The sequence below is a fragment of the Oncorhynchus mykiss genome, chromosome 18, assembly GCF_013265735.2.
Source record: "Oncorhynchus mykiss isolate Arlee chromosome 18, USDA_OmykA_1.1, whole genome shotgun sequence".
Taxonomy (NCBI): domain Eukaryota; kingdom Metazoa; phylum Chordata; class Actinopteri; order Salmoniformes; family Salmonidae; genus Oncorhynchus; species Oncorhynchus mykiss.
Window position 1 is genome coordinate 61,482,877 of NC_048582.1, and position 144,179 is coordinate 61,627,055.

At 42.2% G+C, this 144,179-nt stretch overlaps 4 protein-coding genes and 1 long non-coding RNA gene across 8 annotated transcripts in view; 3 read left to right on the top strand and 2 right to left on the bottom strand.

Moving 5' to 3' along the window:
- LOC110496657 (src-like-adapter) overlaps positions 1-10,437 on the bottom strand; it is a 14,286-nt gene extending 3,849 nt beyond the window's left edge. Inside the window, exons 1-6 of the mRNA XM_021572676.2 lie at positions 10,149-10,437; positions 6,516-6,613; positions 6,149-6,245; positions 3,010-3,096; positions 2,719-2,822; positions 2,272-2,406 (exon numbers count right to left, since the gene is read on the bottom strand). Coding sequence (XP_021428351.2) covers positions 2,272-2,406; positions 2,719-2,822; positions 3,010-3,096; positions 6,149-6,245; positions 6,516-6,588 — 496 coding nt within the window. The 5' untranslated portion in view covers positions 6,589-6,613; positions 10,149-10,437. The remainder of the gene's footprint in view (positions 1-2,271; positions 2,407-2,718; positions 2,823-3,009; positions 3,097-6,148; positions 6,246-6,515; positions 6,614-10,148) is intronic.
- Positions 1-11,856, top strand: part of LOC118941199 — a 17,219-nt gene extending 5,363 nt beyond the window's left edge. The window contains exon 2 of the long non-coding RNA XR_005037531.1: positions 10,153-11,856. This is a non-coding gene — a long non-coding RNA (uncharacterized LOC118941199). The remainder of the gene's footprint in view (positions 1-10,152) is intronic.
- A 41,145-nt stretch (positions 11,857-53,001) lies between these two features.
- Positions 53,002-62,822, top strand: LOC110496658 (CCN family member 4). 2 transcript variants are annotated; one of them, XM_021572678.2, is made up of 6 exons: positions 53,002-53,202; positions 54,683-54,745; positions 58,425-58,713; positions 59,106-59,360; positions 61,150-61,343; positions 61,564-62,822. In XM_021572678.2, exons 3-6 carry the CDS (start codon positions 58,455-58,457, stop codon positions 61,867-61,869), a joined length of 1,014 nt encoding a protein of 337 aa, XP_021428353.2. In that variant the 5' UTR covers positions 53,002-53,202; positions 54,683-54,745; positions 58,425-58,454; the 3' UTR covers positions 61,870-62,822. The 2 variants fall into 2 exon arrangements, with proteins under 2 accessions (XP_021428353.2, XP_021428352.2); XM_021572677.2 differs by lacking the exon at positions 54,683-54,745.
- Positions 62,783-104,971, bottom strand: LOC110496659 (protein NDRG1). 2 transcript variants are annotated; one of them, XM_036953443.1, is made up of 16 exons: positions 104,780-104,971; positions 87,808-87,883; positions 86,756-86,791; positions 82,286-82,391; positions 81,796-81,916; positions 80,782-80,844; positions 80,033-80,093; positions 79,505-79,591; positions 79,221-79,265; positions 78,946-79,049; positions 77,184-77,246; positions 76,945-76,996; positions 76,554-76,601; positions 65,820-65,855; positions 65,478-65,529; positions 62,783-64,348 (listed from the first exon to the last, which is right to left on the bottom strand). In XM_036953443.1, the coding sequence occupies exons 2-16, from the start codon at positions 87,862-87,864 to the stop codon at positions 64,104-64,106; spliced, it is 1,176 nt and encodes a 391-aa protein (XP_036809338.1). In that variant the 5' UTR covers positions 87,865-87,883; positions 104,780-104,971; the 3' UTR covers positions 62,783-64,103. The 2 variants fall into 2 exon arrangements, with proteins under 2 accessions (XP_036809338.1, XP_036809339.1); XM_036953444.1 differs by lacking the exons at positions 86,756-86,791; positions 87,808-87,883; positions 104,780-104,971 and adding an exon at positions 83,170-83,326.
- Positions 104,972-141,115: 36,144 nt separating this feature from the next.
- The window catches only part of LOC110496663 (protein tyrosine phosphatase type IVA 3), a 64,226-nt gene continuing 61,162 nt past the window's right edge, over positions 141,116-144,179 (top strand). Inside the window, exon 1 of one of the 2 annotated variants that reach the window (XM_036953447.1) lies at positions 141,116-141,240. The gene's annotated coding sequence lies outside the window, so the exon portion shown is untranslated. The remainder of the gene's footprint in view (positions 141,241-144,179) is intronic. The other variant, XM_036953446.1, reaches the window with a different exon arrangement.

Sequence of the window (144,179 nt, forward strand, 5' to 3'; positions counted from 1 at the left end):
TTTTGCAAGGAGGAATGGGAAAAAAAATTCAGTCTCTCGATGTGCAAAACTGATAGAGACATACCCCAAGCGACTTACAGCTATAATCACAGCAAAAGGTGGCTCTACAAAGTATTAACTTAAGGGGGCTGAATAATTTTGCACGCCCAATTTTTCAGTTTTGGATTTGTTAAAAGTTTGAAATATCCAATAAATGTCGTTCCACTTCATGATTGTGTCCCACTTGTTGTTGATTCTTCACAAAAAAATACAGTTTTATATCTTTATGTTTGAAGCCTGAAATGTGGCAAAAGGTTGCAAAGTTCAAGGGGGCCGAATACTTTCGCAAGGCACTGTAGACAGTCCTCTGTGTTAGACACAGACATATAGACATCCCCCGTGTTAGACACAGACATATAGACAGTCCCCCATGTTAGACATATAGACAGTCCTCTGTGTTAGCCACAGACATATAGACATCCCCGTGTTAGACACAGACACATAGACATCCCCCGTGTTAGACACAGACATATAGACATCCCCCGTGTTAGACACAGACATATAGACATCCTCCGTGTTAGACACAGACATATAGACAGTCTCCCATGTTATACATATAGACCTCCCCGTGTTAGACACAGACATATAGACATCCCCATGTTAGACACAGACATATAGACCTCCCCCGTGTTAGACAGACATATAGACATCCCCATGTTAGACACAGACATATAGACATCCTCCGTGTTAGACACAGACATATAGACAGTCCCCCATGTTAGACATATAGACAGTCCTCTGTGTTAGACACAGACATATAGACATCCCCCATGTTAGACACAGACATATAGACATCCCCCGTGTTAGACACAGACATATAGACTGTCTCCCATGTTAGACATATAGACATCCCCCGTGTTAGACACAGACATATAGACATCCCCCGTGTTAGACACAGACATATAGACATCCCCCGTGTTAGACACAGACATATAGACATCCCCCATGTTAGACACAGACATATAGACATCCTCCGTGTTAGACAGACATATAGACAGTCCCCCATGTTAGACATATAGACAGTCCTCTGTGTTAGCCACAGACATATAGACATCCCCCGTGTTAGACACAGACATATAGACATCCCCCGTGTTAGACACAGACATATAGACATCCCCCATGTTAGACACAGACAGATAGACATCCCCCGTGTTAGACACAGACATATAGACATCCCCCGTGTTAGACACAGACATATAGACTGTCTCCCATGTTAGACATATAGACATCCCCCGTGTTAGACACAGACATATAGACATCCCCCGTGTTAGACACAGACATATAGACATCCCCCGTGTTAGACATAGACATCCCCCGTGTTAGACACAGACATATAGACATCCCCCATGTTAGACACAGACATATAGACATCCTCCGTGTTAGACAGACATATAGACAGTCCCCCATGTTAGACATATAGACAGTCCTCTGTGTTAGCCACAGACATATAGACATCCCCCATGTTAGACACAGACATATAGACTGTCTCCCATGTTAGACATATAGACATCCCCCGTGTTAGACACAGACATATAGACTGTCTCCCATGTTAGACATATAGACATCCCCCGTGTTAGACACAGACATATAGACATCCCCCGTGTTAGACACAGACATATAGACATCCCCCGTGTTAGACATAGACATCCCCCGTGTTAGACACAGACATATAGACATCCCCCATGTTAGACACAGACATATAGACATCCTCCGTGTTAGACAGACATATAGACAGTCCCCCATGTTAGACATATAGACAGTCCTCTGTGTTAGCCACAGACATATAGACATCCCCCATGTTAGACACAGACATATAGACTGTCTCCCATGTTAGACATATAGACATCCCCCGTGTTAGACACAGACATATAGACATCCCCTGTGTTAGACACAGACAGATACACATTTCCATACGCTATGTACTGAAAAATAAGCATATGTGCTCACAAACGCTTGTGCGATGAACATAACCACACGCGAACGCACACACACGCACACAATCACACACATCTGCCTTTGAAAACATTCATGTTACAGTCAATATGAAAGACCTAGCCTCAGTAAAAATATGTCCACGTGGTCATCAGCAACAAACCCATCCCTTCCTTTCTTGTTCTTAATGTGTACTCTTGGCCAAAGCACAACGGAACGTGGCAAGCATCTGATAAGAAGAAATATATTTAAAAATGCTTGAGGTTATTTTCAGTGTGTCTGTGTCTGTTTTAGACTCACCACAGTAGTGGTTGACCATCTCTTCCAGGCACTGGAAGGTCAGGCGAGGAGAGATATAGTACCAGCCGTTGTTCTCCAAGCGATAGATTTTATAGTGCTTGATGGATCTGTGCTTTACAGACATGGAGTAGACACCTGCACGTACAATATACAGATGTAATATCTTATTTTGAGCTAGTTTGCTACAGCAGGAAATAATACTGCAGCAACAGGAAATGGGAATTATTACGTAGGGGTTGGTTGTCTAAAATGTCAAAGTGGAAATGACAAACTTCAGAAGCCTTTTTAAATCTCAAACATACTACAATGTTTGAACATTCTCCTGCAACAGGGTGATACAATGAAGATCCTACATCTGTAGGCCTAAATAGATCCTCATAGATACCCATCTACTATCATCCTACTGACCTCCTAACTTGGTAGGGCTTTAAAAAGTCACAGACTCACCTCTCTGCTGTGTGCTCTCTCTGATCATGAAGGATCCCACTCTGTTTACAGGGAGGCGAAGTAGTTCCTCCGCCTTCTGCCTCGCCACTCCCTCAAACAACCATCTTAGAACATACATTTATATACTATTATATTATAGTATATAATATTATTATATTATATTAAGATGTGATAGTCTTTCTGGTTAGACCTAATTTATTCTTTAATTCTATTGACACTTACAAAACATTTTAGTCTCTATATGAATATTTGTAGACTGAATGTTAAGCAGTGGGAGACAACCATGCTTACCCATGGTAGACTTTGGCAACATAGTTATTAGGGATGTAGTTCTCCCTTCCTGATTGGCCAGACCGGACTCTCCACCAGTTACCTTCCCTAAAGAATGCACACAAATTAAAAGGGGAACTGTGACTGAAAAAAATCTGAAATTGTAGTTCCCCATATTGTATTAAAGCTGCAAGACAGTAATGCTATGCATCTAATTTCCCCCAATGTGTTCATTCTCTATTGTGCCTGTTATTGCTTGCACAGTTTTGTATTGTAATGTTGCATAGCTTTGTATTGTATTTTGGTTTGCAATGTGGCTTGCGGGAGTTTTTGTGTGTCGTCCTGTGTCATCTCGATATCTACAGTATGTCTATAACACAGGAGGCTGCTAAGGGGAGAATGGCTCATAATAATGTCCGGAACGGAGCAAATGGAATGGCATCAAACACCTCAAAACCATGTATGTGATACCAGTCCACCTATTCTACTCCAGTTATTACCACTAGACTGTTCTACCCAATTAAGGTGCCACCAAGCTCCTGTGGTCTGTAACTGTGCATCTATCAATTTCTGCTCTAGGAAGTGGTTAGTACATACAGTACATCTTTAAAAGTGCTTTCCTCACCATCTTAAATAAGCATGCCCCTTTCAAAAAATGTAGAACTAAGAAAAGATATAGACCTTGATCCACTCCAGACTTGACTGCCCTTGACCAGCACAAAAACACCCTGTGGAGTACTGCACTAGCATCGAATAGTCCCCGCGATATGCAACTTTTCATGGAAGTCAGGAACCAATACACACAGTCAGTTAGGAAAGCAAAGGCTAGCTTTTTCAAACAGAAATTTGCATCCTACAACACTAATTCCACAGGTTTTTGGGACACTGTAAAGTCCATGGAGAGTAAGAGCACCTCCTGCCCACTGCACTGAGGCTAGGCCAGATTTTGCAGCTCTTTCAGAACATCAGCTGACTGGATTTGGGAGAAGGAGAAATGGGGACGGCTTGGGGGAGTTGCTGTGGGGGGTGCAGTGCTGTTGACCGGGGTAGGGGTAGCCAGGTTGAAAGCATGGCCAGCCGTAGAAAAATGCTTATTGAAATTCTCAATTATAGTGGATTTATCGGTGGTGACAGTGTTTCCTATCCTCAGTGCAGTGGGCAGCTGGAAGGAGGACTTCTTATTCTCCATGGACTTCACAGTGTCCCAGAACTTTTTTGAGTTTGTCTTCCAGGAAGCAGATTTCTGCTTGAAAAGGCTAGCCTTGGCTTTTCTATCTCTCTGTGTATATTGGTTTCTGACTTCCCTGAACAGCTGCATATCACGGGGGCTGTTCGATGCTAATGCAGAACGCCATAGGATGTTTTTGTGTTGGTTAAGGGCAGTCAGGTCTGGAGAGAACCAAGGGCTATATCTGTTCCTGGTTCTAAATTTCTTGAATGGGGCATGCTTACTTAAGATGGTGAGGAAGGCATTTAAAAAAAATAACCAGGCATCCTCTACTGACGGGATGAGGTCAATATCCTTCCAGGATACCCGGGCCAGATCAATTAGAAAGGCCTGCTCGCTGAAGTGTTTTTCAGGGAGCGTTTGACAGTGATGAGTGAGACCCATTACGGATGCAGGCAATGAGGCAGTGATCGCTGAGATCTTGGTTGAAAACAGCAGAGGTGTATTTAGAGGGCAAGTTGGTTAGGATGATATCTATGAGGATGCCCGTGTTTACGGCTTTGGGGTGGTACCTGGTAGGTTCATTGATAATTTGTGTGAGATTGAGGGCATCAAGTAGGATGGCTGGGGTGTTAAGCATGTTCCAGTTTAGGTCGCCTCGCAGGACGAGCTCTGAAGATAGATGGGGGGCAATCAGTTCACATATGGTGTCCAGAGTACAGCTGGGGGCAGAGCGTGGTCTATAGCAGGCGGTAACAGTGAGAGACTTGTTTTTAGAGAGGTGGATTTTTATACTGGGTACTTCTGGTCCTTCTTTAGACACTGTTAACTAACCTCCAAACGAGCTTCAATGCCATACAACACTCCTTCCGTGGCCTCCAACTGCTCTTAAATGCTAGTAAACCAAAGTGCATGCTCTTCAACTGATCGCTGCCCACACCCGCCCGACCGACTAGCATCACTATTCTGGACGGTTCTGAATATGTGGACAACTATAAATACCTAGTTGTCTGGCTAGACTGTAAACTCTCCTTCCAGACTCACATTAAGCATCTCCAATCCAAAGTTGAAAATAGAATCGGCTTCCTATTTCGCAACAAAGCCTCCTTCACTCATGCTGCCAAACATACCCTCGTAAAACTGACTACCCTACCGATCCTTGACTTCGTCGATGTCATTTACAAAATAGCCCCAAACACAATACTCAGCAAATTGGATGCAGTCTATCACAGTGCCATCCATTTTGTCACCAAAGCCCCATATACTACCCACCACTGCGACCTGTATGCTCTCGTTGGCTGGTCCTCTCTACATATTAGTCGCCAAACCCATTGGCTCCAGGTCAACTATAAGTCTTTGCTAGGTACAGCTCACTGGTCACCGTAGCAACACCCACCCATAGCAAGCGCTCCAGCAGGTATATTTCACTGGTCATCACCAAAGCCAACACACCCTTTGGCTGCCTTTCCTTCCAGTTCTCTGCTGCCATTGACTGGAACGAATTTCAAAAATCACTGAAGTTGGAGACTTATTTCTCCTTCACTAACTTAAAGCGTCAGCTGTCAGAGCAGTTTACCGATCGCTGCAGCTGTACACAGCCCATCTGTAAATAGCCCATCCAACCACCTACCTCTTCCCCATATTTGTTTTTGTTTTTCTGCTGTTTTGCACACCGGTACTTCTACTTGCACATCCTCATCTGCACATATATCACTCCAGTGTAAATTGCTAAATTGTAATTACTTCAACTATTGGCCTATTTATTGCCTTACCTCCTTAATTCATTTGCACACACTGTATACAGATTTTTCTATTGTGTTATTGACTGTACATTTGTTTATCCCACGTGTAACTTTGTGTTGTTGTTTTTGCTGCTTTGCTTTGCTTTATCTTGGCCAGGTCGCTGTTGTAAATGAGAACTTGTGCATGTGCAGACCACGTGTTTATACAGTAATTGCTCTCACAGACAGACAAAGCATTGACTGTACTTACTGAGACAAGACCCTCAGCTTCTCTCCCATCCTGAAGATCGGCTCACTGATGTCTGGAAAAGGATAGTCATGGAGAACAACAAGTGTGTCGTCTTCTCCTGCTCAGCAACCACCAATGTTACACAGTTAGATAGACATCAACATTAGCACAGGTGACATTTAGTGATGCATTTCCTGACATGAGGGAAATGATTGTCTTTTACTTCTAATTGACTTCCAAGTGAACGATATCAAACGTATACACTTTGGTAAAGGTATGTCGACTGAAATCCAAGTACTGTAGTGTAATCATCATATCTGTTGAAGCCTCATCACATTACATTTACAAACTACAGTATGATATAGCAAATAATGACTTTAAGTCTTACCCTTTAGTGCGCTGTCATGGCAGTTTGTATTTCTTTCGTTGCTATTTTCCCCACCCCTCATCACATTCCCCATAGTGGCACTCCAATGGGGTCAAGCTCTGAGGACACACAGACAGATGACCTACAGTAGCTATTCATCAAGTCATATCGACTCGCATACTTCCTACTATTGCTGGCCAGCGAAGCGATTGTGCCTGTGTGTGTGTGTGTGTGTGTACGTTTTGTAACTTCCTACTAACGGCCACAGTCCTATCTCGACCAGGACACACACAGTAAATGGAGAAGTTGAGGACAGGCTCTCTATCAAGCACAACTTTCCACCCTACCCTTTCTTTCCTCTTTCTAACTTGTGTCACAAAATGTGTTGACTAATTTGAAGGTCAACCTGAGTGGCTATACTGTGTAGCTAACATGTTTTTAACTTCACCCATAACCCAATGTGTTGGTGAAATCTGATTAAATACTTAGCTTCACGTTATGGAGTGGCTTCCGTAGTAAACTGGAGTAGCAGGGATAGACATTAAGGGCTGCCCTATTGCTTGAGCAGTCACACGTTGAGCCTGCTCTGAGGTTGCCCCATTGGGAAGGTTTTTATTTTTACTGATAACATCCAAAATGCTAAGGATTCTAGTAGTCAGGTCCCCCCCCCCCCCCCTCTCCTTCTGAACACCCCAAAATAAATATACGCCCTATTAAATAATAGGCCCTATTAGTAAAACTATAGTAACCAATAGTCCCTGTGTTGAGAAGAGAACATAGGAAACAGAGACACCGTGGAAACAATCGGAAGATAATATACTACATTACCAAAAGTATGTGTACACCTGCTAGTTGAACATGTAAATCGAAAATCACGGGCATTAAGATACTATAACAGCCTCCACTCTTCTGGGAAGGCTTTTCACAAGATGTTGGAACATTGCTGCGGGGACTTGCTTCCATTCAGCCACAAGAGCATTACTGAGGTTGGGTACTGATGTTGGGCGATTAGGCCTGGCTCGCAGTCTGCGTTCCAATTCATCCTAAAGGTGTTCGATGGGGTTGAGGTCAGGGTTTTGTGCAGGCTAGTCAAGTTCTTCCACACCGATCTCGACAAACCATTTCTGTATGGACCTCGCTTTGGGCACGGGGGCATTGTTATGCTGAAACAGGAATGCTGAAACTGTTTCCACAAAGTTGGAAGCACAGAATTGTCTAGAATGTCATTGTATGGTGTAGCGTTAAGATTTCCCTTCACTGGAATTAAGGGGCCTAGCCCGAACCCTGAAAAACAGCTCCAGACCATTATTCCTCCTCCACCAAATGTACAGTTGTCACTATGGATTTGGGCAGGTAGCGTTCTCCTGGTATCTGCCAAACCCAGATTTGTCCGTCAGACTGCCAGATTGTGAAATGAGATTCATCACTCCAGAGAACGTGTTTCCACTGCTCCAGAGTCCAATGGTGGCGAGCTTTACACTACTCCAGCCGACCTTTGGCATTGTGCATTGTGATCTTAGGCTTGTGTGCGGCTGCTCAGTTTTGGAAACCCATTTCAGGAAGCTCCCGACCAGCATTTATTGTGCTGACGTTGCTTCCAGAGGCAGTTTGGAACTTGTGGTGAGTGTTGCAACCGAGGAAAGACTATTTTTGTTTTACACACTACGCATTCGTCTGCCCCGAAAGGTGGCATTCTATGACGGTGCCACAATGAAAGTCACTGAGCTCTTTAGTAGTGTTTGGAGATTGAATGGCTGTGTGCTCAATTTTATACACCTGTCAGCAACAGGTGTGGCTGAAATAGCCGAAGGGGTGTCCACATACTTTTGTATATATAATGTATCTTGGTTAACTTGGATGATATGATAGCAAGTTATTCTCATGCTGTGCATCAATGCTATTTATATTCAGAGTTAAAAAGTATATTTGACCATATGTGTCCAGCAGTTATTGTCAGAAATAATTTATGTCTAAATTACCACCCAATTGTCATACTTGAGTAATAGAAAATGACTACTACTTGAGTAAAAGTCTAAAAGTATTTGGTTTTAAAAATACACTACCGTTCAAAAGTTTGGGGTCACTTAGAAATGTCCTTATTTTTTAAAGAAAAGCACATTTTTTTTTGTCCATTAAAATAACATAAAATTGATCAGAAATACAGTGTAGACATTGTTAAGAAGAGTTTCAGAAGAAAGTTCTTTGTTTCTCTTTGTTTTTGATATTTTAACCTGCGTGTCGTGATCGCGTTTGGTGTGGGGGGACAAAATGAATGTATGCACGATGGTGCACACACACAGCCGGTTTGGGTTCTGTGTTAAGAAGGACAGTTTTATTGCTTCTTTAATCAGGACGAAAGTTTTCAGCTGTGCTAACATAATTGCAAAAGGGTTTTCTAATGATCAAATAGCCTTTTAAAATGCCAAACTCGGATTATCTAACATGACATGCCATTGGAACACTCGAGTGATGGTTGCTGATAATGGGCCTCTGAATACCATAAAAAATCTGCCATTTCCAGGTACAATAGTTGCAAGTTCATATCTCCGAGCTGACAAGGTACAAATCTGTCGTTCTGCCCCTGAACAGGCAGTTAACCCACTGTTCCTAGGCCGTCATTGAAAATAAGAATTTGTTTACAACATTAACAATGTCTACACTGTATTTCTGATCAATTTGATGTTATTTTAATGGACAAGTCGTCAGGCTTTCTTTCAAAAACAAGGACATGTCTAAGTCACCCCAAACTTGTGAATGGTAGTGTAAGAATCAAAAGTAATTCCTTATATTCCTTATTAAGCAAACCAGATGGGACCATTTTCTTGTTTTTTTTAAATGTACGGATAGCCAAGGGCAAGCTCCATCCATGTTAAGTGAGTCCGCCAGATCAGAGGCAGTAGGGATGACCAGGGATGTTCTCTTGATATGTGTGTTAATTTGAATGTTTCCTGTCCTGCTAAGCATTCAAAATGTAACGAGTACTTTTGGGTATCAGCGAAAATGTATGTACAGTGGGGCAAAAAATATTTAGTCAGCCACCAATTGTGCAAGTTCTCCCACTTAAGAAGATTTATATTGATAACAAGTTCAAACAGGTGCCATTAATACAGGTAACGAGTGGAGGACAGAGGATCCTCTTAAAGAAGAAGTTACAGGTCTGTGTGAGCCAGAAATCTTGCTTGTTTGTAGGTGACCAAATACTTATTTTCCACCATAATTTGCAAATAAATTCATAAAAAATCCTACAATGTGATTTTCAGGATTTTTTTTCTCATTTTGTCTGTCATAGTTGAAGTATTCCTATGATGAAAATTACAGGCCTCTCTCATATATTTTTAAGTGGGAGAACTTGCACAATTGGTGGCTGACTAAATACTTTCTTGCCCCACTGTATGTACAATTGTCTTCAGCAATGTAGTGGAGTAAAAGTAGTCAAAAATATAAATACTCAAGTAAAGTACAGATACCCCAAAAGACTACTTAAGTAGTACTTTCAGGTATTTTTACTTACGTACTTTACATGACTGTAAATTACCTTTTAAAATGTGTGTTGTTACTACTACAGCATATATTTTAAGCACAGATATGTAGGCTTAGTACACTTTTACCATACATATACTGCAATAAATGCGTGACATAGCCTGAATAACTCACCTAGCTTCTTCTGAGTCCTGTGGAGTCGTCAGGCCTGGAGGACCAGTAGCAGGGGGCTCCTGAGTCCTGTGGAGTCGTCAGGCTTGGAGGACCAGTAGCAGGGGGATCCTGAGTCCTGTGGAGTCGTCAGGCTTGGAGGACCAGTAGCAGGGGGATCCTGAGTCCTGTGGAGTCGTCAGGCTTGGAGGACCAGTAGCAGGGGGATCCTGAGTCCTGTGGAGTCGTCAGGCTTGGAGGACCAGTAGCAGGGGGATCCTGAGTCCTGTGGAGTCGTCAGGCTTGGAGGACCAGTAGCAGGGGGATCCTGAGTCCTGTGGAGTCATCAGGCTTGGAGGACCAGTAGCAGGGGGATCCTGAGTCCTGTGGAGTCGTCAGGCTTGGAGGACCAGTAGCAGGGGGATCCTGAGTCCTGTGGAGTCGTCAGGCTTGGAGGACCAGTAGCAGGGGGATCCTGAGTCCTGTGGAGTCGTCAGGCTTGGAGGACCAGTAGCAGGGGGATCCTGAGTCCTGTGGAGTCGTCAGGCTTGGAGGACCAGTAGCAGGGGATCCTTGTTGAACATGGTCTTTGGCTCTGTGTGTTGGAGATAAGCCAGAGGGAGCATGTCAGCTACACTGATATACTGTTACTATTCATGGACAGAGTTTCACAGTTCACACCCTCAGCTGATGCACTGTCACAGTGAGGCAAGAGCACTTCCTCTGGCCACCCACACACACACCCACACACACACACACACACACATACACGCACACGACACTGGTTGGGCTCACACACATTGACCGTGTTCCAAAGCATAAAATATGTGATGCATTGTGGGTAAATTGTGAAACAGAGCAAAAGACCTATGAGAATGTTTGAGTTCACAGACAAGAACTAAGAGAACGTACTAACTAAAAGTAGATGCTGGTTTTACATGTTGCATTTAAATATTTTTTCAGTATATGTTGTGTTGAACCCTTTCATCCTTTGTAATCAGTATTATCACTCTCTCTTTCTCATATTCTACATAAGGCTTCTGTGCTGGCTAGTGTGCCCCACGGAAGCAACCAGTCACCACCTTCTACGCGTGGTCGAGCTGCAGACTCATATAAGAATCTATTGAGCCAAGTAATTTTTCTCAATAGCACTGTGGTTAATGGTTAGCTGCACCAAGCTTTATTCAAAATAGCAATGTGGTTAAATGGCTAGCTGCTACAAGCTATTTTTCCAAATAGCACTGTGGTTAAATGGCTAGCTGCTACAAGCTATTTTTCCAAATAGCACTGTGGTTAAATGGCTAGCTGCTGCAAGCTATTTTTCAAAATAGCACTATAGTTCTCCAGTCCACAATAAAGAGTTTTCTACCTCTTTCTACCTCTGATGGTTTTAATAACAATCTGTGGATCTGCCCTTCCCTCCTAGACTGTCATTTTACCAGTCCAACAGGCCTGTTGTAGATTAAACTGTAGGATGGAGAGAGTTTATTAGACAGTGTGTCACAGATTAACGGTACCCACAAATAAGAGGTCTGCTCTTTGGATGTGTAACACGTAACATGTGTTTGTGTGTGAAGTAGTCACGTGCACATTTCTCTGTGTAGATCAAAAAAAGTTTGAAAATGATCAATGAGTGGATATTCTCACTGCTCTGGAGAAAGTGTTTTTTTTTTTTTTTTTTTACCCCAGTAACCGTTTATGATTAAATATGGTGCCTTGTTTTTGCCAAAAATAGTATCAATGTGAAACTCATGTGAAGTTTTAGCTTTTAACAGAGGTATATCGATGCGATCTACATGAAGTAGGCCTAAATAATATGTATCTATAGTTCACAGACACAACACTTGGATCTGTCCATTTGAAACATCAGGTCTTGCTCTGTTGACACCTTCCTGACTTTTTATTGGAGGACAGATGGTCAGTACATTTCTATTGAGCCTTTTGTCTATAGTTATGTCAAAGATGGCGCATAGTCTCTGAAAGTACACTGAGCTTCATTTGACTTTATAACTCGTCATTATCTAAGATCGTGGATTTCAGGAAGTTTTGGAAGTTATTTTGGAACTTGATATACTTGTATTGCCTCGAGGGAGAGGAGAGATTCACTATTGCATAGAGCAGAAGTTGGAAGGTATTGGTTTGATGCTGGTCGAGTGTGGGACTGCAGCACTCTCTATCTGGTTTCCCCGGCATGTGTGAGGACTGAGGTTAGAGACACTAATGATATATGAACAGACCACAGACTTTAAGGTCTTACAACACAGCTCATCTCTTCACCTTCAGTAGGTATTTTGGTTCCTTTTCAACAATTGTTTCAAAACCCAGCGCAGTAGAGCGCTTATAGAAAGAATATTCACCATATTATTGACAATGTAAAACCCTCCTGTAAGGGAGTGTGTCACTGGCAGCAGGGAAGTCAGGCGCAGGAGAGCAAAACTGGGCAATCAACGGAGCAGTTTTATTCATAAAACCCCCGGAAACCAGAACAATAAACAAATGGGTACAAAACCCGTCGCGCACCAGAGAGAACATGCACTTACAATAAACAATTCCACACAAAGACATGGGGGGTACAGAGGGTTAAATACACAACATGTAATGAGGGAAATTGAGACCAGGTGTATGAGAAGACAAGACAAAACAAATGGAAAATGAAAAGTGGATCGATGATGGCTAGAAGACCGGTGACGCCGAGCGCCGAGTGCCGCCCTAACAAGGAGAGGAACCGACTTCGGCGGAAGTCGTGACACCTCCATGTGATTTTCCATGGTCTACCATGGAAACCAAATTGAACATAAAAAAAAAGTGTAACCTTTTTTTAAACTAGGCAAGTCAGTTAAGAACAAATTATTACTTACAATGACGGCCTACCCCGGCCAAAACTGGACGACGCTGGGCCAATTGTAAATTCAAATTTTTAACATCTTTAATTTGTCCTTTGGATAATTAAAAAAAAACACACACAATGACACAGGCTCATATCCAAGCAGTGCAAGAGGTGGGGGCAGGTGCCGGGTGTAACTGTTGAGGTAGGAAGGAAATGCTCATTGTGGTCTGGAACTAAAATAAACTGGGCAATAACCTAACATTTTTGTCAGGATGTAAAAATTGTGCTTTGTTTGTATGCTCCTTATCTGAGAGATTCTGATCTTGTTTAATTGGTTTGAATACAGTATATTCAATAGTAGGAGTGTAACGGTTCACCAAACCCACGGTTTGGGACGTATTGTTGTTTTGGGGTCACAGTTCAGTTTTGGTATAGCGAAAACCATTCAGGAAGTTGAAGGAAAATACAAATCCCTATTGCATTTTGTTCATGTCTTACCATCTTTGGCAAATTAATGAATGGTCTACTAAATTCAATACATTTAGTTGATTTCCTACTATGTTCTATACATTTAGTTGATTTCGTACTATGTTCAATAAGTACAATTTTGCTTCTTCTGGGAAGCCAAAATGTTCCCACACTGGAGATTTAAATGATGATGGAGGATCTGGTTTATCTGCCCCACCACTCGCCATCATACAGAGAGAACTACTTCCTGAATGCGCCTCACAAAAGAGGCGCATCCAGAGTCCAGAGTCAATGTGCGGGGGCAACGGTTAGTTGAGGTAATATCTACATGTAGGTAGAGTTATTAAAGTTACTGTGCATAGATGATAACAACAGAGAGTAGCAGCGGTGTAATAGAGGGGGGGGGGGGGGGGGCAATGCAAATAGTATGGGTAGCCATTTGTTTAGATGTTCAGGAGTCATATGGCTTGGGGGTAGAAGTTGTAGAAGCCTCTTGGACCTTGACATGGCGCTCCGGTACCACTTGGCGTGCGGTAGCAGAGAGAACAGTCTATTACTAGGGTGGCTGGAGTCTTTGACCATTTTTAGGGCCTTCCTCTGACACCGCCTGGTATAGAGGTCCTGGATGGCGGGAAGCTTGGCCCCAGTGATGTACTAAGCCATTGAAACTACCCTTTGGAGCAGTTGCCATACCAGGCAGTGATGCAACCAATGCTCTCGATGGTACAGCTGTAGAACCTTTTGAGGATCTGAGGACCCATGTCGAATCTTTTCAGTCTCCTGAGAGGAAATATGTTTTGTCGTGCCCTCTTCACAACTGTCTTTAGTATTGTCATGTTTACGGTTAGTTGGATTTCTTGTCCTCGCAGTGTAAACATTAGCCTCTTCAACCTTCAGATGACCTTCTAATATGTGGATGACGTGGGAAGAAGGTCCACAACAATCTTTTCTCTTCGGGATGTTTACTGTAGACAAGTGATAACACTATAGTTACTGCTTAGCTCCAGTTCAGATAACACATAGGTGTCCATACCAGGGCCATACAACAGACTGACGAACCAACAAAAAAACACTGACAATTGGAACACCCAGCTCGCAGTCTGGTAGAGATCAAAGTAGGCAGGACGTGCTGCTTCGGTGGCACAACTACCCTGAACAACAATATAAATGCAACATGTAAAGTGTTGGTCCCATGTTTCATGGGCTGGAATAACAGATCCCAGAAATTATCCAGACACACAAAAAGCTTTTTTCTCTCAAATTTTGAGCACAAATCTGTTTACATCCCTGTTAGTGAGCATTTCTTCTTTTCCAAGATAATCCATCCACCTGACAGGTGTGGTTTATGGAAATTGATTAAACAGCATAATCTTTTACACACGTGCACCTGGTGCTGCGGACAATAAAAGGCCACTTCAAAATGTGCAGTTTAGTCATACAACACAATGCCACAGATGTTTCAAGTTTTGAGGGAGCATGGAATTGGCATGCTGATTGCAGGAATGTCCAACAGAGCTGTTGCCAGATAATTACATGTTAATTTCTCTACTATAAGCTGCCTCCTATGTTGTTTTAGAGAATTTGGCAGTACATCCAACCAGCCTCACAACCGCGGGCGGGCGGGCAGGAGGGGGGGGGGGGGGATGCTGAGTAGTATTTCTGTCTGTAATAAAAATGCATTCTGATTGGCTGTGCCTGGATCCCCAGTGGGTGGGCCTATACCCTCCAAGGCCCACCCATGGCTGCATCCATGCCCAGTCATGTGAAATACATAGATTAAGGCCTAATGAATGTATTTCAATTGAGTGATTTCCTCATATGAACTGTAACTCAGTAAATTCTTTGAAATTGTTGCATGTTGCGATTATATTTTTGTTCACCTTTGACTTTTTTCACATTTAGTTATATTACAGCCTTATTCTAAAATATCTATATTTTTATATCCCTCATCAATCTACACACAATACCCCATAATGAGAAAGTGAAAACCGTTATTTAGACATTTTTGCACATTTATACAAAATTTAAAACAGAAATACCTTATTAACGTAAGTATTCAAACCCTTTGCTATGAGACTCGAAATTGAGCTCAGGTGCATCCTGTTTCCATTGATCATCCTTAAGATGTTTCTACAACTTGATAGAATTGACAGTTGAAGTTTGCCAAAAGGCACCTAAAGATTCTCAGACCATGAGAAGCAAGATTCTCTGGTCTGATGAAACCAAGATTGAACTCTTTCGCCTGAATGCCAAGTGTCACGTCTGGAGGAAACCTGGCACCATCCCTACAGTGAAGCATGGTGGTGGCAGCATCATGCTGTGTTTTTCAGCGGCAGGGACTGGGAGACTAGTCAGGATCGAGGGAAAGATGAACAGAGCTAAGTACATAGAGATCCTTGATAAAAACCTGCTCCAGAGTGCTCAGAACCTTAGACTGGGGCGAAGGTTCACCTTCCAACAGGACAACGACCCTAAGCACACAGCCAACACAACACAGGAGTGGCTTTGGGACAAGTCTCTGAATGTCCTTGAGTGGCCCAGCCAGAGCCAATTGAACATCTCTGGAGAGATCGGAAAGTAGCTGTGCAGCGACACTCCCCATCCAACCTGGCAGAGCTTGAGAGGATCTGCAAAGAAGAATGGGAGAAACTCCCCAAATACAGCTGTGCCAAGCTTGTAGCATCATACCCAAGAAGACTCGAGGCTGTAATCGCTGCCGAAGGTGATTCAGCAAAGTACTGAGTAAAGGGTCTGAATACTTATGTAAATGTGATATTTCAGTTATCTATATATACACATTTTCAAAAGTTTCTAAAATCTTGTTTTTGCTTGATCATTATGGGGTATTGTTTGTAGATTGATGAGGGGAAAAAAACAATTAATTCAATTTTAGAATAAGGCTGTAATATAACAAACTGTGGAAAAAGTCAATGGGTCTGAATACTTTCCGAATGCACTGTATATTCGCACCCCTTGACTTTTTCCGCATTTTGTTGTTTTACAACCTGAATACATGTTTTTCTGAATATAGCTTTTTTTGTCACCTGCCTACACACAATAATATCAAAGGGGAATTATATTTGATCGAAAAATGTATAAAAATGTTAATAGGAACTGTCTTGAGTCAATAAGTATTTAACCCCTTTGTTATGGCAAGCCTAAATCAGTTCAGGAGTAGAAATTGCTTAACAATCCACATAATATGTTGCATGTGTAATAATAGTGTTTAACATTACTTTTGAATGACTACCTCATCTCGGTACCCCACACATACAAGGAATCCGCTCAGTGATTTCACCATGAGGCCAATGGTGACTAGTTTAATGGCTGTGAAAGGAGAAAACTGAGGATGGATCAACAACATTGTAGAAACTCCAAAATACTAACCTAATTGATAAAGTGAAAAGAAGGAAGCCTGTACAGAATGAAAATATTTCAAAACTTGCATCCTGTTTGCAACAAGGCACTTAAGCAATACTGGAAGAAATGTGGCAACGCAATAAACTTTTGGTCTTGAATACAAAGTGTTATGTTTGGGGCCAATCCAATAAAACACATTAATGATTACCACTTCCAATATTTTCAAACATCATGGTGACTGCATCATGTTATGGGTATACTTGTAATCATTAAGTAGTGGGGAGTTTTTCAGGATAAAAAAGAAACGGAATGGAGCTAAGCACAGGCAAAATCCTAGAGGAAAACCTGCTTTCCATGAGACACTGGAGTTGCTTGCTAAGAAGACAGTGAATGTTCCTGAGTGACTGAGTTACAATTTTGACTTAAATCAGCTTTAAAATCTATGGCAAGACCTGAAAATGGTTGTCTAGCAATGACTAATAACACATTTTAACAGAGCTTGAACAATTTTGAAAAGAATATTGGGCAAATGTTGCACAATCCAGGTATGGATAGCTGTTAGAGACTTACCCATAAAGACTCCATTATTGACCATTATTGACTCAGGGGTGTGAAAACTTATGGAAATGAGATATCTCTGTGTTTCATTTTCAATAAATGTTCTAAAATAACATAATTGAATCTATTTTTAATTCAGGCTGTAAAACAACAAAATGTGGAATAAGTCAAGTGGTATGAATACTTTCTGAAGGCACTATATATATAGTTTGATGTATAAATTGTTCCGGACGGTGCAATACGAATATGTGTATCGTTACACTCAATGACATATATAAACCCTGGATAGCTGACGCTATGTCTTAGCCAATAAGAACCGTTGAAGCCACCAGACCACCATTATCATACTACTTCGTGGCTTTGAGTAATGGAAGTGGATCAGGGAAAAACCATGTCCCACATGAAAATAGCCAACTTGTCAATAATACCAGGATGTGCGGCATATGGATGCAGCCAGCACCAATTCAAGGGATGTGGGAAGACATTTCATATGCAAGTATCTAAATTATTAGTGTAGAAAATGTTTTTTTGGGGTGCAGGCTGTAACCATAGCAACGCATGTATGCAAATGTGGGTGTATGCTAGCTAGCTTAAAAAACTATAACCCATTTGTTGATGTATCACCACTTTATCCACGCTTAATAACATCTGTACAATTAAACTGCTGTTCTCATGGATTTCCGAATAATTCTTTCACAACTGTTGAACAAATATTGTGCATTGACAATGAATGCCGTTAATGGTAGCAGCCAGCCTAGTACATGAGCTATACACCAGTGAACACAGTGTTTTTTATAGTCTGAATGTGTCACATGGGATGACGCTGGAGAGACGAAGCAGGTACGGGGAATAAAACATTTAATAAAGAACGGACATGGACCGAGACAGGAACAGCTACAGGAAACAGGTAACACAAAGGAAAGGCAAGCAATGCAGCAGTGGGAACAGAGCAGGGAACTGACAAATGTAGGGGAGGTAATATCAGGTGATGAGTGAATCCAGGTGAGTCCAATATCGCTGATGCGCGTGACGAGGGAAGGCAGGTGTGCGTAATGGAGGATAGGAGTGCGTAGTAGAGAAGTGTGCTACTGTCACACTCTGACCACAGTTTGCGTTGTTTGTTTCATGTTTGATATGAGTGGGCATTGTATGTTGTATGTCTAGTTTGTCTGTATCGATGTGTTTGGCCTGATATGGTTCTCAATCAGAGGCAGGTGTTAGTCGTTGTCTCTGATTGGGAACCATATTTAGGTAGCCTGTTTTGTATTGTGGGGTGTGGGTGATTGTTCCTGTTTCCAGTGTTCCTGTGTTTGTGTTCACGTTTACGGGTTTCGTCTTCGTTCATTTTGTCGGTTTATTGTTTTTTTGTTTGTTGTTCGTTGTTCAAGTATTCGATTAAAATGGATAATCATCACGCTGCATTTTGGTCCTCCTCTCTTTCGCCAGACAAAGAACGTTTAAACAGCTACAGGTTTTCATTTAAACAGCTACAGGTTTTGGAAGATACATTTATATTTTTTCATTGCATACAGAGTAATACATACATACTTTTAAAAAACAATACATAAACTCAGCAAAAAAAGAAATGTCTCTTTTTCAGGACCCTGTTTTTCAAAGATAATTCATAAAAATCCAAATAACTTCACAGATCTTCATTGTAAAGGGTTTAAACACTGTTTCCCATGCTTGTTCAATGAACCATAAACAATTAATGAACATGCACCTGTGGAACAGTCGTTAAGACACTAACAGCTTACAGACAGTAGGCAATTAAGGTCACAGTTATGAACACTTAGGACAATAAAGAAGCCTTTCTACTGACTCTGAAAAACACCAAAAGAAAGATGCCCAGGGTCCCTGCTCATCTGCGTGAACGTGCCTTAGGCATGCTGCAAGGAGGCATGAGGACTGCATATGTGGCCAGGGCAATAAATTGCAATGTCCGTACTGAGACGTCGAAGACAGCGCTACAGGGGGACAGGACGGACAGCTGATCGTCCTCGCAGTGGCAGACCACGTGTAACAACACCTGCACAGGATCCATACATCCGAACATCACACCTGAGGGACAGGTACAGGATGGCAACAACAACTGCCCGAGTTACACCAGGAACGCACAATCCCTCCATCAGTGCTCAGACTGTCCGCAATGGGCTGAGAGAGGCTGGACTGAGGGCTTGTAGGCCTGTTGTAAGGCAGGTCCTCACCACACATCACCGGCAACAACGTCGCCTATGGGCACAAACCCACCGTCGCTGGACCAGACAGGACTGGCAAAGAGTGCTCTTCACTGATGTGTCACTGTTTTGTCTCACCAGGGGAGATGGTCGGATTTGCGTTTCTCGTCGAAGGAATGAGCGTTACACCGAGGCCTGTACTCTGGAGCTTGATCGATTTGGAGGTGGAGGGTCCGTCATGGTCTGGGGTGGTGTGTCACATCATCATCGGACTGAGCTTGTTGTCATTGCAGGCAATCTCAACGGCATGCGTTACAGGGAAGACATCCTCCTCCCTCATGTGGTACCCTTCCTGCAGGCTCATCCTGACATGACCCTCCAGCATGACAATGCCACCAGCCATACTGCTTGTTCTGTGCGTGATTTCCTGCAAGACAGGGATGGCAGTGTTCTGCCATGGACAGCGAAGAGCCTGGATCGCAATCCCATTGAGCACGTCTGGGACCTGTTGAATCTGAGAAATGTTTGGGAACTTGCAGGTGCCTTGGTGGAAGAGTGAGGTAACATCTCACAGCAAGAACTGGCAAATCTGGGGCAGTCCATAATGCAGCTGGTGGACACACCAGATACTGACTGTTACTTTTGATTTTGACCCCCACTTTGTTCAGGGACACATTATTCCATTTATGTTAGACACATGTCTGTGGAACTGGGACGGGGACTTCCGAACAGCGCCCCCTATCAGTCATCTAGTGAATACACATATCATTTGTTACACCCCTACTCAATTGTCAACATATTGAAACTTTATCGATGTTGTATACGTAGATATTGGTAAACAGAATGTTTGCTTTCTGGATCCGTTTCTCTGGCAGGAAGACTGATGCGTAACACATTCTTGCATCTCAGGGGTGTCTGTGTGGCCAAGGTCTAGAAGAGTACACAGTGCAGTAGTATTGATAAATTTGGGATAATAAATTAAGTCTATTAAAGAACATATCGTACAACAGGAGAAAAAGTAAGAAGATTCTTTCACAAAACGAATTGACTAGAGCAAACAGTCATGAAGCAGTAGGCCTAGCAGATGTTAAAGCAATTGTATATGTGACCCGCTCTCAGTAAATTTCTTTCTGTAAATGGGTCATTTGACAGGCTTGAGAAATGGATGTCATACTTTGAATTTATTCATTGATGTTACAAGACACGTGGTAAATGTCTGGTGAACTTTGAAGAAGGTAGATGATCTTTAGGCATACAGATACCATCAGCCTTCTGGTCAGTGTTGGCTAGAAAGCTAAGTTCCCATGACCTTGTTATTGGACTTAGTGTGAACATGCCCAACCCTTTTTCTAAAATAACCTTTTTAAAATAGTCACTTCATCTCTTTTCAAAATCTTAATCAAGACACGCATATATATTCCCAGCTGTTCTCTCTACCACTTTGGAAACAAGCATTTTAATGAATACTTTCAAGTGATATCCTTTGGGTCCATATTGTGCATTTTGTTGTATATGTCTGTTGCCAAAAACAAATTCAATTCATAAGAGAAGAAAAAAGAAAGAGATCAGTCCTTGAAGTTTGACATTCTCAGCTTTGTTCTTCTTTTCCCCAAAAACAATGGAGTTCCATGTGCTTGCAGACCGGTAGTTAGTGCTGCTTTGGCTCCATCCTGGCACTAAAGAGTTGTGTTCAAAGGTGACCGACAGTCTCAATTCAATCTTACATTATGTAGGAACATTTTAAATTGTGTTTTTTACATTGGATAAAAGTTTCAGAGCTAGAACATTGTATATCATACACTGCAGTTGAGGAACAATGGCAAAGTAATTCTGTTTTGAAAGTTGATAAACTTGTAACCCCACTTTTGAGAAAATGGCCCTTGAATATTTTGGTACACCTACTGGAGAGCTTTTCTTTGTCTACACCAATTAATATTTAATATAAGAGGATAAAAGAGCCACCGTCTTCATATTCAGACCAACAACTACCACAGGATTAAACACAAACAAGAAACGTGTCGGTTGGAATACTTAGAAGAACCATTTCAAATTCTACAGAAACATCTTCAAAAAGTCCACCACAATTCTATATTGTTGGTTACTATAATCTATGTGGTTGTTCGTATTTAGGTCACTCTGAGGCACCAAGGCTATATGCCATGATGCCATAACGTCTGCTTTTACAAACAGGCGTCCTCAAACATCTCATCAAATGTCTCATCCACCGCAGTCGCAGCCTACATTCCTATACAATATTGGTGCTCCCGCTGGCAGGCAAAGACTCACCGTCTACGTCCCAAATGCTACCCTATCCCCTATTTAGGCCACTACTTTTGATCAGGGCCTATAGGATAGTAGTGCAATATGTAGGGAATAGGGTGCCATTTGGGATGCAGGTCCATCTGTAGAAGTCATCAAGTCATTATCTCTCCCCCTTGCTGATCCATCCTCACATTCCTCAAAGCTTTTCAAATATGTCAGCTGAATAAACCCTGAATAATCTATTTGCTTAGTGATTTGTTATACTCTTAATAATATAAACATTTCAACCAAATTTTGACTGAATTCAACAGCGTCATTTTGGTAAGAGAGGTAAAACAGCACTGAGAAAGGACTTTGTCTCGGGCCAAACAACACTAGTGCCAATACATCCTCCAAACACCGGCTTCTCGGGCATTATCACTTTCATACAACGGCTTACCAACATGTTAAAGTAATGATTGACATATTTTCATTATTTTTTTTTTTTTGATTACATTTATTCATGCTATTTCATCTTTCCACAAGATATAGTCCCAACACAAATCTAGGGTTGCTACCCAAGCCGGCTGGTTGTTCATTCTATTGGTTCGGTTGCCAGAGACTCGACCCAGTCATTCAGTCTTTTTGTTCTGTATCTATGGATGTGACCCAGTCGTTTGTTCTAAACGTTTGCGCCAGACTGGCTGGAAATGTTCTCAACGTTCTTGCTTGCTAGCTAGGCATCTACGGCTAACTTACAGTCACGTCAAACAGTGCAGCGAGAATAACAACAAAGTAGCTGCATTTGCTTTTGTTTAAGCTGTTTTCTGGTGACATTTATTTGGATTCATCCATAAGAAGGAGCTAATGAGGCACGATTTCACCTGACATAGAAAATGTGCTCACTTGTCAGGACACTGCTGTTCAGAGGAGCTAGTCAACAACACAGCTTACACAATCACTTCAAACTGAAGCTGGAAAGACTGCAAACTAGCTGCACTTTGTTTCATTTGACCTTTTATCAATTGACATTTCTTTGTATATATCCATAAAAAATATACCAGCTGATTCATGATTTCCACTGGCTGAGACTCCCGACGCATTCATTACTATGGGACAGCTGGAGATCGAATTTGAATATTGAAACAATGTTGTAAATGTCGGCGAGACAGACAGAAAAGTTTGTACAAATCTCCGCTGTTGAAAACTAGTTAGTCTAAAAGAAGTGTGAGAGAATGACTAGATGCTTTTTATAGTGGAGAAAGTTTCTAAGTTGCCTGGCTGGGCTGATGAGACATTGGATTGCGTAATCAGATGGAACAGAGTAAATAGGCATATTAACATCATAGATTTATCCGGTGGTAACTTGTGGAATAGACATGGCAGGAATGCGGTTTTGACCAATCAGCATTCAAGATTAGACCCACCCGTTGTATACATTTATATAATTGAGTGAAATGACCTTCTGTAGCGGGACCCTGTATTAGCAAACCCCTAAATCATGCGGTTTCAATACTATAATAAGATGTCCAGGATAGGACTTTTAGTCCCTGGTCTCGTATGCCTGGTAGAGTGTAGGGTGAAGTAGACGCTGATCTTGGGTCGGTTTTTCCCCCACTAATGGTTAAGTTTGGGATTAGGGGAGGGGAAGCGGATCCTAGATCTGTACCTAGGGGAAACTTCACCCCAGAGCCATGGTACAGCAGGATGTTGGTGTTGTTCAGGGAATCAAAGACTTTATGACAATATTATACCTGGCCCGAGCTGTATCCTGACCTGTCTGTACAGCTGCTTCACTCTCTGATCCAGGAAGTATGCTGTATGTTCTATGGTCCTGATCCAGGATTTCTATCTTGCATGGTTTTTATCCAATTCTACATTTTCCAAAATCGACTCCATGATAAATATAATATAATCTGCTTCACTTTGATCCTAGCTCAAGTCTATATTCTGGGTGGTTCTGATGCTATGGTACTGATGCAACCATGGGCCTAATGTATATTATCTATGGCCACGATCCTTGTCTTTGTGCTTCGTGAGAAATCTAGGTCACACATTCTCCATGGTTTTCATCTCGTCTTGTGGCTTTTCAAGAGTGAAGGGCGGCTACAGGGGGTACTGAGTCAAATTAGACCTGGGTGCAAATAGTATCCTAAATCTTTGTTATACTTCATCTGTGCTTGTTGGAGCTTGCCTGACACACTGGAACCAATGGGATTAGTCATAAAAGTGCTATTTGAACCCAGGTCTAATTGAAATACAAGATCTCTGCAATCGCGTGACTGGGCTCTGACTCAATAATAGTCACGTCCTGCAGCCCTCCTCTGGACCCAGTGGAAACTCTTACTCAGGGGAATTATGTCATCGTTCAAATTGACCCAGAGACAATGAACCCAGAACACATTATAGAAAGCCGTCTCTCTGTGGCTGCAGGACGGTGGTAGGCTACTCACACGTGGCAGACGTCTATGCTGCTTTAACTAACCATAATGAGTCAGTGTGCAATATGCATTGTGTCAGTCCATTTGGTCCACTCATTCACACATTGGTTCAATTTCCTCTTGACGCAGAGCAATGAGACCTAACCCTTATGTCACATGATGACCACTGCCTGACGTTGTTATAAACCAGAGCTTAACAGAGGTATCCAAGGGGACATTCACATTCATTGCATCGCATTCATTTATATTTGTGAATGCAGTTACAACTACTTGGCAAGGACGCACGTGTATTCTATACAGCCATTTCGCAAACAAGCTGACAGCTTGCAGATACAGTAGCTATGAGCCTGAGAGGTGCAGACAGCCAGTCAGTCAGTCCAGCTGGTGAAAGTTGTCTTAATGGCTGTCTGTCTGTGAGTATAACCAGTTATTACAGTGTATAACAAGGCACCTGTGTAAGCAGATGGACACACACACACTCACACACACACACACACACACACACATTCTCCTAATAGCACAGTGGATGATAATGCCAGCCTTAATATCCAGGAGAGTACTGTAACGAACGGTTACGATGCCAGCCCCAGACCATAATAAGTGGCGTGGCCAGCCTGAACCAGCCCAGTCTCCTAAACGGCACAGATGCAATCTCTTATCACTGTGGCAACACACATTACCTGGTCATTATAGGGCTGTTTCTCTATTTTTACGCTGTTTGTTTTTCCTGGGCCCCTGTGAAAGTAGCTCCGCCTCCATGGTTTAGTGTATGTAAAACCCACAGCCTGCCGGCAGCTGTATCTGATACAGACTCAGTGTAACGGTGTACAGTACAGCCCTGTAATCATTATGTTTTTACACTGTAAATTATGTGTAATAGAACTGTAAATTAGATCAAGTTGAAAGATTATATATGCACTTTTTATGGATATTAATTCAAGTTGTCATTGTGCATTCAGTTTACACCACGTATTGTCTTCATACAAATGTGATTAGTTATGTACTGACAGATTGGGCAAATAGGGATTTAGAAAAAAATGCCATAGGTTTGAAATCTAATTTGTGCTTCTCTTAGAAGTACATCGGGATAACCAGTGTAGCTCTTAAGGCCTGCAGAGGAAAGGAACATTCCAAACTAAGTTTCCACTGACTAGATTCAAGAATTATTCAACTGCAAACATTCCAGGAAGATCTTTGCTTTATTACTTTTCTGAGAAATGGTCCATGGCAGCAATGACATGTCTTCACCATTCAGTCTTGAATTTACAATGCATTTATTCTGGTAACCATAAACATGTCTATACTTGCCAGGTCTGGCAATAGATGGATACTGATGTGAACTTCTCAAGGTTCAAGAAGTGAACTGCCCTATTAGCTAAAATACTACACTCTGGTTCACTATAAGTACCTGCATCATACTGGCTGTATTTCTGTATTTTGAGAGTTATATATCTTAAAAACTTGATTGCTGACATGCAAAATATTCTCAGACTTATACAGTCTCTCGATGTGCAAAACTGATAGAGACATACCCCAAGCGACTTACAGCTGTAATCGCAGCAAAAGGTGGCGCTACAAAGTATTAACTTAAGGGGGCTGAATAATTTTGCATGCCCAATTTTTCAATTTTTGATTTGTTAAAAAAGTTCAAGGGGGCCGAATATTTTCGCAAGGCACTGTACATATACTACACTCATGGAAATACTTATACTTTGAACATGAACAACCTGTCACGACTCCCGCTGAAGTCGGTCCCTCTCCTTGTTCGGCGGTCGACGTCACCGACCTTCTAGCCATCGCTGATCCATTTTAACTTTTTCCATTGGTTTTGTCTGGTCTTCCTTCACACCTGGTTCCAATCCCATCAATTACATGTTGTGTATTTCACCCTCTGTTTCCCCTCATGTCCTTGTCGGTGATTGTTTTATTGTATGTTATGAACATGTTATGTTCTGGTGTGCCACGGGTTTTGTACCCACTTTTATTATTTTGTATATGATGGTTTTTGGAGTTTTGTGAGCACTTATTACACAACTCCATTTATACCAAGTTCGTTCTCCTGCACCTGACTTGCCTGCCACCAGCACGCACCCATTACACAACTCCATTTATACCAAGTTCGTTCTCCTGCACCTGACTTCCCTGCCACCAGCACGCACCCATTACACAACTCCATTTATACCAAGTTCGTTCTCCTGCACCTGACTTCCCTGCCACCAGCACGCACCCATTACACAACTCCATTTATACCAAGTTCGTTCTCCTGCTCCTGACTTCCCTGCCACCAGCACGCACCCATTACACAACTCCATTTATACCAAGTTCGTTCTCCTGCTCCTGACTTCCCTGCCACCAGCACGCACCCATTACACAACTCCATTTATACCAAGTTCGTTCTCCTGCTCCTGACTTCCCTGCCACCAGCACGCACCCATTACACAACTCCATTTATACCAAGTTTGTTCTCCTGCACCTGACTTCCAAGCCACCAGCACGCACCCCTTACACAACTCCATTTATACCAAGTTCGTTCTCCTGCACCTGACTTCCTGCCACCAGCACGCACCCATTACACAACTCCATTTATATCAAGTTCGTTCTCCTGCACCTGACTTCCTGCCACCAGCACGCACCCATTACACAACTCCATTTATACCAAGTTCGTTCTCCTGCACCTGACTTCCCTGCCACCAGCACGCACCCATTACACAACTCTATTTATACCAAGTTCGTTCTCCTGCACCTGACTTCCTGCCACCAGCACACACCCCTTACACAACTCCATTTATACCAAGTTCGTTCTCCTGCACCTGACTTCCTTCCACCAGCACGCACCCATTACACAACTCCATTTATACCAAGTTCGTTCTCCTGCACCTGACTTCCCTGCCACCAGCACGCACCCATTACACGACTGCTCACACGTTTGTGAGTGTATGCCTTTGTTGTCCCTCTGTATGCCTTTGTTGTCCCTCTCTGCGATCGCCTGTCCATCTGCTGGATAGATTGTCAACAGAAAGTCTCTGGTTTGTCCACCAGAGATCAAAGTCTTTCGAACTTGTAGCTTTTTATAATGAATACGTCATTCGGTCATTTGACCAGTTGCGTTTACCAGACAAAAGTACTTAAACAGCAGCAGCCTGAATAATTGTTCTTTAGTTTGTAGATTTCTGAGCCATTTCAACGTGGGAATGATCTCCACATTCTCTGGTCTTGTCCTCTGACAGATTTGCCAACCATTTCAACATGTAGTGTCAGCTTCCATTTTTTCTGGTCTTGTCCTTTGGTAGAGTTGTAATTTGAACCACTTCACACACCAGCATCACCCGGCATGTTTTGGTCTAATGTAAATTCTGTCGGAAGTGGGTTTTATACTTTTAGTAGAAAAGGGGGCTTTCCATGGCGCCGATGTAACTAGTTAAAACTTTATATGACTAGTTAAAACTTTATATGAAAACCCATACTCTCATTTAGAAGGCAAACATCACATACTCAATCATTTATTTTATCCAACATTCAGATGCAAACCTCATAATTGAGAAGTGTATACAAACAAAGCAACAGTAATGTTTGTCTCCTGTCCTTCCCGAGGTCACCAAATGAAACAAACTCGACATGACTGTTCATTAAGTGTCCACGGACCACTCCAACTGCTTGGAATACAGAAATACTGTTCAATTATTCAACCTTATAACGTTACCGTACTGCAAAGTCTTTCTCTGTGGTAACAAAGGGATTCTCAACTTTCATTTTGGCAGAGTGGGGAAAGGTGTTTTGGCATTTACAACTGTCATAAAACAGCCGACTTCCCGCTCTCCCACCCTCCGAGAGAGAGTGTACTGTAGAGCGGACCCACTATAAACTGATCCTTCAGATCTTCACAGGAGAGTCATGACACAGGAGAAAGCAGGGCATTGTGGGGAGATTAATGTGAAGGTTCCCTCCTCCTCTGGCGTTTATCCCTTCTTCTGACATTTGACCATCTGTAGTGCAGGCCCCATGCATATCAAAACAGAGTTTAACATTCGAGACGTAGGGGAATGGATGAACATGTTTATATTTATTAGGCTAAAGGTACTGGAAAATGTTTGGCAGTCTCAGCTTAGGTGTGGAAATTATTATTATCCTCACCTTTCTCTATTCCAAGCACAAGAAAAAAACTTGTTTTGATCGGCTATTCCACTGATTTCAATCTCAATTGAATACGTGGAGCGTCTCTCTCACATTCCTAAAACTCCAGAATGATGTCCTAAACTTTAAATTTCACCCCTGTCATCTAGGTCCATTGAGTTCAGAGTCAGAGGCTCACTGACCACTCCCCCTTTCAACTTTAGAACTATCAGCCTACATCCCTGTGTCCCAATTCTCTGTTCTTTCTTCCCAAGTAAGTCCACGCTTATTCCCTTCACTTCATGATTTAACAGGAAATGACTGGTATAGGAAATATGCTGGAAACTCCTCTTACTATTCTTCATCCAGCCCCTTCCTACACCAATCCAGTGTTTTTAAACGCTTGGGGAGAAGTGTACCAGCGCACACTCTTGGTACGGGGAAAAGAAATGCCAGAGAATTGGAACGAAGAGGATTTGGCTGTGACCAGGACAATTTGTACTCAGCACACTAAGCTATAAATCAGCCTGTCAGCAGCCAGATGCATTCTGTTTCTGGAATCTGGATAGGTCTGACCCCAGTTCAGATTGATGCTCCTCTAGCTCTGACTAAGTATCTTGTCATTAGCCACAGTTTTGGACCACTCGCTCATCTCGTCTGAGCTCCCCTGTATTTTACAGTCTGCGAGGGAATGACCTCAACTCTTAAATTCTGTTCATGAGGTCACTTTGAGAAAATCCCAGTCAGCCATGCTCCACTTCAACCACTGGCATTCCTTAAAAACAGAGCCAGGAGATAGGAAAAGATGGGACATCTTAAATGCCTTCATCCCATTTGTAAGGTATGGATGTGTGCACAAAAATCCAAAACAACAGCGCATCAAATGTACCACATTCACTTGTGGCTGTTACTTAACCCCGAACAGTCTAAGCCAATGGGGGAGGGGAACGGGGTTCTACTAAGCTAACATATGTAATTGTTTTAAGGTGGTCATACCATGGATCATTTAGCTATTTGATTTGGAATATTCGTACCCCTGTAGATACATATAAAATATGTATACAGTCCCAGTCAAAAGTTGACACACCTACTCATGCAAGGGTTTTTCTTATTTTTATTTTTTTTACTATTTTCTTCATTGTAGAACAATAGTGAAGACATCAAAACTATGAAATAACACATATGGACTCATGTAGTAACCAAAATATATGTTATATTTGAGATTTCTCTAAGTAGCCACCCTTACCTTGAGGATAACTTTGCACACTCTTGACATTCTCTCAACCAGCTTCATGAGGAACGCTTTTCTAAAATTTTTTGAAGGAATTCCCACATTTGCTGAACACTTGTTGCCTGCTTTTCCTCCAACTCATCCCAAACCATCTCAATTGGGTTGAGGTCGGGTGATTGTGGAGGCGAGTCGACTAGGGGTTTTTAATAGATGCATCATTAACATTAACCACACAACTTACCATAGACCATTACTATTTACACACACACACACACACACACACACACACACACACACACACACACACACACCCCAAAGGCGTTGCCGTGAATTTGACAGTAACTTTAAAAGGGGTAACAGTATTTTACTGTAATTACAAGGGAGTGGTTCAAGCATGTTGGCTGTTAGGTAAGTTGTTTACGCATTACAGCATATTAATGAATATTTTGTGTTTTATGTCACTTACACTTTTAGAGGCCTTAACAAAGGCTTCTAAACCGGCAGCAAATACAGGGCAAAACAGAACAAAAGAACATGAACAAATGCTCAACCATCAAGACCTGCTGCCACTCCAATCTATCCTCAAAACATTTTAAATTGATAGGAAACTATAACCACATATGAGTTCAATTGCCACAGCATTCTCTCTCACGGGTGCAACAAATATAGCCTCTTACAAGGCACGCCTCAAAATATGTTAATGACCCAGAAATCACAATACCATGCGCCCACTATAGTGGTCAAAGGGTTTTTGGCGCTCCAAAAATATGGTACGGTACTGTATTCTGTGGGGTGGAATTATAGTAACATTTGAAATGTAGCAATTATTTCTCCGCCCATACTGCAGTATTCTGCAGTGAAACGTTTCATAGTATTTAAGTGTTGATAAAACCTCAAATATCAATATAAATTACAGTTTTAGGTTACAGTGCACACAAATATACAGTACAGTGCAGTTTATTACACCTGCTGTATCCTGTACACTTGACAAACTTTGAAACACACACACACACAAATACACACATGTTTTTAGGCTGGGTCCATATAGAGGATAGAGGGTCAGCTGGGGTAACTCTCCTGGGGAATGAATGCATACCATTAGAGGGCTAGGCATGACTTGATGTACACAGTAGCCTGTGTGTTATGGTTGTGATCAAACACTTTCAACTGGATTCATTTGTCAGTTTTTTTTTTACCTTCCTGTTTGAGAAGCATTATATGGGTGTAGTATTTGTACGGCCATATTAAAGAAGACTACACAACGTTCAAGGATTAGTGACTCTGTATTCCCTTGGTTGTTATCTGGCATTATGTTGAGCTGACACTACGTTAGGCTATTAAACAACCAAGGTGATTGGTGAAGCTGAAACAAATACACCTCACAGAGATCCCCACACACACAGAGGGCCTGAAAGGCGATGGTCTTTTGTTGGGCCGTAGGAAGACAGCTCTGCTTTTATAGATCTGGCAGCATCCTAAATCACTGCGTTTGTGTCCATGATAGAGGTCTTCACGGATCCACGTGTACCCGAATACCCGAGACCCGATCCGGGACCCGAGTTGGTCCGGATCCAGAATTCTAAATAATGTCACGGGTTTGGGTCGGATCTGAATGATTGTTACGGGTCTCGGGTATGTGTAATTTTAACTGACTTGTCCGGAAGGGCCGTACAGATCCGAATGTGACTGCTGCAGTAGAGAGAGAGAGAGAGAGGACGGAAACTCTCCAACAGAGACTAACATTTCAACAGCGATCAAGACGACACACTGAGCGTAAATATATATATTGATTGCAATTGTTCCCGAATGAGTGAGCAAAATGTGCAAAAGATTAGCATTTCAATTGTTATAATTATCAACTGTCTGTCTTCTCAGTCGACCCCCACTTCCCTTTTGTACAACAAGCCGCCATGCCGGTTTAGCCCACTAGGGCACAGTCCCCTATCATTTCTTGTAACCATTTTTACTTTGTTTGTTTGTTTATGCATTTCTGTGAATTACTTAGTTAGTAATAAATAAATGATTTAAGACAATTGATGTATGGATGACTCATGGTGAAGACTGGGTTCGTGTAGATGTAAAAATGTACGACGTTTGGAATGAGACTAACGTGAGGTAAAGTAAATAATTCATTAATTCGAAGACTAATTGATCAGATATAAAATATCTGAAAAGTTATATTAGGAAATTATAACTTTGTAATCTGAATATTTTCCTTGGTGCCCCTACTTCCTAGTTAATTACAGTTACATGATTAATCAGTTTGATCGCGTAATAACTAATTACAGAGAATCTTTGATAAAAACTAAGTCTTCAATTAAAAGATAGTGGGTTGGGTTGAATTGAAACAATAGCTGTTGTTGACTTTGCCAGTGCTATAGGCCATAATACCCCATAATGACAGACAAAAATTTGTTTTGAGAATTTTTTGCAAATTTATAAAAAAAACAAATAACTGAAAAATCACATTTACATAAGTATTCAGACCATTTACTCAGTACTTTGTTGAAGCACCTTTGGCAGCGATTGAGTCTTCTTGGGATGGTGGATGGTGTATCAATACACCCAGTCACTACAAAGACACAGGCTTACTTCCTAACTCAGTTGCTGGAGAGGAAGGAAACCACTCAGGGATTTCATCATGAGGCCAATGGCGATTTCAGTTTAATGGCTGTGATAGGAGGATACTGAAGACAGTGTTGTGACAAGGTAGGGGTGGTATACTTAAGATAGCCCGATTTGGTAAAATACCAAGTCCATATTATGGCAGAAACAGCTCAAATAAGCAAAGAGAAATGACAGTGTCAGCGTCAGTGTCAGTGGTGTATAGGTAAGGACGGAGTCAAGCGCAGGAAACAGAACTAAAAAAATAAATAAAAAATAACGTACTTTACTCTGGAAAAAATAAACAGTACAATAAATCCACATAGGGATACCAAACCCTAACACACAAGACTCACACAAAACAGGAACAATCACGCACAAAACATAATGAGAACCAGAGGGTTAAATAGGGAAATAATAATAACGTAATGGGAACCAAGACATAACAAATGGAAAAAGAAATGTGGATCGGTGGCAGCTAGAAAGCTGGTGACAACGACCGCCGAACGCCGCCCGAACAAGGAGAGGCACCAACTTCGGCGGAAGTCGTGACAGACAGTCCATCATTAGTTTAAATCATGAAGGTCAGTCAATCTGGAAAATGTAAAGAACTTTGAAAGTTTCTTCAAGTGCAGTCACAAAAACCATCAAGTGCTATGATTAAACTGGCTCTCATGTGGACCGCCACAGGAAAAAAAAGACCCAGAGTTACCTCTTCTGCAGAGGATAAGCCCAAATAAATGCTTCACAGAGTTCAAGTAACAGACACATCTCAACATCAACTGTTCAGAGTAGACTCCATGAATCAGGCCTTCATCGTCAAATTGCTGCAAAGAAACCAGTACTAAAGGACACCACTAAGAAGAATAGACTTACTTGGGCCAAGAAACATGAGCAATGCCATTAGACCGGTGGAAGTCTGTCCTTTGTCTGATGATTCGAAATTTGATACTTTTGGTTCCAATCGCCGTGTCTTTGTGAGACACAGAGTTGGTGAACAGAAGATCTCCGCATGTGTGGTTCCCAACCGTGAGGCATGGAGGAGGAGGTTAAGACACACTTAACCAGCATGGCTACCACAGCATTCTGCAGCAATATGCCATCCCATCTGGTTTGCGCTTAGTGGGACTATCATTCGTTTTTCAAAAGGACAAAGACCTAACACACCTCCAGGCGGTGTAAGGGCTATTTGACCAAGAAGGAGAGTGATGGAGTGCTGCATCAGATGACCTGGCCTCCACAATCACCCGACCTCAACCCAATTGAGATGGTTTGGGATGAGTTGGACTGTAGAGGGAAGGAAAAGCAGCCAACAAGTGTTCAGCGTATGTGGGAACTCCTTCAAGACTGTTGGAAAAGCATTCCAGGTGAAGCTGGTTAAGAGAATGCCAAGAGGGTGCAATGTTGTCAAGGCAAAGGGTGGCTACTTTGAAGAAAGTAAAATGTATTAGGATTTGTTTAACACTTTTTTGGCAACTACATGATTCCATATGTGTTATTTCATGGTTTTGATGTCTTCACTATTATTCTACAATGTAGAAAATAGTAAGAATAAAAAATAAAAAAACTGGAATGAGTATGTGTGTCCAAGCTTTTGACTGGTACTGTAACTCTACTTAAATATAAGACCTAAAAATGGTTGTCTAGAAATGATCAACAACCAACTTGACAGAGCTTCAATAATGTTTTAAAGAATAATGGGCAAATATTGTACAATCCAGGTGTGCAAAGGCCTTAGACTTACCAAGAAATGTGATTCTAACATGTATTGACTCAAGAGATTGAATTCTTATCTAATCAAAATATATTAGTGTTTTACTTTCCTTAAAATTCTTTCACTTTGACATTACAGTGTATTTTGTGTAGATGATAGACACTTTTTTAAATAAAATACATTTCAATCCCACTTTGTAACACAACAAAATGTGGCAAAAATCAAGAGGTGTGAATACTTTCTGATGGCACTGAATGCATACCGGGTCCGGGTGGGAAAGGTTGGAACAAGTCCAACTATTTGGACTTGTGAAGACCTCTAGTCCGTGTCGGCTCTCTCCTGCCAAAACCACAGAGACAAACTGTCACGGCATTCAAGAGAAGAAGGTGAGGACCAAGGTGCAGCATGGTACGTGTTCATAATTAATTTATTAGCAACTGAACACTAATTACAAAAATGACAAAAAGAATAACCGAAACAGTTCTGTCTGGTACAGATACAAAACAGAAAACAACTACCCACAAAACCCATGTGGGCAAGAGATACCTAAGTATGGTTCTCAATCAGAGACAACGACAGACAGCTGTCCCTGATTGAGAACCATACCCGGCCAAAAACAAAGAAGTACAAAAACATAGAAAAAATAACATAGAATGCCCACCCTAGTTACACCCTGGCCTAACCAAAATAGAGCATAAAAAGCCTCTCTATGGCCAGGGTGTGACACGAACAAAGAAAAGTAGGCTTCACAAAGACTGGTGTCTGGTTTGACAGCAGAGTCTATTAATTCTTGGAGGAGAAGGAGAGCGGAGAAGATCCCTGGCCTGTGGTGGAAGCTGTTTTAGCTATCACACACACACACACACACACACACACACACACACACACACACACACACACACACACACACACACTCCTCTTCATCTCATCCAACCCTTTCCTAAGAAGAATAAACCCTGTCTGGTTATCAGAGGCTTAAATCATCAAATTTATTTAAATCACCCTTCGTACATCATCTGATATCTCAAAGTGCTGTACAGAAACCCAGCCTAAAACCCCAAACAGCAAGCAATGCAGGTGTAGAAGCACGGTGGCTAGGAAAAACTCCCTAGAAAGGCCAAAACCTAGGAAGAAACCTAGAGAGGAACCAGGCTATGTGGGGTGGCCAGTCCTCTTCTGGCTGTGCCGGGTGAAGATTATAACAGAACATGGCCAAGATGTTCAAATGTTCATAAATGACCAGCATGGTCCAATAATAATAAGGCAGAACAGTTGAAACTGGAGCAGCAGCATGGCCAGGTGGACTGGGGACAGCAAGGAGTCATCATGTCAGGTAGTCCTGAGGCATGGTCCTAGGGCTCAGGTCCTCCGAGAGAGAGAAAGAAAGAGAGAATTAGAGAGAGCACACTTAAATTCACACAAGACACCGAATAGGACAGGAGAAGTACTCCAGGTATAACAAACTGACCCCAGCCCCCCAACACATAAACTACTGCAGCATAAATACTGGAGGCTGAGACAGGAGGGGTCAGGAGACACTGTGGCCCCATCCGAGGACACCCCCGGACAGGGCCAAACAGGAAGGATATAACCCCACCCACTTTGCCAAAGCACAGCCCGCACACCACTAGAGGGATACCTTCAACCACCAACTTACCATCCTGAGACAAGGCTGAGTTTAGCCCACAAAGATCTCCGCCACGGCACAACCCAAGGGGGGGCGCCAACCCAGACAGGAAGATCAGCTTAGAAGCAGGTTTCTCTCCCACACTGCAAACACTCTGGCTCAGCGCCAGGCTTCTCTCCCACACAGCAAACACTCTGGCTCAGCACTTGAGTCTGTGATACATGTTTGAGCCTGGCATTCAACCCAACAGAGAAAGGACAAGGCTGGTTGGAGTTTGTATTGCAGGTGTCGCGTGTGCTCCCTCTCCGGCCTCAAGGTCACCAGGCTGCTTGTTATGGCACACACCTGTCACTATTGTTATGTGCATATGCGTGTCATCAGACTCACCTGGACTCCATCACCTACTTGATTACCTGTCCTATGTAAACTCAGCAAAAAAAAGTAACGTCCTCTCCCTTTCAACTGAGTTTATTTTCAGCAAACTTAACATGTGTAAATATTTGTATGAACATAACAAGATTCAACAACTGAGACAAAATCTGAACAAGTTCCACAGACATGTGACATATGCATTAAGTACTGCAGTGCATCTCCTCCTCATGGAGTGCACCAGATTTGTCAGTTCTTGCTGTGAGATGTTACCCCACTCTTCCACCAAGGCATCTGCAAGTTCCCGGAGATTTCTGGGGGGGAATGACCCTAGACCTCACCCTCCGATCCAACAGGTCTCAGACGTGCTCAATGGGATTGCGATCCGGGCTCTTCGCTGTCCATGGCAGAACACTGACATTCCTGTCTTGCAGGAAATCACGCACAGAACAAGCAGTATGGCTGGTGGTATTGTCATGCTGGTGGGTCATGTCAGGATGAGAATGCAGGAAGGGTACCATGTGAGGGAGGAGGATATCTTCCCTGTAAAGCACATTGTTGAGATTGCCTGCAATGACAACAGGCTCAGTCCGATGATGCTGTGACACACTGCCCCAGAACACGACGGACCCTCCACCTCCAAATCGATCCCACTCCAGAGTACAGGCCTCGGTGTAACGCTCATTCCTTCGACGATAAACGCGAATCCAACCCCTGGTGAGACAAAACCATGACTCGTCAGTGAAGAGCACTTTTTGCCAGTCCAGCGACGGTGGGTTTGTGCCCATAGGCGATGTTGTTGCCGGTGATGTCTGGAAAGGACCTGCCATACAACAGGCCTACAAGCCCTCAGTCCAGCCTCTCTCAGCCCATTGCGGACAGTCTGAGCACTGATGGAGGGATTGTGCGTTCCTGGTGTAACTCAGGCAGTTGTTGTTGCCATCCTGTACCTGTCCCGCAGGTGTGATGTTCGGATGTACCGATCCTGTGCAGGTGTTGTTACACGTGGTCTGCCACTGCGAGGACAATCAGCTGTCCGTCCTGTCTCCCTGTAGCACTGTCTTCGGCATCTCACAGTACGGACATTGCAATTTATTGCCCTGGCCACATATGCAGTCCTCATGCCTCCTTGCAGCATGCCTAAGGCACGTTCATGCAGATGAGCAGGGACCCTGGGCATCTTTCTTTTGGTGTTTTTTAGAGTCAGTAGAAAGGCCTCTTTAGTGTCCTAAGTTTTCAAAACTGTGACCTTAATTGCCTACCGTCTGTAAGCTGTTAGTGTCTTAATGACCGTTCCACGGGTGCATTTTCATTAATTGTTTATGGGTCATTGAACAAGAATTGGAAACAGTATTTAAACCCTTTACAATGAAGATCTGTGAAGTTATTTGGATTTTACGAATTTTGAAAGACAAGGTCCTGGAAAAGGGGCGTTTCTTTTTTTGCTGAGTTTATGTCATTCCCTTTGGTCCCTCTTCCGGCGCTCTAGGTCGCCATTTTCCTGCATCTCAGCCGGACTGACAGGTTGCCCGTGCCTCAGCAGAGGTGACCGGACCACTCCTGATCCCTGGGATCATCATTTCGGTCAGCGTCCTGCGAGTGCCGGGGAGGGGGTACTGTCACGTGTGCTCCCTCTCCGGCCTCTAGGTCACCAGGCTGCTCGTTATGTCGCACAACTGTCACCATCATTACGCGCACCTACGCTTCATCAGACTCACCTGGACTCCATCACCTCCTTGATTACCTACCCTATATATGTCACTCCCTTTTGTTCCTTCCCCAGGCGTCATTGTTTCTGTTTCTTGTCTGTGTGCTGTTAGTGTTTCTTTTGTATTATGTTGCGTTTATTTATTAATACACTCACTCCCTGAATGTGCTTCCCGACTTCCCACACATTGTTACAGCAGGGAGGAACTGGACAGGATTCAAACTGAAGTTTGTGCTAAATTTTTTATCCAGAAGTCAGTCAGTCAGATCCAAAAATGAGCTCTGAAATTCAAACAAAGTGCTATCAACTTGTTATTTATCCACTTGTCAGTGCCAGGGTAATTTGACATGTATCCAATGAGGAGCTTAAATCTGACACTGAGCTTTGGTTAATAAATGAGCTCAGCATTGCAGAGGACAGAGAGAAATGATGGCAGCCATACTTTTTATGTCAACAGTGAAGCGGTTCCAAATCTCAGCTTGTCTCGTGCCAATTCTAGATCCTCTCGAATCAAGTGTCAAAAGCATCCCATGATCTGGCCAGGATCATTTGACTATGTCCCTAATTGCACCCTTTTCCCTATGTAGTGCACTACTTTTGACCAGGGTGAATAGGGCTCTAGTCAAAAGTAATGCGCTATACATGTAATAGGGTGATTTATTTTTTTGCCGATTGGGTTGTATTTTTCTAAGCGTCTGTAAGGTCCTTCAGTCGAGTAGTGAATTTAAAGCACAGTTTCAACAACAAAGACCAGGGACGTTTTCCAATGCCTCGTAAAGTAGAGAACCGATTGGTCAATGGGTAAAACAAATAAAAAAGCAGACCCTAACTTAGTTGCAGGAGAGGAAGGAAACCGCTCATGGATTTCCCCATGATGCCAATGGTGATTTTAGTAGAAAACTGAGAATGGATCAGCAACATTGTAGTTACTCCATAATACTAACCGACAGAGTGAAAAGATTGAAGCCTGTACATTATCAAAATATTCAGACGCTAAAGTAATACTGTGAAAAATGTGGCAAAACTATTTTGTCCTGATTACAAGGTGTTATGTTTGGGGCAAATCCAACACAACACATCACTGAGTACCACTCTTCATATTTTCAAGCATAGTGGTGGCTACATCATGTTATGAGTACAGTATGCTTGTCACCGGCAACAGGATACAAATAAATGGAATGGAGCTAAGCACAGGCAAAATCCTTGAGGAAACCACCAGACACAGGGTGGCGAATTCACCTATCAGCAGGACATTAAACTTAAACACAAATCTACACTGGAGCTGCTCACCAAGATGACATTGAATGTCCCTGAGTGGCCTAGCTACTAAATCTGCTTGAAGGTCTATGGCAAGTCTTGAAAATGGCTGTCTACCAATGATCAACAAACATCTTGACAGAGATTGAAGAATTGTTTAAAGATTATTGTGCAAATATTGCATAATCCAGGTGTTTAAAGCTCTTAGAGACACCCCAAAAGATTCACAGCTGTAATCACTGCCAAAGGTTATTCTAACATGTATTAACTAAGGGGGGTGGCAGGGAATTATTACCCTATCAAGATATATTAGAGTTGTATTTTTCATTTAAAGGGCAGTGCAGTCAAAAATGTGAATATCCTGTATCTTTTTCACACTTTGAGATTCAAATAACACTCTGGAATATTGAAAATAATCTTAATTTCCTTTTAGTGTAAGAGTTTTCAAAAAAATAACAACTAGAATTTCATTATTTTCTGGTGGGATGGAGTTTTTGGCCAACAGCATGACATCACAGTCTGATTGGATTATTCTGACCGATAACCAGTCATCTTCTATTTGTATAAATGTCCTCCTACTTTGAAGGGGTAGGCAAGGTAAGGTAGAATCTAGATGATCCTATCCTCCAATCAGAGCTGTGTATGTAAATATATTTAGATTTGTATCAACACGCCCACACAAGTGTTTCGATGGCAAAAGGAGGCTCGTGGAAATAAAATATTGTAACGATCTTCTTCATCTGAGGAACAGGAAAGATCGGACCAAAACTCAGCGTGGTAAGTGTCCATGTTAATTTAATATAACTGAACACGAAATACAAAATTACAAAGTGAAACAATGAAAATCGAAACAGTCCTGAAAGGTGACACAACACAAAACAGGAAACAACTACCCACAAACACCAGATGGGAAAAGGCTACCTAAGTATGGTTCTCAATCAGAGACAACGATAGACAGCTGCCTCTGATTGGGAGCCATACCAGGCCAAATGCATAGAAAAGAAACATAGAAAAACAACATAGAATGCCCACCCCAACTCACGCCCCGACCAAACCAAAATAGAGACATAAAAAAGGAACTAAGGTCAGGGCATGACAAATATAAACAATATACTGTATTTGGAGTTATTTTCATTAAATAAACACACAGTGATGTATTAGACATACAGTGATGATATAAACATTTTATTAAAACGACTGCATGTGTTTTACATACAAAGCTCTCCCCCACCCTCCATTTGGCAAACCTGACCATAATTATATCCCCCTAATTCCTGTTTACAAGCAAAAACTAAAGCAGGAAGAACTAGTGACTCGCTCAATACGTAAGTGGTCAAATGACATGGATGCTACACTACAGGACTGTTTTGCTAGCACAGACTGGAATATGTTCCGGGATTCATCCAATGGGCACTGAGGAATACACCATCTCAGTCATCAGCTTCATCAATAAGTGCATTGATGACGTCGTCCCCACAGTGACTGTACGTACATATCCCATCCAGAAGCCATGGATTACAGGTAACATCCGCATTGAGCTACAGGTTAGAGCTCTCAAGGAGCAGGAGACTAATCCGGACGTTTATAAGAAGTCCCACTATGCCCTCAGACGAACCATGAAACAAGCAAAGCGTCAATGCAGGATTAAGATTGAATCCCACTACAACGGCACTGACGCTCGTCGGATGTGGCAGGGCTTGAAAACTATTTTGGACTACAAAGGGAAACCCAGACGCAAGCTGCCCAGTAATGCGAGCCTACCAGATGAGCTAAATGCCCTTTTACAGTGCCTTGCGAAAGTATTCGGCCCCCTTGAACTTTGCGAACTTTTGCCACATTTCAGGCTTCAAACATAAAGATATAAAACTGTATTTTTTTGTGAAGAATCAACAACAAGTGGGACACAATCATGAAGTGGAACGACATTTATTGGATATTTCAAACTTTTTTAACAAATCAAAAACTGAAAAATTGGGCATGCAAAATTATTCAGCCCCTTTACTTTCAGTGCAGCAAACTCTCTCCAGAAGTTCAATAAGGATCTCTGAATGATCCAATGTTGACCTAAATGACTAATGATGATAAATACAATCCACCTGTGTGTAATCAAGTCTCCGTATAAATGCACCTGCACTGTGATAGTCTCAGAGGTCCGTTAAAAGCGTAGAGAGCATCATGAAGAACAAGGAACACACCAGGCAGGTCCGAGATACTGTTGTGAAGAAGTTTAAAGCCGGATTTGGATACAAAAATATTTCCCAAGCTTTAAACTTCCCAAGGAGCACTGTGCAAGCGATAATATTGAAATGGAAGGAGTATCAGACCACTGCAAATCTACCAAGACCTGGCCGTCCCTCTAAACTTTCAGCTCATTCAAGGAGAAGACTGATCAGAGATGCAGCCAAGAGGCCCATGATCACTCTGGATGAACTGCAGAGATCTACAGCTGAGGTGGGAGACTCTGTCCATAGGACAACAATCAGTCGTATATTGCACAAATCTGGCCTTTATGGAAGAGTGGCAAGAAGAAAGCCATTTCTTAAAGATATCCATAAAAAGTGTCGGTTAAAGTTTGCCACAAGCCACCTGGGAGACACACCAAACATGTGGAAGAAGGTGCTCTGATCAGATGAAACCAAAATCGAACTTTTTGGCAACAATGCAAAACGTTATGTTTGGCGTAAAAGCAACACAGCTGAACACACCATCCCCACTGTCAAACATGGTGGTGGCAGCATCATGGTTTGGGCCTGGTTTTCTTCAGCAGGGACAGGGAAGATGGTTAAAATTGATGGGAAGATGGATGGAGCCATTCTGGAAGAAAACCTGATGGAGTCTGCAAAAGACCTGAGACTGGGACGGAGATTTGTCTTCCAACAAGACAATGATCCAAAACATAAAGCAAAATCTACAATGGAATGGTTCAAAAATAAACATATCCAGGTGTTAGAATGGCCAAGTCAAAGTCCAGACCTGAATCCAATCGAGAATCTGTGGAAAGAACTGAAAACTGCTGTTCACAAATGCTCTCCATCCAACCTCACTGAGCTCAAGCTGTTTTGCAAGGAGGAATGGGAAAAATGTCAGTCTCTCGATGTGCAAAACTGATAGAGACATACCCCAAGCGACTTACAGCTGTAATCGCAGAAAAAGGTGTCGCTACAAAGTATTAACTTAAGGGGGCTGAATAATTTTGCACGCCCAATTTTTCAGTTTTTGATTTGTTAAAAAAGTTTGAAATATCCAATAAATGTCGTTCCACTTCATGATTGTGTTGTTGATTCTTCACAAAAAAATACAGTTTTATATCTTTATGTTTGAAGCCTGAAATGTGGCAAAAGGTCGCAAAGTTCAAGGGGGCCGAATACTTTCGCAAGGCACTGTATGCTTGCTTCGAGGCAAGCAACACTGAAGCATGCACGAGAGCACCAGGTGTCCTGGATGACTGTCTGATAACGCTCTCGGTAGCAGATGTGAACAAAACCTTAACAGGTCAACATTCACAAAGCCGCTGGGACAGATGAATTACCAGGACGTGTACTCAAAGCATGCTTGGACCAACTGTCAAGTGTCTTTACTAACATTTTCAAACTCTCCCTGACTGAGTCTGTAATACCTACATGTTTCAAGCAGACCACCACAAGCGAAGCGAAGCGAAGGTAACCTGCCCAAATGATTACCGCCCCGTAGCATTCACCGCGGTAGCCATGAAGTACTTTGAAAGGCTGGTCATGGCTCACATCAACAGCATCCTCCCGGACACCCTAGACCCACTCCAATTCGCGTACCGCCCCAACAGATCCACGTATGACTCAATCTCAATCGCACTCCACACTGCCCTTTCTCACCTGGACAAAATAAACACATAGGTGAGAATGCTGTACATTGACTACAGCTCAACGTTCAACACCATAGTGCCCACGAAGCTCATCACTAAGCTAAGGACCTGGACTTCCTGACGTGCCTCCCCCAAGTGGTAAGAGTAGGCAACAACACCTCTGCCACGCTGATCGATAACACTGGGGCCCCTCAGGGGTGTGCTTAGTCCCCTCCTGTATTTCCTGTTCACCCATGACTGCGTGGTCAAACACGACTCCAACACCATCATTAAGTTTGCTGTTAGGCCTGATCACCGACAATGATAAGACAGCCTATAGGGAGGAGGTCAGAGAACTGGCAGTGTGGTGCCAGGACAACAACCTCTCCCTCAATGTGGGCAAGACTAAGGAGCTGATCGTGGACTACTGGAAAAGGCGGGCCGAACAGGCCCCCACTCACATCGACGGGGCTATAGTTGAGTGGTTCAAGAGTTTCAAGTTCCTTCGAGAGCATCCTGACCGGTTGCATCACCGCCTGGTATGGCAACTGCTCGGCATCTGATCGTAAGGCACTACAGAGTGTAATGTGAACGGCCCAGTACATCACTGGGGCCAAGCTTCCTGCCATTCAGGACCTATATAATAGGCGGTGTCAGAGGAAAGCCCATAAAATTGTCAGAGACTCCAGGCACCCAATTTATAGACTGTTATCTCTGCTACCACACAGCAAGCGGTACCGGAACGCCAAGTCTAGGACCAAAAGGCTCCTCAACAGCTTCTACCCCCAAGCCATAAGACTGCTGAACAATTCATAAAATCGCCACCAGACAATTTACATTGACCCCCACCTACATGTACAGATGACCTCAACTAGCCTGTACCCCTACACACTGACTCGGTAACAGTGCCCTGTATATAGTCTCGTTATTGTTATTGTGTTACTTTTTATTATTACTTTTTATGTTAGTCTACTTGTTAAATATTTTCTTCTTCTTGAACTGCACTGTTGGTTAAGGGCTTGTAAGTCAGCATTCCATGGTAAAGTCTACACTGTTGGTTAAGGGCTTGTAAGTCAGCATTTCACGGTAAAGTCTACACTGTTGGTTAAGGGCTTGTAAGTCAGCATTTCACGGTAAAGTCTACACTGTTGGTTAAGGGCTTGTAAGTCAGCATTTCACGGTAAAGTCTACACTGTTGGTTAAGGGCTTGTAAGTCAGCATTTCACTGTAAGGTCTATACTGTTGGTTAAGGGCTTGTAAGTCAGCATTTCACGGTAAGGTCTACACTGTTGGTTAAGGGCTTGTAAGTAAGCATTCCACGGTAAAGTCTACACTGCTGGTTAAGGGCTTGTAAGTAAGCATTTCACGGTAAAGTCTACACTGTTGGTTAAGGGCTTGTAAGTAAGCATTCCACGGTAAAGCCCTATGGAGGACGCTGGGTCTCAGACACAGAATTACACATGAATCATCTTGGATTATCAGAGGGAGTAGTGATCTCTTGCATGGAAATAATCTACTGAGGAAAAATGATATATTGAATGTAAATAATACACTACTGATTTAGAGAGAAAAGTATACCTCTTGAAAGTGTTGGAAATGAAAAAGTGAGGAATAATCGGCTAACTTTGAAGCATTACAACTGTCCTTATTACCCTATCAAGACAGAGTGCTGTGGCTACTGGAACTTTCGCTGTATGCGTGTGTGCGCGTGTGTGTGTGTGTGTGTGTGTGTGTGTGTGTGTGTGTGTGTGTGTGTGTGTGTGTGTGTGTGTGTGTGTGTGTGTGTGTGTGTGTGTGTGTGTGTGTGTGTGTGTGTGTGTGTGTGTGCCTATTTGTGTGTGTGTGTTTCCACAGGTTCTGAGTCAGTTGCTTTGGTCCCAGTCTCAGGGCACAGAGCCGATACTCTGAGACTTCTAAATAAAAGAACTGTTGTTTTTGGCAAGGCTGTGGCTCGCAAATATTTGTGCATTGTCTCATGACTTTTCATTCAACCACACATTGAGACATGAATGGAAATGTCAACTTATTTATACATAAATGGTCATTAAAAGGATTGTGCAATCTATAAATACCAAAGACTAATGGTCAATGAATAACAGTGTTCCTGTTCCCATTGCTTAGTATTGTGGCCACACATGCCTCATACAAATCCTTTGTACATATAAACCTGACTTCTGATTTTTGTTTGGACCCCCATAGGCTGAACATAGAACATAGAACCTAGAACACAGAACATAGAACATGACATAAATCACAACACTAATGACAAGGAACAGAAACACTAAGAACACTACGATTAAAGAACACGACAAAAAATGATAAAAAAGGAACAATTCTACGAATAATATATTAGAGTGTGTGTCTCTTCACAGTCCACGTTGTTCCTTGAGGTGTTTTATCCATTTTTCAAAACTGATTTTATTGCTTGCCTGAGTTACCTGAGGTGTAGCCATGGCCATGTACAGTACTGTGCATTTCCCAGCCTCTGTTCTGGATTTGGGGACCGTGAAGAGACCCCAGATTGCGTGTCTTGAGGGGTATGTTTGGGTTTTTGAGCTGTGGGTTAACTGACTGAACAAACAATTCGGTACTTTCAACACATCAGTACTTCTTACAAAGACCAGTAGTGATGCAGTAAATCTCTCCTCCACTCTGAACGGAGAGACTGACACGCATGTTATTGACATTAACATGTATTGCAATCCAAAACATTAATTTCTTCCATTGCATCAAGACTTTAGTAATTTCATGTTATTTTATCTTAGAGCCTAGAAACATGTTTGTTTTTCCCTGCTTTTACGAACCGGCTCGTAGCCCTTAACAAAGAGGGAGACAACACGGAGAGAAAGAAATAACAAACATATATTTATTAAAGAAAGTGAACTGTGTACCAGTAACAACGGTGTGTGTAGTCAGTAGTGTAAGTGAGGGATGCGTTCATAGATGGTGATAATGAGGGGTGTTGAGTGGTGCTAAAGAAACAAACACAAAGTAGCCCCAAAATGCCACAACCAAAAACAACAGTGTGTCTGCATGGAGAGAGTCTCCTCAATGAATGGGGGAAAGGTGTATTTATCCCCGGGACACACCCGGCCCAGGTGTGTCCCATTTCACTGACGACCCTGCCAGCTCCACACACCGACATCCTATTAAGGAAAACAAGAGCAGAGAGAAAGAATTTGGCAGACAGGGTGGGAGGGTCGTCACACTGCCCTGATCACGTCAGCCACGGATGCAATAAGGTCTGGCTGCAGAGTCTGTTACGCAGTTATACTTTTGACTCATCTGTCCACACAACATTCTTCCAAGAGGCTTAGTGACTAATCAGGTGCTTCCAGGTTTTTTTTTACAAACTTGAGTCAACTTTTTGGACAAAATGGGTCCCATTATGTCTGGTGAAAACCAAACACTGCATTCCACAGTAAGAACTTCATACTTCAAGCATGGTGGTGGTAGTGTGGTGGTTCAGGGATGCTTTGCTGCCTCAGGACCTGGACGACTTGCCTTAATAGAAGGCCCTCCGTCAGTAAGCTGAAGCTGAAGCGCAGCTGGGTCATGCAGCAAGACAATGATCCAAAACACACAATCAAGTCTACATGAAAATGATTAAAAAGCAACACATTTGAAGTTTTGGAGTGGCCTATTCAAAGTCCAGACCTAATCTCAATTGAGATGGTGTGCCAGGACTTGAAACAAGCGTCGACAGAGAGGGCTGCCTCACTTCTTACTCTTAGGAAACTTTTTTAAATGTATTATTTCTTACATTGTTAGCCCAGAAAATGTTTTGTGTTATTACATACAGCCGGGAAGAAGTTTTGGATATCAGAGTGGCGGTAACTCACCAGCACTGCCAGCATCACGACCAGGAATACAACTTTCCTGAAGCAGATCCTTTGTTCGCACCCCCAGAAGCCGACCCAAAACCAATTCCAGAAGCCGACCCAAAACAGCGCTGGCGAAGAAGAGGTACTCAAAGTGGCAGTAATAAAGCCTCTCTTGAAAAAGCCAAACCTTGACCCAGAAAATATAAAAAACTGTCGGCCTATATTGAATCTTCCATTCCTCTCAAAAATTTTTGAAAAGGCTGTTGCGCAGCAACTCACTGCCTTCCTGAAGACAAACAATGTATACGAAATGCTTCAGTCTGGTTTTAGACCACATCATAGCACTGAGACTGCACTTGTGAAGGTGGTAAATAACCTTTTAATGGCATCAGACCGAGGCTCTGCATCTGTCCTCGTGCTCCTAGACCTCAGTGCTGCTTTTGATACCATTGATCACCACATTCTTTTGGAGAGATTGGAAACCCAAAATTGGTCTACACGGACAAGTTCTTGCCTGGTTTAGATCTTATCTGTCGGAAAGATATCAGTTTGTCTCTGTGAACGGTTTGTCAAGGTAGAGTTCTAGGAACATTGGAACTTCCCTGGAATCATTGGCTGTAAAGATGCATGTCATATTCCTATCAGGTGTCCTGATGCTGCTGTCCAAGCCAACTACAAGGTAGAGTTCTAGGAACATTGGAACTTCCCTGGAATCATTGGCTGTAAAAATGAATGTCATATTCCTATCAGGTGTCCTGATGCTGCTGTCCAAGCCAACTACAAGGTAGAGTTCTAGGAACATTGGAACTTCCCTGGAATCATTGGCTGTAAAAATGAATGTCATATTCCTATCAGGTGTCCTGATGCTGCTGTCCAAGCCAACTACAAGGTAGAGTTCTAGGAATATTGGACAACACAATTTTTGTATTTATTTACGGATAGCCAGGGGTACTCTCCAACACTCAGACATAAATTACAAACAAAACACCCCCTAAAAAATAAATACACATATTTGTTTTAAACAAAAAAAAAGAACTAAGAAAATGATCATCACAAAAGAAAAAGATGAGAAAAGCATTAGTGATTCTGGCAGATGTACGGATAACCAGAGATTTTGATGCGTGACTTGAACCATTTTCCTGTCCTGCTAACCATTCAAAATGTACTTTTGGGTGTCAGGGAAAATGTATGAAGTAAAAAGTACATTATTTTCTTTAGGAATAGAGTGAAGTAAAAGTAAAAATATAAATAATAACGTAAAAGTACAGATACCCCCAAAAATGACTTAAGTAGTACTTTAAAGTATTTTTACTTAAGGACTTTACACCACTACATGTTGTGTTACACAAGAAGAACTAACATTTCAAAAAGTGGGCCAACAATAAATACAGTGTCTTACCTGAAGTTGTTGTAGCCTTCTTTTGATTACTTTTTCAATTGAGTTGAATTCATTATAGATGCTTGTCCAGGCATTATTTCATGCGGTTTATTCTCCAAAATTGGGTGGTGTGACAAAAGTTTTCGAAAATTAGTTTCTGCATCACTCAACCCATCAGATCAAACCCTTATTTAATGGTCCATGGTTGAGATAGAACAGTCCCTATTTTATCAAATGTCTCAGAGTTGGAGTGCTTATTTAGGGTTAGTTTAGCCTTTTAGATCACATTTAATAAGAATGCATGGACATGGAGGAACTGATTCTAGGTCAACACTCCATGAGCCTCTTTGTGAATAACTTTAAACATTAGGAACTGTATATGACAAGAAAATTACCTTATGTCAGCCAACTCTCATTGGCTTGAAGTGGAAGCATATGTCAGCCAACTCTCATTGGCTTGAAGTGGAAGCATAGGTCAGCCAACTCTCATTGGGCTGAAGCGGAAGCATAGGTCAGCCAACTCTCATTGGACTGAAGTGGAAGCATAGGTCAGCCAACTCTCATTGGGCTGAAGTGGAAGCATATGTCAGCCAACTCTCATTGGGCTGAAGCGGAAGCATAGGTCAGCCAACTCTCATTGGACTGAAGTGGAAGCATAGGTCAGCCATCTCTCATTGGGCTGAAGTGGAAGCATATGTCAGCCAACTCTCATTGGGCTGAAGCGGAAGCATAGGTCAGCCAACTCTCATTAGGCTGAAGTGGAAGCATAGGTCAGCCATCTCTCATTGGACTGAAGTGGAAGCATATGTCAGCCATCTCTCATTGGGCTGAAGCTGAGGCATATGTCAGCCAACTCTCATTGGACTGAAGTGGAAGCATAGGTCAGCCAACTCTCATTGGCTTGAAGTGGAAGCATTTGTGTTTAGTGAGTCCGCCAGATCAAAGGCAGTAGGCATGACCAGGGATGTTCTCTTGATAAGTGTGTGAATTTCAGGGGTAATGTCAGTATCTGTCTGTGTGCTCTGAGGGGTAATGTCAGTGTTTGTCTGTGTGCTCTGAGGGGTAATGTCAGTGTTTGTCTGTGTGCTCTGAGGGGTAATGTCAGTGTCTGTCTGTGTGCTCTGAGGGGTAATGTCAGTGTCTGTCTGTGTGCTCTGAGGGGTAATGTCAGTATCTGTCTGTGTGATCTGAGGGGTAATGTCAGTGTCTGTCTGTGTGCTCTGAGGGGTAATGTCAGTGTCTGTCTGTGTGCTCTGAGGGGTAATGTCAGTGTCTGCCTGTGTGCTCTGAGGGGTAATGTCAGTATCTGTCTGTGTGCTCTGAGGGGTAATGTCAGTGTCTGTCTGTGTGCTCCGAGGGGTAATGTCAGTGTCTGTCTGTGTGCTCCGAGGGGTAATGTCAGTATCTGTCTGTGTGCTCTGAGGGGTAATGTCAGTGTCTGTCTGTGTGCTCCGAGGGGTAATGTCAGTGTCTGTCTGTGTGCTCCGAGGGGTAATGTCAGTGTCTGTCTGTGTGCTCTGAGGGGTAATGTCAGTGTTTGTCTGTGTGCTCTGAGGGGTAATGTCAGTAACGTCTGTGTGCTCTGAGGGGTAATGTCAGTGTCTGTCTGTGTGCTCTGAGGGGTAATGTCAGTATCTGTCTGTGTGCTCTGAGGGGTAATGTCAGTGTCTGTCTGTGTGCTCTGAGGGGTAATGTCAGTGTCTGTCTGTGTGCTCCGAGGGGTAATGTCAGTGTCTGTCTGTGTGCTCTGAGGGGTAATGTCAGTGTCTGTCTGTGTGCTCCGAGGGGTAATGTCAGTGTCTGTCTGTGTGCTCTGAGGGGTAATGTCAGTGTCTGTCTGTGTGCTCTGAGGGGTAATGTCAGTGTCTGTCTGTGTGCTCTGAGGGGTAATGTCAGTGTCTGTCTGTGTGCTCCGAGGGGTAATGTCAGTGTCTGTCTGTGTGCTCTGAGGGGTAATGTCAGTGTCTGTCTGTGTGCTCTGAGGGGTAATGTCAGTGTCTGCCTGTGTGCTCTGAGGGGTAATGTCAGTATCTGTCTGTGTGCTCTGAGGGGTAATGTCAGTGTCTGTCTGTGTGCTCCGAGGGGTAATGTCAGTGTCTGTCTGTGTGCTCCGAGGGGTAATGTCAGTGTCTGTCTGTGTGCTCTGAGGGGTAATGTCAGTGTTTGTCTGTGTGCTCTGAGGGGTAATGTCAGTAACGTCTGTGTGCTCTGAGGGGTAATGTCAGTGTCTGTCTGTGTGCTCTGAGGGGTAATGTCAGTATCTGTCTGTGTGCTCTGAGGGGTAATGTCAGTGTCTGTCTGTGTGCTCTGAGGGGTAATGTCAGTGTCTGTCTGTGTGCTCCGAGGGGTAATGTCAGTGTCTGTCTGTGTGCTCTGAGGGGTAATGTCAGTGTCTGTCTGTGTGCTCCGAGGGGTAATGTCAGTGTCTGTCTGTGTGCTCTGAGGGGTAATGTCAGTGTCTGTCTGTGTGCTCTGAGGGGTAATGTCAGTGTCTGTCTGTGTGCTCTGAGGGGTAATGTCAGTGTCTGTCTGTGTGCTCCGAGGGGTAATGTCAGTGTCTGTCTGTGTGCTCTGAGGGGTAATGTCAGTGTCTGTCTGTGTGCTCTGAGGGGTAATGTCAGTGTCTGTCTGTGTGCTCTGAGGGGTAATGTCAGTGTCTGTCTGTGTGCTCTGAGGGGTAATGTCAGTATCTGTCTGTGTGCTCTGAGGGGTAATGTCAGTGTTTGTCTGTGTGCTCTGAGGGGTAATGTCAGTGTTTGTCTGTGTGCTCTGAGGGGTAATGTCAGTAACGTCTGTGTGCTCTGAGGGGTAATGTCAGTGTCTGTCTGTGTGCTCTGAGGGGTAATGTCAGTATCTGTCTGTGTGCTCTGAGGGGTAATGTCAGTGTCTGTCTGTGTGCTCTGAGGGGTAATGTCAGTGTCTGTCTGTGTGCTCCGAGGGGTAATGTCAGTGTCTGTCTGTGTGCTCTGAGGGGTAATGTCAGTGTCTGTCTGTGTGCTCCGAGGGGTAATGTCAGTGTCTGTCTGTGTGCTCTGAGGGGTAATGTCAGTGTCTGTCTGTGTGCTCCGAGGGGTAATGTCAGTGTCTGTCTGTGTGCTCTGAGGGGTAATGTCAGTGTCTGTCTGTGTGCTCCGAGGGGTAATGTCAGTGTCTGTCTGTGTGCTCTGAGGGGTAATGTCAGTGTCTGTCTGTGTGCTCTGAGGGGTAATGTCAGTGTCTGTCTGTGTGCTCTGAGGGGTAATGTCAGTGTCTGTCTGTGTGCTCTGAGGGGTAATGTCAGTATCTGTCTGTGTGCTCTGAGGGGTAATATACTATGAGGGGTAATGTACTATGAGGGGTAATGTACTATGAGGGGTAAGGTTGATGTGGTAAGTGTGGAAAACACACCTCTCAGATCACCTCAGAGCATCGCTCTCGTCAGATTACCTGGCTTTACACATGTCCGTAATACACCGATGCATTGCTTTGGTTTAGTACTAAGAGGTTTTTCCATAGTATCTAGACCAGCAGACAGCTACACTTGGTCAGGAGTGGGAACTCCCTGTGTTGGAGAGTGTGAACTGTCTGTGCTAAAGTGACTGTGGATCTGAGACATAACCACCTTTCACATAAATCAGTTTCCTTAACACATTTTCCACACCAAAGGCAATGTAGAAAACTTCAATAGGCCCATGTCATTTAACAGCAAAGGCCGTTAATTCCAGACATTTAAAAATACATCACTGTCTTCCTGAACTGAACATCTGTGAACCAGACGAGTATTCAACCAGACCCGCTTCATTTAATTCCTCTTAACTTTGAGGGGAAATTCAACTCACCTTGGTGGCCATATGAAAACATCCAAAACGACTTCTGCCTTCTTTAGAGAATGTAGGACTGTCCCTCCCTAGTCCCTAGTCACACAGCTATGCGTAATAATTCCTGTTTGTTTACAAATGCTATTGAATAATCTACAGCTCAGTGGCATAGCTGGGATGCACATCGCTCAGTTCATGGCCAGTTCGTCGGGGGCTTGTCCAACTTAAAGTGTCATAAAAAAAACATACTCCCCTCTCCAACATTAGACATATTTTCACATGACCCTCTACCTTTTACTGTAAAGAACACTGTACACCCTCCCCCGCATACAATCAACTCACAATATTGTTCCATGAACAGGTTTCTGTGCCAATGCACCAGAACCAATAAGCAAAGCATACCGATTTCGGGCACTTCAACATTATGGTATGTGTCAACATTATTTTAGGAAGACTTGGAAGAATGATGATCCGCAACAGATAGCGCATCTCAGTATCAGAACTTAACATACAGACAGACTGGCCAGCTACTGTGCCTTTCTAGACATTAAAAACTGTCCAGAGTAGACCCACAACTGGTCCAAATGGAATTAATGGAATTAAATATTCAACTCCCAGGGCTTTTGCGTCGTTATTCAAATGAGATTTTCACTGCAGTTTACAACCTAGAGTATAATTTTGTACTCACTTGAAAACAATAACGCACTTTTTCATTTCATTGTGGTGTTGTAGGCTAGTCTAGGTAGGATAATAATATTGTCCCTAAACAAGCTCAATAGGGGAGCTTTTTGTACTGTGTGTCTCATGTCTTCACTGTTCTTTCATGAGCAATGACATACCTGGCCTCTCTGCATTTACTGAAAATTACTGCAGCTTTAAATTAATGTATGTGTGGTATGATTACTAGTTAGCATATTGTAGATCTGGACGAACGATCCCACCTACCACTATTGTCACTATGAATGGTGGATAGAGGGCAGTTAGACTGGTAGACTACATTGACTTGTGGTATAGTTTGCAAAAGGAAAAGCATAGTGCATAAGGGAAGTATCAAGACACCTTGACAGAGGGGAGGCGCAAGTGTCTTGGATGGAATACATGATATAGTAAAACTTGCAAAAGGGCGAACGTAAAAAACATAACCCTCCCCAAAGCAAAACAAAAGTTTAACAATCGTTTTGGAAAACCACCACCCTTCCCCTAATAAATGTCGAACTGTCCCTTATAGACAAGCCACCTCAACTTCATGAAAGGCTTTCGTGTCTGAGGAGCAGAGGGTGAGAGTGGAGGAGAGGGAAAAGACAGAGCGCTATGCTAGAAAAATGCGGGGCTCGTCCTAAAAACCTGACGTCAGCAGCACGAGCTTTAATAACATCTCCAGTCCCAGTCCGAGACAGTTGTCCTCGCGGAGGAGATGACAACTAGAAGAAGCAGAATGCCTGAGACTTGTGCAGTGCAAAATATTTTGCTTTTAGAAAAGGAGTAATTCTGGGTTCAATGAATTTAAAATTCCTAACCAGTGATGAGCTGGCTCCTGGTGTGGATTCTTATAGCAGCTGGGATTCAAAAGGTGAGAAAGTGTCATCAGAATTATTTTTTATTAACACGTGGTTTAAACTTTATTTAGCAAATATATTTCTTTCTGAAATACCAGACCTGACTCTTATGATTTATTTAGATTTATTAGGCCTAAATCATTTAATGGGTAAATTTCCAGTGGGGGAAAAAGTACCCAATTGTCATATTTGAGTAAAAGTAAAGATATCTCAATAGAAAATAGTAAAATACAACTTGAGTAAAAGTCTAAAATAATTTGGTTTTAAATATACTAAAGTATCAAAAGTAAATGTAATTGCTCAAATATGTATAAAAAGTCAAATATAAATCATGTGAAATTCCTTATATTAAGCAAACCAGACGGCACAATTGTCATGTTTTTTAAAATTGACTTATAGCCAGGGGCACACTCCAACAATTAGACATCATTTACAAACGAAAATTGTGTTTAGTGAGTCCACCAGATCAGAGGCAGTAGGGATGACCAGGGATGTTCTCTTGATAAGTGTGTGAATTGGACCATTTTCATGTCCTGCTAACCACTCAAACTGTAACTACTTTTTTGCGTCAGGGAAAATGTATGGAGTTCTTTAGGAATGTAGTGGAGTAAAAATACAAGTAATCAGAAATATAAATAATAAAGTACAGATATGCAAAAAAAAAACTACTTAGGTAGCACTTTAAAGTATTTTTCACTTAAGTACTTTCCACCACTGCTAATTTCCACTTAAGATATAAACATAGTCGCTAACGAGGAAAAAGCTATATTGAATATAGAATGGCCTACCAATATGTGATTCCTTAGTCACCTTTAGGCTTCAGAATCAGAGAAGATAATTCTGCAGAATTCACTCCTCTGGCATTGGATCCCGGAATTCCTTTTACACATCTCATTCTTAGTCATACTTTACTGCCACCTTGTGGTTGTGTGGAGTCAGGTTTTGCATTTTACTCCAGATTCCACAAGTTACTGGAAAATACTATTATTTGCATGGCCTCAACAAACAGCAACGTTTCTGTTTGTTTTCTAGTTTAATTGTCCTCATGAAAGATTTTAAAGAACCTCAATAGATTTCAAAAGTTAAAACTGCTCACATCGTCTCTGATTTGCTGGGCTCAAACCTATGTTGTATCACTCACACTCTATCAAGATCATTGACAATTGATTGATCACTTTTTCAGTCTCAGCACTTTACAGCGTTTGATGATATATGTCTGTTTAAGGTCACAAGGTCAAACAAAGGTCACACAAAGGGTCAAAAGGTTATAACCCTGAACACGTTATGGTATTCACGTTCATCTCAACTCCAATTTCAGCTGTCTAGATATGATGGGGGTTAGGAATGATGCAACTATGCATAAATGTACCTAAACCGACATGCACAAAGCTTGTCATCTCATTAGAAAACCCAATTCAACTTCCTGTTATGCCATATGTATATGGATATTATGACATTATTGACTACACCTCTCTACTTTCTCTTCCTTTTTAGGTTAAAGAAGGGAAGCTACATGGAGACAACAAACTGTTAATGTCATGATCAGTTGTTGTTGTGGTCCGTGTGGGTTTCATTACCTTGAGAAATACCCCAAAAAATCATTGTGAGGCGTAAAGTGACATTTTGTGGTTATGTCCCAAATGGCACCCTATTCCCTATATAGTAAACTACTTTTAACCAGGGTCCATACCGCTCTGCTCAAAAGTAGTACACTATATAGGGAACAGAGTACCATTTGGGACATATCTGTGTTCTCTGATGTTGTTGTGTAATTGACAGCCTGATGACAGCTGACTGGGCTTCAGCAGCAGAACCCCCTGGTTACTGGCTCTGTGCTACAACCGTGATTAAGCCTCGTTGATCTGTATTAAGCCTCCTATGCACGTCATGAATTTACTATATATTAACAGAATTCTATTCGAAAAACGTAAAGGAAGCTTAAGAGAAAAAATATGAGAAACTTAGAAGATGATTAAGGGGTCTTTTTTACAATCAATTAATTGGAGATGAATTGTGTGTATAATTTACTTGGATTAGAAGCTCTTTGGTTTTTCTGATATTTAACATGTTGAGGCTGAAATGTAATTAGAGAGGTTTAATTAAGCAATAAGGCACCGGGGGTATGGCCACTATACAGAGGTTAAAAGTTGTTCTTAAAAAAATAAAAAGGAGAGCCGCACACTCTAGGAGCTCAGATGCAAAAATATTTATGTCCAACTGTCTTCATCAGGGTTTTATGACAAACACTGCAGGTTGACTGATTTAGATAGTGTCAAAAGACACACACAGGTGTCTGTAATCATGGCCGGGTGTGGCCTGATATCATTGGTTAATTCGCATATATTTAAACAGCATACAAAAAACATAAATGGATGGCGTACGATCATAGATACAATTTGAATACATAAGCCTAGAAACATTTACAATGAACAGCAAAATCACAATAATCACAAGAATGGCTTCAGATCAAAGTCTACATTGAGACCGAAGGAAGCAAGGGTCTTTAAATGAAAGATCCAGGGAGCCTCTCGTTTTAGGGAGGGTGACATGTTCGATGACAATATAACGTAGAGACGAAATCGAGTGCTTTTCTTCCAAAAATTGGGCTGCAACTGGATAAGTCGAGTTTTTGCAGCTAACGGTGCTATGATGCTCGGGGAGATACGTACTTTTAATTCGCGCTTTGATTTACCCACATATTTTTTACCACAAGGACAAGTTATAAGATAAATAACTGCCTTAGTGGAGCACGTAATAATACCTTTGATTGGGATCTGTTTCCCTGTTTGTGGGTGTTTGAAGGATCAACTTTTAGAAGTGCCATTGCATTGACCACAGCCATTACACTTGTAGTTTCCATCTAGTAGGGGCGCAAATACACTTTGTGCAGGGAAATCTTGGGGTGGTAAATCAGAGTTTACCGATTGATCTCTGAGTTTCCTGCCCCGCGAGAATACGACCAAGGGATGGTGCGAAAACACACTCCCGATACCATCATCGGATCTTAGAATGTGCCAATGTTTGTGAACGATTCTCTTAATTTGTTCAGAGCACTTTGACTAGCGGGTAGTTTGAACGCAAGAATGCTAAGGGTTGTTCTTAAGCACGACCCAACACGGACTTCCTGGACACAGCCCGTAGCCTTGGTATTTTGGCCATATACCACAAACCCCCAAAGTGCCGTATTGCTATTCTAAACTGGTTACCAACGTAATTAGAGAAGTAAAAATAAATATTTTGTCATACCTGTGGTATACGGTCTGATATCCCACGGCTGTCAACCAATCAGCATTCAGGGCTAAAACCACCCAGTTTATACTAGAGAATTCTACCCTAACCTGTATGGGAATCTCCAAGACAAGTTTGTTAAGCAGGGTTGGTCGGCCCATACTGGAGGCAGTGGTTGCTGTTAAGACAGTAACAACAGGAGTTAATATTGTTTTCAATGGGCTGGTTTCCCGGACACAGATTAAGGTTCTGGACTAAAAAGGGATTTCACTTTTGGGAAACCCGCCCAATATGTTCTGATTCTGAAAAAAGCTCCCAAAAATGTGTCTGCTTGTTGAATGTTCAGACATCAGAAATAAGAGTAGTCATATCATTTTGGCCCACAGATGGCATGCAAGGCACAGCCAAAATAGTGTATGACATTTTAAATTAGACCATTAGGCGATCTGGCTACTTGATCTGTAATAATGTGTTGTAGAACACTCTGTGTCCTGACTCATACAAGGAAGTCATGCTCTCTTCACACTCAGACAGTCTGGATCCTAGACTAAGAATCATGTTGATAGCCAGTCTGAGCCAGCGGACGGGCCAGTTTCCTCTGAAGGGACTCATACACTCTGGATCCTAGACTAAGAATCATGTTTGTAGCCAGTATGAACCAGTGGACGGGCCAGTTTCCTCTGAAGGGACTCATGCGGTCTGGATCCAAGACTAAAAAATCCTCTTTATAGCCAGTCTGAACCAGTAGACGGGCCAGTTTCCTATGAAGGGACTCATACGGTCTGGATCCAAGACCAACCGCCATTTGTTTGGTTGTAAAACTCTCCCTGGTGGCTTGTTCATACGGCATCTGTTTATGAGTGCTTTAAAAATGTTCTATTTCGGATCTTTGCGTGAATATATAGTTTGTACAGGCAATATTATGAAATGTTGGACACCTTTTATTGAACTTGTTTTGTCACTTCAGCTATGAACATATGTAATGGATGTGAAACGGCTAGCTTAGTTAGCGTGGGCGCTAAATAGCGTTTCAATCAGTGACATCACTTGCTCTGAGACCTTGAAGTAGTAGTTCCCCTTGCTCTGCAAGGGCCGCGGCTTTTGTGGAGCGATGGGTAACGATGCTTCGAGGGTGAGTTGTTGATGTGTGCAGAAGGTCCCTGGTTCGCGCCCGGGTATGGGCGAGGGGACGGTCTAAAATTATACTGTTACACATACTTTATATTTTCAAAGAAACAATATGAGAAATAGGCAGAATAATATACAGCCAGAATATTATGTAGACAGGGATCAAGTAAAGACTAACCAGTGTTATATTGATGAAATCATTTTTTTAAATGTAGCCTTGGCCATTGGACAGGACTACTAACTCAAGACCTGTGGAACAGCAGGTAGCCTAGCGGTTAAAAGTGTTGGGCCAGAAACTGAGAGGTTGAATCGCCAAGTTAACCAGGTGTGCTTTTGGGCAAGCAACTTAACTCGAATTGCTCCTGTATGTCGCTCTGGGTAAGCATGTCGCCTAAAGGACTAAAATGTCATCGTCTCTCCGTTACCCTGTAATTCAACATTGCTATAAAGAAGGCCTGCAAACCAGACCTTTAAGCCCATACAGGAGGTGCAACATTTATCCAGCCTAATAGGGGATTTGGGTCTATTACGTCGTTGGCCGAACTAGAGGGAGTTAGTTAGGATAGGTTAGAAATGAAAAGATTAAGTAGATGAAATGAATTATGACTTTGTTCCTTGGGGTGAATGAATACTGTTTATGCAAGACTATTATTCTCCAGTACTGTTGCTACTTCAACCGAGTGCTGAGAAGTGTTTTCAATTGTCCCAGATATGGTAGCCTACTCAGGAAAAATACATCTTCGATGTCTGTTCTCTACTTACATGGTTTATTGTGTTACAAGGTCATAGTGTTACACGGTCATGACCATGCCAAACTAAAATATGTATTATGCATATCAAGAGCGCATAACCCTAACTCCTCCTTGTCCCTCTCATCTAGGCCTACTCCCAGACCCAGAATCCCACTGCCATGCTGCCCCTAACAGAACCCACAGACCTGGAGCCATACAACCGGACCCAGTACTGCCACTGGCCCTGTGAGTGCCCCCCGGTCCTCCCCGCCTGCCCCGCAGGAGTGAGCCTGCTCATGGACGGCTGTGACTGCTGCAAGGCCTGCGCCAGGCAGGTGGGGGAGGAGTGCAACGAGGCAGACACCTGTGACTACCATAAGGGACTGTACTGTGACTACAGCGTGGACAAGCCGAGGTACGAAAAAGGAGTGTGTGCCTGTAAGTGTCATTCTAACCTACTAAAGACCGTTGTCTTACGTCAAATCGCATCACTTCTACACCACACTCAACGTGTAGGTGGAATCAACTTGCTATCTGACGCAATACAATGACTAAAGACACCAATCATAAGTCACAGTAACACTGCTATGATCATGTCCCAACATACTAATTGCACATCTAGTAACATAATCCTTGAAGAAAATGAGAAATGCAATGACAAATTAACCATTAAAAAGTGAACATCTTTCATAATCATATTACCCGATGTCATGACATGTTTGTTTTTGTTCAGATATCACTAAAAACAAACGCTGCTACATTATCTTGTCATCATTACCACTGTGTGTCTCTCTGTGATGTAAGACTTCTGTCCTGATCTTATTTGCCAGATATGGTTGGCACAGGCTGCGAGCATGATGGTGTGATCTACCGGAATGGGCAGAGCTTTAAGCCCAGCTGTAAATACCAGTGTCTGTGTGTGAACGGGGCCATCGGGTGCGTGACCCTGTGTACGGACTCCCAGCCCCCCCGGGTGTGGTGCCAGAACCCGAGGAGGGTCAAGATCCCCGGACGCTGCTGTGAACAGTGGATCTGTGACGAGCCCAAGAAGGGGAGGAAGACTGCTCCAAGACATGCAGTGGAGGGTAGGACACAGATCCATCAATCAATCAATCAATTAAGGTTAAGGTCATGTTTTATTATGCCATTTGTAAGTATCAGAATACAGAATACATACATGTCTTTTGTAAGAGCTCTCAACAATCATTCATTTAATCAGTCAATCAATGGTGGCTGGTGTCACTTTAAATGTGAGGACATGCTCATACTAATAGCTTGAATGGAATGAATGGAACAGTATGATACCATTCCAGTCATTACTATAAGCTGTCCTCCCGTCACCAGCCTCCACTGCAGTATGCTACAGTTGATATGTATGTATTGAGAATCTTAAAACACTAATAACACAGGTGCATATTGAGTATTCCTTTGTGAATTGTGAAGCAAAATAGTTTGAGGACAGTGCTTCAGTGTAGCTCACAGGTAGTGCTGCTGTTGCAGCAGTATGTTGTGTGGGTTCTTGGAACAGTATCTGTGGTGGACTAGGGTGTAGCTTGTTACTCCAGGGAGGAACAGAGGTGCAGCTGTGTAAGAGAAGACCAAACGCTTTTCCTGTACACTCTCACTCTCTCTGTGTCTCAGTGTTATTTTTGGGTAGCTCAAGTGCTGAGTGATCCTGGCCAGTAGTGTGCAAAGCCAAAAGAAAACGTGGATTTACTAGAGAATGTTTGTTTTGGTTAAAAATACAAAATTGCAACGAGACCTGTCACCCTTGCACAACTTAACTATCAATCTTGAAGGTAAAAGCACTTCTCATGGCAACAAGCTATTAGGTCCAGTTTTGATGAATAATTATATCACTGCCCATATTCAATTGTTATTATTCTCTGTCTCTCGCTCTTTATCTATTTATCTTTCCCTCTCTCACTCTCACTCACTCTCCTTCTCTCTCTCTCTCTTTCTCTCTCTCTCTTTCTCTCTCTCTCTCTCTCTCTCTCTCTCTCTCTATGTATCTATGTATCTCTCTCTCTCTATGTATCTTTCTCTCGGTATCTCTCTCTCTTTCCCTTTCTCTCTCTCTATGTTTCTCTCTCTCTCTTTCTCCATGTATCTCTCTCTCGCTACCATGTATATCTCTCTCTATCTATGTATCTCTATCTATGCATCTCTCTCTATGTATCTCTCTCTCTCCATGTATCTCTCTCTAATGCTCTCTCTCTATCTAGCTACATATCTCTCTCTATTGCTCTCTCTCTCTAGCTACATATCTCTCTATTGCTCTCTCTCTCTATCTAGCTACACATCTCTCTCTATTGCTCTCTCTCTCTCTATCTAGCTACATATCTCTCTCTATTGCTCTCTCTATCTAGCTACATATCTCTCTCTATTGCTCTCTATCTAGCTACATATCTCTCTATATTGCTCTCTCTCTATCTATCTAGCTACATATCTATCTCTATTGCTCTCTCTCTCTCTATCTAGCTACATATCTTTCTCTAAATTTTATTTGCTTTATTGGCATGACATAAGCTTACTTCGGTGATTTACAATATTAACATAATAAAAATAATACTAACCAATATTGTCAACAATAATCAAGGGTAAAAATGACCATACATTGAACAATGACAATGGCATAGGGGACATGTGCAGGTTGGTTGGTCTGTCAGACACTGTCCCTCCTCTCTCTCAATTCAATTTCAATTTAAAGGCTTTATTGGCATTGGAAACATATGGTAACATTGCCAAAACAAGTGAAGTAGATAATAAACAAAAGTGAAATAAACAATTTACAGTAAAAATGTACAGTAAACATTACACTCACAAAAGTGTCTGTCTGTCTGTCTGTCTGTCTGTCTGTCTGTGTTGATATAGCTCTTCCTGCTGAGACTCAGGGCCGGAGCAGGAACTGTGTGATCCAGACCACCTCCTGGAGTATCTGTTCTAAGACGTGTGGTCGAGGTCTGTCACTGCGCGTCTCCAACGCCAACGAGAGGTGTGAGATGGTGAAAGAGTCCCGCCTCTGCAACATACGGCCCTGTGGGGTGGACATCACCAAGCACATCAAGGTACATGTACTGACGTGCACAGACACACTTCCACGCTCAAATATGCACGCACACGTGGACACAGACACACATGTGCATACATGCATAGAGGTCAAATGTTTGTTCATGCTATCTATATTGAAGAGTTTGCCTAAAAAAATACAACATTCCCAATATTATAGGAACATTACAGAGCATTGATTCAATCATTCAACTTGTCCTCTTTCTCTTTCGCTCTCAGCCAGGGAAGAAGTGTCTGAACATCTACAGAGAAGAACAGCCAAAAAACTTCACAATCTCAGGCTGTGTCAGTAAGCAGCCTTACTGGCCTAAATACTGTGGGGTGTGCATGGCCACAGACGATCGCTGCTGCATTCCCTACAAGTCCAAGACCATCGACGTGGAGTTTGTGTGTCCCAACGGGGCAGTGTTCACCTGGCAGGTCATGTGGATCAACGCCTGCTTCTGTAACCTCAGCTGCAGGAACCCCAACAACATCTTTGCCGAGCTGGAGAATTACTATGGTTACCCTGAGATCGTGAACTGAGACATTTCAATAATTCGCCGTGAGCTTATTAAGGGCTCTATTCAGTCTGGATCGCTGAAGCGTTACAGATTGCACAATAGAAATTTAAAGGTAATTTCTGATTGAGACGACATATGCAGTGTTTACGGTGAATGCAGCCTTCGCTAACAAGAGAACATTGCCTTTAAATTTCAATCACGCTGTAACACTGAACTTCGGTGATACGGAGTAGAGCCCGAAACTTCCATCTACCTACATTTTGATCTTCTTTTCCTTTCCTCAAACGTTTTTTTGTCAGAACTTCCGAAAAATGGTTTTATTTGACGTTGGTATACATAAAGGCAGGTGTTCAATCCGAGGTGTGTTATTAGTGCAGAGCACCATACAACAGACAGTCCGCCCTTTGAAGGCATTTTCCCGGTGTCCGCAGATGTCATTCATGGTAAATGCTCTGATTGTCAGCTCAAGCCTACATTTCCTTTACAAGCCTGTTATAGTGTGCTGCTCTATATCTTGCATTGGATTGAATCGATTAGATTGAATCCCACCCAAAGTATTTTTCTTATAAGAGGATATTTAAACGTGAGGATTTTTTTTCAGAATATCTTTATGGTCTGTATAGGGTTGCTTTGGGAATGAGTGTGACATATTTTAGTTGTAATTTATTCAATACTAAATGATTGAAAAAATGTTGCCATACAGGTATTTTATGAAAGTCACAGTAACAAGTTTCACGAAATCTCGTCCACACTCATGTAAAGATTGGTTTGATCACGTGGCTCTGAATTGAATGATGAGTAAGAGACGGCGTGAGATGCTACTATAGAATGCATGTACTATATACGGTTAAATATCCATCTGTGGAAGGTGTGGTGTCATTCTTACAAGGTCACATTCTACGTATGATCATTGAAGTAATCACAACACCAGGACAAAAAGTTATAGGTTTTTATTTATTAAATAAATACAAAACTGTTATGCCATATTTAATGCTTCTCATCTACAGCATTAGGCAGTTGTGCATCTTTAAAAAGCGATGTAGGCCTGTGTTCTACAAAGCCGGCAAGTGTTGCTGTAGTGCACGTAAGAGTGGGAGGGTTTTTGATACGTTCTAAGGAGGACTATCCTCACATTACATTATGTGGATCTATCGGCTTGACTCTCTCAAATCCTTCACGACAAAATAACTTTAAGTCAGAGAAGGTTTCCATGGCACATCATCTTTGTTCTGCCGTGCTTGATTGCATAGAAAACATTTACATACACACACAAAAAATATCCAAAATATTTTTTTTTGCCTGAAGCCATGATCTATTACTAAAGCAATAGGATTCAAAGCTGTTCAATTTAGGTTTTTGTTGAGTTTGATTAATGAAAATAATAGCGTATTATGGAATGTTCTAGAATAGAACAGTTACAATGGTTTGATTCCACAGAGTTGACAGATACAGAACATCCAGGAGACTTAACTCAAAATGAATGGACAACATCATAAAACAGAGGAATGGTTACAGGAATGTGTTGTATGCACATGATACATTTCCGATTCTCTCCTTCCCACGGTTTCAAAGACGAATATCAATTTGAGCAAAAAAACTTTATCCACTTGCCTCTCTTTTCTTTCTCCACATCTAGGCCTAACACTGTCTATCCTAAATCACACATAACATGAATTATAACACTGACAAGTTAATGAACAATAACAATGAGAACAGAAAGAAGCACTCCTTTACAGTCAGGTACGTATTTAAGAAAACTGTGTCAGATGTGATAAAACACTACAAACAAACAAAAAAAAAGAAAAATGTACAAACTGGTGTACTAGGTACTCGCTCTGCTGCAACAGCTTTCTCCCACATTCTCTGTTGCGGTGTAGCTCAGCTGCGTTGCCCCTAACACCTAGATATTCCACTGGACTCTGCAATTGGGAAGGGATCAGTTAATTTCAGTTTTTTTTCCCCTCTACAGAATTTCCTTTATTATGCCGTAGTATATACTTGCATATCTTTACAAAAACAACTCTTTGCATTGAATGGAATGGAATCGTGTGTGTGTGTGTGTGTGTGTGTGTGTGTGTGTGTGTGTGTGTGTGTGTGTGTGTGTGTGTGTGTGTGTGTGTGTGTGTGTGTGTGTGTGTGTGTGTGTGTGTGTGTGTGTGTGTGTGTGTGTGTGTGTGTGTGTGAGAGAGAGAGTGGTTAGTGGCAGTGCAGCAGGAACCAGAGGGCTGGAGGTTAAAGGTCGAGGGTAAGGGTCGTCTAGCAGGACACTTCGGTGGACTTGAGAGCGGCGCTGCTGTTTGCTGTGCCTTCCATACTGTCTGTGTGGGAGCGGCCACGCTTCTCGTTGGTGTGAGACCGGCTTCGGTTTCCCTCGTTGGTGTGAGACCGGCTTCGGTTTCCCTCGTTGGTGTGAGACCGGCTCCTGTTGCCTTCCATGGAGTGGATGCTGGATCCGGACGCCGTGCGAGAGCGGACCAGTCTGGTCATGCTGGCAGCAGGCACTGAGGGAAGGAGGAAGAGGAGAGAAGGAGGAGGAAAAGGAGGCAGGGGGAACAGGAGGAGGAAAAGGGGCCATAGGAGGAGGTGGAGGAGGCAGGGGTAAATAGGAGGAGGAAAGGGGGCCATAGGAGGAGGTGGAGGAGGCAGGGGGAACAGGAGGAGGAAAAGGGGCCATAGGAGGAGGTGGAGGAGGCAGGGGGAACAGGAGGAGGAAAAGGGGCCATAGCAGGAGGTGGAGGAGGCAGGGGGAACAGGAGGAGGAAAAGGGGCCATAGGAGGAGGTGGAGGAGGCAGGGGTAAATAGGAGGAGGAAAGGGGGCCATAGGAGGAGGTGGAGGAGGCAGGGGTAAATAGGAGGAGGAAAAGGGGCCATAGCAGGAGGTGGAGGAGGCAGGGGTAAATAGGAGGAGGAAAAGGGGCCATAGCAGGAGGTGGAGGAGGCAGGGGGAACAGGAGGAGGAAAATGGGCCATAGGAGGAGGTGGAGGAGGCAGGGGGAACAGGAGGAGGAAAAGGGGCCATAGGAGGAGGTGGAGGAGGCAGGGGTAAATAGGAAGAGGAAAGGGGGCCATAGGAGGAGGTGGAGGAGGCAGGGGTAAATAGGAGGAGGAAAAGGGGCCATAGCAGGAGGTGGAGGAGGCAGGGGTAAATAGGAGGAGGAAAGGGGGCCATAGGAGGAGGTGGAGGAGGCAGGGGTAAATAGGAGGAGGAAAAGGGGCCATAGCAGGAGGTGGAGGAGGCAGGGGTAAATAGGAGGAGGAAAAGGGGGCATAGGAGGAGGTGGAGGAGGCAGGGGGGAGAGGAGGAGGAGGAGAGACAGGGTTAATGATCCATTCACACTCCTGTGTCCATGGTCAGCTGGATTCCTATTGAGGGCATTATGTAATATATTATATTTAATCATTACAGAACAGGTAACAGACTTCCTGTTGTCTAAATGTCTAATCTGAAGGTGAAATTACTAATCTCATCTCCTAGTTCCAGACAATGTCATTCTTACAGGTTGTCGTGAAGACCCATATTATTAGTTGGCAGCAACACTAATAGGGTAACAGGCTTTTATATTTCTACATACCGAATGTTAATATAATTACTGGTCAGTGTTGGTTACACAGAGAGAGTGTGTACTTACTGTAGCCCATTCCCTGAATGAAGTACTTGAAGGCCTCTGTCAGCTTTGCAGGCTGTCGAGAGAGCAAATGAGAAAGTTAGGCCCTTTTTCCCCTGTTATTATCCACATAATGACATATCAACTGACAGGTTCGTGGCATATCCTACAGACGCTGTGATAACGAGAGGCGTATGTATGACAGCTGTTGTAGCAGAAGGTGCTGACCTGGGTATAAACTCTCCAGCCTGACGTCCGTGCCTCATTGCTACTGTCACTAATGCTCTTAAGTGAAGCTGCCCTGTATTAGCCCCCTAACTGTTATCCCTTGGCCTCCGTGAACGTGTTAACAAGCTAGAAACACACCTGGTCAACCATGGGCAGGCCTCCACAATCAGCCATCTGGATGGAGGAGGGGAGAAAAGAAACAGGCTATGAGTTAGGAGTCAGTTAACACCTCACGGGGTGCGTCATTCAAGAGAGCAGAGTTAAGGTAGCACGTCATCAGCGGGACGACATTAGTCACCCGCCATTACTCTTCATTACACAAAACAACTTCCCATTTAATATTTAACACTGTCTCAGCAAACAACAAGTTCCATTAACAACACGTGTCCATTAACATCACATGTCCATTAACATCACGTGTCCATTAACATCACGTGTCCATTAACATCACGTGTCCATTAACATTAACAACACGTGTCCATTAACATCACGTGTCCATTAACATCACATGTCCATTAACATTAACAACACGTGTCCATTAACATCACGTGTCCATTAACATCACATGTCAATTAACATTAACAACACGTGTCCATTAACATCACATGTTCATTAACATCACGTGTCCATTAACATCACGTGTCCATTAACATTAACATCACATGTCCATTAACATCACATGTCCATTAACATCACGTGTCCATTAACATCACGTGTCCATTAACATTAACAACACGTGTCCATTAACATTAACAACACGTGTCCATTAACATCACGTGTCCATTAACATCACGTGTCCATTAACATTAACAACACGTGTCCATTAACATTAACAACACGTGTCCATTAACATCACATGTCCATTAACATCACGTGTCCATTAACATCACGTGTCCATTAACATTAACAACACGTGTCCATTAACATCACGTGTCCATTAACATCACATGTCCATTAACATCACGTGTCCATTAACATTAACAACACGTGTCCATTAACATCACATGTCCATTAATATCACATGTCCATTAACAACACGTGTCCATTAACATCACGTGTCCATTAACACCACGTGTTCATTAACATTAACATCACGTGTCCATTAACATTAACAACACGTGTCCATTAACATCACATGTCCATTAACATCACGTGTCCATTAACATTAACAACACGTGTCCATTAACATCACATGTCCATTAACATCACGTGTCCATTAACATTAACATCACGTGTCCATTAACATTAACAACACATGTCCATTAACATCACGTGTCCATTAACATTAACAACACGTGTCCATTAACATTAACATCACGTGTCCATTAACATTAACAACACGTGTTCATTAACATTACCATCACGTGTCCATTAACATTAACAACACGTGTCCATTAACATCACATGTCCATTAACATCACATGTCCATTAACATCACATGTCCATTAACATTAACATCACGTGTCCATTAACATCACGTCCATTAACATCACGTGTCCATTAACATTAACATCACGTGTCCATTAACATTAACAACACGTGTCCATTAACATCACGTGTCCATTAACATCACGTGTCCATTAACATCACGTGACCATTAACATTAACATCACGTGTCCATTAACATTAACAACACGTGTCCATTAACATCACGTGTCCATTAACATCACGTGACCATTAACATTAACAACACGTGTCCATTAACATTAACAACACGTGTCCATTAACATTAACAACACGTGTCCATTAACATCACGTGTCCATTAACATCATGTGTCCATTAACATCACATTTCCATTAACATCACATTTCCATTAACATCACATGTCCATTAACATCACGTGGCCATTAACATCATGTGTCCATTAACATCATGTGTCCATTAACATCACATGTCCATTAACATCACATGTCCATTAACATCACATGTCCATTAACATTAACAACACGTGTCCATTAAAATCACATGTCCATTAACATTAACAACACATGTCCATTAACATCACGTGTCCATTAACATTAACATCACATGTCCATTAACATCACGTGTCCATTAACATCACATGTCCATTAACATCACATGTCCATTAACATCACGTGTCCATTAACATCACGTGTCCATTAACATTAACATCACATGTCCATTGACATCACATGTCAATTAACATCACGTGTCCATTAACATCACATGTCCATTAACATCACATGTCCATTAACATCACGTGTCCATTAACATTAACATCACGTGTCCATTAACATCACGTGTCCATTAACATTAACATCACGTGTCCATTAACAACACGTGTCTATTAACATCACGTGTCCATTAACATTAACAACAAGTGTCCATTAACATTAACATCACGTGTCCATTAACATCACGTGTCCATTAACATCACGTGTCCATTAACATCACGTGTCCATTAACATCACATGTCCATTAACATTAACAACACGTGTCCATTAACATCACGTGTCCATTAACATTAACATCACGTGTCCATTAACATCACGTGTCCATTAACATTAACATCACGTGTCCATTAACAACACGTGTCCATTAACATCACGTGTCCATTAACAACACGTGTCCATTAACATCATGTGTCCATTAACATTAACATCACGTGTCCATTAACATCACGTGTCCATTAACATCACGTGTCCATTAACATCACGTGTCCATTAACATTAACAACACGTGTCCATTAACATTAACATCACGTGTCCATTAACATCACGTATCCATTAACATCACGTGTCCATTAACATTAACATCACGTGTCCATTAACAACACGTGTCCATTAACATTAACATTGCGTGTCCATTAACATTAACATCACGTGTCCATTAACATCACGTGTCCATTAACATCACGTGTCCATTAACATTAACATCACATGTCCATTAACATTAACAACACGTGTCCATTAACATTAACAACACGTGTCCATTAACATTAACATCACGTGTCCATTAACATCACGTGTCCATTAACATCACGTGTCCATTAACATTAACATCACGTGTCCATTAACAACACGTGTCTATTAACATCACGTGTCCATTAACATTAACATCACGTGTCCATTAACATTAACAACACGTGTCCATTAACAACACGTGTCCATTAACATTAACAACACGTGTCCATTAACATCAACATCACGTGTCCATTAACATCACGTGCCCATTAACATTAACAACACGTGTCCATTAACATTAACAACAAGTGTCCATTAACATCACGTGTCCATTAACATTAACAACACGTGTCCATTAACATCACTTGTCCATTAACATTAACAACACGTGTCCATTAACATTAACAACAAGTGCCCATTAACATTAACAACACGTGTCCATTAACATTAACATCACGTGTCCATTAACATTAACAACACGTGTCCATTAACATCACGTGTCCATTAACATGAACATCACGTGTCCATTAACATCACGTGTCCATTAACATTAACATCACGTGTCCATTAACATCACGTGTCCATTAACATCACGTATCCATTAACATCACGTGTCCATTAACATCACGTGTCCATTAACATTAACATCACGTGTCCATTAACATCACGTGTCCATTAACATCACGTGTCCATTAACATCACGTGTCCATTAACATTAACATCACGTGTCCATTAACATTAACAACACGTGTCCATTAACATTAACATCACGTGTCCATTAACATTAACATCACGTGTCCATTAACATCACGTGTCCATTAACATTAACAACACGTGTCCATTAACATTAACATCACGTGTCCATTAACATTAACATCACGTGTCCATTAACATTAACAACACGTGTCCATTAACATCACGTGTCCATTAACATTAACATCACGTGTCCATTAACATTAACAACACGTGTCCATTAACAACACGTGTCCATTAACATTAACAACACGTGTCCATTAACATTAACAACACGTGTCCATTAACAACACGTGTCCATTAACATTAACAACACGTGTCCATTAACATCAACATCACGTGTCCATTAACATCACGTGCCCATTAACATTAACAACACGTGTCCATTAACATTAACAACAAGTGTCCATTAACATCACGTGTCCATTAACATTAACATCACGTGTCCATTAACATCACGTGTCCATTAACATTAACAACACGTGTCCATTAACATCACGTGTCCATTAACATCACATGTCCATTAACATTAACAACACGTGTCCATTAACATCACGTGTCCATTAACATCACATGTCAATTAACATTAACAACACGTGTCCATTAACATCACATGTTCATTAACATCACGTGTCCATTAACATCACGTGTCCATTAACATTAACATCACATGTCCATTAACATCACATGTCCATTAACATCACGTGTCCATTAACATCACGTGTCCATTAACATTAACAACACGTGTCCATTAACATTAACAACACGTGTCCATTAACATCACGTGTCCATTAACATCACGTGTCCATTAACATTAACAACACGTGTCCATTAACATTAACAACACGTGTCCATTAACATCACATGTCCATTAACATCACGTGTCCATTAACATCACGTGTCCATTAACATTAACAACACGTGTCCATTAACATCACGTGTCCATTAACATCACATGTCCATTAACATCACGTGTCCATTAACATTAACAACACGTGTCCATTAACATCACATGTCCATTAATATCACATGTCCATTAACAACACGTGTCCATTAACATCACGTGTCCATTAACACCACGTGTTCATTAACATTAACATCACGTGTCCATTAACATTAACAACACGTGTCCATTAACATCACATGTCCATTAACATCACGTGTCCATTAACATTAACAACACGTGTCCATTAACATCACATGTCCATTAACATCACGTGTCCATTAACATTAACATCACGTGTCCATTAACATTAACAACACATGTCCATTAACATCACGTGTCCATTAACATTAACAACACGTGTCCATTAACATTAACATCACGTGTCCATTAACATTAACAACACGTGTTCATTAACATTACCATCACGTGTCCATTAACATTAACAACACGTGTCCATTAACATCACATGTCCATTAACATCACATGTCCATTAACATCACATGTCCATTAACATTAACATCACGTGTCCATTAACATCACGTCCATTAACATCACGTGTCCATTAACATTAACATCACGTGTCCATTAACATTAACAACACGTGTCCATTAACATCACGTGTCCATTAACATCACGTGTCCATTAACATCACGTGACCATTAACATTAACATCACGTGTCCATTAACATTAACAACACGTGTCCATTAACATCACGTGTCCATTAACATCACGTGACCATTAACATTAACAACACGTGTCCATTAACATTAACAACACGTGTCCATTAACATTAACAACACGTGTCCATTAACATCACGTGTCCATTAACATCATGTGTCCATTAACATCACATTTCCATTAACATCACATTTCCATTAACATCACATGTCCATTAACATCACGTGGCCATTAACATCATGTGTCCATTAACATCATGTGTCCATTAACATCACATGTCCATTAACATCACATGTCCATTAACATCACATGTCCATTAACATTAACAACACGTGTCCATTAAAATCACATGTCCATTAACATTAACAACACATGTCCATTAACATCACGTGTCCATTAACATTAACATCACATGTCCATTAACATCACGTGTCCATTAACATCACATGTCCATTAACATCACATGTCCATTAACATCACGTGTCCATTAACATCACGTGTCCATTAACATTAACATCACATGTCCATTGACATCACATGTCAATTAACATCACGTGTCCATTAACATCACATGTCCATTAACATCACATGTCCATTAACATCACGTGTCCATTAACATTAACATCACGTGTCCATTAACATCACGTGTCCATTAACATTAACATCACGTGTCCATTAACAACACGTGTCTATTAACATCACGTGTCCATTAACATTAACAACAAGTGTCCATTAACATTAACATCACGTGTCCATTAACATCACGTGTCCATTAACATCACGTGTCCATTAACATCACGTGTCCATTAACATCACATGTCCATTAACATTAACAACACGTGTCCATTAACATCACGTGTCCATTAACATTAACATCACGTGTCCATTAACATCACGTGTCCATTAACATTAACATCACGTGTCCATTAACAACACGTGTCCATTAACATCACGTGTCCATTAACAACACGTGTCCATTAACATCATGTGTCCATTAACATTAACATCACGTGTCCATTAACATCACGTGTCCATTAACATCACGTGTCCATTAACATCACGTGTCCATTAACATTAACAACACGTGTCCATTAACATTAACATCACGTGTCCATTAACATCACGTATCCATTAACATCACGTGTCCATTAACATTAACATCACGTGTCCATTAACAACACGTGTCCATTAACATTAACATTGCGTGTCCATTAACATTAACATCACGTGTCCATTAACATCACGTGTCCATTAACATCACGTGTCCATTAACATTAACATCACATGTCCATTAACATTAACAACACGTGTCCATTAACATTAACAACACGTGTCCATTAACATTAACATCACGTGTCCATTAACATCACGTGTCCATTAACATCACGTGTCCATTAACATTAACATCACGTGTCCATTAACAACACGTGTCTATTAACATCACGTGTCCATTAACATTAACATCACGTGTCCATTAACATTAACAACACGTGTCCATTAACAACACGTGTCCATTAACATTAACAACACGTGTCCATTAACATCAACATCACGTGTCCATTAACATCACGTGCCCATTAACATTAACAACACGTGTCCATTAACATTAACAACAAGTGTCCATTAACATCACGTGTCCATTAACATTAACAACACGTGTCCATTAACATCACTTGTCCATTAACATTAACAACACGTGTCCATTAACATTAACAACAAGTGCCCATTAACATTAACAACACGTGTCCATTAACATTAACATCACGTGTCCATTAACATTAACAACACGTGTCCATTAACATCACGTGTCCATTAACATGAACATCACGTGTCCATTAACATCACGTGTCCATTAACATTAACATCACGTGTCCATTAACATCACGTGTCCATTAACATCACGTATCCATTAACATCACGTGTCCATTAACATCACGTGTCCATTAACATTAACATCACGTGTCCATTAACATCACGTGTCCATTAACATCACGTGTCCATTAACATCACGTGTCCATTAACATTAACATCACGTGTCCATTAACATTAACAACACGTGTCCATTAACATTAACATCACGTGTCCATTAACATTAACATCACGTGTCCATTAACATCACGTGTCCATTAACATTAACAACACGTGTCCATTAACATTAACATCACGTGTCCATTAACATTAACATCACGTGTCCATTAACATTAACAACACGTGTCCATTAACATCACGTGTCCATTAACATTAACATCACGTGTCCATTAACATTAACAACACGTGTCCATTAACAACACGTGTCCATTAACATTAACAACACGTGTCCATTAACATCAACATCACGTGTCCATTAACATCACGTGCCCATTAACATTAACAACACGTGTCCATTAACATTAACAACAAGTGTCCATTAACATCACGTGTCCATTAACATTAACAACACGTGTCCATTAACATCACGTGTCCATTAACATTAACAACACGTGTCCATTAACATTAACAACAAGTGACCATTAACATTAACAACAAGTGTCCATTAACATTAACATCACGTGTCCATTAACATCACGTGTCCATTAACATCACGTGTCCATTAACATCACGTGTCCATTAACATCACATGTCCATTAACATTAACAACACGTGTCCATTAACATTAACATCACGTGTCCATTAACATCACGTGTCCATTAACATTAACATCACGTGTCCATTAACAACACGTGTCCATTAACATCACGTGTCCATTAACAACACGTGTCCATTAACATCATGTGTCCATTAACATTAACATCACGTGTCCATTAACATCACGTGTCCATTAACATCACGTGTCCATTAACATCACGTGTCCATTAACATTAACAACACGTGTCCATTAACATTAACATCACGTGTCCATTAACATCACGTATCCATTAACATCACGTGTCCATTAACATTAACATCACGTGTACATTAACAACACGTGTCCATTAACATTAACATTGCGTGTCCATTAACATTAACATCACGTGTCCATTAACATCACGTGTCCATTAACATCACGTGTCCATTAAAATTAACATCACATGTCCATTAACATTAACAACACGTGTCCATTAACATTAACAACACGTGTCCATTAACATTAACATCACGTGTCCATTAACATCACGTGTCCATTAACATCACGTGTCCATTAACATTAACATCACGTGTCCATTAACAACACGTGTCTATTAACATCACGTGTCCATTAACATTAACATCACGTGTCCATTAACATTAACAACACGTGTCCATTAACAACACGTGTCCATTAACATCAACATCACGTGTCCATTAACATCAACATCACGTGTCCATTAACATCACGTGCCCATTAACATTAACAACACGTGTCCATTAACATTAACAACAAGTGTCCATTAACATCACGTGTCCATTAACATTAACAACACGTGTCCATTAACATCACGTGTCCATTAACATTAACAACACGTGTCCATTAACATTAACAACAAGTGCCCATTAACATTAACAACACGTGTCCATTAACATTAACATCACGTGTCCATTAACATCACGTGTCCATTAACATTAACAACACGTGTCCATTAACATCACGTGTCCATTAACATTAACATCACGTGTCCATTAACATCACGTGTCCATTAACATTAACATCACGTGTCCATTAACATCACGTGCCCATTAACACCACGTATCCATTAACATCACGTGTCCATTAACATCACGTGTCCATTAACATTAACATCACGTGTCCATTAACATCACGTGTCCATTAACATCACGTGTCCATTAACATCACGTGTCCATTAACATTAACATCACGTGTCCATTAACATTAACAACACGTGTCCATTAACATTAACATCACGTGTCCATTAACATTAACATCACGTGTCCATTAACATCACGTGTCCATTAACATCACGTGTCCATTAACATTAACATCACGTGTCCATTAACATTAACATCACGTGTCCATTAACATTAACAACACGTGTCCATTAACATCACGTGTCCATTAACATTAACATCACGTGTCCATTAACATTAACAACTCGTGTCCATTAACAACACGTGTCCATTAACATTAACAACACGTGTCCATTAACATCAACATCACGTGTCCATTAACATCACGTGCCCATTAACATTAACAACACGTGTCCATTAACATTAACAACAAGTGTCCATTAACATCACGTGTCCATTAACATTAACAACACGTGTCCATTAACATCACGTGTCCATTAACATTAACAACACGTGTCCATTAACATCACGTGTCCATTAACATTAACATCACGTGTCCATTAACATTAACAACACGTGTCCATTAACATCACGTGTCCATTAATATTAACATCACGTGTCCATTAACATCACGTGTCCATTAACATTAACATCACGTGTCCATTAACATCACGTGTCCATTAACACCACGTATCCATTAACATCACGTGTCCATTAACATCACGTGTCCATTAACATTAAGTGTCCATTAACATCACGTGTCCATTAACATCACGTGTCCATTAACATCACGTGTCCATTAACATTAACATCACGTGTCCATTAACATTAACAACACGTGTCCATTAACATTAACATCACGTGTCCATTAACATTAACATCACGTGTCCATTAACATCACGTGTCCATTAACATCACGTGTCCATTAACATTAACATCACGTGTCCATTAACATTAACATCACGTGTCCATTAACATTAACAACACGTGTCCATTAACATCACGTGTCCATTAACATTAACATCACGTGTCCATTAACATTAACAACTCGTGTCCATTAACAACACGTGTCCATTAACATTAACAACACGTGTCCATTAACATCAACATCACGTGTCCATTAACATCATGTGCCCATTAACATTAACAACACGTGTCCATTAACATTAACAACAAGTGTCCATTAACATCACGTGTCCATTAACATTAACAACACGTGTCCATTAACATCACGTGTCCATTAACATTAACAACACGTGTCCATTAACATCACGTGTCCATTAACATTAACAACACGTGTCCATTAACATTAACAACAAGTGCCCATTAACATTAACAACAAGTGTCCATTAACATTAACAGCACGTGTCCATTAACAACAAGTGACCATTTCCCTTAGCCTCTGAACAGCTAACACAGTTAACGTTGGTAAAACGTGCCCATTTGGTCACAGCCGGGGGCATGCCTTTCATAGGTAAGCCTAAGTAGGTCAAACAGGAAGAATTGTGATATGGGTCATGTTCAGGAACCAAACAGGGGTAAACAAACTCAAACAGGGAGAACTCTAGCTCGACTTGGTGTAATAAATAATGCACATTTTTGTTTTCCGTTGCGAAACGTTTTATATTACATGCCTAATGAACAGGACCCTGGAGGCTGGGTACAGCAGCAGTAGCCTCAGCCTATGGCAAGGCTAGCAAATCAGTCACCAGGTCATTACTGAGCTACTGGAAGCTTATCAGTGATTGCCTTTCCATGATCCGATCTGTTATGAGCAGCAGGAGGGAGATTGTTGGAGGCCACTCACCTTCAGCAATGTGGTCTTTGTCGGGTCCAGCTTAGTATTGCACTCCACCTGTGGACGCAAAGTACAGAGTCTAATTTAGCGACTAAATATCATTAATTTACCATAGCAGAGAACTAAATAGGTAGTCAAATTAAAGGAATTGGGGGAGTAATATTTCATTGCTAGAATTGTTTTAGTTGTGTTTGACTTCTTTCCCTATTTTGTCCCATGTTTGAATCATAAACTACATTTTTAACCTTCCATTGTTAATCTTTAAAAATCTCCTGTTAACTTAGGTGAATGTTCAACGCATCAACACGTGTTCCTAGGGACCGGGAATTAGGACCAGAGGCATTATCGTTAATGATTTGTTTATGACATTTAGGATTACAGAGTGTGTACTTTAACTTACCACAGCGTCAACGGCCGGAGAGCTGTCTCCTACCACCAACAGAGAAGGACACCTGAGAGCAATAACAGGAATTGGAACAAATTTCAACCTGTTGGGTTAGAGGATTACAGGGCCAAGAGTTTCCTTGACTATGTGACCAGGCTATAACTAGGGCCCAGAGTTTCCACGTCAGGGAAAACTAGCAATATGCCATGTGAGGTGATTGAGGTATAGTGAAAGTCAGAAGGTTTGGAACTCACGTCAGGGTTCTGACGGTGACTTTTCCACCAGGAATGGGCCTCTCAATCTCCAGATCCCGCCGGCTGGGATGGGAAAAGGTGGGATATCAGTGAGGCACCCAATTAACATACATATATTACAAATATAATAAATATACTATTAAACACGAGACATTGAATATATTAGAAATACATAGTTAATATATATGTTCATAGGCAGTGTTCAATGTACTCTGGAAGACTTTGAAGACTTGAGTATGTATATAAAATATATACTGAACAAAAATATAAAACGCAACATGTAAAGTGTTGATCCCATGTTTAATGAGCTGTCACACAACACAATGCCACAGATGTCTCAAGTTGAGGGAGCGTGCAATTGGCATGCTGACTGCAGGAATGTCCACCAGAGCTGTTGCCAGAGAATTGAATGTTAATTTCTCTACCATAAGCCGCTTCCAACATCGTTTTAGAGAATTTGGCAGTACGTCCAACCTTCCTCACAAACGCAGACCACGTGTAACCACACTAGCCCAGGACCTCCACATCCGGGCTTCTTCACCTGCAGGATCGTCTGAAATCAGCCACCCATACAGCTGATCAAACTTTGCACAACTGAATAATTTCTGCACAAGCTGTCAGAAACCTTCAAGGAAGCGCATATGCTTGCTCGTTGTCCTCACCAGGGTCTTGACCTGTCTGCAGTTCGGCGTCATAACCGACTTCAGAGGGCAAATGCTCACCTTTGATGGCCACTGGTACTCTGGAGAAGTGCGCTCTTCACGGATAAATCCCAGTTTAAACTACACTGGGCAGATGGCAGATAGGGTGTATGGCGTCGTGTGGGCGAGTGGTTTGATGATGTCAACGTTGTGAACAGAGTGCCCCATGGTGGTGGTGGGGCTATGGTATGGGCAGGCATAAGCTACAAATAACAAACACAATTGCATTTTATTGATGGCCATTTCAATGCACACAGTCACCGTGACGAGATCCTGAGGCCCATTGTCATGCCATTCATTGGCCGCCATATCCTCATGTTTCAGCATGATAATGCACGGCCCCATGTTGCAAGAATTTGTACATAATTCTTGGAGCTGAAAAATGTCCCAGTTCTTCCATGGCCTGCATACTCACCAGACATGTCACCCATTGAGCATGTTTGGGATGCTCTGGTTCGAAGTGTACGACACTGTGTTCCAGTTCCCGTCAACATCCAGCAACATCCCACAGCCATTTAAGAGAAGTGGGACATCATTCCACAATCAACAGCCCAATCAACAAACTCTAGGAGATGTGAAGGAGATGTGTCGCGCTGCATGAGGCAAATGGTGGTCACACCAGATACTGACTGTTTTTTCTGATCCACACCCCTACTTTTTCTTTAAGTTATCTGTGACCAACATATCTGTATTCCAGTCATGTGAAATCCATTGATTAGGGCCTAAAACATTTATTTCAATTGACTGACTTCCTTATATGAACTGTAACTCAGTAAAATCTTTGTAATTGGTACCTTTTGCTTTTCTATTATGTTGATGAGTAGTCAACGTATGCTCATGGTATTCTTAAGTAATAAGGCTTGAGAAGGTGTGGTATATGGCCAATATACCACGGCTAAGGCCTGTTCATATGCACAACGCAACGCCGAGTGCCTGGATACAGCCCTTAGCCGTGGTCTATTGGCAATATACCACAAACCCCAGAGGTGCTTTATTGTTATTATAAACTGGTTTACAAAATAATTAGAGCAGTAAAAATACATGTTTTGTCATTTATTTACCTGTTGTAAGCTTTAACAAAGTGTTGAAGGTTGTACTGGTTCATGTCATTCATGATGTGATGGCGGTAGGTGGCAATAAGGTCATGGTTGTTGGAGATTTCCTCCTACAGAGACAATAATAAACACCTCCTCAGACTCTGATCTAGTGACACAGTACTGAACATTCTAAGCCAGTTTATATCTATGTAGCCGACAATTAGAATAGATTCAGTGGGATTATGTTGACGTGATTTGCAGTTTCAATCATCGTCTCTATCTGGGGGCTCACTGCTTACCTTTCCGAAGAGATGGCCGATGAGCATGTCAGGCAAAGGAGTGACCTGAAAAGAGATTCAAAAGCAGATTTATATCACAGCAACGATCAATCATATGCTGTATACACATACATAGTTATGTGATGCTTTGTTGAAATGGGTAGAGAATGTCCCTAGCTGATTGGGCGGGTGGGACTTTTGTGATTTTGTGACAACTGTTGACAATGTAAAAAGGGCTTTATAAATCAAAGTGGATTGATTGTTGTGGATCTGTGGTTGTGTGGACTTCAGGAGATGTATAGTACCTTGTTTGTAGCCCAGTCCATCCACCCCTCAGCACAGGGGTTGATATTAATCAGAACCAGGCCTTCCACCAACGTGGGGTAGTCCAGCTAAAAACAGAAACAAACATTCAGTCACTGACTTCTTAATGGTGAAAATATTTTTTAAAGTACTCGTTGAAACTTCAAAGGGGTCGATTTTATTCACTATACTCATTGAAACCTCAACGTTTCATAACAGAGAGAGGTCAGATGTGAGTCAGTTAGGAGTTAAAACATCCTTTGTGTTCCTCCATTGCTGGGTATCAGCACAGTGAGACTGTCCCCACAGAGTCGGGTGTTTTGGTGCGGAGACAGTCTAGAACATTCCACAGACTCTCAGCAGCAGGCTAAAGCAATAAGCAGGAGTGAACTGCCAAAATCAGCACAGCATCACTGGAAACATTGGTTTCAGTTCTAATCACGGTTTGATTAAAACTCTTCATAATGAAGCAAACTTAAGCATAACTGAAAGGGGAAATGAGGAAGGAGGGAGGAGGACATCAAACTCACAGCGAATCTTGCAAGGATGTAGGCTCCAGCTCCGACGGCCATTCCAATGACGCTCTTCAGACTGTGGTTAACAAACAAACAGAGAGAATATCATCAGAATCTCTTTTTTGATCCAAAATGGATGCAGGTCTAATACACCATGGTCTGTATTCAGCAAAGAATCCCAGAGTAGGAGTGCAGATCTAGGATCAGTCTTATTCATCATGATCTACAGGGCAAAACAGCAGTTCTAATCTGAGACGCATTCTGAATATGAATCCTGAACGGTCAGCAGTGTAAATCCTATGGACTGGGTTCAAATGTATGAGGATGTCACGTACTGACCATAGAAAGCCTTTATTTTCTATGGTGGAGTAGGTCAGGGCGTGACTAGGGGGGTGTTTTAGTTTATTATTTCTATGTGTAGTTTAGTTTTTGTATTTCTATGTTGGCCTGGTATGGTTCCCAATTAGAGGCAGCTGTCTATCTTTGTCTCTGATTGGGGATCATATTTAGGCAGCCTTTTCCCACCTGTTGTTTGTGGGATCTTGATTTTGTATTGTTGCTTTTGAGCCCTACAAGGCTGTATGTATGTTTGTTTCTCTTTATTGTTTTTGTTGCTGGTTCACATTTAAATAAATTATGATGAAACCAAATCACTCTGCGCCTTGGTCTACCCATTTCGACGAGCGTTACAGAGGAGAAATACATTGCGTAATGAAATGATCTGATCAATTTCAAAATCGTATAAAGTCCTTCTTTGGACTTACCCAAAATGCTTGAGGACCAGGGGGAGAGACTCAGACAGCAGATCCATGGAGGGGTACTCGTACCTGGAGAGAAAACAACAACCGTCAGGGTTATAGTACTTCAATTATCAACACTTTACAATGCATCTTATCACAGCCCTCCATCTCTTTATTCCATCCATGGCCTTACACTGGATTCTGCTATCTGTTTTTCACTTTGAATATCTCTCCTATTCAAGTGAAGTGTCAAAGCATTCAGGTAAATTTATCAAGAGAGTGTAAATGTGTCACAAAAGTAATCTAGAATCTAGAACTTTGATGGGGGCCACAAATAATCAGAACTCATCGGTGGGTGCAGTTGCTCGCAGGTCTGCACATTTTTTTTTTTTTACATTTTAGAGTTAATGTTGTGCAATTCACATTTTTCCATGGTGTGTAGAGAGAATGTTGCTGTTTTAAAGCAAGTTTGCTGCAATTTTAGCATGGGGCGGAGAGAAGATTTTGCAACTGATTTCATGCAATTCTAAAAATGAGAGAAATGTTTTCAGTTAATATATCTGACTGAGACTGTATCAGAAAATTGAATGGGGCCCCACGGCTGTAAATTCGACCATATTAACAAGTTTAGATAGCTGGCCGCAAAACTAACTTAGTAATCTTAAAAACGTACAACCAAATTTCGAAATTGCACCTTGTGTACTCTACTATTCTAACTCACAACAGTAAATTGAGTAAAAAAATAAATATAATAATAATAATTGACCTGGGGATATTCAAAAGGAAGCACCGGGCCGCCAGTTGCCCTTCCCTGATCTAGATTCTCTAGATCAGAGGTCAAAGGGTGACAGACAGACGGACACGCTGGCAAACAGACAGGCAGGCTGACCTACATTTGGTGCTAAGGCGAGGTGTGGCGTGGACTTTAGGTGGTTTAACGGTGGGTTCGATTCCGGTCCATTCTCTCCTCTATATTCCCCTCAGTACTATCCAATCAACAAAATAATCTGTGGGATGATGCTAGGCAACTGGACTCACCCGGTAGAGAAGGTGCTGGCCCCCTCGTGCTGTCCAGGGGCATCGACATGGCACACAGCAAAGTGCTGCATGATCTCCTGCATGTCCTCATGCTGGAACATGGAGTCAAAGCACGTCTTGTCTGAAACAACATGGAGGGCAGGGACAAGATGTTAGTGATGAGGTCTCGCATGATTTGTAGATGTCAGATGTCGAACACGGTGACATGGTGACCATTGAGTGTTTCTTCTCAACGTTAGATAATGCTAATAAATAGATAAATCTATTCCATTTGACATTATTTAGCCAATAAAGAGAACCAATTCTCTTCTACAACAATTGACTCAAGCTAAGTAAATTAACTGTCGTTAACCAGCCGTTACAATCAACAGACGTTCTCATTCACTCTGAAGGCAGTAAAACCAAAGTGCATGGGAGCTTTAGACTCACATTAGGGGGTGACATTAAATTCATTAAATATTATGGGATGAATTAAGTGTATGGGGCTTACGGTTCAGTCCAATGTCATGGAAGGTGAGGATGACGGGGCGGTCTCCTTTGGGCACCCCCTTCATGGTGCAGTGGATCCTTCCATGGGGAGTCTCTACATTGTGCTCCTAAAGATGGAATAAACCATGGTTAGCAAATAGGGGTACCACAGAACTCAGTCAACTTTCTGAGAAAATGTTATCCATAGCAAAAAATAAACATTATTGAAGAACTCTACCCGACCTGGACAAGGTAAACCCTAAGCGAAACAGAGTTGAACTGCACCAAGGTATCCATGCTTAGCAGAGAATGGTATTCCAGAACACTGTTCAAACGCACCAATACAGCCTATAGCTCATGTGGTGAGCCCTGAAGATGGCAGTGGAGAGAACTTTATTTCATTTTTTACTTTGATCTGCATGTGTTTTTTCTCCAATACTCAACACATTGTAATCAGAATACATCCACTGACTTTAAGTCCTTCTGAATAAGAGAAAATGCTAATTGACCAAAATGTAAATGCTTCATCCGTAAGAGCCATTCACAACGAAACACAGGTATCCAACCTTCTGTAAAGCAGACCATTGGCTCATGCAAAATAAGTTAGCCTTTCTGCATCTAGTTCTTTCAGTATGTTCCGTTTCTTGAGGAGTCGTCAGCCAGAGCGTCTGGCAGTAATGCTTCAAATAATCAACAATATTCAATCCCACATCATGATTTCTGACTGACGCATATTACTTCAAAGGGACCATTAATCCACAATATTTCTTTACAGTCTGAGATGTTCTCTTCATTCCAATCCCACAAAGGTATAAACAGACGAAAAGCTACAGAAGGTAAACAAGCCCAAGACTATCCATCAAAGCACACTATCAACTATAGACAGAGAGACCCACTAGTACTCACAGAGGTTTCAATCTCAGCCATAACACACTCCATGTCCGAATCCCCCTCAAGAACCATGTTTCCTAGTGCCTTTTTGGTCACCCGTAGGGAGTAGTGAACTGTGAACAGATGTAGTGTTCTGAGCTATAGATCGAATTGGTGGTAAGCTTCTGTAAAGGTGCTTATGAGGGGACTTGCCTGAGGGTTGTGTTTTATACCCCTGGTACTTACTACTCTGCATAAGACCTGGCCTCCCATGGTGCTTTGCACGGTGGTCAAAACAAGCTAATTCTAGCTGAAGAGATCCTTAAATTGGATCAGCACAATGTCAGACAGTGGGGCAGCATGGGATATTTAGTGAAGAGTAGTGCAAAGTGAAGAGTAAGCAAGCCATCAGATCAATGGGAATATACAAGAGCAATGATTAACCTTTAACCCCTTTTGTCAAAATATCCTAATTTGTCAACACATCAGGCAGTCAAGAAAGTGACAAAATAGCACTGGCAACACTAGCAATATAATGAATTATTACTTTTCATAAGCATGTCTGACGCCTTTATAGTGTATAAACTCATAATATGTTAGGTCTATCTGTGGTAATGTTTAAATAGATTGAAAATGACAAATGACAAATTCGTTATGAGATACATATCTTGTCTTATTGGTCTATTTCACAATAATCTGGGATAACAATCCACCATTATCAATGAGGGAGAACCATCTTTATACTACTACTCGATAAGATAAGAGACTATTGGCCCCTAGGGGGAATTTTGTTTTAGGCATTGTGTGAATGTTCAACTTCATAGGTGGCCGGTAGCCTAGTGGTTAAGAATGGTGGGGCCAGTAACCGAAAGGTCTCTGGTTTGAATCCCTGAGCCAACTAGGTGAAAGATCTGTGCCATCAAGCAAGGCACTTAACCCTAATTGCTCCTGAAAGTCACTCTGGATAAATTACTTTGACATAAACACCATACACTGACCAAAACAACTCCAGTTTGAGACCCTTAGGAGGGAGGTTGGGTGTAGCATAGAAGGTCAGGGGCAAAGTCAAGACCCTCATGGCACCCCTATTGCACAGCTTTTGACCAGATTTCTAGGGCCCTGGTCCAAAGTAATACACCACATCAGGAATAGGATGTCATTTGTAATGTAATAAGAGTCAATTACATAACTGAACATTCACATAACCTGTTCACATGACTGGAGGTAAACAACTGACGGCAGTGCCACCTAGGTAGCCAGGGCTAAATTAGCGGCCGTTTGATGCAGACACATGCTGAGCTAATCCCAGACGAGGCCGAGGGAGCGGAGGAAGGAGGAGGGATACGTGTGGACCTAGTGTGTCTGAAGGCAGCCTCAGAATGGGACAGATGGATGAAGTGTCCCTCCTCTACCTACGTCACTAGGGCTCCAAGACACAAAGTGATTTTCAATGTTGCCCTGGAAACCTGAGTTGACTAATCCTAGCCGTCGTGAGGGTCGATTAGCACGAGATGGTTGGCTGCAGGGGGCATACCTCTACTGGCCTCATAGATAACACTCTAGAAGGAAAAGCTGTTTGACTCCCAGGTTGAGAGTCAAACATTTTTAAAGGCACTTCAACAAGTTAAGCATGATTGTTAGGTAGTTGTTTCTATGTGGTGCTATCCAAGGTCCTGAATGTACGTAGTTGGTACATTATGCTGTACAGTTGAAGTTGGAAGTTCACATACACCTTAGCCAAATACATAAAAACAGAGTTTTTCACAATTCCTAATTCTAGTAACAATTCCCTGTCTTAGGTCAGTTAGGATCACCAATTTATTTTAAGAATGTGAAATGTCAGAATAATAGTAGAGATAATGATTCATTTCAGCTTTTATTTTTTCGTCACATTCCCAGTGGGTCAGAAGTTTACATACACTCAATTAGTATTTGGTAGCATTGACTTTAAATTGTTTAACTTGGGTCAAACATTTCGGCTAGCCATCCACAAGCTTCCAACAATAAGTTGGGGGAATTTTGGCCCATTCCTCCTGAAAGAGCTGGTGTAATGGAGTCAGGTTTGTGGGCCTCCTTGCTCGCACATGCTTTTTCAGTTCTGCCCATACATATTCTATAGGTTTGAGGTCAGGTCTTTGTGATGGCCACCCCAAGACCTTTACTTTGTTGTCCTTAAGCCATTTTGCCACAATTTTGGAAGTATGCTTGGGGTCATTGTCCATTTGGAAGACCCATTTGCGACCAAGCGTTAACTTCCTGACTGATGTCTTGAGATGTTGCTTCAATATATCCACATCATTTTCCTACCTCATGACGCCATCTACTTTGTGAAGTGCACCAGTCCCTCCTGCAGCAAAGCACCCCCACAACATGATGCTGCCACCCCCGTGCTTCAAGGTTGGGATGGTGTTCTTCGGCTTGCAAGCCTCCCCCTTTTTCCTCCAAACATAACGATGGTCATTATGGCCAAACAGTTCTATTTTTGTATCATCAGACCAGAGGACATTTCTCCAAAAAGTACGATCTTTGTCCCCATGTGCAGTTGCAAACCATAGTCTGGCTTTTTTATGGCGGTTTTGGAGCAGTGGCTTCTTCCTTGCTGAGCGGCCTTTCAGGTTATGTCGATATAGGACTCGTTTTACTGTGGATAAAGATACTTTTGTATCTGTTTCCTCCAGCATCTTCACAAGGTCCTTTGCTGTTGTTCTGGGATTGATTTGCACTTTTCACACCAAAGTACGTTCATCTCTGGGAGACAGAACACGTCTCCTTCCTGAGCGGTAGGACGGCTGCGTGGTCCCATGGTGTTTATACTTGCATACTATTGTTTGTACAGATGAACATGCTACTTTCAGGCGTTTGGAAATTGCTCCCAAGGATGAACCAGACTTGTGGAGGTCTACAATTTTTTTTCTGAGGTCTTGGCTGATTTCTTTTGATGTTCCCATGATGTCAAGCAAAGAGGCACTGAGTTTGAAGGTAGGCCTTGAAATACATCCACAGGTACACCTCCAATTGACTCAAATGATGTCAATTAGCCTATCAGAAGCTTCTAAGGCCACAACATTTTCGGGATTGTTCCAAGCTGTTTCAAGGCACAGTCAACTTAGTGTATGTAAACTTCTGACCCACTGGAATTGTGATACAAGTGAAATAATCTGTCTGTAAACAATTGTTGGAAAAATTACTTGCGTCATGCACAAAGTAGATGTCCTAACCGACTTGCCAAAACTATAGTTTGTTAACAAGACATTTGTGGAGTGGTTGAAAAACGAATTGTGTGACACCAACTTAAGTGTATGTAAACTTCCGACTCCAACAGTATGTCAAGTCAACAGATAGTCACACAAACGAATACTACAGCAGGCCATACTTTTTCCACTTCAGATTACACAAAGGGTGTGGTCATCTCTTAGTATCAAAGAGCCCACCCAACATGTGGACAAATCTTCCACCACAAATGGCAAGTGCTGCAAGATGAAATATAAATCATTGCCCACTAGATGGGGCTAAATAATATTGAAATATCCTAACCTAATCCACGTGGAAATTCAACTGAGAGTAGGCGCTAAGTGGATCACGTGTGGATTTTTATGGATATGTGTGGACCATAGGGACATACCTTTATCACGAGTTGTGCTACAGCCTCTCTCAACCCCTAGAAATGACAGAAACAGAACAGTTATATAAAGTTAAAGAGATACTTCAGGATTTGGTGAATGAAGCCCTTTATCTACTTCCCGAGTCAGATCAACTTGTGGATACCATTTTTATGTCTCTGTGTGCAGTTTGAAGGAAGTTGCTAACTAGTGTTAGCGCAATTGCTAACTAGGGTTAGCACAATGACTGGAAGTCTATGGTAACTGCTAGCATGCTAGTAGATACCATAGACTGCCAGTCCTTGTGCTAGTCAGCATTGACTGGCAAAACTACTTCTAACTTCCTTTATACTGCAAAAATCCCAAAGTATTCCTTAAAATTAAGCAATTAAGATATGATAACAGAGACAATAATTGTCCTTTGGGGTGAAATATGTTTAAATATAAAGAAAGTGAAAAATGAATTTCTGTATCCATAAGGACCAGTTTCATTGTACTGTGTACATATTTCGGACAATTCCTGACATGCTAAACAGACATAATTCATCTATGCAGTTCAGCTGTCATATAACAACAAAGTGTGAGCTACATGGTACTACTGGGCATGGTATAGATAGAGTGACAGGTAGAGCCTCTAAGATGAGTGCAGATGTCCCCTTCTGCAGCTGCAGCTGCTCTGTGACTCGCTACATCCTGTATGTAGTAACCTGGACTGTAGTGTACTGTGCTGTGGTGTTAGCTTCAACCACAGCCTGTGTCAGGTAGGGAGGGGCTTTGGGATTCCAGTTCAGTGGGGGAAAAGGCCAGGGGGCAGTGGGTTGTTGTTGACATGGTATACAAAGTTAATATTTGCACTTGTCTTTTCCTACTAGCTCTGACTTTGCTGATAAATACTTTGTTGAGGAAATATATACTTGATATGACGCGTTCTTGTCTCACATAACTATCTTAAAATGAATGCACGAACTGTAAGTCGTTCTGGATAACAGCATCTGCTAATGACTAAAATGTACATTTTTCACAGAAAAGTAAACCTGCAGGCTATACATGCAAAGCAAATCACGTGTCTACTTACTGGCAATTCCCTGTCAACAAGCAGGGGTGCTTTTGACGCAACCTGGATATCATCCATGTCTTTCAATTGAGGAAACCTGGAGGGAGAGAGGGATGGTGGGAGAGAGAAAGAGGAGAGGGAGAAAGAGTGTCATTTAGACCCATGAGGACTGGTTCAGCCAGTGGTGGAGCGTTCCTTCATGTTGGGAACCTTTCAATGAAAGGAAGTTTCATATTACACACGTGCCTTTCTGATACTGTAGATGTGTTTTCGTATCATGTTATTAGGATAATAACTTACCACTGAGAAAAACACTGATACAATCTCGTTAAACAGGTTCCAATGTGGATCTTATATGTACAGATGTAGGATCTTAATTTGAGCCAGTTTGATACAGCAGGAAAATAGTCCAGCAGCAACAGGAAATGTGAATTATTATGTGGATTATAATGAAGAGACATTTTTTGTAGGGGTTGATACATTTTTTTTGTTACGGCAAATCAAGTCTGACATTTTTAAGTGGAACCTACAAACTTTAGAAGCTCTTTAAACCTTGAATACACAACATGTTTGCTGAGAAAATTCTCAGCTAAAAAAAGTGTGTTTAAATTAAGATACTACATCTGATACTACACCCCAACCAACCAAAAGTGAGAAAAGGCCTTTTCATTTCCATGACAACATCAGACTGTACAATTAGAAAAAAATCTTATTTACAATGACGGCCTACACCGGCCAAAACCGGACGACGCTGGGACACCCAATCCCAGCCGGTTGTGATACAGCCTGTAGCAACCAATACAAGTTAATAACAACTTTATTACTAAAAAGGCATTACAAGCCAAAGTCGCTTTTCACTGCGCTACATTTCCTATAGCTACATTTCACTGTATAGCAGTGCACCAGGCCCTATACCTACATTTCACTGTATAGCAGTACAAAAGGCCCTATAGCTACAGCTACAGTTTCCAATGCATTCTAAACCAAAATGAACTCAAATGAACTCTTATGAGAGTTGCTCCGGCTGCTTGCTATTTCGACAGAGGCGAGGGAGAAACGAAATCAAGCTGCTGTCTGCAGATCATGCTGTTGTGGATCGTGATGCCATTTTGGTAGGAGAGTGGGAGCGCTGCTGTGCATGCTATTCAAATCAGATGGTAAACAGGCGGGGGCTTTGTGTCCGGCAGGCCGAGGCAGGACAGGCAGGCAGGCCGAGGCAGGACAGGCTTGTATAGGCCAGGAGTCAGGCTCTTCCTCTGTGGTGTGGTGGGCTAACTGGGCTTGGCCGGCTCACAGGAAGCTACTGACAAGGCACAGCTTCCATAGCTCCCATCACACACACATTCTCTGTGACTAATCCTTTCTCATACCCTCTCAGTAAATCTCTCCCTCTTCCTGCCTCACTCTTTCTTTCTTGCTGTGTCTCTCTCCCCCTCTGTCTCTCCTGCTCTCAGCTATAACAATATATTTTGCATCTGATCTACCTACAGGTTTGAGATGCGTCTCTACAGGTTTCAGATGCGTCTCTTCTGGGTAATCTTTAACCTTTTACTGCAGTGATGCTAAATCAGTGGGTTAAACATTATTGTTAGTCTTAAACAAATTTACTTTGAAACAAAAGTGTGCACCTCACACCCACATGGTCATGGGCAAAAAAAGGAGACACCTGTACCATGTCAGATATAATGTTGAAATGTATTACATTTTGAGTCTGCGTCCCAATATTACACTTTATATACATCAGAGAAGACTGAAATATAACAAAACTGTGACATACTGTATGTGTCCATTTTTTTAAACGCAATAATTAATTATGAAAAATATTAACAACATTCCACTCATGAGGCCAAAAGGGGCACTTTTGGCCATTGACTGCATGAAAGGGCTACAGGAAGTGATTCATTTTTGGGCATCTGGCCAGCTTTTCAACAAAACAGCCTCCTGACTCTAGGGTTTTGTCCCAAATAACACCCTATTCCCTATGTAGTGTTGGTCAAAAGTAGTGTACTACATAGGTAGTCATTTGGGATGCCCTTCAGCCAGGCCTCACAATAGCGTAGAGATGAAGAGTAGTATAAAAATAATAATAATAATAATAATAATAAAAAATAAAAAAAAGGGAAATATTTCTGTGGTTTTTAGGAAAAACATGGACGCCTTCTACTGCAAATCCTTTGTTGGAGAAACTGTCCGCCAGCTCCCACTGACATTCCAACATTCAATTCAACTGAAACCATGTGAGAGAAGTTACGTAACCATAAATCATCTGGAAATTCAGATAACAGAAAATATTTATTTACAGCAACAAGGTTAATCCTACGTAGCATAGGAAAGTAACATTAAACCCAAACCAGTTTCCAGACCTGTAAATAGGCTAGGTGCTGAGCCAGTAGTTTGAGGCCACCAAGCAAACCTATATTTACAAGATAAGATTCCCTTCTGACGCCCCATAACTAATATTTTACCTGGCGGTATCAAACACCTCTCAGGACATCAGTAATGTCTCATTGAGATCCACATGGGGCACCTCAAGAGTACAGAACTCTCTCCCAATCCAATTAAAATGGCTTTAGTGGCATGGGAAACATACATGTGCATTGCCAAAGTAATTGAAACAGGTAATAAACAAAAGTGAAATAAACAATCTAAAACGAACAGTAAACATTACACTCACAAAAGTTCCAAAGAAATATAGAGACATTTCAAATGTCGTATTATGGCTATATATATATATGGATTTTTGTTTTAGATTCCGTCTCTCACAGTTGAAGTGTACCTATGATAACAATTACAGACCTCTACATGCTTTTTAAGTAGGAAAACCTGCAAAATAGGCAGTGTATCAAATACTTGTTCTCCCCACTGTATATATATATATATATGGGTTTTGTCCCATGTATATATATACAGTGCCTTGCGAAAGTATTCGGCCCCCTTGAACTTTGCGACCTTTTGCCACATTTCAGGTTTCAAACATAAAGATATAAAACTGTATTTTTTTGTGAAGAATCAACAACAAGTGGGACACAATCATGAAGTGGAACGACATTTATTGGATATTTTAAACTTTAACAAATCAAAAACTGAAAAATTGGGCGTGCAATATTATTCAGCCCCTTTACTTTCAGTGCAGCAAACTCTCTCCAGAAGTTCAGTGAGGATCTCTGAATGATCCAATGTTGACCTAAATGACTAATGATGATAAATACAATCCACCTGTGTGTAATCAAGTCTCCGTATAAATGCACCTGCACTGTGATAGTCTCAGAGGTCCGTTAAAAGCGCAGAGAGCATCATGAAGAACAAGGAACACACCAGGCAGGTCCGAGATACTGTTGTGAAGAAGTTTAAAGCCGGATTTGGATACAAAAATATTTCCCAAGCTTTAAACATCCCAAGGAGCACTGTGCAAGCGATAATATTGAAATGGAAGGAGTATCAGACCACTGCAAATCTACCAAGATCTGGCCGTCCCTCTAAACTTTCAGCTCATACAAGGAGAAGACTGATCAGAGATGCAGCCAAGAGGCCCATGATCACTCTGGATGAACTGCAGAGATCTACAGCTGAGGTGGGAGACTCTGTCCATAGGACAACAATCGTATATTGCACAAATCTGGCCTTTATGGAAGAGTGGCAAGAAGAAAGCCATTTCTTAAAGATATCCATAAAAAGTGTTGTTTAAAGTTTGCCACAAGCCACCTGGGAGACACACCAAACATGTGGAAGAAGGTGCTCTGGTCAGATGAAACCAAAATTGAACTTTTTGCAACAATGCAAAACGTTATGTTTGGCGTAAAAGCAACACAGCTGAACACACCATCCCCACTGTCAAACATGGTGGTGGCAGCATCATGGTTTGGGCCTGCTTTTCTTCAGCAGGGACAGGGAAGATGGTTAAAATTGATGGGAAGATGGATGGAGCCAAATATAGGACCATTCTGGAAGAAAACCTGATGGAGTCTGCAAAAGACCTGAGACTGGGACGGAGATTTGTCTTCCAACAAGACAATGATCCAAAACATAAAGCAAAATCTACAATGGAATGGTTCAAAAATAAACATATCCAGGTGTTAGAATGGCCAAGTCAAAGTCCAGACCTGAATCCAATCGAGAATCTGTGGAAAGAACTGAAAACTGCAGTTCACATATGCTCTCCCTCCAACCTCACTGAGCTCGAGCTGTTTTGCAAGGAGGAATGGGAAAACATTTCAGTCTCTCGATGTGCAAAACTGATAGAGACATACCCCAAGCGACTTACAGCTGTAATCGCAGCAAAAGGTGGCGCTACAAAGTATTAACTTAAGGGGGCTGAATAATTTTGCACGCCCAATTTTTCAGTTTTTGATTTGTTAAAAAAGTTTGAAATATCCAATAAATGTCGTTCCACTTCATGATTGTGTCCCACTTGTTGTTGATTCTTCACAAAAAAATACAGTTTTATATCTTTATGTTTGAAGCCTGAAATGTGGCAAAAGGTCGCAAAGTTCAAGGGGGCCGAATACTTTCGCAAGGCACTGTATATATATATATATGTATATATATATACACAGTGGGGAGAACAAGTATTTGATACACTGCCTATTTTGCAGGTTTTCCTACTTACAAAGCATGTAGAGGTCTGTAATTGTTATCATAGGTACACTTCAACTGTGAGAGACGGAATCTAAAACAAAAATCCAGAAAATCACATTGTATGATTTTTAAGTAATTAATTTGCATTTTATTGCATGACATAAGTATTTGATCACCTACCAACCAGTAAGAATTCCGGCTCTCACAGACCTGTTCGTTTTTCTTTAAGAATCCCTCTTGTTCTCCACTCATTACCTGTATTAACTGCACCTGTTTGAACTCGTTACCTGTATAAAAGACACCTGTCCACACACTCAATCAAATAGACTCCAACCTCTCCACAATGGCCAAGACCAGAGAGCTGTGTAAGGACATCAGGGATAAAAATTGTAGACCTGCACAAGGCTGGGATGGGCTACAGGACAATAGGCAAGTAGCTTGGTTAGAAGGCAACAACTGTTGGCGCAATTATTAGAAAATGGAAGAAATTCAAGATGACGGTCAATCACCCTCGGTCTGGGGCTCCATGCAAGATCTCACCTCGTGGGGCATAAATGATCATGAGGAAGGTGAGGGATCAGCCCAGAACTACACGGCAGGATCTGGTCAATGACCTGAAGAGAGCTGGGACCACAGTCTAAAAGAAAACCATTAGTAACACACTACGCCGTCATGGATTAAAATCCTGCAGTCGCACGCAAGGTCCACCTGCTCAAGCCAGCGCATGTCCAGGCCCATCTGAAGTTTTCCAATGACCATCTGGATGATCCGGAGGAGGAATGGGAGAAGGTCATGTGGTCTGATGAGACACAAATAGAGCTTTTTGGTCTAAACTCCACTCGCCGTGTTTGGAGGAAGAAGAAGGATGAGTACAACCCCAAGAACACCATCCCAACCGTGAAGCATGGAGGTGGAACCATCATTCTTTGGGGATGCTTTTCTGCAAAGGGGACAGGACGACTGAACCGTATTGAGGGGAGGATGGATGGGGCCATGTATCGCAAGATCTTGGCCAACAACCTCCTTCCCTCAGTAAGAGCATTGAAGATGGGTGGTGGCTGGGTCTTCCAGTGAGACAACGACCCGAATCACACAGCTAGGGCAACTAAGGAGTGGCTCCGTAAGAAGCATCTCAAGGTCCTGGAGTGGCCTAGCCAGTCTCCAGACTTGAACCCAATAGAAAATCTTTGGAGGGAGCTGAAAGTCCGTATTGCCCAACGACAGCCCCAAAACCTGAAGGATCTGGAGAAGGTCTGTTTTGAGGAGTGGGCCAAAATCCCCTGCTGCAGTGTGTGCAAACCTGGTCAAGAACTACAGGAAACGTATGATCTCTGTAATTGCAAACAAAGGTTTCTGTACCAAATATTAAGTTCTGCTTTTCTGATGTATCAAATACTTATGTCATGCAATAAAATGCAAATGATTTACTTAAAAATCATACATTGTGATTTTCTGGATTTTTTAGATTCAGTCTCTCACAGTTGAAGTGTACCTATGATAACAATTACAGACCTCTAAATGCTTTGTAAGTAGGAAAACCTGCAAAATCGGCATTGTATCAAATACTTGTTCTCCCCACTGTGTGTGTGTATGTATGTATATATACAGTGTTGTAACGATGTTCAAATAGTTAAAGTACAAAAAGTAAAATAAATATGGGTTGTATTTACAGTGTTCTTCACTGGTTGCCCTGTTCTTGTGGAAACAGGTGACAAATATTTCTGCTGTGATGCACACTGTGGTATTTCACCCAGTAGATACGGGAGTTTATCAACATTTGATTTGTTTTCGAATTCCTCGTGGGTCTGTGTAATCTGAGGGAAATATGTGTCTCTAATATGGTCATACATTTGGCAGGAGGTTAGGAAGTGCAGCTCAATTTCTACCTCATTGTGTGGGCAGTGTGCACATAGCCTGTTTAGGGCCAAATAGCATTAGTTTGGAAGGGCCAAATAGCATAGTTTGGAAGGAATTAACCAAAAAAACTAAGCAATGTGTCAAGTAATTATCTTTTTGTTATCTCGTGATTTGGTTGGGTCTAATGGTGTTGCTGTCTTGGGGCTCTGTGTGGTTTGTTTGTGAACAAAGCTCCAGGACCAGCTTGCTTAGTGGACTCTTATCCCGGTTCTTCTCTCTGTGGATAATGGCTGGGAATCGCTTCCTTTTAGATGGTTGTAGAACTGAACCACTCTTTTCTGGATTTTGATTATTCGCGGGTATCTGCCCAATTCAGCTCTGCATGCATTATTTTGTGTTTCACGTTGTACAAGAAGGATATTTTTTCAGAATTCTGCATGCAGAGTCTAAATTTGGTGTCCCCATTTTGTGAGTTATTGGTTGGTGAGCAGACCCCAGACCTCACCATAAATGTCAATGGGTTCTATAACTGATTCAAGCATTTAGCCAGATCCTAGGTTTTGGCCTTTCTAGGGAGTTTTTCCTAGCCACGGTGCTTCTACACCTGCATTGCTTGCTGTTTGGGGTTTTAGGCTGGGTTTCTGTACAGCACTTTGATATATCAGCTGATGTAAGAAGGGCTATATAAATTTGATTTGATAAATGGTATATGTCACGCCCTGACCTTAGAGCTTTTTATGTCTCTATTTTGGTTTGGTCAGGGTGTGATTTGGGTGGGCATTCTATGTTCATTTTTCTATGTTTTTGTATTTCTTTGTTTTGGCCGGGTATGGTTCTCAATCAGGGACAGCTGTCTATTGTTGTCTCTGATGGTGAACCATACTTAGGTAGCTTTTCCCACAGGGTTTTTGTGGGTAATTGTTTTCTGTTTAGTTTCGTTTCCTTACAGAACTGTTCGTTTTCCTCTTTGTTATTTATGTTTTGATTTAATAAAATATAATGAACATGTACCACGCTACGCTTTGGTCCAGTCATTTACAGGAAGAGGAGCGTGACAGTATGTCAAATTTCATGTTCATTTTGATGGCGTAGAAGGCTCTCAGATTGTTTACAACTTTGAGGAAGTTACCTGTTGTGGTGATGTTTAGGCCGAGGTATGTATAGTTTTTGAGGGCTCTAGGGCAACGATGTCTAGATGGAATTTGTATTTGTGGTCCTAGCAACTGGACCTTTATTGGAACGCCATTATTTTTGTCTTACTGAGATTTACTGTCAGGACCCAGGTCTGACAGAATCTGTGCAGTTCTAGATGCTGCTGTAGGCCCTCCTTGGTTGGAGACAGAAGCGCCAGATCATCAGAAAACAGTAGGCATTTGACTTCAGATTCTAGTAGGGTGAGGCCGGGTGCTGCAGACTGTTCTAGTGCCTCTGCCAATTTGTTAATATACATTTGAGGTCGGAAGTTTACATACACCTTAGCCAAATACATTTAAACTCCGTTTCACAATTCCTGACATTTAATCCTAGTAAAAATTCCCTGTTTTAGGTCAGTTAGGATCACCACTTTATTTTAAGAATGTGAAATGTCAGAATAGAGTGATTTATTTCAGCTTTTATTTCTATCATCACACTCCCAGTGGGTCAGAAGTTTACATACACTCAATTAGTATTTGGAAGCATTGTCTTTAAATTGTTTAACTTGGGTCAAACATTTTGGGTAGCCATCCACAAGCTTCCAACAATAAGTTGGGGGATTTGTGGCCAATTCCTCTTGACAGAGCTGGAGTAACTGAGACAGGTTTGTTGGCCTCCTTGCTCGCACATGCTTTTTCAGTTCTGCCCATATATTTTCTATAGGATTGAGGTCAGGGCTTTGTGATGGCCACTCCAATACCTTGACTTTGTTGTCCTTAAGCCATTTTGCCACAATTTTGGAAGTATGCTTGGGGTCATTGTCCATTTGGAAGACCCATTTGCGACAGAGCTTTAACGTCCTAACTGATGTCTTGAGATGTTGCTTCAATATATCCACATATATCCACATCATTTTCCTACCTCATGAGGCCATCTATTTTGTGAAGTGCACCAGTCCCTCCTGCAGCAAAGCACCCCCACAACATGATGCTGCCACCCCCGTGCTTCACGGTTGGGATGGTGTTCTTCGGCTTGCAAGCCTCCCCCTTTTTCCTCCAAACATAACAATGGATTAAAGGGCCAAACAGTTCTATTTTTGTTTCATCAGACCAGAGGACATTCCTCCAAAAAGTATGATCTTTGTCCCCATGTCTGGCTTTTTTATGGCGGTTTTGGAGCAGTGGCTTCTTCCTTGCTGAGCGGGCGTTCAGGTTATGTCGATATAGGACTCGTTTTACTGTGGATATAGATACTTTTGTATCTGTTTCCTCCAGCATCTTCACAAGGTCTTTTGCTGTTCTGGGATTGATTTGCACTTTTCGCACCAAAGTACGTTCATCTCTGGGAGACAGAACACATCTCCTTCCTGAGCGGTATGACGGCTACGTGGTGCCATAGTGTTTATACTTTTGTACTATTGTTTGTACAGATAAACATCTGAAGATACCACGTTCAGAAAATGCTCCCAAGGATGAACCAGACTTGTGGAGGTCTACAATTTTTTTCTGAGGTCTTGGATGATTTCTTTTGATTTTCCCATGATGTCAAGCAAAGAGGCACTGAGTTTGAAGGTAGGCCTTGAAATACATCCACAGGTACACCTCCAATTGACTCAAATTATGTCAATTAGCCCCTCAGAAGCTTCTAACGCCATGACATCATTTTCTGGAATTTGCCAAGCTGTTTAAAGGCACAGTCAAGTGTATGTAAACTTCTGACCTACTGAAATTGTGATATAGTGAATTATAAGTGAAATAATCGGTCTGTAAACAATTGTTGGAAAAATGACTTGTGTCATAACAGACTTTATAAATCTATTGTTTGTTAACAATAAATTTGTAGAGTGGTTGAAAAACAAGTTTAATTGACTCCAACCTAAGTGTATGTAAACTTCCGACTTCAACTGTATGTTGAAGAGCTCAAGCTGCATCCCTGTCTCACCCCACGGCCCTGTGGAAAGAAATGTTTTTGCCAATTTTAACCACACACACACACTTGTATCTGTACATTAATTTTATGATGTTGTATGTTTTTCCACCAACAATGCTTTCCCTCGATTTGAATAGCAGACCCTCATGCCTAATTGAGTCAAAAGCTTTTGCCTTTGTTTTTGTTTGTTTGTCAATTAGGTTGTGCAGTAGAGGTCGACCGATTAATCGGAATAGCCGATTAATTAGGGCCGATTTCAAGTTTTCATAGCAATCGGTAATCTGTATTTTTGGACAATTTTTTTTATATTTGCCAATTTGTATTTTTTTACACACCTTTATTTAACTAGGCAAGTCAGTTAAGAACACATTCTTATTTTCAATGACGGCCTAGGAACGGTGGGTTAACTGCCTTGTTCAGGGGCAGAATGACAGATTTTTACTTTGTCAGCTCGGGGATTTGTTTTTGCAATCTTCCGGTTACTAGTCAAACGCTCTAACCACCTGCATTACATTGCACTCCAGGAGGAACCTGCATGGCAGGCTGACTACCTGTTATGTGAGGGCAGCAAGAAACCAAGGTAAGTTGCTAGCTAGCATTAAACTTATCTTATAAAAAACAATCGATCTTAACATAATCACTAGTTAACTACACATGGTTGATGATATTACTAGTTTATCCAGCATGTCCTGCGTTGCATATAATCGATGCGGTGCCTGTTCATTTCTCATAGAATCACAAACGGGTGATTTAACAAGCGCATTTGTGAAAAAAGCACTGTCGTTGCACCAATGTACCTAACCATAAACATCAATGCCTTTCTTTAAAATCAATACACAAGTATACATTTTTAAACCTGCATATTTAGTTAATATTGCCTGCTAACATGAATTTCTTATAATTAGGGAAATTGTGTCACTTCTCTTGCAGCAGTTTGGGCCACCTGGCTCATTGCGAACTGTGTGAAGTCCATTTATTCCTAAGAAAGGCCGTAATTAATTTGCCAGAATTTTACATAATTATGACATAACATTGAAGGTTGTACAATTTAACAGCAATACTTAGACTTATGGATGCCACCCATTCGATAAAATATGGAACGGTTCTGTATTTCACTGAAAGAAAAAATGTTTTGTTTTCGAAATTATATTTTCCGGATTCTACCATTTTAATGACCAAAGGCTCGTATTTCTGTGTGTTATTATGTTATAATTAAGTCTATGATTTGATAGAGCAGTCTGACTGAGCGGTGGTAGGCAGCAGCAGGCTCCTAAGCATTCATTCAAACAGCACTTTTGTGCGTTTCCCAGCAGCTATTGCACTGTTTATGACTTCAAGCCTATCAACTCCTGAGATTAGGCTGGTGTAACCGATGTGAAATGGCTAGCTAGTTAGCAGGGTGCGCGCTAATAGCGTTTCAAACGTCACTCGCTCTGAGACTTGGAGTAGTTGTTCTCCTTGCTCTGCATGGGTAACTCTGCTTCGAGGGTGGTTGTTGTCGATGTGTTCCTGGTTCGAGCCCAGGGAGGAGCGAGGAGAGGGACGGAAACTATACTGTTACACTAGCAATACTAAAGTGCCTATAAGAACATCCAATAGTCAAAAGGTATATGAAATATAAAATGGTATAGACAAAAATAGTCCTATAATAACTACAATCTAAAACTTATTACCTGGGAATATTGAAGACTCATGTTAAAAGGAACCACCAGCTTTCATATTTTCTGAGCAAGGAACTTAAACGTTAGCTTTTTTACATGGCACATATTGCACTTTTTCTTCTCCAACACGTTGTTTTTGCATTATTTAAACCAAATTGAACATGTTTCATTAATTATTAGAGGTTAAATAGATTTTTATGATGTATTATATTAAGTTAAAATAAGTGTTAATTCAGTATTGTTGTGATTGTCATTATTACAAATAATTAAATCGGTAATAGAGGCCGTTTAATCGGTATCAGCTTTTTTTGGTCCTCCAATTATCGGTATCTGCGTTGAAAAATCATAGTCGGTCGACCTCTATTGTGCAGTGTAAATACGTGGTCTGTTGTCCAGTAATTTGGTGAAAAGCCAATTTGACATTTGCTCACTTCATTGTTTTCACTGATGAAATGTACGCAGACACACACTCCTTACTCTCTCTCTCTCTCTCTCTCTGAGCGCACGAAGATCTTACAACCTCCTAAGCACATCTACAACAACTAGAATAAACATGTATACCCTCCTAATGAGCATGATTCACATAGGCAAAACGTTCTGCTACAGACTGGCGTAAACTGTAAGGTAGGCTAAAGGCCTAAATAATGTATATACCGTATTCTGACACTACCGTATTCTGACACTACCGTATTCTGACACTAATATTTCAGTGACATTTCCTGTTAAATTCAGGGGAAGGCAAAATATGTTAACTTTAACAAAGATGGATTCATCACTCATATAAATAACTTGTCAGTGGTGGTAAGCGATGGAGGTGTTTTGTTAGTTACTCTCCAACTGTGTGGGAATATGACAATGACAGTATTGCCACAGATACAGCTGTGTGGTGGTCAACTACGTATCAGATCCTAAGCTTCCTGAGGTTTCCTTCCATTCTTCTGTTATTCTACAATTTGTGCGTAGACACGAACAACAGACAATTCACTAAAATAATCTGGCCTGCAGAAGTGAGACTGCCTTATGCAATCATCCAAAACAGGAAATATTAGAGGGATAAAGTGTCTGCGTTACAAATATTCAACACTTTCTGACTGAGAAGGCCTTAAATGTTGAGATCGACTGCTTAAAACAAGATAATGTAAATTATATGTTACAAAACACCAAATCTCTGCTACTTTGTTGACAAAATCCATTTGTGGACTACTGATTTAGAATTAGGAAGCAAAGTCTCCCTTTTAGATAGATAGAATTAAGGCCACTGCCACTCTGTCTTCCCCTTCATATGGGTTAAATCCAGAAACCAATCCAGCTACATCTACACAAACAATGATTACTTCCCTAATCTTTCGTCGCCCAGTTAATCTGTCAAATCCCCTCATTCGGAAATATTAGCAGCAGGGCAGGCTGCTGCTTGCTAAATTAAGCTCTTACAGACATACATTTTGAGATGGTAAAATATATCAAAATGTATGTGCATGTGTCACGTTCTGACCTCTATTTCCGTTGTTTTTGTATTTATTTAGTATGGTCAGGGCGTGAGTTGGGTGGGTAGTCTATGTTTGTTTTTCTATGTTTTGGGGCAGTTCTATGTTTTCGGCCTAGTATGGTTCTCAATCAGAGGCAGGTGTCATTAGTTGTCTCTGATTGAGAATCATACTTAGGTAGCCTGGGTTTCACTGTGTGTTTGTGGGTGATTGTTCCTGTCTTTGTGTAGTGTTCACCAGATAGGCTGTATTAGGGTTCACGGTCCGTTTGTTGTTTTCGTATTCATTTAGTTATTTCATGTATCGTCAATTATTGATTAAAGAACATGAGTAATCACCACGCTGCATTTCGGTCCTCTCTCTCAACAAACGAAGAACGCCGTTACAGAATCACCCACCACACCCGGACCGAGCAGCGTGTTAACAGGCAGCAGCGAAGGGAGGACGTTATGGACAGCAATGGCATGGAGTATACTAGTTGGGAGGACGAATTAGACGGTAAAGGACCTTGGGCTCAGCCAGGAGAATATCGCCGCCCCAAGGAAGAACGGGAGGCGGCGAAAGCGGAGAGGCGCTGGTATGAGGAGGCAGCGCGGCGTCGTGGATGGAAGCCCGGGAGTCAGCCCCAAAAATTTCTTGGGGGGGGGCTAACAGGGAGTATGGCTACGCCAGGTAGGAGACCTGCGCAAACTCCCTGTGGTTACCGGGGGGCTAGAGAGACCGGGCAGGCACCGTGTTATGCTGTGGAGCGCACGGTGTCCCCAGTGCGGGTGCACAGCCCGGTGCGGTACATTCCAGCTCCGCGTATCGGCCGGGCTAGAGTGGGCATCGAGCCAAGTGCCATGAAGCCGGCTCTACGCATCTGGTCTCCAGTGCGTCTCCTTGGGCCGGCTTACATGGCACCAGCCTTGCGCACGGTGTCCCCGGTTCGCCTGCATAGCCCAGTGCGGGCTATTCCACCTCGCCGCACTGGCAGGGCGACCGGGACCATTCAACCGGGTAAGGTTGGGCAGGCTCGGTGCTCAAGAGCTCCAGTGCGCCTGCACGGCCCGGTCTATCCGTCACCACCTCCACACCCCAGCCCTCCGGTGGCAGCTCCCCGTACCAGGCTGTCTCTCCGGCCCATCCGTCCAGAGCCTTCCTCTTGTCCGGCGCCTCTGCCGGAGCCTTCCTCTTGTCCGGCGCCTCTGCCGGAGCCTCCCGCCTGTCCGGCGCCTCTGCCGGAGCCTCCCGCCTGTCCGGCGCCGCTGCCGGAGCCTCCCGCCTGTCCGGCGCCGCTGCCGGAGCCTCCCGCCTGTCCGGCGCCGCTGCCGGAGCCTCCCGCCTGTCCGGCGCCGCTGCCGGAGCCTCCCGCCTGTCCGGCGCCGCTGCCGGAGCCTCCCGCCTGTCCGGCGCCTCTGCCGGAGCCTCCCGCCTGTCCGGCGCCTCTGCCGGAGCCTCCCGCCTGTCCGGCGCCTCTGCCGGAGCCTCCCGCCTGTCCGGCGCCGCTGCCGGAGCCTCCCGCCTGTCCGGCGCCTCTGCCGTCCGGCGCCTCTGCCGGAGCCTCCCGCCTGTCCGGCGCCTCTGCCGGAGCCTCCCGCCTGTCCGGCGCCGCTGCCGGAGCCTCCCGCCTGTCCGGCGCCGCTGCCGGAGCCTCCCGCCTGTCCGGCGCCTCTGCCGTCCGGCGCCTCTGCCGGAGCCTCCCGCCTGTCCGGCGCCTCTGCCGGAGCCTCCCGCCTGTCCGGCGCCTCTGCCGGAGCCTCCCGCCTGTCCGGCGCCTCTGCCGGAGCCTCCCGCCTGTCCGGCGCCTCTCCGGCGCCTCTGCCGGAGCCTCCCGCCTGTCCGGCGCCTCTGCCGGAGCCTCCCGCCTGTCCGGCGCCTCTGCCGGAGCCTCCCGCCTGCCCGGCGCAGCTGCCCCTCTGTCCCGAGCAGCTGCCCCTCTGTCCCAAGCAGCCCCTCTGTCCAGTGGGGTCATTGAGAGGGGTGGGCAGGGTGAGTAAGCCACGGAGGCGGACAATAAGGCGGACTAGGACAATGGCGAAGTGGGGTCCGCGTCCCGCGCCAGAGCCGCCACCGCGGACAGACGCCCACCCAGACCCTCCCCTATAGGTCAAGGTTTTGCGGCCGGAGTCCGCACCTTTGGGGGGGGGGGTACTGTCACGTTCTGACCTCTATTTCCGTTGTTTTTGTATTTATTTAGTATGGTCAGGGCGTGAGTTGGGTGGGTAGTCTATGTTTGTTTTTCTATGTTTTGGGGCAGTTCTATGTTTTTGGCCTAGTATGGTTCTCAATCAGAGGCAGGTGTCATTAGTTGTCTCTGATTGAGAATCATACTTAGGTAGCCTGGGTTTCACTGTGTGTTTGTGGGTGATTGTTCCTGTCTTTGTGTAGTGTTCACCAGATAGGCTGTATTAGGGTTCACGTTCCGTTTGTTGTTTTCGTATTCATTTAGTTATTTCATGTATCGTCAATTATTGATTAAAGAACATGAGTAATCACCACGCTGCATTTCGGTCCTCTCTCTCAACAAACGAAGAACGCCGTTACAGCATGGCTCATACTAGGGGGATGATACACAGTTATTTTTGTCTTTATGCACACTCACAGGACCCTACACACTTACCCACACCGACACTCCAACACACATACAAACACTCACTCCATCATTGCTCACACACACACACAAATATGCACATACATTTACACCCACTCACATACAATCATCATACAGTGGGGCAAACAAGTATTTAGTCAGCCACCAATTGTGCAAGTTCTCCCACTTAAAAAGATGAGGCCTGTAATTTTCATCATAGGTACACTTCAACTATGACAGACAAAATGAGAAAAAAAAAGTGAGAAACTTTTGTTATTGACCAAATACTTATTTTCCACCATAATTTGAAAATAAATTCATTAAAAATCCTACAATGTGATTTTCTGGATTTTTTTTCTCATTTTGTCTGTCATAGTTAAAGTGTACCTATGATGAAAATTACAGGCCTCTCTCATCTTTTTAAGTGGAAGAACTTGCACAACTGGTGGCTGACTAAATACTTTTTTGCCCCACTGTATATGCTGTTGCTACTTTGTTAATCATATATCCTGTTGCCTAGTCATCTTACCTCGATACATATCTACCTCTATCGATCCAGTATCCCTGCACATGGTAAATATGGTGTTGAACTGACTCTGTATACAGTATGCTTATTTACTTTGTATTATTTTTATTTTTATATCTTCTGTGTTTTGTTTCTACCGTGTTTAGTATTATATTGTTATTGATTACTGCAAAGGCATTTCACTATACTTGAGCATGTGACATTAAAACATGATATAGTTGGTCTGTGGATACCACAAAAACATACGCTAATAAGGTAAAAGGTTGAACCAATTCAAATGAGAGGGGATGCTACAGAAACTGAAGGATGGGTATTTCACTACTAGACGGTCACTGCGTAGGCCATCTTACTTTGGACTTAGCTACATTCATTAGGGATAGCTGCCAAGCATACTTGTGAAAACAAAAATAATGTATCATAATTGAAAAAATATCCTCTCAAACCTGAAAGACCCTGTCCTCGTTATATCTCTTAAACAGAAATGTATCTTGAAATAGTGAGAACACTGACATTACTTCCTGATGAAAGAGACAAATATTTCCCTTTTGTATCATATTTTGTCACTTTTCTTCTGAAAATAATTGTCATGCCATCTTATTGTCACACTTCATCTTCTGCCCATGCTGTCACGTCCACAATTGCTTGACTGTAGGCAACCACCCCTGGGGTATTTTGACTACACATACTAATAAAAACACAAACGCAAGCTTGTGCACCCACTATTACACAAACAAAAACAGAAGGTATACGGTTGTTTCGTTATGAGGTAGAGGCGTCCACAGAATCCGGTCACGCAGCCACTCCATTGTTGAAAACGTAAACAAACAATCTTCCTGTGTGGCTTAGCGGTGCTCGTGGCACGTGCATAGCAGCATGTAATATGTTTACACGCAATACCAGCTACACTGGCACGAGCATCTGGACAGTTTAAAAAGGACCTGTATATATTTAGGACCTGCATTTAATGTGGAATGCGTTGTAATATCCTGAGATCTACCAATAAATAAAACAAATACATCTCGACTTTCAAATATCTGACTGAGTGGAAGTTATAACATCAAAAATAGATACTATAAAAGGAATACAAAATGTGAAAAATATCGATATCACTGTAGTCAATGAAAGTACGATTTTATACAAACCAGAAACAAAAATAAAATGCAGACTTACAAAGTGTAAAGTTGTATAGAAATTACAACGTCATAATAATTATGATAACCATATTCATCGTTCTATTGTACGCAAAATAACTTACCTGTAAAGCTTGATTGTCCACTGGTGATCACCCACAACAAGTCCTTAAACACTCTTTAAATGGTTTGCAAATCGCCTCAGTACTATTTCTTCACTATAACAAAGATGTGGTTATTTACTACGTGCAACTGAAGCGCGGATGTATCGGACGTTTATAAAGACCTCAGACCAGCCTCTTTCCCCTTCTCCACTTGCTATTGGGCAATATCGCTGCATTTGGTAAAACAGCTACACAGTTTACAGCCGTTGCACGACAAATGGGATGACACAGATACTGCTGATTAAAGTGTGTCAATAGCACAGTTGTAGTAAAGTATTAGTACATTCACTTCTCACCTCTTAACTACATGTATATCTCCGGACATTTGTGCATTTATGTAGTGCAATTATTGCATTTACTCATTTTACAACGCGTGTAGAATCAGAGAGGGATCACTTTGATGTGAGTTTTTTTCGGGGAAGTTTGTTACTTTGTCAACAGTCCATTTTTTGTGGTTAGGTGATAATTACTGGGATATTACTTGGGTACACTTTCACTAAACAGTGGCTGGGTGTGTTCTGGAATCTTGGCAAACCTGTCGTATTTATATGAGACCATGCCAAACAAATGAATCTGCTTTGAGTTTTAAGGGAAAGGGAGTCTGGGATGTATTTCTCACTCCCTCTATGACTTTGTCAACCCGCAAAGTGCAACTTTTAAGCTTTGGAAGAGGAGGAGGAGCAGGAGAATGCCTGCAACCTTGGGTTTGTATTCTCCAGAGTAGCTCAGAGATAAGTCTGTATGAAGGGAAGCCATGCCCCTTCCCTCAGCATTTCCGGATGGGATATTGGGGATCCTCTGCAGATGGAAAACACTATCTCTGTGTTGGTCAATCAAAACTAGAACCAATACTAACTCCAGTTTGACCTCTGGTCAAAAGTAGTCCACTACATAGGGAATAGGGTGCTGATTGGGAAGCAGGCATGATCTAGGGAGAGGTGCACTTGTACTTTTGTACTCTACTTGACTGATTCATACTGTATGTGGTCAATAACATTTGTAGCTTCTTTGTCCTGATAGATCCTGTGTATACGACCATCCACACTTATTTGACAAATAACGCAAATGTGGTTTCGTCCATAAACTGTTGAATTGGAATGACTGTGTGTCTGTGTAAAGTCTCTGGGGCAATACAATGCCTTCACTGTGGTTTTGTAACTGTGAGGCCCTCAATAGGAACACGTGGAATACAATGGACGCGTTGGATAGAAAATATAACCATTATGCTAATCACCAAGTCACTAAATACTAGACCAATAATCTGAATAAGAGCCAATGACGATAGATTCCTTACAACATTGTAGTTTCCCCAGCCACATTCAAGTGTACTACAAATATAACTTCAGTGTTGAATAATGATGATTCTCAATAGATTTCATTTTTGATAATGTGAGTAGCTAATAGAAGTTTTAGGACTCTGTATTTGGGTCAAAGTGTCTCAACACTTGATAAGAATGGTGGACTTTTACCTGGCTGATTACAGTGTTTGTGAGAACATTCAGAAGACCTGTGTGTGTGTGTGCGTTGTATGTATGCATATGCAGCTGAAAGAGGGCCATGGACATGCCCTTGAAACCCACATACACTATCTGGTGTGTGACATGTACCAACAGTTACATGTCAGTGTGATATGTTAACCAGAGTCTGGGATAGTAGGACTTAGGTTATGTGGGGTGGTGTATATAACTTTTTGAACGGTCATTTATTTGATGTATTTATGAATTATTTTATTCATCATCATCATCATCACATTGTAGCGTATGGCGGGAAGTGAACCTGATCACTGGAGTGAAAGGTAAACACCCTAGTCTCATAGAGGATCAGTCTGTTTGAACTGTGAACACACTGGGTTCATTCATTCCTATACTGCCTTGATCTTCACTGCAAATGCACTACATGTCCTCTTTGTCCCACCTCACCTCACCTCTCTCTGTAATGAGATGAAATATCTGTTGGATATGTAAGTTAACCTTTCTCCCCTCACCCCAGGTTCCTGGGAGATAAGGAAACAGGTTAACCTTTCTCCCCTCACCCCAGGCTCCTGTGAGATAAGGAAACAGGTTAACCTTTCTCCCCTCACCCCAGGTTCCTGGGAGATAAGGAAACAGGTTAAACTTTCTCCCCTCATCCCAGGTTCCTGGGAGATAGGGAAACCGGTTAGAGTAGAGAGAACCTTTCTTCCTCATCCCAGGCTCCTAGGAGATAGGGAAACAGGTTTGAGTAGAGAGAACCTTTCTCCCCTCACTCCAAGCTCCTGGGAGATAGGGAAACAGGTTTGAGTATAGAGAACATGTAGGTCTTTAGTCTGTAGTACACTCTTAGAAAAAAAGGTGCAAAAAAAAAAGCAACTTACAGTAGTGTGTGCATAAGCCTGTCACAATGTCATCAGGATGTCAGTTTAGCCTGGATCAAACCAGCCATCAGCATTAAGAGGTAGAGTGATGCAACTGGGGCGTTACAATGGCGAGGGCTTGTGACTCAGACACTTGTGACATGACAGTTACAATAGATTGCATCGTAAAAGCTGGCAAGGCCAATGGTGATAAGGTAACTAATTTAGTGAAACTCTTTCCTTTGATGGTACTTAGCATTTCCACAAGAACACAGAGACATCCAACATAAACAACCAGAGAAGGTGATTTTAGGGATGGTGACAGAGCAGTCTCTATTATTGTGCCATAGAAAACACATTTCCCCTTCACCTTATAAATTATGAATAGTGCCTCATAGACAATTCACTGTGCAGTATGATGTTCAACTGTAATCTCTACAAACGGATCAGCAGTTGCAACACAACATGACAGCAACATGGTAGCAACACAACATGGCAGCAGCTTAACATGGTAGCAGCACAAAACAGGGTACAAACATTATTGGGCACAGACAACAGCACAAAGGGCAAGAAGGTAGAGACAACAATACATCACGCAAAGCAGATGAGTGTCCATGATTGAATCTTTGAATGAAGAGATTGAGATAAAACTGTCCAGTTTAAGTGTTTGTTGTAGCTAGTTCCAGCTGCAGCGAACTGAAAAAAACGAACGACCCAGGGATGTGTGTGCTTTGGGGACCTTTAACAGAATGTGACTGGCAGAACAGGTGTTGTATGTGGAGGATGAGGGCTGCAGGAGGTATCTCAGATAGGGGGGAGTGAGGCCTAAGAGGGTTTTATAAATAAGCATCAACCAGTGGGTCTTGCGACGGGTATACAGAGATGACCAGTTTACAGAGGAGTATAGAGTGCAGTGATGTGTCCTATAAGGAGCATTGGTGGCAATTCTGATGGCCGAATGGTAAAGACCATCTAGCTGCTCGAGAGCACCCTTACCTGCCGACCTATAAATTACGTCTCCGTAATCTAGCATGGGTAGTATGTTCATCTGTATCAGGGTTAGTTTGGCAGCTGGGGTGAAAGAGGAGCGATTACGGTGGAGGAAACCAAGTCTAGATTTAACTTTAGCCTGTAGCTTTGATATGTGCTAAGAGAAGGACAGTGTACCGTCTAGCCATACTCCCAAGTACTTGAATGAGGAGACTACATCAAGCTCTAAACCCTCAGAGGTAGTAATTACACCTGTGGGGAGAGGGGCATTATTCTTACCAAACCACATTACCTTTGTTTTGGAGGTGTTCAGAACAAGTTTAAGGGCAGAGAAAGCTTGTTGGACACTAAGAAGGCTTTGTTGTAATGTGTTAAACACAAAATCAGGGGAGGGGCCAGCTGAGTATAAGACTGTATCATCTGCATATAAATGGATGAGAGAGCTTCCTACTTCCTGAGCTATGTTGTTGATATAAATTGAGAAGAGCGTTGGGCCCAGGATCAAGCTGTTCTGACCAATGTTCTGACTTTATACACTGCACTCTTTGAGAGAGGTAGTTAGCAAACCAGGCCAAAGACCCCTCAGAGACCCCAATACTCATTGGCTGGCCCACAAGAATGGAATGGTCTACTGTATCAAAAGCTTTGGTAAAGTCAATAAAAATAGCAGCACAACATTGCTTAGAATCAATGGTGACATCATTGAGAACCTTTAAGTTTGCAGTGACACATCCATAACCTAAGCGGAAATCAGATTGGATACCAAAGAGAATACTATAGACATCAAGAAAGCCAGTCAGTTGATTATTGACAAGTTTTTCCAACACGTTTGATAAACAGGGCAAAATAGAAATGGTCCTATAACAGTTATGATCAGCTTGATCTCCCCCTTTAAATAAAGGATACATCATGGCTGCCTTCCAAGCAATGGGAACCTCCCCAGAAAGTAGAGGCAGGCTTGGCGATTATAGAGGGAGCAACCTTAAAGAAGAAACGGTTTAAACTATCAGACCCTGATGTTTAATGGGGTTCAAATTTAAGAATCTCTTTTAGCACCTCAGAACCAGTGACCGCCTGCAAGGAGAAACTTTGTAGAGGGGCAGAGGAAAAGAGGGAGGAGCTGTGGGGTTAGTAGCATTAGAAGGGGTGGGAAATTAGGAAATGTTGGACGGGCAAGGAGGCATGGCAGAGTCAAATAGGAATTCTGACTTAATGAAGTGGTGATAAAAGAGCTTAGCCATGTGCTTCTAGTCAGTAACAACCACATCATCAACTTTAAGGGACATGGGCAGCTGTGAGGAGGAGGGTTTATTCTCCAGGTCTTTAACCGTTTTCCAGAACTTCTTGGGGTTAGACCCACAGAGAGAGAACTGCTCGTTAAAGTAACTAACTTTGGCCTTCCCGATAGCCTGAGTGCACTTATTTCTCATTTGCCTGAACGAGAGCCAGTCAGCCTGAATATGTGTGTGCCGAGCCTTTCACCAAATGCAATTCTTGAGGTGGAGTAACTCTGCAAGGTCACGGTCGAACCAGGAGCTGAACCTGTTTTTAGTTATCATGTTTTTATGGGGGTGTGTTTGTTAACAATATCACTGAAGATATTAAAAGAGAAGGTCCAAGTGTCTTTGACAGAGGGGATCAAGCTGATTCTATACCAGATCATGAAGGAAGGCTTGCTCATTAAAGTTTTTTAGCAAGCGTCTATGAAAAATCAGGACAGGTCGTTTCACTGAGCCGCCATTATGAACACAGGCTGTGTTCCCAGTGATCACTAAGGTCATTAGAGAAAACACCAGACTGATCCCTATCAGGATTATTTGTGAGGATAACATCGAGGAGAGTAGCCTATTCTGGGTGTTTGGAGTCATATCTTGTGGGATTGGTAATAATCTGAGAAAGATTTAGGGAGTCCCATTGCTTTAGGACTTGGTCAGGTGGTTTAAGCATGTCCCAGTTTAGGTCACCAAGGACAAATTCAAACTTAGTGTAAGGGGCCAGGAGAGAGCTTAGGGCAGGTAGGGTACAGGCCGGTGCTGATGGAGGACGATAACACCCAGCAACAGTCAACGAAGAACTAATTGAAAGTTTAATGTTTTAAACCAGCAAATCAAATTGTTTGGGGACAGACTTGTTGGAGACAACCGAGCACTGAAGGTGTTCCTTGGTAAAGATTGCCACTCTCCCACCTTTGGAAGATCTGTCTTGCCGAAAAAGGTTATAACCAGAAAGGTTAACATCAGTCGTCAAAACACTCTTCCTTAACTACGTCTCAGTAATGACCAACACATCTGGATTGGAGCTGTGAACACACACTTTCAATTGATCCATTTTAGGTAATAAGCTTCTAGTGTTAACATGCAGATAAACCAGGCTTTTACGAGAGCAGAAATCAGTGTAGCAGATATCAGAGCACAAGTGAGAATTGGGGCTAGCAACAGTAGATGGGCCAGGGTGTACATGCAAATTTCCAGATATTATCAACAGTAATACAATCAAGGCACGGCAGAGGACAGGGAGAGCTCTGCAGTGTTGATTTATGACATTTGAATGTGCATTAGATGGCAACAATATCATATTATACAACAATTTCATCAGGTAACAAAAGCCAGCAAGAGGTGGTTAGAATAGGATGGGAGGCCAAAAGTCTGTGTAACCAATAGAGAGTCAGAGTCCCGAGTGTGGGAACAAACAGTCTGTCCCACGGTTGGGTAAACAAGAAAGTTCATAGTCAACAAAGCATTCAGGAGGCATGAGGCAAATAGCAAAATGCACAATAAAAATATATATATATATATATTTCAAATGTATATAACGACTTGGGGCTAGCCATTGTAAGTTCAGAGTCACTCATCCCAACAGTGCCTGTGTGCCGGAGGCGAGTGAAAGCTGGGGAGAGAGGGGGGGCGTGTGGTGGGGGTACCTATACCAGACAGGGGGAGACAGGCCAGGGCAGACGGTGAACAGATCGCCAGGTGGAATTTAAGCAAGCAGGCAACGGGAGTAGGTGTCATACCCACTTGGAAGAAACTTTTATTTCTGGAGGCAGAACTATGTAGGGAATAGGATGCTAGTAGTGCACTATGTAGGGTGCCAGTAGTGCACTATGTAGGGTGCCAGTAGTGCACTATGTAGGGCATAGGGTGCCAGTAGTGCACTTTGTAGGGCATAGGGTGCCAGTAGTGCACTATGTAGGGCATAGGGTGCCAGTAGTGCACTATGTAGGGCATAGGGTGCCAGTAGTGCACTTTGTAGGGCATAGGGTGCCAGTAGTGCACTATGTAGGGCATAGGGTGCCAGTAGTGCACTATGTAGGGCATAGGGTGCCAGTAGTGCACTATGTAGGGCATAGGGTGCCAGTAGTGCACTATGTAGGGCATAGGGTGCCAGTAGTGCACTTTGTAGGGCATAGGGTGCCAGTAGTGCACTTTGTAGGGAATAGGGTGCCAGTAGGTAAGCAAACAGATTATGCAATAGATTTGGCCAGATGTAGGTCACATCTAACTAGTGTTGTAAATGATGTACCAGGCAAAGCATGGCCAAAACCATGTCCTTTTGTCAAAGATCAGGACGTATGAATCATGTATTGAGGGAAGTCTGAAATAACCTTTTGATTTGCGCAATATAGCCTAATCATTTCACTATAACCGTCCTACTGATTTGTGAACAACTATGAGCAGGACATGACCTGTGTGTGTGGGTGTAAACCAAACTAAATATATGAGGTAAATAGGTTGTCAGTGGTGGTCTATATGGCTAATACACACATACCTAGACCACAGGAGGCTGGTGAGGGGAGGAGAGCTCCTAATAATGGCTGGAATGGAGTAAATTGAAGGGTACCAAACACATGGAAACCATGTATTTGATGAGTTCGATACCGTTCCATTTTTATCTTTCCAGCCATTACTATGAGCCTATCCTCCCCAATTAAGGTGCCACCAGCCTCCTGTGACCTAGATGGACCTGCATTTGACATTGATTCCTTGAATAAAGCTCTAGCTATGATTAAAAGGATAACACTAGCTAGGCTAGAAGCCAATTCCCTATTTTCTTTTAGATTTATGCTCGTAAGTTACTGAATGGCTAACCTTGCTTGTTATTTTCATGTATGACTGTAGTATCATTAAACCGTATCGAACTTTAAAGACAATGTTTATCTAGATAGGGGTATCGTGTGTCAAAGAACTAAAACACACACACACACACACCGCCTGCTGAAATGTATGTCTTGTTTAGTTGAGCATTGTCACCTCTTGTGTATCCTCTTTAACAGTGTGTTAACATGCAGAGGTCTGAGTAATTACATCACATTTGAGATTAGATTTTCAGTTATCAATGAGACCTATTGTGAGATTCCGGTTTTGTGCCCAAGCACTGGTGTGTCAGCATCGTCTGCATCCCAAATGGCAACCTATTATTCCTTATGTAGTGCACTAAATGGGCCCTTGTCAAAAGTAGTGCACTAAATAGGCAATAGAGTGCTATTTGGGACACATTATCACATTTCTAGATCAAAAATGCCAGTCTGGTGACATTCTGCAGCAAGTAGGACTGATGACTCAGTATGGTCAGAACAGTCCACCAACAAAGGCCCTTTCGTTTTCAGCCAACAGAATCAGATCAATATGTTGGTATGAAACAGAGTTAGAACACATGGTCAAGGGGGGGGGGGGGGGGGGGGGGGGGGCATGCTCAATTTAGACTCTCCACTGAAATATAATGTATTTTTTCAAGACTAACCTGGGTCCGGGAAACCAATATATCGGTTCACCAATATTATCGGACGATATTGGCCTTTTACAAAATACATCTGTATCACCAGATAGTTATCGATATTTGATAAATAGTATGAAATACACCAACAACAAAAAAATCAACTTTATTATTACTGTTAGGAGGCTTAAACAGGAGGTTACCACAGGGATAGCGGGAAGTCGCTATCTCAGCAAAACCTCTCACAGACCTAGCCTGGTTCCAAATCGGCATGTGCTTCAGGGAAGAGAACAGAGCTGTGAAGGAGTGAATCCTGAAAAACACTGAGAACTGAGTGGCAGGTGAGGATTTGTGGTTAGGAGGGGGTTTATTATTATATTTGTATTATAAAAAGATAGTGTGTCAATATAGATACAGAGCTATGCTGGGCTGTGCTAGTCTAGGATGGGCTGAGCATAGCTATCCTATGCTGTGCTGGACTGTGTTAGTCTAGGATGGGCTGGGTAGATCTATGCTATGCTGGACTGTGCTAGTCTAGGATTGCCAGAGCTATGCTTTGTTGTGCTGGACTGTGCTAGTCTAGGATGTGCACAGCTATGCTGTGTTTAGGGCCCTCCCTGTCCTGTTTCAATTAAAGGGACAGGACCCATGTAACTCACAGAGGATAGACTAAGATAATAGGCCCCGCTGAGCCATGGGGTGGGATTCTGTTTTCTTCTCATCGCTCAAACTGGAAAATTACTAATGATCTGGGAAACATACTTGATATATTAACACTGGCTACAGCTGGGAACAGTGCTCCTTGGTGGTCAGCAGGAATGAGCGGGACTGGCCGAAATACCAGTCCCCCTGAAGACAGAGAGACACTGAGACAGAGGGACACTGGGGACAGATGGAGGGGATTGGGGGGGGGGGCAAACCAGGGACAGGGAGAGAGTGGATACAAGAGGACTGAACACAAGCCCCCCCCTAAAACATATATAACAACAACAACAAAAAAGAAAAAAAAGAAAGGGGGCCCCTAAAGAATGAGAGGGTCATGCCATCTAAACTGGAGACAGGGGTCGAGAGTACAGTAGGATGTTTTGGTAAACTGAAGCTGTAACCTGAGAGTCAAAGGTCAAATTAGGTGAATTTATTTAACTAGGCAAGTCAGTTAAGAATAAATTATTATTTACAATGATAGCCTACCGTGGCCAAACCCTCCACTAACCCAGACGATGCCGAGCCAATTTTGCGCCGCCCTATGGGACTTCCGATCACGGCCGGTTGTGATACAGCCCTGTATCGAACCAGGGTCTGTAGCGACGCCTACTAGCATTAACATGCAGTGCCTTAGACGGCTGTGCCATTCTGGAGCCATAAATGTGAATTAGATAACGACTCATTAATAGCCGTCAATTCTGATACTGAGCAATACAACATTACATTACACAAAACAATGGTAACCTATTTTAATCTGGGAGATTCACTACTGCAGCCCTCGAGGACAAGAGAGTATATTGGTTTTCACTACAGCCCTTAAATCCTTGAAAATAACTGTGTTTTTTTCCCATCTTTGATACACTCCATGTTATTCAGTAGATATGGATACAGACAGCCTTAACTAGTTTGTGACGGTGTTAATGATTATAATTTGGGGAGGAGTCGGTGGACACTTGGGCATTTGACCTAGATATCAGAAGAGACCTGTTAATGATTTTATTAACCTATCCTAACCTCACAGTCATGCGATGCTTTGAGGTGTTTTTCACTCCACTGCACACACACACACAAGTACACAAAACATGGTGACATTTATCACTGTGTTATAAACAAGTTGTAAATGTGAATACTAATGATAGAAGCCAATGGCTTCTCATTTCAAAATGTGACCATGTGACTTCCTTTAGACCTGCAGACACAACATGATGTTACCTAGTTCATGTTGTTGGAAGCAATTAGTGTCAAAGTCCAAACAAAAAGCCAATTCAAGTCAACAGAATTGTAATTATGCTCCTCATCTTTCAGCACTGAATATATTATTACCACGTCTCTAAGCAGCATTGGGCATTGACAAGTGTGAGCAACACATAGGCCTACATTCGGTTTATGAAAACATACAGTATAGGTAGCCTAAGCAGAAGACAGAGTGCAGTAATTATAAGATTGTGATCATCACTGTTGGACTCTCTTCAACGCTTTTACGAGGTTTCCTTTTATGGCCAGTGCAAATGCGCACGGCAGTGGGACAAGTTATAATCGATCTTGGAACAGATACGTGACATCATTGTAACTCGCTATCTTATTACACTGGGCAGCAACTGCGAGTGATTCAGAATGAGGCGTTGTCCCGACGTGAAAGACGTGCGCAACGTGACTGCCTTCTGTGCAATACTATTATTGGGCGGGTCGCAAAGAAAGCGCGTGTTTGGTGTTTATTATCCTGTGGCGCAACTCGAGGCAGTCGAATAGTACTTGCCCAGGTAATGGGTTTGGTTAATGTGTAATGTGTTGTATCAAATGTAAATCCTACATTCATAAGAAATGGATTAAAGGCAACCATTGAGATCATACCTTCAGCAGCCAATTGATCATACTATACGGACATCTTTCACAGGAACAGGAAGTTGAGAACTATTGTGTTATCACATCATGATAAAATGTTCATGCTTTCAAGAGTTTAATTATAATATTAATGAGTTGAATTAATCAATCAGATTTATTTTATTAGGACCTTTTTACAGCAAATACCTTTGGTTAATTGATTGATCTCAATAATAACAATTATGATATCATTATGTAGGCTACCCAGTATGGTAATAAACCTAATCCAGAGCCATCCAGTGTCGTCCTATTACAGTGTCATCCTATTACAGTGTCATCCCATCATTCCAGTGTCATCCCATTACAGTGTCATCCCATCATTCCAGTGTCATCCTATTACAGTGTCATCCCATCATTACAGTGTCATCCCATTACAGTGTCATCCCATCATTCCAGTGTCATCCCATTACAGTGTCATCCCATCATTCCAGTGTCATCCTATTACAGTGTCATCCCATCATTACAGTGTCATCCCATCATTACAGTGTCATCCCATCATTCCAGTGTCGTCCTATTACAGTGTCATCCCATTACAGTGTCATCCCATCATTCCAGTGTCATCCTATTACAGTGTCATCCCATCATTACAGTGTCATCCCATTACAGTGTCATCCCATCATTCCAGTGTCATCCTATTACAGTGTCATCCCATCATTACAGTGTCATCCCATCATTACAGTGTCATCCCATCATTCCAGTGTCATCCTATTACAGTGTCATCCCATCATTACAGTGTCATCCTATTACAGTGTCATCCCATCATTACAGTGTCATCCCATCATTCCAGTGTCATCCCATCATTCCAGTGTCGTCCTATTACAGTGTCATCCCATTACAGTGTCATCCCATCATTCCAGTGTCATCCTATTACAGTGTCATCCCATCATTACAGTGTCATCCTATTACAGTGTCATCCCATCATTACAGTGTCATCCTATTACAGTGTCATCCCATCATTACAGTGTCATCCCATTACAGTGTCATCCCATCATTCCAGTGTCATCCTATTACAGTGTCATCCCATCATTCCAGTGTCATCCTATTACAGTGTCATCCCATCATTACAGTGTCATCCCATTACAGTGTCATCCCATCATTCCAGTGTCATCCTATTACAGTGTCATCCCATCATTACAGTGTCATCCTATTACAGTGTCATCCCATCATTCCAGTGTCATCCTATTACAGTGTCATCCCATTACAGTGTCATCCCATCATTCCAGTGTCATCCTATTACAGTGTCATCCCATCATTAGTGTCATCCTATTACAGTGTCATCCCATCATTACAGTGTCATCCCATTACAGTGTCATCCCATCATTCCAGTGTCATCCTATTACAGTGTCATCCCATCATTACAGTGTCATCCTATTACAGTGTCATCCCATCATTCCAGTGTCATCCTATTACAGTGTCATCCCATCATTCCAGTGTCATCCTATTACAGTGTCATCCCATCATTACAGTGTCATCCTATTACAGTGTCAGCCCATCATTCCAGTGTCGTCCTATTACAGTGTCAGCCCATCATTCCAGTGTCATTCCAAGCAGCAGTATTGTTCCATAGCCTACTTCTGTAGCCTATGTGTTGCTTGGTTTGACCCAGTTTTCCCACAGTTCGCTACAAGGACATGAGCAACAAATGGAGTGAAAATGAAAAAAAAAACTACAGGTTTACTGGCAAAATGAGAACTATACTAGACCCTACTACACAACAGTAGCCTCTCTATTTGATGTTAACAAACTGAACCACAACAGCTGTCTTCAGATAAGCCAGAGTGGAACACAGACATCTGTCAGAGACACAAGCCAAAGCCATGGGTCTGGCCAGTTACAACCAGGTAATCAACTGACCAGTCATATAACAGATCACCATAGGCCCAGGCGTCAGGAACGTAACACAACACAGAGCCATTCATCTCTCTCTCTCTCTCTCTCTCTCTCTCTCTCTCTCTCTCTCTCACCCTCTCTCTCTCAGTTCTCGCTCTGTAAATCTGTCATTTTCTCTAACCCTCTCTCTCTCTCTCTCTCTCTCTCTCTCTCTCTCTCTCTCTCTCTCTCTCAGTCCTCGCTCTGTAAATCTGTCATTCTCTCTCACCCTCTCTCTTTCTCAGTCCTCGCTCTGTAAATCTGTCATTCTCTCTCACCCTCTGTCTCTCTCTGAGTTCAGTTTAGAGGCTGGCATTAACTGCTCAGTATAAAGTGCCGGCCAGGGAAAGAGATTAGTGGCTGAACCAGTTCACAGACAAACCTGTAACAGGCCCTATCATCCCTGAAGGAACAATAGGGGGAAGTGTTTCCATTTACTGTGATTGTTCAATTACAGTTAATACGTTGGAATAACCATGGCTATTTTCCAATTGAATTCATCTGGATTGGATTTGTTTTGCTAAAACAAAGAGCTCAGAGGGCGAGACCCATCTGGAGAGAAACAAATCTCATTAATATGGTACAATGTCCAGTATCACATCAGCAAGACCATGGAACCAGGGTCAAAAGTAGTGCACTATATGGGGAATAGGGTGCCAGATCAGAACATGAACGCATTAGAAGGTGAGAGCACAAATGGTTTTAACCAGGCTTTTTGGATAGGTAGGGGATATACTGTAATAATAGCGTGTGAAAAATACAGACCCAATAAAAATGTTGTGAGAGAGTGACAAAAGGGGGAGGGGGGGTGTAAGCGGAGAGAGGAAAGTAACAGAGCGCTAGAGGGAGGGGGGGGGGGCAGGAGGGAGGAAGGCAGAAGGGCAGGGTGAAGAAGTTGGCGGTGTCAATCTAGGTCTGCCATCAGTAATCTCATAGAATGGAAATCTACCGTGGGCACAGAGTGCTGACTGACCGCACCACTGCAGTACCGTGACTAGCTCCCTCCACAATCACACATTCACATGAAGCAGCTAAAACTATCAATAGTCTAATGTTATGCCCACAGATCTCTGTTCATTATAGGGACTGGTGTGTGGGAAGTCTTTCTTTTTAACTCACCCTTTCCCAGTACCCTCCCACTCACAAGGCAGGCAATATGCTGACCTCATCTTTACTAGAGTCTGTTCGCCTACTAGTCTCACTGTAACCCCCCCTCCGGGTCTGTGATCACCAGGGGTTGGAACCGGTTCAGAGAACAGAACCGAAAACCAGAATATAACAAAAATGTTCTAGGAACAGGAACTGAACTGGGAACGAAAGTGACCCATACTGTTCCGGAAAATAACCGTTATTTTAAAAGCATGGAAACTGGTTAATAACGTTAGTCTACATTCCGGAATTGTTTTTCTAGTCCAACAAAAAAATGCTACAAACCGCCTATGCAAAGCCCTCACTCAGAAACGTATTCCAGCATCTGCCTGCAAGCTGAAAATCTTTGCCAGAGTGTGTGCATGTTTAGGCTACCTGCCCCTCCCCCCTCCGAAGCATAAGCAACTGTACTGACGTTACCATAGGCTACTGTACTGACGTTACCATAGGCTACTGTACTGACGTTACCATAGGCTACTGTACCGACGTTACCATAGACTACTGTACTGATGTTACCATAGGCTACTGCACTGATGTTACCATAGGTTACTGTACTGACGTTACCATAGGCTACTGTACTGACGTTACCATAGGCTACTGTACTGGCGTTACCATAGGCTACTGTACTGACGTTACCATAGGCTACTGTACTGACGTTACCATAGGCTACTGTACTGACGTTACCATAGGCTACTGTACTGACGTTACGATAGACTACTGTACTGATGTTACCATAGGTTACTGTACTGACGTTACCATAGGCTACTGTACTGACGTTACCATAGGCTACTGTACTGACGTTACCATAGGCTACTGTACTGACGTTACCATAGGCTACTGTACTGACGTTACCATAGACTACTGTACTGACGTTACCATAGGCTACTGTACTGACATTACCAGGGTAGCCTAGTGGTTAGAGCGTTGGACCTAATTCAGATAATGCATGTCATAACAAGATGCCTAGCACTTCAAGCCTGCTCCTAAAATTTCAGTCACATCTGTTGCCATAGGCTGTCCATCACGAATGCAAACAACTAGTTTGCCTGGTCTATCCGCACTGATCGGTGAAGTAATGAGCTACATGTATAAAAAAAAAAAATTCACAGGTTAAAAAAGGAACAGAAAGGAACGATAAAAAACGGTACTGTTTTTTGTTTCAAACCAGTTAAAAACTTTATCTTGCTGGTCGGAACAGTGGAACACGAAAAGTATAGTGGTTCTGTTCAGAACAAAACAATTGGAAAATAATTTTGGTTCCAAACACTGCTGATCACTACTTTGTTTCCTTTTCTGTCTCCCATTCCTCCAACCCTAACCACTCAACCCTTATCCAGATGGTCATACGCCATCACAATCTTATCTCGCTCTTTTTCCCACTACTTTCTCCTCTTCTATCCTACCATCTATGCCTTCTGATAAACCCTACTCTCTTCCCTTTCCGCATCATATGACTCGCACTGTCTCCTTTCCCTACCGGACGGCTCGGCCCTCCCCTCCTGCTCTGTGGCTGAGTGATTCATTGCAAGCTTCCAGAACAGTGCTGCGGGCAGCTGAGCAAAAATGTAGGAAAACTAAACTTCAGGAGGACCTATCATCCTTTCACTCCCTCCTCTCTACCTTCTCATCTTCTGTGTCCACTGCTAAAGCCACTTTCTACCACTCTAAATTTCAAGCTTCTGCCTCTAATCCTAGGAAAATATTTTCCACCTTCTCCTCTCTCCTTAATCCCCCACCCCTCCCTCTCCCTCCTCCCTCTCTGCGGACGACTTCATCAACCACTTTAAAAAGAAGGTTGATGACATCCGCTCCACATTCACTCAGCATACTGAGTCCACTGGTCCCACTCACACATAACTACCCTATGTCTTGATCTATTTCTCCCCTCCTTCTCCAGATGAAGTCCTGCGACTAGTGAGGTCTGGGTGCCCAACGAATTGCCCGCTAAACCCCATTCCCTCCTCCTTCTTCAGACCATCTCTGGAGACCTCCCATTTCTCACTTCCCTCATCAACTAATCCCTAACCACTGCCTGTGTCCCCTCTAACTTCCTTCCTCAAGAAATGTCTGATGTCTAAATCTACAAACCGGTATCCCTTCTTTCATTTCTTTCCAAAACACTTGAGAGTGCTGTCTCTGACCAACGCTCTCACAATCTTTCTCAGAATGATCTTATTCAACCTAATCAGTCAGGCTTCAAGACGGGTCTCTCAACCAAGACTGCTCTTCTCCTGTCATTGCTATGCGGATGACCCTCAACTACTTTTCTCCTTTACCCCCCCTTCTGACACCCAAGTGACAAGACGCATCTCTGCGTGCATGACAGATATCTCAGCTTGGATGTAGGCCCACCACCTCAAGCTCAACCTCAACAAGACCAAGCTGCTCTTCCTACTGAGGAAGGCCTGCCTTCTCCAAGATCTCTCCATCACGGTTTACAATTCCACGGTGTCCCCCTCCCAGAGTGCAAAGATCCTTGGCGTGACCCTGGAAAACACCCTGTCGTTCTCTGCTAAAATGAAAGTAGTAACTCGCTCCTCCAGGTTCATGCTCTACAACATCCGTAGAGAATGACCATACTTGGCACTTGTCATCTCCCGTCTGCACTACTGCAACTCGTTGTTGGCTGGGGTCCCCGCTTGTGCCATCAAACCCCTGCAACTTATCCAACTTGTTCAACCTTCCCAAGTTCTCCCATGTCACCTCGCTCATTCACACTCCACTGGATTCCAGTCAAAGCTCGCATCCACTACAAGACCATGGTGCTTGCCTACGGAGCAGCAAGAGGAACTGCCCTGCCCTACCTTCAGGCTCTGCTCAAACCCTACACCCCAATCCGAGCACTCCGTTCTGCAGTTCCGGCTTAGCCCAGTCCAGCTCTTCTCTGTTCTGGCCCCCCGCACTTGACTCTTTTTCCCCTTACTAGCTCTGACTTTGCTGATAGATACTTTATTGAGGAAAAATGTACTTACTTTGACTGTGATGTGTGGTTATCCCACCTAGCAATTTAAAGAGGAATGCACTAACTGTAAGATACTCTGGATAAGAGCTTCTGCTAAATGACAAAAATGTCAACGCAAAATGTAGTCTCTTATACCAGGCTGACATCAAGGCTAATATATGGTGTAACAAGAAAAACATTAACAGAGATGGGATAGGTGTCATAATATAACATCTCATTCAGTGTTCGATTGTTCATGTTTGTGGGTTCAATTCCCGCTATAGCCACCGATATGAACAGTGTATGCACGCATGACTAAGTCACTTTGGATCAAAGTGTCTGCTAAATGACATACATAGTTTGAAAGTCATTGGCTGAATTTGGTTCTTTCTGACGATATTCAAACATTTCTCTGATATTGTTGTGGAACAAGATTTCCTACATGTGCTGTAAGGTAGGATCGCTGCTCTTTCGTGAGATGTATCAATCAATCCAACTTTATTTATATAACACATTACTTACAGAAAATGCAGTGCAAAGTGCTGAACAAATAAAATGGTAAAAGGTGAGACAGATAAAAACACAAAGGTGTGATGCATTGTGAGCTGCAGCCAACTAAGCCCCACCTGTGGACTGAGGCGAACAGCCAAGGTACCAGTTAGCACAGATGCTGTTGTAATGTACACAAGGTAGCAGATACGTCTGACGCTGATATAGGCTTTGTCCCGCATGGCACCCTATTCCCTATACAGTGCACTACTTTTGACCAGGGTCTATGGGGCAATATTGTATGGTGTCGTTTGAGATGCAGCCAAAGTCTCAAATAAGGTCATAAATATCAACGACATCCTTGATTGTGACTTTATAGCAGGACATCGACGGACAGGGAACCTTTATGATACATCCCACCTGTCGCCTGTGGGATTGCAACTTTATCTTCTGAACAGTGGATGAGTAGGTCTACTGTACGACTGACTGTATTATCTGAACAGTGGGTGTCAGAACAACAAATACAGTAACTGTAGGCCTACTGTAGGCCTTTCTGTATAAGCACGTTGTGACATCTGCTGATGTAAAAAGGGCTTTATAAATACATTTGATTGATTGATTTTGGGTTGTTTTAGGCATACATTTTAGTTCTTGACCTTCGGCCCTTGCATCTTCTGGCTGAATTAACTCTTGCATTGACCCAGCAAAGTTTGGTGTCATTCAGGAAGTGGTTGCATAACAGACTGCAGGCATAAAAGCACAGGTACAAAGGCACACTCACACACAAGCACAATGCCCTTCTACCCTCTCCAAACTCATCTGGCCTACAGTCCATATGAGGTCAGTGGGTGCAGTGCGGCAAGTTGCTGACCATGTACACACTGCACAGACAATTCTAGATAGAACCGCAAATACAGATTTCACTCACTCCATATTTGCTAACCTTGATGGTGGTCAGGTGGTCAGTCAACTTTGAATTCTAACATCCTTCAACAGTATTGATAACTGGAGCCAAAAAATAACATTTCATCAAGTAGAATGTTCAGCAATTACGTCCTAATATTCCAGGAGGTTGCTAGTCTGTTTAGCTATCGTTCCACAAGTCTGGTACCAGTCTGTTTAGCTATCGTTCCACTAGTCTGGAACCAGTCTGTTTAGCTATCGTTCCACTAGTCTGGTACCAGTCTGTTTAGCTATCGTTCCACTAGTCTGGTACCACTCTGTTTAGCTATCATTCCACTAGTCTGGTACCAGTCTGTTTAGCTATCGTTCCACTAGTCTGGTACCAGTCTGTTTAGCTATCGTTCCACTAGTCTGGTACCAGTCTGTTTAGCTATCATTCCACAAGTCTGGTACCAGTCTGTTTAGCTATTGTTCCACAAGTCTGGTACGTCTGTTTAGATATTGTTCCACAAGTCTGGTAAGTCTGTTTAGATATTGTTCCACAAGTCTGGTAAGTCTGTTTAGATATTGTTCCACAAGTCTGGTACCAGTCTGTTTAGCTATCGTTTCACTAGTCTGGTACCAGTCTGTTTAGCTATCGTTCCACAAGTCTGGTAAGTCTGTTTAGATATTGTTCCACAAGTCTGGTACCAGTCTGTTTAGCTATCGTTCCACTAGTCTGGTACCAGTCTGTTTAGCTATCGTTCCACTAGTCTGGTACCAGTCTGTTTAGCTATCGTTCCATTAATCTGCTACCAGTCTGTTTAGCTATCGTTCCACTAGTCTGGTACCAGTCTGTTCAGCTATCGTTCCATTAATCTTGTACCAGTCTGTTTAGCTATCGTTCCACTAGTCTGGTACCAGTCTGTTTAGCTATCGTTCCACAAGTCTGGTACCAGTCTGTTTAGCTATTGTTCCACAAGTCTGGTACGTCTGTTTAGATATTGTTCCACAAGTCTGGTAAGTCTGTTTAGATATTGTTCCACAAGTCTGGTATGTCTGTTTAGATATTGTTCCACAAGTCTGGTATGTCTGTTTAGATATTGTTCCACAAGTCTGGTACCAGTCTGTTTAGCTATCGTTTCACTAGTCTGTTACCAGTCTGTTTAGCTATCGTTCCACTAGTCTGGTACCAGTCTGTTTAGCTATCGTACCTCAAGTCTGGTAAGTCTGTTTAGATATTGTTCCACAAGTCTGGTACCAGTCTTTTTAGCTATCTTTCCACTAGTCTGGTACCAGTCTGTTTAGCTATCGTTCCACTAGTCTGGTACCAGTCTGTTTAGCTATTGTGGAACCGTCCAAATTCATATAGGCGTACATTGTTTATTGAAAATCATGGGAATAATAATATTAGCCGAACAAGCTACTTCATCGAGTAGCTTTCATATTTGTTTTTTTTAATATATATTTTTTTCACCTTTATTTAACCAGGTAGGCAAGTTGAGAACAAGTTCTCATTTACAATTGCGACCTGGCCAAGATAAAGCAAAGCAGTTCGACACATACAACGACACAGAGTTACACATGGAGTAAAACAAACATACAGTCAATAATACAGTATAAACAAGTCTATATACGATGTGAGCAAATTAGGTGAGATAAGGGAGGTAAAGGCAAAAAATAGGCCATGGTGGCAAAGTAAATACAATATAGCAAGTAAAACACTGGAATGGTAGATTTGCAGTGGAAGAATGTGCAAAGTAGAAATAAAAATAATGGGGTGCAAAGGAGCAAAATAAATAAATAAATAAAATAAATACAGTAGGGAAAGAGGTAGTTGTTTGGGCTAAATTATAGATGGGCTATGTACAGATGCAGTAATCTGTGAGCTGCTCTGACAGCTGGTGCTTAAAGCTAGTGAGGGAGATAAGTGTTTCCAGTTTCAGAGATTTTTGTAGTTCCTTCCAGTCATTGGCAGCAGAGAACTGGAAGGAGAGGCGGCCAAAGGAAGAATGGGTTTTGGGGGTGACCAGAGGGATAAACCTGCTGGAGCGCGTGCTACAGGTGGGAGATGCTATGGTGACCAGCGAGCTGAGATAAGGGGGGACTTTACCTAGCAGGGTCTTGTAGCTGACATGGAGCCAGTGGGTTTGGCGACGAGTATGAAGCGAGGGCCAGCCAACGAGAGCGTACAGGTCACAATGGTGGGTAGTATATGGGGCTTTGGTGACAAAACGGATTGCACTGTGATAGACTGCATCCAATTTGTTGAGTAGGGTATTGGAGGCTATTTTGTAAATAGCATCGCCGAAGTCGAGGATTGGTAGGATGGTCAGTTTTACAAGGGTATGTTTGGCAGCATGAGTGAAGGATGTTTTGTTGCAAAATAGGAAGCCAATTCTAGATTTAACTTTGGATTGGAGATGTTTGATGTGAGTCTGGAAGGAGAGTTTACAATCTAACCAGACACCTAGGTATTTGTAGTTGTCCACATATTCTAAGTCAGAGCCGTCCAGAGTAGTGATGTTGGACACGCGGGCAGGTGCAGGCAGCATTCGGTTGAAGAGCATGCATTTAGTTTTACTTGTATTTAAGAGCAATTGGAGGCCACGGAAGGAGAGTTGTATGGCATTGAAGCTTGCCTGGAGGGTTGTTAACACAGTGTCCAAAGAAGGGCCAGAAGTATACAGAATGGTGTCGTCTGCGTAGAGGTGGATCAGAGACTCACAAGCAGCAAGAGCGACATCATTGATGTATACAGAGAAGAGAGTCGGTCCAAGAATTGAACCCTGTGGCACCCCCATAGAGACTGCCAGAGGTCCGGACAGCAGACCCTCCGATTTGACACACTGAACTCTATCAGAGAAGTAGTTGGTGAACCAGGCGAGGCAATCATTTGAGAAACCAAGGCTGTCGAGTCTGCCGATGAGGATGTGGTGATTGACAGAGTCGAAAGCCTTGGCCAGATCAATGAATATGGCTGCACAGTAATGTTTCTTATCGATGGCGGTTAAGATATCGTTTAGGACCTTGAGCGTGGCTGAGGTGCACCCATGACCAGCTCTGAAACCAGATTGCATAGCAGAGAAGGTATGGTGAGATTCGACATGGTCGGTAATCTGTTTGTTGACTTGGCTTTCGAAGACCTTAGAAAGGCAGGGTAGGATAGACATAGGTCTGTAGCAGTTTGGGTCAAGAGTGTCCCCCCCTTTGAAGAGGGGGATGACCGCAGCTGCTTTCCAATCTTTGGGAATCTCAGACGACACAAAAGAGAGGTTGAACAGGCTAGTAATAGGGGTGGCAACAATTTCGGCAGATAATTTTAGAAAGAAAGGGTCCAGATTGTCTAGCCCGGCTGATTTGTAGGGGTCCAGATTTTGCAGCTCTTTCAGAACATCAGCTGACTGGATTTGGGAGAAGGAGAAATGGGGAAGGCTTGGGCGAATTGCTGTGGGGGGTGCAGTGCTGTTGACCGGGGTAGGAGTAGCCAGGTGGAAAGCATGGCCAGCCGTAGAAAAATGCTTATTGAAATTCTCAATTATAGTGGATTTATCAGTGGTGACAGTGTTTCCTATCTCTAGTGCAGTGGGCAGCTGGGAGGAGGTGTTTTATTCTCCATGGACTTTACAGTGTCCCAGAACTTTTTTTAGTTAGTGTTGCAGGAAGCAAATTTCTGCTTGAAAAAGCTAGCCTTGGCTTTTCTAACTGCCTGTGTATAATGGTTTCTAGCTTCCCTGAACAGCTGCTTATCACGGGGGCTGTTCGATGCTAATGCAGAACGCCATGGGATGTTTTTGTGTTGGTTAAGGGCAGTCAGGTCTGGGGAGAACCAAGGGCTATATCTGTTCCTGGTTCTAAATTTCTTGAATGGGGCATGCTTATTTAAGATGGTTAGGAAGGCATTTAAAAAAAATAACCAGGCATCCTCTACTGACGGGATGAGATCAATATCCTTCCAGGATACCCGGGCCAGATCGATTAGAAAGGCCTGCTCGCTGAAGTGTTTCAGGGAGCGTTTGACAGTGATGAGTGGAGGTCGTTTGACCGCTGACCCATTACGGATGCAGGCAATGAGGCAGTGATCGCTGAGATCTTGGTTGAAGACAGCAGAGGTGTATTTAGAGGGCAAGTTGGTTAGGATGATATCTATGAGGGTGCCCGTGTTTAAGGCTTTGGGGAGGTACCTGGTAGGTTCATTGATAATTTGTGTGAGATTCAGGGCATCAAGCTTAGATTGTAGGATGGCTGGGGTGTTAAGCATGTTCCAGTTTAGGTCGCCTAGCAGCACGAGCTCTGAAGATAGATGGGGGACAATCAGTTCACATATGGTGTCCGGAGCACAGCTGGGGGCAGAGGGTGGTCTATAGCAGGCGGCAACAGTGAGAGACTTGTTTTTAGAGAGGTGGATTTTTAAAAGTAGAAGTTCAAATTGTTTGGGTACAGACCTGGATAGTAGGACAGAACTCTGCAGGCTATCTTTGCAGTAGATTGCAACACCGCCCCCTTTGGCAGTTCTATCTTGTCTGAAAATGTTGTAGTTTGGGATGAACATTTCAGAATTTTTGGTGGTCTTCCTAAGCCAGGATTCAGACACAGCTAAAACATCTGGGTTGGCAATGCTGTTCTTTTTTTTAAGTCAAAGTAGTTGCTTTATGTTATGTCTGAACCAACTTTAAAAATATATAGCATTCTCTGCCAGGGCTTTGTTGAAGGTTGTGGTAAAGTGTTCAAGTAGGCTTACTACTGCCATCTAGTGGTTAATTATATTACATGCAGTTACAGTTTAGGTAAATAGGCCAGGCATATTACACATGACAAGACAGAATAGGCCTACTGAAATAGTATTCTCAACCATAGAACATGTTAGCATAGGGAATTGGTGTTGGCAAACTAACTTGAACTACATTGTATAGGCCCTGTGATTGTATAGGCCCCATTTATCGGTTCAATTGTCCAGTTAAAACAGGCTTAGTGATTATGCTACCTGTGTGATTTGCATGCAGTAAATATGTAAATGTTTTTCACAGGGCTAGAACATTGGAACGTTTGGAATTTACAGTTTTGGCCACACCCACCTTTTGACTAAATGGTCAAAGGACTTGAGTGGATGAATTACTGGGACATAGATGAATACAATTCTTGTCACGAGACCAGTTTTTCCAAAACATTTAATTCCAATCAAAATGATAACGTGTTGTTCAATTCTGCTCCCCTCCCCTCCTTGTTTTTGGATGCAGTTTTACAAACCGGAACCAAATCTTTCACATACAACATGCTAACTACAACAAATATCATGTTAGAATAGAAGGACATATTCAAAATACTGTATTCTCTTTCTGAAATGAAGGGGAGAGAAAACACATGATCATTTTGATACGGATGAAAAGTATTGAAAAACTGGTCCCTGGTGATGACCAACCAACTAATTCATACACAGGGAGGAGTCCAACTTTAACCAAGGAAAATACTGTTGTTATTTGGTGTTGGACAAAATTGTATTAACCAATCAAAACACAGCTATAGCAGAACCTTATACAGTGGGGCAAAAAAGTATTTTGTCAGCCACCAATTCTGCAAGTTCTACCACTTAAAAAGATGAGAGAGGCCTGTAATTTTCATCATAGGTACACTTCAAATATGACAGACAAAATGAGAAAAAAAATCCAGAAAATCACATTGTAGGATTTTTAATGAATTTATTTGCAAATTATGGTGGAAAATAAGTATTTGGTCACCTACAAACGGTCTTGTGACCGTAGCGTACGTGTAGGTATGTACGGCCGGACCAAATCGGCCGGACCAAATCGGAAAGATAGGTTGGAGCAAGAGGACAGATGCAGAGCCTCGTTCTGACGCCATTTAAAAAGGTAATTTACCACCTTCACAAGTGCAGTCTCAGTGCTATGATGGGGTCTAAAACCAGACTGAAGCATTTTGTATACATTGTTTGTCTTCAGGAAGGCCGTGAGTTTTTCAGCTTTTTCTCAAATGTTTGAGAGGAATGGGAGATTCGATATAGGCCGATAGTTCTTTATATTTTCTGGGTCAAGGTAAAAAAATAAGAATACGAACATAAAGTAACTGGCTCAGTAGAATAGAATAATAAAGTTTTAAGCCTGTATTAAAATATGATTAAAAGTGATTGTGTTGATTTGTGTTTGGGAAATAAAGATAGACATTGTTTTAAAAAGGAAGTGGTAATATTTAATTCAGTACAGAAATTAGTAGGCATGAGGGGGGGGGGTGTTCCTAATGGCTGGTATCCTCATTGTATTTTTCCAGTTTGTGAATGTGTGATATGCGGTTGGGAGTCATTACAAAGTAAAACTTTTATAAACAATGGGAACACTACCATGTTGCACTGAGCCTTGCTGTTGGAAATCCACATCAGTGTCTGACTTTAGGCTGTGGCAAATGCACCACACTTCACTCTTCAACTTTCTTCTGCAGTCGGTTGCTTCAACCCAAGATTTGAGGGCTAAACAGGGGGGTACTGACATCTCATCCTCCCCACCTACCCAACAGTATGGGCCCCTCCCTCGCCTTCGAGACGTTCTGTGTCTTTTTGTTGTTGTTGGGAGTCTGTCTGTTTTTTTTATGTCAGGTCATTAATGTAGAAGAGAATGGCCGTGTACGAGAGCATTAAAACGACTGCAGGCGACTGCCGACTGATCTACAAATCTTCTTGCATCATAAATAACAATTAATTATTATTTGTATTGGTCAGTCGCACAATTTACCCATGATACACTGCTGTTTTGATCCTCTCGAACATGACCCATGTGTTCTCAATGACTTGTCTGCTTAAATAAAGGCAAATAAATGCAGAATTTATAGAGTTATGAGATGAAGTATGCTGATGTTTAATGTCCCCTTTTTGGCATTTAGGCCTAGAAATGGATCCCAAATGAGTGTTAGTAGTGTAAAATAGTATATGAGTCTATATTTATATCAATACAGCCTCCTCAAATCCCAGGGATGATGTGATTTGGGTAGGCTATTTTCCACAAACTAAGTTGTTTGTTAATGTAGCCTGAAGGCCCTACCCACATTCCAATGATTCTCATCCCATTTATCAGTTCCATTTTTTCAGGAGAAAAAAAAAACAGGACACTTTTCTTCAATTTTTGTCTGAAATTACATACCCAAATCTGACTGCCTGTAACTCAGAACCTGAAGCAAGCAATGTATATGTTTGATTCCATTAGAAAGGAAACACTATGACGTTTGTGGAAATGTTATTGTAGGTGAATATAACACATTATATCTGGTGAAAAATAATACAAAGAAAATAACATGCATTTTCCATCATCTTTGAAATGCAAGAGAAAGGCCATGATATCACTTAAGAGTCTAGGCGCAGTTTAGATTTTGGCCACTAAATAGCAGCAGTGTGTGTGTGCAAAGTTTTAGACGGATCCAATGAACCATTGCATCACTGTTCAAAATGCTGTATCTAGTCTGACCAAATGTGCCGAATTGGTCAATTGATACATTTAAGTTTACACACTCCCTGGAATGATGGATAATTAGCTTCCCTACAGAAAATACACTAACCTTCACACATCTAGATGGATGGGCCCTCGGGATGACAAATCAGAGCAAGATTACTGAATGTAAGTACATTATTTACCTTCAGAGGTGAATTTATCAAACCAGTTGCTGTGATAAAAGTTTTTTGTTGTGCACTCTCCTCAAACATTAGCATGGCATTTTTTCATTGTAATAGCTACCTTAAATTGGACAGTGCAGTTAGATTAATAAGAATTTAAGCTTTCTGCCCATATAAGACATGTCTATGTCCTGGGGAATATTCTTTACTTAAAACGTCATGCTAATTACATTAACGCAGGTTATCTCATGGAATATTTAGAATTCACAGCTTGGCCTAAATCTAACCCAACCAGATTAATTACAGGTTTTTCTTAAGTATTTAGGGACAATTATCGAAATAAGACGTTTGATCATACTACAAAATAAATGTAGTCTATAATATCTTAACAGCCTAATTGAAGGACAACAGGTCGTTACGCACTTGGCCCGGGTGTATAGGTCTTATTGTAATTTTGTTTTTTATTTTGCACATGATTATCACAAGCAGACATTCTGTATCACTGAGGTCAGTATCCTCATAAGAAATTTGAGTTCATAAATTCAATCAGACAAAATGTCCCTATTGCGCTGGGAAATGTCAGTTGCAACTGTTGAAAAGGGAAGAACCAACCAGGGGGTGCGTTTGGCTCGCCTCCGTTTGCTACGTGGCTTGACTCTTTGTACTAAACTACACGTTTACCCAAAACAGTGTGCTCCGTTTTTCAACATGCTTTGAGGTACGTTTCGTCTGATCAATATGGGCGTGACCATCTGAATCGTAAAACTCGTTCATTTCCCTAATCACAACATTTTTTCAACTGGTGGTTCAGTACAGTATCGTTTCTGTATTAGCAGTTAGTTTAGTAAAATAAACTTACATTTTGAGAGGACAAGTACTGATTACTAAACAACATGGAAACTCATTCCCACACGACGTGCCTAGTGAAAGCCATTACAGCTGTGAATCATTGTGAATAAAATTCTACCAACTTTGCACATCTCTTATAGGGAAAAATGTATCCATTGCTTTTGTCAAAATTGCTCAAGCTCAGTACATTTGGTTGGAAATCATTGATGGACAGCAATATTCAAACCATGTATCTGATTTTCAAGCAGATTTCAGTCAGGACTGAGAGTGGACTGCTCAGGAACACTCAAAACCTCTTGGAACACGTATCCATAACATGACGCTGCCAGCACAATACTTGAAAATATAGTGTTTCACTCTGTGTTGTGTTGTATTGGATTTGAATCAAGCCTGTAGTTTTTAATTTAAAATATATCAGTCTTCTGAATACCTAACCCTGGGATAGAGAACCCAGCAGGACAAGTACACAAATGTGAATGCCAAAGACATACCAGAATGGCTTTCCAATAGGTGTTGAGTGATCCTGAATGTTCTTAAATCTTAAATCTGCTTGATAAAAAAAAGAAGCCCTCCGATAGATCTCACATTCAACTTTAAAAAAATGTCACTTTTGCAGGCCTACCCAAATTAGACTAAATGTGGGGTGGGCAGACTATAAACGACCACATACACTATATTTTCATATTTGAATATGTGAATTACACTATACATTCTAATACTTTTTTTTGGGGGGGGGGGGGATTTAATCTTTATAGCTGTGTGTGTATCACCAGGGTAAGAAAAAAAGCATTGGGATACAAAATGTTTGATAAACTTTATATATCTTGGACAGGCTTAGGAAAAGTTCATACAAAATGTAAGAACCAAGTACTTAACCTCAATTTTCTCCTAAAATGACATACTCAAATCGAATTGCCTGTAGCTCAGGCCCTGAAGCAGGGATATGCATAATCTTGGTACCATTTGAAAGGAAACATTTTGAAGTTTATGGAAATGTGAAGGGAATGTGGCAGAATATAACACAATAGATCTGGTAAAAGATAATACAAAGAAAAAGAAAAAAAACGTTTGTATTTTTTTGGTACCATCATCTTTGAAATGCAAGAGAAAGGCCATAATCTATTATTCCAGCCCAGGCGCAATTTAGATTTTGGCTACTAGATGGCATCAGTGTCTGTGCAACGTTTTAGACTGATCCAATGAACCATTGCATTTCTGTTCAAAATGTTGTATCAAGACTGCCCAAATGTACCTAATTTGTTTATTAATAATTTTTCATGTTCAAAATTGTGCGCTCTCCTCAAACAATAGCATGGTATTCATTCACTGTAATAGCTACTGTAAATTGGACAGTTAGATTAGTACGAATTTAAGCTTTCTGACAATATCAGATATGTCTATGTCCTGGGAAATGTTCTTGTTTTCTTGTTACTTACAACCTCATGCTTATCACATTAGCCTACGTTAGCCCAACCATCCCGTGGAAGGGACATCGATCCTGAAGAAGTCTACCAAAGCGTATAATGGGAAACAAATCAACCATACTAAACGCATGAACTAGTTCTGGACAATAGCTATTAACATTTTGAGTTTTGAGTTTAACAGGCTTGCACGTTTGTCATATAATAATGTATTTATTTAATAATTAAAATTATAGTATAAGACTGATTAACTAAAAATAAGAAGATTCTAAAGAGAAGGACAAACTGGACATGTACCCCTCAGGACCCTGTCCTGTTGAACACCTTCTCCCTGGTATTGTTCCAGCAGGACATATATTGAGAGGTTTGGGACTGCATCATTCTAGATCCACAGTTACACTGAGGAAGGTTCTGATATCAGTGCTCCGTGTGTAACTTGGTGTGAGAAGAACTCAACGAACAAGATGGAGATCATGACACAGGACATCATGGGAACTCTCCTACCTTTCCAGGCTCCATTCAACAGTGTTCAGCAAAGGTAGAACCAACGTTAGGGCAAGAAGAAGCACACTACCTATCTGGGACTGATTGCTTATGTCATTCAGGACTCTCAAGACAAGATGCTGACATTTAGTCAAATAAAACTAATATATTTTTGCAACCACTGTATAATTTCAGTGCTGATGTAAAAATGAATATTGGTGGGTATTGATGAGTGCTAATATGGAATGTTATCATTTGCAGTTTATGGACAAGTTGGGAACATTCCCTGTAGGAGACAGAAAATACATCAAGAACAACATTTTTATTTTTTTATTTCACCTTTATTTAACCAGGTAGGCAAGTTGAGAACAAGTTCTCATTTACAATTGCAACCTGGCCAAGATAAAGCAAAGCAGTTTGACACATACAACGACACAGAGTTACACATGGAGTAAAACAAACATACAGTCAATAATACAGTAGAAAAATAAGTCTACATATATACATGAGGTGAGATAAGGGAGGTAAAGGTCATGGTGGCGAAGTAAATACAATATAGCAAGTAAAACACTGGAATGTAGATTTACAGTGGAAGAATGTGCAAAGTAGAAATAAAAATAACGGGGTGCAAAGGAGCAAAATAAATAAATAAATACCGTAGGGGAAAAGGTAGTTTGGGCTAAATTATAGATGGGCTATGTACAGGTGCAGTAATCTGTGAGCTGCTCTGACAGCTGGTGCTTAAAGCTAGTGAGGGAGATAAATGTTTCCAGTTTCAGAGATTTTTGTAGTTCGTTCCAGTCATTGGCAGCAGAGAACTGGAAGGAGAGGCGGCCAAAGGAAGAAATGGTTTTGGGGGTGACCAGAGATATACCTGCTGGAGCGCGTGCTACGGGTGGGTGCTGCTATGGTGACCAGCGAGCTGAGATAAGCAGGTTCTTGTAGATGACCTGGAGCCAGTGGGTTTGGCGACGAGTATGACGCGAGGGCCAGCCAACGAGGACGTACAGGTCGCAGTGGTGGGTAGTATATGGGGCTTTGGTGACAAAAACGGATGGCACTGTGATAGACTGCATCCAATTTATTGAGTAGGGTATTGGAGTCAATTTAGTAAATTACATCACCGAAGTCGAGGATCGGTAGGATGGTCAGTTTTACAAGGGTATGTTTGGCAGCATGAGGGAAGGATGCTTTGTTGCGAAATACGAAGCCTAACAAGCCTAACTTTGTATTGGAGATGTTTGATGTGAGTCTGGAAGGAGAGTTTACAGTCTAACCAGACACCTAGCTATTTGTAGTTGTCCACATATTCTAAGTCAGAACCGTCCAGGGGAGTGATGCTGGACGGGCGGGCAGTTACAGGCAGTGATCGGTTGAAGAGCATGCGTTTAGTTTTACTTGCATTTAAGAGCAGTTGGAGGCCACGGAAGGAGAGTTGTATGGCATTGAAGCTCATCTGGAGGGTTGTTAAAACACTGTCCAAAGAAGGGCCAGAAGTATACAGAATGGTGTCGTCTGCGTAGAGGTGGATCAGAGACTCACCAGCAGCAAGAGCGACATCATGGATGTATGCAGAGAAGAGAGTCGGCCCAAGAATTGGACCCTGTGGCACCCCCATAGAGACTGCCAGAGGCCCAGACAACAGGCCCTCCGATTTGACACTCTGAACTCTATCAGAGAAGTAGTTGGTGAACCAATCATTTGAGAAACAAAGTCTATCGAGTCTGCCGATGAGGATGTGGTGATTGACAGAGTCGAAAGGTCAAGGTCAATGAATACTGCTGCACAGGTCAATGAATACGGCTGCACAGTATTGTTTCTTATCGATGGCGGTTAAAATATCGTTTAGATCTTGAGCGTGGCTGAGGTGCACCCATGACCAGCTCTGAAACCAGATTGCATAGCGGAGAAGGTGCGGTGGGATTTGAAAGGGTCGGTAATCTGTTTGTTAACTTTGTAGCAGTTTGGGTCTAGAGTGTCACCCCCTTTGAAGAGGGGGATGACGGCAGCTGCTTTCCAATCTTTGGGAATCTCAGACGACACGAAAGAGAGTTTAAACAGGCTAGTAATAGGGGTTGCAACAATTTCGGCAGATAATTTTAGAAAGAAAGGGTCCTGAGTTGCTGTGGGGAGTACAGTGCTGTTGACCGGGGTAGGGGTAGCCAGGTGGAAAGCATGGCCATCCGCAGAAAAATGCTTATTGAAATGTTAAATTATAGTGGATTTATCGGTGGTGACAGAGTTTCCTATCCTCAGTGCAGTGGGCAGCTAAGAAGAGGTGTTCTTATTCTCCATGGACATTACAGTGTCCCAGAACTTTTTTTAGTTTGTGTTGCAGGATGCAAATTTCTGCTTGAAAAAGCTTGCCTTGGCTTTTCTAACTGCCTGTGTATATTGCTTTCTAACTTCCCTGAAAAGTTGCATATCACGGGGGCTGTTCGATGCTAACGCAGAACGCCATAGGATGTTTTTGTGTTGGTTAAGGGCAGTCAGGTCTGGGGAGAACCAAGGGCTATATCTGTTCCTGGTTCTAAATTTCTTGAATGGGGCATGCTTATTTAAGATGGTGAGGAAGGCATTTAAAACAAACAAACAGGCATCCTCTACTGAAGGGATGAGGTCAATATCCTTCCAGGATACCCGGGCCAGATCGATTAGAAAGGCCTGCTCGCTGAAGTGTTTCAGGGAGCGTTTGACAGTGATGAGTTTTTTATTTTACCTTGATTTAACTAGGCAAGTCAGTTAAAAACAAATTCTTATTTTGATAATGATAATGGAGTGGAGGTCGCTTGACCGCTGACCCATTACGGATGCAGGCAGTGAGGCAGTGATCGCTGAGATCTTGGTTGAAAACAGTAGAGGTGTATTTAGAGGGCAAGTTGGTTAGGATGATATCTATGAGGGTGTCCGTGTTAATGGCTTTGGGGTGGTACCTGGTAGGTTCATTGATAATTTGTGTGAGATTGAGGGCATCAAGTTTAGATTGTAGGATGGCTGGGGTGTTAAGCATGTTCCAGTTTAGGTCACCTAGCAGCACGAGCTCTGAAGATAGATGGGGAGCAATCAGTTCACATATGGTGTCCAGAGCACAGCTGGGGGCAGAGGGTGGTCTATAGCAGGCGGCAACAGTGAGAGACTTGTTTTTAGAGAGTTGGATTTTTAAAATTAGAAGTTCAAATTGTTTGGGTACAGACCTGGATAGTAGGACAGAACTCTGCAGGCTCTCTCTGCAGTAGATTGCAACACCGCCCCCTTTGGCCGTTTTATCTTGTCTGAAAATGTTGTAGTTAGGGATGGAGATTTCAGAGGTTTTGGTGGTCTTCTTAAGCCAGGACTCAGACAGGGCTAGAACATCCGGGTTGGCAGAGTGTGCTAAAGCAGTGAATAAAACAAACTTAGGGAGGAGGCTTCTAATGTTAACATGCATGAAACCAAGGCTATTACGGTTACAGAAGTTATCAAAAGAGAGCACCTAGGGAATAGGAGTGGAGCTAGGCACTGCAGGGCTTGGATTCACCTCTACATCACCAGAGGAATAGAGAAGGAGTAGAATAAGGGTACGGCTAAAAGCTATGACAATTGGTCATCTAGGACATCCGGAACAGAGAGTAAAAGGAGGTTTCTGGGGCCGATAAAATAGCTTCAAGGTATAATGTACAGACAAAGGTATGGTAGGATGTGAATACAGTGGAGGTAAACCTAGGTATTGAGTGATGATGAAAGAGATATTGTCTCTAGAAACATCATTGAAACCAGGTGATGTCATCGCATGTGAAACATCAGGGTCTGCTTATCATCCAATGACTGTTTTGTTAAGGTACTGTATGTCCACAACAATTATTATGCCTATATCAGACATTATTTCTAGTCTCTTTCATTAAATCACCCTGAGGTCAACATACATTAGACATGTTTATCTATTTCAGGTTCTAGTCAGTCCATATATGCCACACTCAAAGAATAACTTCTGGAAAGTAGACGAGAGTCTAATTAAAGCAAAACATTTGCAACGCCACTTAAAGGGCATTAATGGACCAGTTCCGCAAGTTGTCCACCATTCTCCATCGAATCCATCCTGAACAGAGACATTACTTCTCTTCTGTGTACAAAACCCACCCCGTTGTCGTTTGTGTCTAGCACGCCACCGGATCAACTGCCATTGCGTGCGGAGAGAGGCCTTTGAACCAAGAAGAGGATGAGCTGGGACTCTCCACCAGTGGAGATACACCTTTTTCCATGTAAAGGTGTCAGTTTCCCCAGCTACGCCACAGGGGGAGCCACAGTCCATGGTCTCATTGGTGATGATGGTGAAAGACCCATCATGAAGATACGAGTGTGTGCTGAGCCCTCCTACCTGATCTACTCCAGACCCAGCGTCGCTCCTCGTTTTGCCAACCCTCAAACTATCTGTTATGTGAAGTACCCTGTCCCTACCTACATATGCTTATGATGATCACCATTTTAGATTGTAAAAAGTATCTTTCACTTTTAGATTGTAAAACGTACCTTTCACTTATTATTGTGCACTTTTAACTTGTTAATATGTTTTCAATAAGGTTTACATAAAAAATAATGTAGCCTAGGCCTACTGTTTTATAAGAACACAAGAAGTATTTATAAATCAAATAAATTATTATTCACATTCACATATTTAGCAGATGTTATTGCCAGTGTAGCAAAATACTTGTAATATGTATTCATCCTGTCAAATTGTGTTTATTTTCTTCCATTCTAGAAAAATAACTGGAAATGTGTATCAAATGGATGATTTCATTTGGTTCGTCTGCTAATTTCCACAAAGCAAAAAAAGACAAAAAGAAGTGGTGCACATTCTAACAATGTTCACCTCACTCATCTCTGCCATTGTCCCAGGTTATTTGTTATTTAGCTACAACAAGGGCTTCTTTGGGCATTTGCATCCACTAAATATGTATTAGAGATTCACAGGATTATAACATTGAAATGTTGTGAAGTGCTGCCTCACCCTGGCTGGCTGGACACTCATTCATACTTGAATCCCATAGTAGAAGGTCTAAATACAATTACACCAATTACAGTTGTATAAATGCTTGGCTTCTTGCCTGGATAGTTTAGACAATCCTGGAGATGAACTAATCAGACAAAATTAACCTAAATTCTAGACCTATACTGAGATGTTTTATAGGCTGATTGAAAGGCCAACTCTGCAGTGATGTCCAGTCTATAACTCATTAACATTATTTATTGATTCATTTTTCAAGACTATGAAGATTGTGTTTTGGAAAGCTCTAGGAAAAAATGTCTTGAACCGGCTTGAACCCATCACATTACTCGGCTGTATTTACAGATGCAGATACTGTAAATATCCATTGTCCGCTTCGAGTCTTATCTGGCCCACATAATAGTCCAGTCCAACCAGCCATTCGAATTCCAGCTCAAACGACTTCATGCTTTTCCCATTTTCAGACATTAGTGTCATGTTGCACTCTCTACAACTACTGTTATTATTATTTCACCCTGCTTTTCATCTATGAATGTTTAAACATCTTGAAGAACAATCTGGCCTTAATGTCCATGTACTCTTATCATCTCCACCCGGCACAGCCAGAAGACTGGGCCACCCCTCAAAGCCTGGTTCCTCTCTAAGGAGTTTTTCCTAGCCACTGTGCTTCTTCATCTGCATTGCTTGCTGTTTGGGGTTCTAGTCTGGGTTTCTGTACAGCACTTTGTGACATCTGCTGATGTAAAAAGAGCTTTATAAATACATTTGATTTGATTGACAGGCCATTGCCTAGGGCCACCCAAAATTTTTCTTAGGAACTAAGTCAGGTCTCAACCAATGACACACACATATATATATATATATATATATATATATATATATATATATATATATATATATATATATATATATATATATATAGACATATAGATGAATGACAGGGGGCGCTGTTTTGAAGACACCCTGCCTGCATCTTGTAGGGCTGTGCGATTAACTGAAATGTTGGTTATTTTCTTGTTTTTAAACAAGTCATTGACCAACAAAGGGAGTTATAGATTACAACTGGCCAATATTCTACATAGTTTAGCGCAAAAAAACGTGATAATTAACTACAATGATCATAATCCATTGAGCATCCATTTGTCCGGCCTGTGTTTCTTTTACACCTGCTACAGGAGAGACAGAAGAATGCGCGATGATGAGGGTATATACAGTGCCTTCGGAAAATATTCAGATCCCTTGACTTTCCACATTTTGTTAGATTACAGCCTTGTTCTTAACTTGATTCAATTGTTTTATCCCTCATCAATCTACACACAACATCCCATAATGACAAAGAAAAAACAGATTTTGACATTTTTGCAAATTTAGTCAAAATAAAACTGAAATATTACGTTTACATAAGTATTCAGACCCTTACTCAGTACTTTGTTGAAGCACCTTTGGCAGCGATTACAGCCTCAAGTCATCTTGGGTATGACGCTACAAGCTTGGCACACCTGTATTTGGGGAGTTTCTCCCATTTTCTCTGCAGATCCCCTTAAGCTTTGTCAGGTTGGATGGGGATCATTGCTTCACAGCCATTTTCAGGTCTCTCCAGAGATCTTCGATCAGGTTCAAGTCCGGGCTCTGGCTGGGCAACTCAAGGACTTTGAGTCTTCTCCCGAAGCCATTCCTGTATTGTCTTGGCTGTGTGCTTAGGGTCATTGTCCTGTTAGAAGTTGAACCTTGCCCCAGTCTGAGGTCCTGAGCGCTCTGGAGCAGGTTTTCATCAAGGATCTCTCTGTTCTTTGCTCCGTTTATTTTTGTCTCGATCCTGACTAGTCTCCCAGTCCCTACCGCTGAAAAACATCCCCACAGCATGATTCTGCCACCACCATGCTTCACCGTAAGGATGGTGCCATGTTTCTTCCAGACTTGACGCTTGGCATTCAGGCGAAAGAGTTCAATCTTGGTTTCATCAGACCAGAGAATCTTGTTTCTCATGGTCTGAGAGTCTTTAGTTGCCTTTTGGCAAACTCCAAGCGGGCTGTCATGTGCCTTTTACTGAGGAGTGGCTTCCGTTTGGTCACTCTACCATAAAGGCCTGATTGGTGGAATACTGCAGAGATGGTTGTCATTCTGGAAGGTTTTCACGTTTCCATAGAGGAACTGTAGAGTTCTGTCAGAGTGACCATCGGGTTCTTGGTCACCTCCCTGACCAAGGCCCTTCTCCCCCCATGGCTCAGTTTGGCCCGGGCAGCCAGCTCTAGGAAGAGTCTTGGTGGTTCCAAACTTCTTCCAGTAAAGAATGGTGGAGGCCACTGTGTTCTTGGGGACCTTCAATGCTGCAGATATTTTTTGGTACCCTTCTCCAGATCTGTGTCTCGACACAATCCTGTATCAGGACCTCATGGCTTGGTTTTTGCTCTGACATGCACTGTCAACTGTGGGACCTTATATAGACAGGTGTGTGCCTTTCCAAATCATGTCCAATCAATTGAATTTACCACAGGTGGACTCCAATCAAGTTGTAGAAAGGGTTTGAATACTTATGTAAATAAGGTATTTCTGTTTTTAAACATATTTGCTAACATTAAAAAAATGGTTTTCACTTTGTCATTATGGGGTATTGTGTGTAGATTGCTGAGGATTTTTAATTATTTAATACATTTTAGAAAAAGGCTGTAACGTAACAAAATGTGGAAAATGTCAAGGGGTCTGAATACTTTCTGAAGAGCAGCTGTTGCTTTGTGAGGTATGTGTACCTGAAAATACATTATCTTAGTGATTGATACGTGGTATTCAGTAGTCATAAAAGTATGCCTTATTTACTTTGAAGAACTACAAAATAGTGAATTTGTCAGACAGCATGGGCAGCAGCTCTATAGAGATGAGTTGATGACTTGGAATGACATTTTAAAAAGTCATCAAATAATAACCACATCTCGTCCATGGCCCCCAAAAACTAGGGCCGGCCCTACCCATTAGTCCCAACATCACGCTCTCAGAGTCCTGCCTGATGCACGTAGCCGGTGGGAGGAACTTCAGTGCACATGAACCCACTACTCCGTCCGCCTTGGTATTGCTAACCAATGGACCTACCGGTAGTTTCAGCCCAGATTTGATCGGCAGGAAAACGACTGGTGAGTAGACTACTAATCATAAACCTACAGCAGTACGCTAATAACTTGTTTAAACACTACTGTGAATAAAGAGTCTAATGCAGGTCAAACTGGTGCATTTAGCTCGAAATATAACGGTATGATGACAATTTCCAGCAGCCATGCACTAAAGACATCGCCATGCGATCTGCACAGGGTGTGTCTTCCTGCTGCTTGGCCAAGCAGGGTAGCCTGGCAACAGCTGTAGCCCAGTAAGTTATTGTTGGCAAGCAAGTCTGAAATGATACAGAGTAATTAGATGGCTACTTAATTTGAGATTGTATAGCCTACTCGCACGAGCTCCAAATCACGACTATTCGAATGCGGCTGATGCCGGACAACACCGGCATTCTAGTTCTGTCATCAAGTTTGTCGAAGTAACTATAGCAGTAGTGCGATAATGTGACATTGGACGGGTAGTGGAATGAATGTCTAGCTACTTTGTAACCATGTATAGTCATGTAAGTGACTATATGACAACCATGTAAGTGTTTGATTAGACTATGTATGACATTGTTACAATCATTGTCAGTCAAGGCAAAAGCAGGGCAGTTCTTGCAGGTTGTTCAGCAACAAGACTAGTAGATCCTACCCAGCGGTGGCCCGCCCATTAGGGGGGGGGGGGGGGGGGGGGGGGGGGTGTGATTGTTTTTTACCCAACACTTATGATTGCTAATATATAATATAGTTTAAAAAATGTATATATACAGTGGGGGGAAAAAGTATTTAGTCAGCCACCAATTGTGCAAGTTCTCCCACTTAAAAAGATGAGAGAGGCCTGTAATTTTCATCATAGGTACACTTCAACTATGACACACAAAATGAGAAAAAAAATCAAGAAAATCACATTGTAGGATTTTTAATGAATTTATTTGAAAATTATGGTGGAAAATAAGTATTTCGTCAATAACTAAAGTTTATCTCAATACTTTGTTATATACCCTTTGTTGGCAATGACAGAGGTCAAACGTTTTCTGTAAGTCTTCACAAGGTTTTCACACACTGTTGCTGGTATTTTGGCCCATTCCTCCATGCAGATCTCCTCTAGAGCAGTGATGTTTTGGGGCTGTTGCTGGGCAACACAGACTTTCAACTCCCTCCAAAGATTTTCTATGGTGTTGAGATCTGGAGACCAGGACCTTGAAATGCTCCTTACGAAGCCACTCCTTTGTTGCCCGGGCAGTGTGTTTGGGATCATTGTCATGCTGAAAGACCCAGCCACGTTTCATCTTCAATGCTCTTGCTGATGGAAGGAGGTTTTCACTCAAAATCTCACGATACATGGCCCCATTCATTCTTTCCTTTACACGGCTCAGTCATCCTGGTGCCTTTGCAGAAAAACAGCCCCAAAGCATGATGTTTCCACCCCCATGCTTCACAGTAGGTATGGTGTTCTTTGGATGCAACTCAGCATTCTTTGTCCTCCAAACACGACGAGTTGAGTTTTTACCAAAAAGTTATATTTTGGTTTCATCTGACCATATGACATTCTCCCAATTTTCTTCTGGATCATCCAAATGCTCTCTAGAAAACTTCAGACGGGCCTGGACATGTACTGGCTTAAGCAGGGGGACACGTCTGGCACTGCAGGATTTGAGTCCCTGGCGGCGTAGTGTGTTACTGATGGTAGGCTTTGTTACTTTGGTCCCAGCTCTCTGCAGGTCATTCGCTAGGTCCCCCCGTGTGGTTCTGGGATTTTTGCTCACCGTTCTTGTGATCATTTTGACCCCACGGGGTGAGATCTTGCGTGGAGCCCCAGACCGAGGGAGATTATCAGTGGTCTTGTATGTCTTCCATTTCCTAATAATTGCTCCCACAGTTGATTTCTTCAAACCAAGCTGCTTACCTATTGCAGATTCAGTCTTCCCAGCCTGGAATTGCAGGTCTACAATTTTGTTTCTGGTGTCCTTTGACAGCTCTTTGGTCTTGGCCATAGTGAAGTTTGGAGTGTGACTGTTTGAGGTTGTGGACAGGTGTCTTTTATACTGATAACAAGTTCAAACAGGTGCCATTAATACAGGTAACGAGTGGAGAACAGAGGAGCCTCTTAAAGAAGTTCCAGGTCTGTGAGAGCCAGAAATCTTGCTTGTTTGTAGGTGACCAAATACTTATTTGCCCCACTGTATGTGAGCCTTCCTGGGTAAGTCTTTATGAGCTTTGCACTCCTGGATTGTACAATATTTGCACATTACTCTTTTAAAAATTCTTCAAGCTCTGTCAAGTTGGTTGTTGAATGATGCTAGACAGCCATTTAAGTCTTGCCATAGATTTTCAATCCAGTTTAAGTCAAAACAGTTACTAGGCCACTCAGGAACATTCAATGTTGTCTTGTATATTTGGCCTTGTGTTTTGGGTTATTGTCCTGCTGAAAGGTGAAATTGTCTCCCAGTGGAAATCAGACTGAACCAGATTTTCCTCTAGGATTTTGCCTGTGCTTAGCTCCATTCCATTTATTTTTATCCTTGCGGATGACACGCATACCCATAACATGATGCAGCCACCACCATACACTCAGTGATGTGTTGTGTTGGATTTGCCCCAAATATAACACTTTGTGTTCAGGACATAACATTAATTTCTTTGCCACATTATTTGCAGTTTTACTTTTTTGCCTTATTCCAAACAGGATGCATGTTTTGGAATATTTACTAGTCTGTACAGGCTTCCTTCTTTTCACTCTGTCATTTAGGTTAGTATTGTGGAGTAACTACAATGTTGTTGATCCTTCCTCAGTTTAATGGCTGTGATAGGAGAAAACTATGTAACTGTTTTAAGGCTACCATTGGCCTCAAAGTGAAATTCCTGAGCGGTTTCCTTCCTCTCCGTCAATTGAGTTAGGAAGGACGCCTGTATCTTAGTAGTGACTTGGTGTATTGATACACCATCCAAAGTGTAATTAATAACTTCACCATGCTCAAAGG

Excerpts from the sequence above, each read along its gene's own strand:
- LOC110496658 (XM_021572677.2), top strand. The coding sequence starts at position 53,155 with ATGAGCTGGCTCCTGGTGTGGATTCTTATAGCAGCTGGGATTCAAAAG. Across the intron at positions 53,203-58,424 it reads TAGCAGCTGGGATTCAAAAG|GCCTACTCCCAGACCCAGAA; the intron begins GTGAGAAAGTGT and ends CCTCTCATCTAG. Across the intron at positions 61,344-61,563 it reads ACATCACCAAGCACATCAAG|CCAGGGAAGAAGTGTCTGAA; the intron begins GTACATGTACTG and ends TTTCGCTCTCAG.
- LOC110496659 (XM_036953443.1), bottom strand. The coding sequence starts at position 87,864 with ATGGATGATATCCAGGTTGCGTCAAAAGCACCCCTGCTTGTTGACAGG. Across the intron at positions 76,602-76,944 it reads CTCCGGCCGTTGACGCTGTG|GTGGAGTGCAATACTAAGCT; the intron begins GTAAGTTAAAGT and ends TTGCGTCCACAG. Across the intron at positions 65,856-76,553 it reads CAAAGACCACATTGCTGAAG|ATGGCTGATTGTGGAGGCCT; the intron begins GTGAGTGGCCTC and ends TCCTCCATCCAG.